This window comes from Dermochelys coriacea, chromosome 2 (genome assembly GCF_009764565.3).
Source record: "Dermochelys coriacea isolate rDerCor1 chromosome 2, rDerCor1.pri.v4, whole genome shotgun sequence".
NCBI classification, from domain to species: Eukaryota; Metazoa; Chordata; order Testudines; family Dermochelyidae; genus Dermochelys; species Dermochelys coriacea.
In genome coordinates this window covers 47,171,762-47,293,657 of record NC_050069.1, presented here as the reverse complement: position 1 = coordinate 47,293,657, position 121,896 = coordinate 47,171,762, and the positions used below count along the sequence as shown (strand labels likewise).

Sequence of the window (121,896 nt, the reverse complement as noted above, 5' to 3'; positions counted from 1 at the left end):
GGTTTTGCCTGGAGGGATTCTCTATGTTTTGAATCTAAATGCCCTGTAAGGTATTTACCATCCTGATTTTACAGAGGTGATTCTTTTACTTTTTCTTCAATTAAAATTCTTCTTTTAAGAACCTGATTGCTTTTTCATTGTTCTTAAGATCCAAGGGTTTGGATCTGTGTTCACCTATGCAAATTGGTGAGGATTTTTATCAAGCTTTCCCCAGGAAAGGGGGTGTAGGTTTTGGGGGGAAAGACATTTCCAAGCGGGCTCTTTCCCAGTATATATCTGTTAGACATTTGGTGGTGTCAGCAATAAAGTCTAGGAAAAAGGAAACTAGTTTGTACCTTGGGGAAGTTTTAACCTAAGCTGCTAAAAATAAGCTTAGGAGGTTTTCATGCAGGTCCCCACATCTGTACCTTACAGTTCAGAGTGGAGAAGGAATCTTGACAGGTCCAATAAAAGATATTACCTCCCTCATCTTCTTCTCTCTCTCTCTCTCATATCCTGGAACCAACAAGGCTGCTACAACATTGCACACCAGTCCTGCAGGACAAGCAATTGGCTTGTCAGCAAATTCTGCCCCTTACAATGGGTGGGCGCATGAGACAGTACTAAGTCTGTCTGGATGAAATCAACAGAGACCTGCAAATCGGCGGATATCCACTTTATATCCATGCACAGTACCACGTTTGCGGATCACGGATCAGATACGGATATAGATTTTTGTATCCGCACTGGGGACTAGAAATCAGCTATTCAGAGGAAAAGGAGCCACTTTGGCTGCCCCACCAAAATATCCACTGCTGCAGGGGTGGTCGGAGAACAGGTCACCGCAGGCTGAGGCTCAGCCTGTGCCTAGATCAGAGAATTGTGTCTGTGTGCGTGACAGGGTTGGGAGCGGCCGGCTCAGCTCCTGCCAGCTACTTGGGCACCGCTGGCGCTTAAATAGGTAACGACATTTAACCAATGAATAAGAATTATGGGTGACGGGTAAACACGGGCGCGCGAGGCCAGCCCCTGCGATCCCTAAGCCGCTTGGGGGCCGGGGCTTCAGCCGAGTGAGGCGCGCGCAGCCCCAGCGAGGGGAAGCTCCGCCCTGATGCGAGCAAGCGGCGGCTCTCCCTCCTTTCCCCCGCCCCCGCAGGAGACCAGAGGGGGCGTGGCCAGGGCGGAGCTCAAGCCCCGCCCTTTCCACATGCGCCCTCGGTCCGAGCGAGGCGGGGGGGCCTAATTCTGGTAGTTTGGCGGAGGCCGGGGGAGCGGCGGTGCGCTGGCCATGGCGGTCCGGGCGGGCTGGTGCGGCCGGTGGGGGGGTGCGGCCGCGCGTTTCCTGCCCACGACGCGGGTAAGGCTCCCCCCCTTCCCAGCCCCTGCGGAGCTACCGGTCAGCCGGGGAGTCGCTGTCCCGCCCCTCCTTGCCTGTCGACGTAGCCGGCCCGTATCACCCCGAGTCTCTGTCGCAGCACAGCGTGTCCCCCCTTGTCCCCCTCCCCCCCCGGGCTGCCCCCCCCATGGCCCGGGCCCAGCGTGCCCCCCCCATGGCCCGGGCCCAGCGTGCCCCCCCCATGGCCCGGGCCCAGCGTGCCCCCCCTCCCCCCCCGGGCTGCCCCCCCCCATGGCCCGGGCCCAGCGTGTCCCCCCTCCCCCCCGGGCTGCCCCCCCCCATGGCCCGGGCCCAGCGTGTCCCCCCTCCCCCCCGGGCTGCCCCCCCCCCATGGCCCGGGCCCAGCGTGTCCCCCCTCCCCCCCGGGCTGCCCCCCCGCATGGCCCGGGCCCAGCGTGTCCCCCCTCCCCCCCGGGCTGCCCCCCCGCATGGCCCGGGCCCAGCGTGTCCCCCCTCCCCCCCGGGCTGCCCCCCCGCATGGCCCGGGCCCAGCGTGTCCCCCCTCCCCCCCGGGCTGCCCCCCCCCCATGGCCCGGGCACAGTGTGTAACGCCCCCTCTGCTGGCATACACATGGTACCCCCATGGCTAGGGAACAGTGTACCCTTACTGTCTTCTGGCACACACATGCTGCCATTATGGCTGAAGCATGAGGTAACCCAACCCCATCTTCCAGTCTTCTTCCCCACAGGGCACACAATGTAACTATCCCAGGAACCAGCATAACCCATCTCATCTCTCCTCTCTCTGGATGCAGTGCTAAACCTTGCTCCATTTTCTCTGTAAAACACAGTGACATCCAGCATTGCCTGCCCCACCAAGGGTTTAAAATAATCATGATATTGACTTATAATAATGACATTTTAAATCAGTTGTGGCTTATTTTTATTTATCTTTTGATTTCTTAGTCTTTAGGATGCACTTGCTTAATTGTTTCAAGTTTTCCTCTTGTCACCTTGAGGGCCAGAAATTTACTTTTTAATTAAAGTTGGGATTCTCATGTAATGTCTTAATTTCAGTAGCTAGGGCTTTAGAAAAAATGCCAACAGATATCATAAGACTTGTGATAAAATTTTGAGAGTTGACAACACTGGAAGCCCACTCCATTTCTCCCCTCTCTTCTCCAGGAACACTGTGATAACCATGCTTCCAATGGAGTGAGTTGTAGCTCACGAAAGATTATGCTCAAATAAATCTGTTAGTCTCTAAGGTGCCACAAGTCCTCCTTTTCTTTTTGCGGATACAGACTAACACGGCTGCTACTCTGTAATCTACCCACCCAGTATAACTTCCTTAGGCAGAGTCACCCTCACCTCACCATACATAATGGTGTCATTTCCATCCTCCTCCCCCCAAGCATTCAGTGGAACCTTCCCTTCTCTAGCTGGATAAATATTGCAGGTGCACAGCAAGCCTTTTACCAACCTTTGGTCTTGGGAGCAGTACTGTTCAATACAGTTTAACTAAAATAGCTTACATTTTACAGTCAGAGCAACAAAATAAATTGGTCTGTTTACTTATGGTACCTTTGCAGACCATGTTTTGGAAGAGTTTAGTCCAGACACAGCACTTACGGTTCAGAAAAGACTTGCTGTGTTGTTCCTACAAGTGGGAGTAATGTTATGATTTCTCTCCCCTTCTCCTTCCCTTACCTAGTTTATTTTTAGCTTGTTCATGGGCGTGTTTTCAGTTTAGTTTGATCCCTAACCCATGTTTACATGTGGGTTGTTTTGTACTGATGTTGTTGCACATTGGTGGAAACTACTTAATGTAGACAACATTGTATGCACCCATGTAAAAAGTGACTTGTATCAGTGCAGTTTTCCTCAGTTTGAAAATGGGCTATCTGCATGCAAATTATGGTTTATACAATTGCAGCGCGTCAACGCTAGTGGCTGGCACCTGTGTCCCGACATAGAACTGAGTATTAGATTTTTTTCGGCCTAAAACTATTGTGGTTTGTGACAATTCCCATTACTGTGACTCCTCTGAACAACTTTGCTGCTCTTGTCCTATAATGAGCCCATTCTGTTCTCCTGCCCCTAGAAATCAGCTGTATGTTTGTCTGACTTTTACTTATACATATTTTTTGCTGTTGTGTTCAGTCCTTTACTCTTTTGACTCTAATTTGTTTCTATGCCACAGTTAGAATTCCAGTGTTGTACCTGGGATGCTGTGTCATCCTTTGACTCTCCAGATCAGCTGTCCATTCACAGAGGATCTGTCCTATAACTGCTCAGCCCCTTCTATAATGAGCTAAGTATCTTGCTAGATCAGAATAGGTAAGGCCAGCTCTTGACTAAGGCCTGGTCTACACTGGGGCGGGGGGGGGTCAATCTAAGATTCGCAACTTCAGTTATGAGACTAATGTAGCTGAAGTCGACGCATCTTAGATTGACTTAGAATCACTTACTTCACATTCTTGCGGCGCTGGATCGACGGCCGCCCCTCCCCTGTTGACTCCACTTCCGCCTCTCGCCATGGTGGAGTTCTGGAGTCGACGGCAGAGCGATCGGCGATCGATTTATTGTGTCTACACTAGACACAATAAATCGATCCCTGATGGATTGTTCGCTACCCGCCAAGGAAAATATACAGCTGCTCATGCATCCTGCCCTCTTTTAATTTAGCTGGTTTTTCTTTGTCAGCCTTGCTTGCAAGTCTCACTTGAAGAACCAATCAGATCTCTATAGAACAGTTATATAAGTGCCTATAAGTCTATGTATCCCCTAAAAATTCTGCACATAGTTTTAAAACAGTTAATGTATTACTGCATTTAAGTAAAGAAAGAAAAATACATTTATTTTATTTTAAGGCAACTGTGTACACATGATTTGTCAATTTATCAAGCAAATAGTAATTACTCTTTCAATGCACTTTACCAAGATGGATTATTTCTATTTTAAAGGCTGTACAGCTGAGATACAGAAATTAAGTTACTTGCTAATGGTCATATGAGTAGTAGCAGGCGTGGAATAAAAATCCTGGGCTCCTGATTTCACTTGGTGCTAGCATTCATAAGTAACTACATAGATGTATAACTGACCATTTGGACATAAGCAGTTACTGCAATTGTATGTGTGCTTGTATGGAGCAGTTCTAAAAATTGGGCCCAGTGAGACTCGAAAGTCCCATATACATGTGGTTGGGAGCTGAGATTCTAAAACCATCAAACCAATTACTCTTTCAATTTGGTTGGCAAGCCTGGATGTGGCCAAAGTATATTAAACCCATGTTCTAAATGTGCCCACTATCCCAGTTTTGTTTTCTCCCAGTCTACTTGCCTTTCATTTTCACATTTTCTCTGAAATTCCTTTTTAAAATTCAGCTAGTCTAGTTTTATTTCTTTCCTTCAGCCTGGAAAAAGATTCATGGTCAAAATGTCACTTCTTATGTTATATTTCTAGTGTGTATATATATTAGGTTAGGTTTTGAGCATCTTAATTAGCTTTTTGTAACCAAGATTATATAAAAGGAAATGAGGAAAGTGGTAATTGAAGGTAGTTTGAGATAGACAATTTGAGCGTTTTAAAGCTGTGGAGTTCATAAAGAAAGAAAAAAAGAGCCTTTGCTAGCATTATTTTTGAAATAATTTCTTCCAGAAAAAGTTTAAGAATTGACAGTGCCTCAGATGAAAATCTGGTATTCATTAGAAAAAATATAAAAAATAAGTCCGTGTACAGGGTTATTCTGTTACAGCTCTGATTACCAGGATTTTGGTGCTTCAGAAAACACACGGTCTGGGAAAATTTTATTGATTCTCAATTGATTCTAAACAAAATCTTGATCTGAGTTTCTTGAATTTCTCAAAATCATCTCTGAAGAGTTCTGTGTTTCATGTATATTACAGAGATGTCTGAGCTTTAGCAGCAATATATTTTTTCTTAGTGTCCTATAATACATAAAAGTTTCTTTCTGGTTTCCATTTCACTCCATCGTGCTGATGTGCACACATGCAATACACAGCTCCACATGCATGTTTTCTCAGACCAATCATGATCATGAAAACTCTTTGACAGGATGACTAGAACCCATATTCAGATGTTAATTCCACCAAGTAAAAAAATTTTTCTGCAAATTGGAAAACAGGACTTTGAGATCTGGAAACACTTAGAACAGTAATTAACCAGAAAAATAATCTTTATTTTAGAATGGCACTACTATTTTATCTTCTCTCTCTGATTTATAGTGGGAGCACAAAGTATCTAAAGCTAATATATTTTAGTTGACAACTTCTATATAGTGAAAATGGCCCAAACTGACTTCTTAAAATCATATTGGCAGCTTATATTTAAAAGGATCTATTACAAATAAAAAATTAGTAACATTAGCAAGAAAGTATTATTTTAGATTGTTATTAATGTCTTTATAAAAATAAAATACTTTTAATCATTCATGATTTTTTCTTTTTGTTCTATATTCAGAATATAGAAATAAACTAGTTATTTTCACTTTTTAAATGATTTTACATTAGCCCAATGCTGCACTCTTTGGATTGTAAAAATATGTAGGTGGAAAATGTGGAATATTCGGATTCAAGCATACCCATTTTGGTAATATTTTAAGCACAATTTCTCAAACATTCCTATAGTACTAGGTTTCATAAAATCTGTTTTATATGAAACCTATAAATCATGAAACAAACCCATCTTTCTCTCTCCCTTTAAACAGCTGTGTAAAAGTGAACAAAACCCTTACATGTTATACTCCTGGAGGAATTTTGCGTCACAGTTCGTTCGCAGAATTAATGTCCTCCGCAGATTTCTTTCCTTCCCCGCAGAAAATTATGGCTTCTGACAGGGAAGCAAAGGGAAGACACAGGACTGGTCTTGCACATCCCTCCCCGGAGGCGCAGGCAGGTTAGTTTGGGCGACCGGAGCAGCCCGTAGAGATGTAAATCACCGCTGGGGTGGTGGTGATGGACTGGGCAGTTTTAATTTTTTGGCGCAGAATTCCCCAGGAGTAATATTAGAGATAATGGATAAATATTAAGTACCTTTGTCTATGGAATAAGAGGGCATATGCTCACCATTTGTTGTTGAGTGGAATGAACCAGAGAATAATCAGGTCTGTAATTGGTCTTCCTGAGGTTGAGAAACCACAAAAGTCAGATGAGATAACGCGAACGTAATGCATAGAATATTGCTGTGAGTGCCGCTACAATGAACCCTTCGCTACATTATAATCTATACTGAAAATGAAGATTTTCCAGGAACTTTATATTATATATGGATTTGTGTGCCACACTCCTCATCACAGTAGTATCTGATCACTTTCCAGTGCTGCATTTAATGATGTAACTACTATCTGCCATGTATTGTGTGTTCTCATCTGCTCCCCAGAGGGAGAAATGCAAACAGTGGAGAGTGTTATTTTACTAGGATGTTTTTAATATACATGTTGCTATATATTTATGTTAGCTTAGGCAAGATCAAAGAAATGTGGTGAAGTTTGTGATGGTCCTTAGTTCCTGGGGGGGAGTTCATTCCACAGTCTGTCTGGCCCCCAAGAAAGTTGTGTCTCACACAAACGAGTTTTATCTTCTTTGTAGAGAATTCCATTGTGTCAGAGGAGTGAAGTTGTTGACCACGGTCTTCATCTTGGAGATATCCTGGGCCCAAATCATGGAGGGCCTTGAAGATAAGGTCTGAAACCTTGAACTTGATTTGAGATTTTAAGGGTAGTATAGGTTTTTAATATATTTGTAGTAGCCTATATTACTGAGCAGATGTATTACAACTTTCTATAGCAGCTGGAGTTTTCTGAGCACTGAAGTTTTCATGCCCAGGTATTATGCATTGCCGTAATCCAGCCAAGAGTTCATGAAAACATGAATAACTGAAGCCAGGTCATTGTCCACCAGAATGGGACACAACCAACTGGAGATGGCAAGAAAGTGTTATTTGTGGATGCTGCTATGTGAAAATTTAGTATCAGCAAGCAATCTAAAAGTACTCCTAAACATCAGACTGAATTGAGCAATGGTGGGTATGTACCTTCAACCAAAGGAGACTTCACCATGGCTGAAAACTCTTGAAAATTATTTTCTTTTGCCCACTGGCATCACCTCTGCCATGCTCGGTGGAGGTGCAGTTTCCTATCCATACTCATTGGATGTGTCCCTCCAAGAAGGATTTAAACTGTTTTAGTGCATTACCCTGGACTTCTGCCACCCATCCAAGATGAGACAGGAGTATTTTATTGTTGACAATGTTGAATTCTGTAGAGAGGTCCTATAGGATGAGAATAGATGTTCTGTCCTGTCCATTGACAGGAGATCAGTGCCACTAAAGCAATTTCAGTTCCATGGCCTGGCCTCAATCCAGACTGTGCTGTGTCTAGAATATTAGCTTCAATTAGATGATGTTGTAGTTGGACTTTAGCTAGCTTCTCTGTGAGTTTGCTTGGGGGGATGGGAGATTTAACACTGGGCAGTAGTTGGCTAGAACTGATGTGTCCAGGGTAGGTTTCTTCAGTGTTGGTTGGACTGTTGCGTGTTTGAAGTAGGAAGGAAGGATTCCTTTTCTGAATGAGACATTAGCTTATTTCAGTCAGGGATGGTACCAGTTGCTGTTGACTCTTTCACAAGCCAGGAAGATCATGGGTTGGATTCACAAGTTTCAGGTTGACACTCATGTAATGTCCAGAACTTCTTGATGAGCGAATATACTGAACTTTAGGAATGCAGGTGGGCTGGTGGTGATAGGTGGAGTGGATCCAGGCTGTTTGAGAAGGCTTTCTGAATGTGCGTGATCTTTCCAATGAGATAAGATAACTTTTTGGTGTTCGGCTCTGATGCAGGTTGCAGACTCCTCGGATTGAGAACTGAGTGGTGAAAATGTCATCCTATGCAAAAAAGAATTTGACTTTTATTATCTTCATGTAAAAGTTTTGGAGGTGGATGGCAATCGGATAGTAAAACTGTCTTTGATATGGTAAAAGATTATTGTAGTTTGGTCAATTCATTGTGTATGGGGGGGGAGAAGAGAAAAATACTGTGCCAAAATAAACAACTAGTAAATAGAAAAGGAGTACTTATGGCACCTTAGAGACTAACAAATTTATTTGAGCATAAGCTTTTGTGAGCTACAGTTTACTTCATCGGATGTGGATTTTTCCACTGAATGCATCCGATGAAGTGAGCTGTAGCTCACAAAAGCTTATGCTCAAATAAATGTTAGTCTCTAAGGCGCCACAAGTCCTCCTTTTCTTTTTGCGAATACAGACTAATACGCTACTACTCTGAGACTAGTAAATAGCTAACTGAAAAAGCAAAACATTAACTTATATGATTACAAAAATATTTCTACAAGCTCTGCTGTGGAGGAGTTCTAAATTTTGATGTTATTTACCAGGCAGACTACAAACTGTCCCAGAGTATTTACTTTAGTATGTAATCTAGATTTTCATGATAAGTGTACAGACATTTTCTGCCACAGACTCTCTTTATAGTATTGAATTCTTTTCTATGCCTCACTATGTTCTTTTTTACTTGTTACTTCGATCACCAGGTTCACTTCAGGAATGTAAGATTTCCTTTTTTCTTTAAAACAACCTTATAACCAAGTAAAGACACTCTTTTTCTTCTTCTTCTGGTCAGAACCAGGGTGGATTTGATTTAAATCATGATTTAAAGTGCCTCGATTTAAAAGACTCAATTTAATCATGGATTTCTACATAAAAGTGCATTCTTGTTGGTTGTTATAACTTTCATACATATTCTTCAGAACTCAGAGATAGATGTAGGTTTCACTTTTAGAAGGTACACACTATACATTTTTAAAGTGATTTATTTTGAAAACTTTTCAGATTAGTTTTACAGCTATATCGGAAAATGAATGATTGTTTGGTTATTTCATTTACCAAATGTAATTGAAGCGGATATTTATGAAGTCATTGAGAGTGAACTATCTCCAATTCAACAGGTTGATCATATTAATATTTGGAGGATTTTCTTGCCATGCTGTATAAGGAGGAGAACATCACCAGAGGGACATTTAAATTGTTTTATTTAACTATTTCTCACTTCTATATATTATTTATTTAAAAACATTTTTGCTGTTAACAAGCATGTTATCTCTGGAGATACAAATCCACAGTTTGAGAACTGCAAAACTAAGCATCTCTGATGGTGTCTTCTAGATTGAGCACTGAGTCCCATTGGGTAGATAGAAAAATTAACCTAAATAATCTACACAGTAGCCCCTGGAACATCATAATATTGGGTCCCTAATCCATGAACTAGTAGAACTCATTTACAAAACTTTTCTTAAACATTACATGAATATAGAATAGAATTAAAATTTATAATCCCTATTCTATGATGAGATATCTTTGAGCTATAATGTATCTTAATTAAAATTATCTTTAGATAAGTTTTTTTCTCAAAAAGCATTTTATCCAAAAATCCGATTTAAATAAAAAAAAATCATTGATTTTTATCCGCCCTGGTCAGAACCAGTCTTACAGAAAGTCTTGAAAGCATTGCTGCTAACGCAGGTTACAGCTGTCATCTAACCTCTGTCATGAACTATTTGGGAGGGCAATTCTAGTTTCCATTTGTAGTTCCAGGAGCAACCAATGTGGTTCTGTCCCCACTGGCCAGCATCACCCAATTGAGGCTAGCCTGAGCCCCTGTTAACATTCTTCATGCTCCCTGTGATAGGGAGATAGCAGGCAACTGAAACCATTTCAACCTCCCATTGATAGTCTTCCTGTCATCTGGGTTACATAAGACTGGCATAACCCTGGGCATGTTTCTCTTAACTACTCCAATGCAGAGGCTTTAAATTCAGGACATTATTGGGCATAGTATAGGGTCTAGCATAATGGGTCCCCAATCCTGATTTGGGACTTCTGAGTGTCACTGTAAAGTGGATTCATATTACTGAAGCGCAGTTATAACCAAGTCCATTTTAATTGGTGTTTGTTGGTTACTGAAGCGTTAAGCGTTGCCATGGGTAACATGAGGTTCAGCACAAGAATTAATTTTCTAATTTAAACTGTTTTGATTTTTATATTTTAAAAACTGAGTATTTGAGGGTTTTTAAAAATATGCATTTATTAAAATTAACCAGTTCTAATGTAATTTAATAATGAAAATGATATTTATACAAGAACAAGAATTTAATTTCTTTAATTTTCAGCTCAAAAACTGGAAATCTACATAAATGACTGACCGTCTTCTATGCGTTGCCTTAGTGATTAATTTTTAAAAATCTACAAGTATTTACAATACATCCTTTATACAAATTACTTGAAAAAAATATGTTAAAGGGACATCATTAAGGTTGCAAAGTCAAACGCTCAAAAGTTTGAAATGCCAGAATTAGGGATTCCTATGCAATCTTGTGCGTATGCATTATGATTAAGGCTATGAGTCAGTCATGTTCATCACAGATTCCCTGATTTTACATGACCTCTGCAACTTTGGTCGCCGGGGCTCAGGCTTCCATGACTTATTGTTTATTGCCTGCAGCCTGTCCATGACTTTTACTAAAAATTCACATGACAAAATCTTAGCTTTAATTATGATATGGCCTCCGGTTGCCCCTCCTCCTCACCACTCCCCCTGATTCCCTGTCTCCACCTGTCTCCTTTCCCTGCCAGTCTCCCCCTACTGGCTCATCTGATCTCAGTTTCTGCACCCTTCCCCCCCCCCCCCCCCACATGTTCTCTGTATTCTCCTAACCCCATTTCTCTCCCTGGCTCCTTGTCTCCTTCCCCAACCAGTTCTAGTCTACGCCTGCGGGCAGCCTCCAGTCCTAGTCTCCTGACTCAGGCTCCTTCTCTCAATCTATTCCCACAGCTCTCCTCCATAATCTTTAGATGTGTTCTTGTCCCCTCTGCATTTGAATCAGATGGCTGCTTCCTCCATGCGACTTGGGTGCCAGCAGGCTGCCTGCTCTCAGTTTCGGTGCCCTGCAGTCCCACCCTAGCTGCTGGAAGCAGTCGTTACAGGGGAAGTCCAGCTGTGCTCCTGCAGCCTAGGCTGAAGCATGCTTAATTGCTCCAGGGGATTGGTTCATGCACAGTCCAGTCACATGCAGGACCTGTGAGGGGATGGAGCATATTCAGTTGTTGTGTGGGGCTGGTGCATTTACAGCCCAGTCAAATGTGGGAGCTGTGAGAGGAGGGAGCATGCTTAGCGAGGATGGAATCTTCAGATACGTTAGGGTATGTCTACACTACCCGTCGGATCGGGTCGCTACCCAGTGATCGATCCAGCATGGGTCGATTTATTGCATTTAGTCTAGACGTGATAAATCACCCATCTACTCCTGTACTCCACTGCCGCGAGAGACTCAGGCGGAGTCGACAGGGGAGCAGCAGCAGTCGACTCAGTGCTGTGAAGACACCACATTAAGTCAATCTAAGTATGTCGACTTCAGCTACGTTATTCATGTAGCTGAAGTTGCATAACTTGGATTGATTTCCGCTCCCCCTCACCCCCGTGAGTGTAGACCAGGCCTAAATTAAGCTCTTTCAAGTCTCTACTGAGCATGTGTGAACTGTGATTTTTTTCATAGGCTTATAACTTGACCAAATTTGCCCAGGGGTGGCAAAAAGCACATCCCTGACCCAAAGGCCGCTCCCCTGCAAAATTTCAAGTCCCTGCTCTAATGTAAAAAAATCATATTTTCCTCCTAGTCTCATTCTTAGAAATGGTTGAACTGTTTTGGCTGAAACTTCCCAAAAACCTTCTGCTTGAAGCAGACACCCAGCATTGAAATATTCAGCTCAAATTGTTAAAACTGGCAAAATTTTAAGCAACTCAAAACAGGGAGTTATAATAGGCAGTGATACCTACTTCACCTATAATAAATGTTCTAGTCATAAAATCCTTACTTGTAGAAGTAGTTCCATTAACCAGTGGGATTAGTTGTATGGGGCTTGATCCTGTTCCAGCCAATAATGAAAATTCCATTTATTTCAATGGTGCAGGATCAAGGCCTTGGGTAGCTACTACTGCAGGCCCCAATTTTGCAAAGACTTACACATGTGCTTATCTTTACATACTACGAGTAGTCCTGCTGACTTAGTGAAGCTACTCACAATGCATATAGTTAAGCACATGCAGAAGTCTTTGCAGCAGGATCAGGGTCTAAAGCATCACTCCTGCTTTGGGATCTACAAACATCTGATGGGTCCACACTAAATTAATCCCATTGTAGGACTGGGGCATACTGAGTAATTATTGCAGGACTGGGCACAATGTTCAAAAGAACAAAAGTCATTTAACTGTTGAAAAACATTTCATTTGAAGATGTAGAGGAAATTACCGCAGTCTATTAACTTACCCTAACTATTAAAATTACTTTAATATTCATATTTGTTTAAGTATTCACGTATAGTGTGATACAATAAATAGTTATTGCTTACAGTGAATGTCAATTATAATAATTCCAGACTGAAAACTTAATTTTCTTATAATTGTGGGAATCCATGTATGTAAGCAGTAATAATTTTTTTTGTTTCAGTTTTTCAGTCATGGATCAAATATATTAAGTCAAAGTAACAATGTACCACAAGCTAGCTTCTTTCCACCTCTTCAAAAAATGATGTTACCACCAAATGCCTTTCAAGGAAAAGTGGCTTTTATTACTGGTGGAGGTACTGGGCTTGGCAAAGGAATGACAACAGCTCTCTCCAGTTTAGGTGCCGAATGTGTTATATCAAGCAGGTAAATACTAATAATCAAACCTGAAAACTTTTTAAATTTAGTATTGAAAGCTGCATTGATCTGCTTTCATGTTCCTTCATAAACAGTGCATAAAGATACATGTCTGTAGCTATGAATAAAAAAAATGTAATTTAAGTCTGGCTCTTAACCTACAGTACCATTTTAATTATCTGATGTGCTAAATTTTAAAAAGCTGCTCTGAAATATACACAAATACATTGCAGAGTATAAATATTACATTTAAAATTGTTAGTATTTATGTAAGACCTGTAACGTCTTGTGCTTGACTGCTGCATAGCTTTCAATGAGAAGAAATACAAGTTAAAGACATGATAGTCCACAACAAGGAAGTATAGAACAACAAAAAAAAGCCAGGTATACTTCACCTCTATTGCAAAACTCAATGGGTTGGGAGAAAAGAGGCAAAAAATAGAAATGTAGACAGGAAGGGACCTCAAGAGGTCATCTAGTCCAGCCTCCTGCACTAAGGCAGGATCAAGTATACCTAGTTCATCCCTGACAGGTGTTTGTCCAGCCTGTTCTTAAAATTTTCCAATGACAGGGATTCCACATCTTCCCTTGGAAACCTACTCCAGTGCTTAAGTATCCTTATGGTTAGAAAGTTTTTCCTAATACCTAATAAATCTCCCTTGCTGCAGATTATGCCTATTCCTTCAGTTGACACAGAGAATAATTAATCACCATCCTCTTTAAAACAGCCCTTAGCATACTTGAAGACTGTTATCAGGTCCTTATTCAGTCTTAACTCAGGACTAAATATGCCCAGTTTTTTTAACCTTTCTTCGTAGGTCAGGTTTTTTAAGCCTTTTATCCGTTTTGTTGCTCTCCTTTGGATGATATTGGCCTCATTTGCAACTGCATCACATTAACTATCATTAAATTTGTGATCTACTATAAATGCTAGATCTTTTACATCTGTACTACTGCCTATCCAGTTATTCCCTATTTTATAGTTATGCACTCGATTTGTCTTTCCTAAGTGTAGTACTTGTCTTTGGTCTCAAATCAACAAGACGAAATTCTCCAATTCGTCAGTCATTTTGAATTCTAATCCTGTCCTCTAAACTGCTAGCAGTTCTCCCAACCTGGTATCATCTACATATTTTATAAACACACTCTTTACTCCATTATCCAAAGCATTAATGAAAATTAATGGGGCGGGGGAGGGATAGCTCAGTGGTTTGAGCATTGGCCTGCCAAACCTAGGGTTGTGAGTTCAATCCTTGAGGGGGCTATTTAGGTATCTGGGGCAAAAACTGGGAATAGCTCCTGCTTTGAGCAGGGGGTTGGACTAGATGACTTCCTGAGGTCCCTTCCAACCCTGATATTCTATGATATTGAATAGTACCAAACCCAGGACAGATGTTTTCAGGACCTCCACTCAATATGTTCCCCCCAGTTTGACAGCAAACTATTGATAACTATTTGAATCAGGGTGGATTTGATTTAAATCACTAGTCGGGAAGACTATTTAATCCTGGATTTCTACATAAAAGTGCATTCTTGTTGTTTGGTATAACCTTAATACATATTCTTCAGAACTCAGAGATAGAAGTAGGTTTCATTTTTAGAAGGTACACACTATACATTTTTGAAGTGATTTATTTTGAAAACTTTTCCGATTAGTTTTACAGCTATATTGGAAAATGAATGATTGTTTGGTTATTTCATTTACCAAAGGTAATTGAAGCAGATATTTATGAACTGTATTGGCGAACTATCATTAATATTTGGAGGATTTTCTTGCCATGCTATATTAGGAAAACCTCACCAGACAGACGTTTAAATTGTTTTATTTAACTAAATCAATGTTATGCGTTTTGGATTTTTTTCCCTTCAACAGAAAACAAATTATTATAACAAGACAAGCATATGCATTTTTGAATTTAGTTAAACAGTCAAGTTTTTTAAAATCGTTTGTTAACATTGTTTAACAAAAATAGTTGAATGAAATATTTTAAAGAAAAGAAAAACAAAAAATTAGACTGTCAGCCAGGCCAACATGAGAAACTTAAAATACTGGCATCTGCAGCTAGTTCAGTCGTCTTCACCTTCATTGTCCTGTTTGTTCATAATCTGGAAAAGAAAAACAAGCTTTGCAACTTTCAGGTCCCAAACGATTTCTCAATTTGGAATGAATTAGTCCAAAATGAAGAAAATACTCTTTCTACACCGACAGAAGAAGCTGCTGCTGTAAAAGTGAGATTAATCACTTCAACAGTCTCTGCATGCAAGTGCTTAAGTGACTTCCACCAATTCACTTGTGTGACTTTCTTTAAAACATCAGCAGCATACATGTATTTCTTGAATGGTTCACCCTTAGCTTTGAACTTTATTATAGTTGGCATTGTGGAGGGATAATTGCTGGATGTCCATGTCATAGGCAACTCCTCCTCTTCAGCAGTTAAGGTTTGACCGTTGTACCAAGTATTGAGAATATTTGCAAGAAAATGAGCTGGAGATAGTGCTTGTCCCATTCATTTTTTTAATGCTTGTAATTTAGCTCTGTCATTGCATATTTCTCTTTTTAAGATCTCACTTGGTTCCTTCCCAATTTCAACAGCGTCAGCAATAAAACAGCTATTTCCCTGCATTTTGTTCAAGGCTACAGAAATAGGCTTCAGGGTACTCAGCATGTGTTCAGGATTTCTCTTAAGGCCAATGTTGAGCATTTTGGCTGTGACAGTGCCATCTATTTTTTCAGGATTTTGTTCACAAACTCATCAGATTAGGCCAGTTCTTGATATAGTGCTCAAACCAGTCCACTACTGAGTTCCATCACACATCTTGTGGGCGGGTTAGCTTGGTTTCTCCCACTTTTTTCAGAACAGCTGCTGCAAAGTGGTTGTTAGGGAAGTATTTTGCAATTTCAAACACATTAGCCTTTATTTCTGGAACACTGAAGTCTTTGGCTTGGAGACTCATCAAATGAGCACTGCAACCATATGTTATTAGCTTGGGACTCTTCTGAATAATTTCTTATCTTGGATACATTTGTAGCATTGTCTGTGACCAAGCTGCATACTAGACATTTGAATTTTTTTCCCCACAGTTTGTTATAGCTTTTACTGCTACTTCTACTGTGTGTGAATTTTCTGATGTATCAATTGTTTCGGTAAGGAAGACGTTCCCTTCTTTTGTTGTCACACAAGCATATACAACAGGATCATTTTGGACATTGTTCCACCCATCAGACTCAGGTTAACAATTTCACCCTCTAGACCTTTTGCATTTGCATTGAATTTCTCAATTTCTCTTTCATACACTTTATCCAGCAATTTGCCAGCAACATCTGCTCTGTTGGGTGGACTGTATTTGGTCTTAATGACTGAACCATGTTCCTGAAGTGTGGGTTCTCAATCATACGGAAAGGAGAGTTTGTTGCATAAACAGACTGGGCAATTTTTTCATCAATTACCTCTTTTTGTAATCTGCTGGTTCTTATCAAAAATTTATCTATGGCAGTTTCTGGATGGAGATTTTTTTTTTTTTTTTTTGCTAGAGGCTATGGCTCTATACTGTGGCTATGTGACATACATGATGTGACTGAAATGCTATCATTGGCAGATAATTCTGAAACGATAGAAAATGATGATCTTGAAGGTGGATAGTCTTCAGAATCCTGTATGTTGAGAATGGATTTTCCTAAACAGAATAAGTCAATGCAGTTGTTTAATTATTATTTCCATACTGCTCATTTAGTATTACTCATTGCATTCACTGATACTCAGTACTACTTTGAAGGTGAAATTGTAAAAAAACAAATAGCTGAAATAGGCAGATCTTCCTTTATCACAACTGCATCTAAAGTGATAGTACTGTAGAGTAACAACTATATTTTTTTGCTCAAACATGAGAATTCAAGAATAGTCCAGAAGGAAGACAGGCAGTCCTTAAGAAAGTAGTATGAAATAAATAAGTTAACCAATCTGAAGATCCTGCATCCTCTTCAGTGCAGCTTCCTCCTGAGAAGGAACACTTCTCATGATGTTGTTTCATTCGGGCAACCAGGCCTTGCATTTCTTTGTTGCACTGTTTGCATTTTGCACACATGCCTGTCTTACCCACTGGTAGAGGAACTTCATTAAAATATTCCCAAACTGGGTCTCTTACAGCCTGCTGCCATTATAGGTTTTCCCTTCTAGTGAGAGAATGGTATGGTAGATTTCAAATCAATGAAGGCTATACTCTGAAAGACCTCAAGGGTTCTGGAATATGGTGCTCAAACAGTTTCCCTTTTGTTTCTACTGCCTGTCCCTCCCTTCTCGCATTTATCTCAAGTCTTCTCCTTCTCCAGATCTATTCTACCCCCTACAGTTCATTGAACTTTTTGAAACTTTGCACTTTTAGAGAGAGGTAAGGAATTGACACTGTGTTCACAAATTTGCTGAGGGACAATAGGTTTGAGATCTGTTGTTTCTCACCTCTATATAAGATTATTTTAAAATATTTTTGCTGTTAACAAGCATGTTATCTCTGGAGACACAAATCCACAGTTTGAGAACTGCAAAACTAAGCATCTCTGATTCTATCTTCTAGACTGAGCACTGAATCCCATTGGGTAGATAGAAAGATTAACCTAAATCTATACAGATGCCCTTGAACCCCATTGGGTCCCTAATCCATGAACTATTAGAACTCATTTACAAAACTTTTCTTAAACATTACATGAATATAGAATTAGAATTTATAATTCCTATTCCATGATGAGATATCTTTGAGTTTTAATTAAGATACATTATAGCTATCTTAGGTTTTTCCACAAAGCATTTTATCAAAAAAAATCTGATTTAAATTAAGTTTATTTTTTTAAATCATTGATTTGTATCCACCCTGCTTTGAATGCAGTCTTTAAACCAGTTGTGGATCTACCTTATATTTCATTTGACTGTATTTCCATAGTTTGAGAATGTCATGAAGGACTATCAAAACTCTTATTAAAATAAAGATATCACATTGCAGCTTCCCCCTTATCCGCTAGGCCAATAACCTGTCAAAAAAAAAAAAAGTAGCTGGTTTGGCATGATTTGTTTGACAAATTCATGTTGGCTATTATCCTCTAGATGCTTACAAAATAAGTCAACAAATCTCTAAATAGACAGCAATGACCATAATGATTTTATCGTTAGAATTATCTTTATCAAGTTTTTTTTTTATTTTTTCCTATAGCCATTATTTCTTTTAACCATCAGGATTTCTACTGATTTTCAGCATAAGAGCAATTAATCTCATCTGTCAAGTTAACATAAACAACTTGTGAAGCTCTTCCAAATAAATCAAATACTGTATTTATAACAGTTGGTAGGCCTTTCCTTAATATAAGTGAATATATTAGTAATAAGAAAAGGAGTACTTGTGGCACCTTAGAGACTAACAAATTTATTAGAGCATAAGCTTTCGTGAGCTACAGCTCACTTCATCGGATGCATTTGGTGGAAAAAACAGAGGAGAGATTTATATACACACACAGAGAACATGAAACAATGGGTTTATCATACACACTGTAAGGAGAGTGATCACTTAAGATAAGCCATCACCAACAGCGGGGGGGGGGGGGGGGGGGGGAAAGGAGGAAAACCTTTCATGGTGACAAGCAGGTAGGCTAATTCCAGCAGTTAACAAGAACACCATACAAAGCAAAGCTGCAGCGATTAGCAAAAGATCTTCTAAAGCAGTTCCAAGTAAAGAATATCAGAGGAACAGTGGGGGGTGGGGTGGGAGGGAGAAATACCATGGGGAAATAGTTTTACTTTGTGTAATGACTCATCCATTCCCAGTCTCTATTCAAGCCTAAGTTAATTGTATCCAGTTTGCAAATTAATTCCAATTCAGCAGTCTCCCGTTGGAGTCCTTTTTTGAAGCTTTTTTGTTGAAGGATAGCCACTCTTAGGTCTGATCTAGTGACCAGAGAGATTGAAGTGTTCTCCAACTGGTTTTTGAATGTTATAATTCTTGACGTCTGATTTGTGTCCATTCATTCTTTTACGTAGAGACTGTCCAGTTTGGCCAATGTACATGGCAGAGGGGCATTGCTGGCACATGATGGCATATATCACATTGGTAGATGTGCAGGTGAACGAGCCTCTGATAGCGTGGCTGATGTGATTAGGCCCTATGATGGTATCCCCTGAATAGATATGTGGACAGAGTTGGCAACGGGCTTTGTTGCAAGGATAGGTTCCTGGGTTAGTGGTTCTGTTGTGTGGTGTGTGGTTGCTGGTGAGTATTTGCTTCAGATTGGGGGGCTGTCTGTAAGCAAGGACTGGTCTGTCTCCCAAGATCTGAGAGAGCGATGGCTCGTCCTTCAGGATAGGTTGTAGATCCTTGATGATGCGTTGGAGAGGTTTTAGTTGGGGGCTGAAGGTGATGGCTAGTGGCGTTCTGTTGTTTTCTTTGTTGGGCCTGTCCTGTAGTAGGTGACTTCTGGGTACTCTTCTGGCTCTGTCAATCTGTTTCTTCACTTCAGCAGGTGGGTACTGTAGTTGTAGGAATGCATGATAGAGATCTTGTAGGTGTGTGTCTCTGTCTGAGGGGTTGGAGCAAATGCGGTTATATCGTAGCGCTTGGCTGTAGACAATGGATCGAGTGGTACGATCTGGATGAAAGCTAGAGGCATGTAGGTAGGAATAGCGGTCAGTAGGTTTCCGATATAGGGTGGTGTTTATGTGACCATCGCTTATTAGCACCGTAGTGTCCAGGAAGTGGATCTCTTGTGTGGACTGGTCCAGGCTGAGGTTGATGGTGGGATGGAAATTGTTGAAATCATGGTGGAATTCCTCAAGAGCTTCTTTTCCATGGGTCCAGATGATGAAGATGTCATCAATGTAGCGCAAGTAGAGTAGGGGCATTAGGGGACAAGAGCTGAGGAAGCGTTGTTCTAAGTCAGCCATAAAAATGTTGGCATACTGTGGGGCCATGCGGGTACCCATCGCAGTGCCGCTGATTTGAAGGTATACATTGTCACCACATGTGAAATAGTTATGGGTCAGGACAAAGTCACAAAGTTCTGCCACCAGGTTAGCCGTGACAGTATCGGGGATACTGTTCCTGACGGCTTGTAGTCCATCTTTGTGTGGAATGTTGGTGTAGAGGGCTTCTACATCCATAGTGGCTAGGATGGTGTTTTTAGGAAGATCACCAATGGACTGTAGTTTCCTCAGGAAGTCAGTGGTGTCTCGAAGATAGCTGGGAGTGCTGGTAACGAAGGGCCTGAGGAGGGAGTCTACATAGCCAGACAATCCTGCTGTCAGGGTGCCAATGCCTGAGATGATGGGGCGTCCAGGATTTCCAGGTTTATGGATCTTGGGTAGCAGATAGAATACCCCAGGTCGTGGCTCCAGGGGTGTGTCTGTGCGGATTTGTTCTTGTGCTTTTTCAGGGAGTTTCTTGAGCAAATGCTGTAGTTTCTTTTGGTAACTCTCAGTGGGATCAGAGGGTAATGGCTTGTAGAAAGTGGTGTTGGAGAGCTGCCTAGTAGCCTCTTGTTCATACTCCGACCTATTCATGATGACGACAGCACCTCCTTTGTCAGCCTTTTTGATTATGATGTCAGAGTTGTTTCTGAGGCTGTGGATGGCACTGTGTTCTCCATGGCTGAGGTTATGGGGTAAGCGATGCTGCTTTTCCACAATTTCAGCTCGTGCACGTCGGCGGAAGCAGTCTATGTAGAAATCCAGGCTGCTGTTTCGACCTTCAGGAGGAGTCCACCCAGAATCCTTCTTTTTGTAGTGTTGGCAGGAAGGTCTCTCTGGGTTAATATGTTGGTCAGAGGTGTGTTGGAAATATTCCTTGAGTCTGAGACGTCAAAAATAGGATTCTAGGTCACCACAGAACTGTATCATGTTCGTGGGGGTGGAGGGGCAAAAGGAGAGGCCCCGAGATAGCCCAGCGGAAGAATCTGTCCTATCTCGGGGCCTCTCCTTTTGCCCCTCCACCCCCACGAACATGATACAGTTCTGTGGTGACCTAGAATCCTATTTTTGACGTCTCAGACTCAAGGAATATTTCCAACACACCTCTGACCAACATATTAACCCAGAGAGACCTTCCTGCCAACACTACAAAAAGAAGGATTCTGGGTGGACTCCTCCTGAAGGTCGAAACAGCAGCCTGGATTTCTACATAGACTGCTTCCGCCGACGTGCACGAGCTGAAATTGTGGAAAAGCAGCATCGCTTACCCCATAACCTCAGCCATGGAGAACACAGTACCATCCACAGCCTCAGAAACAACTCTGACATCATAATCAAAAAGGCTGACAAAGGAGGTGCTGTCGTCATCATGAATAGGTCGGAGTATGAACAAGAGGCTACTAGGCAGCTCTCCAACACCACTTTCTACAAGCCATTACCCTCTGATCCCACTGAGAGTTACCAAAAGAAACTACAGCATTTGCTCAAGAAACTCCCTGAAAAAGCACAAGAACAAATCCGCACAGACACACCCCTGGAGCCACGACCTGGGGTATTCTATCTGCTACCCAAGATCCATAAACCTGGAAATACTGGACGCCCCATCATCTCAGGCATTGGCACCCTGACAGCAGGATTGTCTGGCTATGTAGACTCCCTCCTCAGGCCCTACGCTACCAGCACTCCCAGCTATCTTCGAGACACCACCGATTTCCTGAGGAAACTACAGTCCATTGGTGATCTTCCTAAAAACACCATCCTAGCCACTATGGATGTAGAAGCCCTCTACACCAACATTCCACACAAAGATGGACTACAAGCCATCAGGAACAGTATCCCCGATACTGTCACGGCTAACCTGGTGGCAGAACTTTGTGACTTTGTCCTGACCCATAACTATTTCACATTTGGTGACAATGTATACCTTCAAATCAGCGGCACTGCGATGGGTACCCGTATGGCCCCACAGTATGCCAACATTTTTATGGCTGACTTAGAACAACGCTTCCTCAGCTCTTGTCCCCTAATGCCCCTACTCTACTTGCGCTACATTGATGACATCTTCATCATCTGGACCCATGGAAAAGAAGCTCTTGAGGAATTCCACCATGATTTCAACAATTTCCATCCCACCATCAACCTCAGCCTGGACCAGTCCACACAAGAGATCCACTTCCTGGACACTACGGTGCTAATAAGCGATGGTCACATAAACACCACCCTATATCGGAAACCTACTGACCGCTATTCCTACCTACATGCCTCTAGCTTTCATCCAGATCGTACCACTCGATCCATTGTCTACAGCCAAGCGCTACGATATAACCGCATTTGCTCCAACCCCTCAGACAGAGACAAACACCTACAAGATCTCTATCATGCATTCCTACAACTACAGTACCCACCTGCTGAAGTGAAGAAACAGATTGACAGAGCCAGAAGAGTACCCAGAAGTCACCTACTACAGGACAGGCCCAACAAAGAAAACAGAACGCCACTAGCCATCACCTTCAGCCCCCAACTAAAACCCCTCCAACGCATCATCAAGGATCTACAACCTATCCTGAAGGACGAGCCATCGCTCTCTCAGATCTTGGGAGACAGACCAGTCCTTGCTTACAGACAGCCCCCCAATCTGAAGCAAATACTCACCAGCAACCACACACCACACAACAGAACCACTAACCCAGGAACCTATCCTTGCAATAAAGCCCGTTGCCAACTCTGTCCACATATCTATTCAGGGGATACCATCATAGGGCCTAATCACATCAGCCACGCTATCAGAGGCTCGTTCACCTGCGCATCTACCAATGTGATATATGCCATCATGTGCCAGCAATGCCCCTCTGCCATGTACATTGGCCAAACTGGACAGTCTCTACGTAAAAGAATGAATGGACACAAATCAGACGTCAAGAATTATAACATTCAAAAACCAGTTGGAGAACACTTCAATCTCTCTGGTCACTCGATCACAGACCTAAGAGTGGCTATCCTTCAACAAAAAAGCTTCAAAAACAGACTCCAACGAGAGACTGCTGAATTGGAATTAATTTGCAAACTGGATACAATTAACTTAGGCTTGAATAGAGACTGGGAATGGATGAGTCATTACACAAAGTAAAACTATTTCCCCATGGTATTTCTCCCTCCCACCCCACCCCCCACTGTTCCTCTGATATTCTTTACTTGGAACTGCTTTAGAAGATCTTTTGCTAATCGCTGCAGCTTTGCTTTGTATGGTGTTCTTGTTAACTGCTGGAATTAGCCTACCTGCTTGTCACCATGAAAGGTTTTCCTCCTCCCCCCCCCCCCCCCCCCGCTGTTGGTGATGGCTTATCTTAAGTGATCACTCTCCTTACAGTGTGTATGATAAACCCATTGTTTCATGTTCTCTGTGTGTGTGTGTATATAAATCTCTCCTCTGTTTTTTCCACCAAATGCATCCGACGAAGTGAGCTGTAGCTCACGAAAGCTTATGCTCTAATAAATTTGTTAGTCTCTAAGGTGCCACAAGTACTCCTTTTCTTTTTGCGAATACAGACTAACACGGCTGCTACTCTGAAACCTGTGATTATATTAGTAATAAAAGTAATAAAATAAAAGTAAAATGAGGGCTCTCAAACAATTAAATTGTGACTATGCAAGATTAAAAAAATTGTGATTCATTGCAGTTTTAATCGCAGGGCTAAACAATAGAATACAGTTTAAATATTTTTTAGGTTTTCTGTATTTTCTGAAATGGCTTGGGGGCTCTGGGCTTCAGCCCCCCTCCGGGTGCAGGGCTTCAGGCTCGAGTCCCCCGTCGGGGCTCTGGGCTCCGGCCTCCAGCCCCAGTCAGGAACTGGGCTTTAGCCACTCTCGGGGCGCAGAGATCCCGCCCAACCGCCAAATCCCCTTCAGACCTCTGGGCTGGAGCCCACTCCCCTTCAGCCCACCCGATGCTCTGAGCTGGGGCTACTGCTAATGCCTCCCTCCCTGCCCAAAGGTATGTGATTAACTGAAAACAAAATTAACACTAATTTCTTTAACATGTTAATCTCCAGCTTTAACTGTGATTGACAGCCCCAAATAAAATACTTAGTATCATAGAACCATCTACTCTGACGCCCTGCCAATATGCTGTTTAGGTGTCAAATGTGTTATGCAGGATTTGTGTTGTCTAAACCATCCAAGACAGATGGCTATCCAGCCTCCTTTTGAAAAGTCTAGTGAAGGAGCTTCCACAACCTCCCTAGGCAGTCTGTTCCATTGTCCTACTGTTCTTACAGTTAGGAAGTTTTTCCTGAGATTTAATCTAAATCTGCTATGCTGTAGTTCAAACCTATTGCCTCTAGTCCTGCCCTCTGTGGCAAGAGAATAACTTCCCATTTTTTTTATGGCAGCCTTTCGAGTATTTGAAGACAACTGTCATGTCCCCCCCTTAATCTCCTCTTTTCCAAACTTTACATACCCAGTTCCTTCAGTCTTTGCTCATATGGTTTACGTTCCATTCCTTTGATCATCTTAGTCATTTGCCTCTGGATCCTTTCCAGTTTCTCTACATCCTTTCTATCCATTGATGACCAAAATTGGACACAGTACTCCAGTTGAGGCCTAACCAGTGCTGAGTAGAGTATTACTATCACCTCCCGTGATTTGCATGCTATGCCTCTGTTAATGCAACCTAAAACTGCATTTGCTTTTTTTTGCAGCAGCATTGCATTGTTGTGATCCACCACCACTCCCAGATCTTTCTCAGTAGTGCTGCTGCCAAGCCAGTTATCCCGTTCTGTATTTTGCATTTGTTTTTTCTTCCCTAAGGGTAGCACCTTACATTTGTCTTTGCTAATTTTCATTGTGCCCAGGATGAAGGCATTTTTTGTTAAATATCACCTGCTGTATTTTACTATCAAAAGTATCTTTTTTAAGTCCCATCGGAGTTGCTTTTAGCTGAAAATGAGAGAAGATTATTTTGTTGGACATAACTTGGAATTTCTTTAAAGCTCCATTTTACTTGAAAGAGCTTTTTTCAGAAACTGAATTGAAATACTAAGGCCCTAAATTATGTTTATTTCAAAGGTAAATTTTGCACTAAAATCACCAACACACAAATGGCATTCATAGAAAGATTTTAATGTTTCAAAGTGTAATGATTTGTAACAGATGCATTTAGTGAAAACTCAAGTCATCCTAAAATTTATAATTTCTAGGAAGATCGATGTTTTGAAACAAACTGCAGAAGAGATTTCTTCTAAAACAGGAAACAAGGTAAGTTTATGGTTTAGTTTGTATTTTTATATTTTAATGTATTTTAAAGAATTTTTTTATTCTTTATCTCATGAGTGATACTTTTATAGAGTCTTACAATTGCCTTTTTCTCTATTAATATATAGGTTCATACAATCCAGTGTGATGTGAGAGACCCAGCTTCAGTTAAGAATGCTGTTGCTGAATTAATCAAGATGGCAGGACATCCTGATGTAAGTACGATAGTTATGAGGCAAGGACTTCAATCTTCAGTGAAAATACCCTGAATAGCATGTGGAAACAAAAGTGATACATGGTAGAAAAGCAGCTCTGCCTACAAAGACCAACAGGAAAAAGACAGCTACTAATACAGCAATAGTGCAGCACAAAACTAGTGTGTTATCTGTTTTAGTTTTCTACAGTGCCTATCCCCATAGTATCTGGTTGGTTTTGTATAGCTGTTGAATGGTTCAATAGCCAAATGGACCAAATCCTGTCCCCTTACCCATTCATTCAAAAAGTTTCCTTGCTATTAGAGTGGAATTACTTGTGTGAGTAAAGCGAGCAGAATGAAGCCCAGAATGATTTTATTTATCCCTGGACTTACGACAACTGTCACATTACTATCTGAGTGTCTTCCAAATTAAAAGCAGAAACAACAGTATCACTCTCTCTCGCTTTCATCCTTCCTTGCCTTTTATTTTGGTGTATACAAAATGTACCAAAAAGGTACCTATTTTGAAAACTAACGTAAAGAAATTACCAACTACATCTAGCAGGTAAACACTCTCCAATAACCTGCACACAGCCCTCAGCAACTCACCGTCAGCTAAACAAATCGGAACTCTGCTCACAAAATATCAACTTCCATATAGCCAGAGTAAAATGAAAAGCCTTTCCCTGTGCCCAGAAGGTGAACAAATAAGGCTATTTTGGACCAAAGCTAAGGGAGCTGGTTCCAAAGTGAAGGGCTTCTTACATAGGACTTTACCCCCAGTCCCTCTTTTAAGTCCAGAGGTATCCAGCTGTCGCATTATGGAAGAGGGAGATGGGCAGTGTCTCAAGTAGACAGGTCCCAAGTTGGTTAGAGTTGTAGAACTAGCTTCAGTTTTGGGAGACAGGACACATCTGTTAAACTTAGTCAGGAGGGCACTTAGAAGGGCTTTGCCAGTACAGCTATAGTGGTATTCCATATCAAAGCACTCCAAGTGTGGACACAGCTTAAACTGGCAAAACTGTGCTTTTGATGGTATAGCTTAATGCATTGTATAGGGCCATCAGAGGGCAGAACTTTGGGGAGAGAGATAACAAAAGCCCAAGGAAGGAAGGAAGGAAATAACTTGGGAAGAACAGAGTAGGGGATGTAAAGGAGGGGTCAGAGGACAAAAATGGGGTAAAGCAGAGGAGGGAGACAGCATGGGTTAGAAGTCAGGAAAAAATCCCACCAGAAGCCATGTGAAGAGAATATACATTTTTCCCCCCCACTTTTTTTGGAGTTCTGTATCCTGCTTCAGTACTGTATGTTACAAAACCACTTGACAGTGAGTCTGTTTAAAACATTTATTATTTTATACCCACTTGTCAATGGGATATAACAGTCAGGATCAATGAACACTGATATTAGCAACTTAGGAAATATAAGATATGTGGGTGGTTGTTTACTAATAGTTCAAAGATCCTTGAGTTTGACCACCTAAAATTCTACCAAGTTACCTGTCCAGAATAGCTTTCTTTCCGGTATTCACTATGGGAGAATGTCATGGGGGCTGAAACACTGCATCATACTTTAGGGACGGGGGAAGGCTGTTATAGCCCTGTGGCTGAGTCCAAATGAACACCCTAGCCTCAGCAGTATGGCCTAATGGCTGGAGTCAAAATGGCTGCCCCCTTCTGCATGGCCTAGTGGCCAGAGTCAATATGGCTGTCCCCGTTAGTCAGGGCTGCATAGCCTAATGGCCAGAGTCTATATGGTGGCCCTCCTCTGCAGTTTGATGGATTATTTCCTATCTGTCTAAACTGTACTTCATTTGATAGGAAGATTTTTACTTCTATGTCTAGCAATGCCAAAAGGTTTTATACCTCGTAAGTGCTACAGTGAACTACCATATATACTTGTTCATTAGCCCATTCGTTTATAAAATGACCCCCCAAGATGGATAGGTAAAAATAGTAAAACTGTACGACCCTCTCATAAGCATACCCTATATTTCAAGGGTTGGCAAACTTTGGCTCCCGGCCCATCAGGGTAAGCCACTGGAGGGTCGGGACTTTGTTTACCTGGAGCGTTCAGAGGCAAGGAGCCCTCAGCTCCCAATGATGCCACTTCCTGCAGCTCCAATTGGCTGGGAACAGCAAACCGTGGCCACTGGATGCTGAGGGGCTCTATGCCTGCAGATGCCCCAAGTAAACAAAAATGTCCCAACCTGCCAGTGGCTTACCCTGATGGGCCAGGAACCAAAGTTCGCCAACCCCTGCTATATTTTTAAAGCTGGCCTCATAATACATAAAAGTTTTGCTAGAATTATTTTAATGTAATCTAATGAAAAACCTGTTATAATATGTAATAACTGAACAAATATGTACAAGTAACTTAGAACAATGACTTTAAAAAGTCTTAAAATCCTTCAAAGTCTGAATCAGTCTCTGATTCACCAAAGAGTTCATTAAACTCTGCTTCAGTCACAGCTGCACCTGCATTGTCATCGTAGATGTCAGCAGTGTTGTCTTCAGACTCAGATTCCTTATCAGCCTCTGTTGTGTCAAATATGGCATCATCTTCTGTCTCATTGAATGCATTGCTGACACAGCATTTCGTAAATTATTTTTCTATTTCTGAGGGAATGGACACCCACGTGTCCTTGATCCACTGGGCGACCAGATAGATTTCGGGCTTCATAAGAGTCCCGCCTTTTGTCAACTTTGCCATGCCTGAGCACATCCATTCAGACCATATTTTGCATGGCCTCTCTTTAAAGGATTTGTTCAGGCAGACATCAAGCGGTGGTAGAACTGAAGTTAAGCCTCCAGGTATTACAGCCAAAGTCGTTTTTGTATTTTTGTCCACATTTTTCACCTCAGTCTTGTGTGTCCTGAACATGGACCAAATGAGTATACCAGGTTTCTTGAAAAGTGCTCCTGGTCTCTTATTCCACACTTTTTTTCCAGCCATTCAATAGTCCCACTTTCATCCATCCATCCCTTTTCATGTGCACGTACGATGACACCAGCAGGAAATTTCATGTTTTTAGGCAAGGTTTTTTTTAAAAAAAAAAAAAAAAAAAAAAACCCACACAGGAGGGAGCTTTGATCAATTTGCCAAACACAATAAAACCACTGTAAAATGGTTTTTTTTTTCATGGCCAGTGGTCTTAACTGTGTTTTCACCAACCCCGGTTACCGTTCTGTTGCTCGGGAGATCGAATGTCAGTGTTTGGTCCATATTTTCTATTTGTGACAGTTCAAATGCATATTCCTTTTGATATTTTGTAATAAACCTTTGGAAAGATTAGATTTTTTCCTTCCAGATCTCTCAGCAGCTTTTGTGCTATCTTTGTTTGCTGACAGACAGACACTGATGGTTCATGAAGTGAGAACACCAACCTACTGATGCGACAAACATTGATGGCTTTGACTTGCATTTGTAAAAAGAAAAGGAGTACTTGTGGCACCTTAGACTAACAGATTTGTTAGTCTGCAAGATGCCACAAGTACTCCTTTTTCTTTTTTGCAAATACAACTAACATGGCTGCTACTTTGAAACTTGACTTGTATTTGTCATCTTTCAACATTTGCAGAGCACGCAGACGAATTCCAGTTCTAGTGACAATGTACCCATTTTGTCAACATTCAACAATCCAATTACTGAGATCTTTCTCTTGCTCAGGAAATGAAGTGCATCTTGGACATTTTTTCTTGCTTCTTGGCATGTCTTAGTGTGTTTTTCGCCATTCTCTTACTTGCTTCTCATTGATACAGAATTTACGAGCAGCGGTGCTTGTTTGCTTCTGCATATTCAACAATAAGTTTGAACGCTGCGTGATAAGCAGACCTTTTTCTTTTGATTTCACAGTTCATTTTAAATAAGAGTATGAAAATAGATTATTATTGTAGATGTGGATTTTGTAGGACTTTATACAGGAATGTCACCTGCTTTATCACTGTCAAATTTCAAAGCAGCCCTGTAGATTGGCATGTCGGGGGGGGGCTAACAGGCTATTTCAATTTTATTAGAAATTCCAGCGATTCTGCACGTTATATTTTCATATTGGCTTGAGACTTGAGGTCCATTGGTAGAAATGTATGAAGAGATCAAATTACTGCTCTTTTAGTATTCCTTTCAAGCCAATCTAGTCCATTAAACAAAGCCTTTGCAACTTTAAAAGGCTGCAGTATTGACATCAATAAATGGGTCAGCAAACTTGGCTCCCGGCCTGTCAGGGTAAGTCGCTGGTGAGTTGGGACGTTTTGTTTACCTGGAGTGCCTGCAGGCATGGAGCCCCTCAGTTCCCTGTGGCCGCGGTTCGTCGTTCCCAGCCAATGGGAGCTGCGGGAAGTGGCTGGGAACGGCGAACTGCGGCCACGAGGAACCCTCAGTTCCTCCATGCCTGCAGGCACTCCAGGTAAACAAAATGACAATGTATTAGATATTCAATTCAGTGGTTTCATAGTTTTTAAAATCAGCAAATTTTGGTGTAGATCAGTTTATAAGCCGACCCCAGCTCTTTGATGAGAGACTTTTTTTACCGAAAAAATTCAGCTTATGAACGAGCATATATGGTAATTTCTATATAACATTTTATATAAACATAACTTGTCTTCTCTTGTTTTAGGTTGTGATAAACAATGCAGCTGGAAACTTTGTTTCTCCTACTGAACGTCTTTCTGCTAATGCGTGGAAAACGATAGTTGATATTGTTCTTAACGGTACTGCCTTTGTAACTCTAGAAATTGGAAAGGAACTAATTAAAGTACAAAAAGGTAAGTTACACTTAAAGCTAAACAGTGCCTAAGGATTGTGACATCTCATTACCATTTACTGTCTTTGCTTTAAAACTTGTGTACAATAACAAGTTTTGATGCTTTAAATAAACATTTTGATAAGAGTTGTAATGCTGTACAGGTTTGCAAGAAGAAACTTTTGTATAGTGCAAACATTTATACAACATAGCACTACCTTGCAGAATCCATCATTTTATTTTAGGACCTGATCCTGCAATCAGATCCAAAGTGAATGAGGCTGCCTACATAAATCTGATTTCAGGATTTGGACCTTATCTGTAAATTATTAAAAATAAGACTTTTTTCTTTAAATTACAAGTAGTGCTATAACTCATCTCCTGTGTCCTTTCTCCATTTTCCTTTAATTAAGCAATGAACTATGGCATTCATTTAAATGGATTCAGTTAGGTTAAAAATCATGCTAGGTTATTTTTTGGGGGGAAAAATACCATTAATGTTACTATCAGCACCTTAGATTTATTTAAAGTAAAAACTGCAAACATCTAACTTGCTTTTCACTACATTTGAAGACTTTTTGCATTTCCCTCTACTTCACCAATAAAAGTAGAGGTATTAGTTTCAGTCTTCTTTCTAGAAAGTTTCCAGTTATTTTTCAAGTTCCAGGTTGTGATGTTTTGATGGCAAATACTAGAGGTTAATGTTTAACTTCAAGCAATATTTTTAAATTATGAAAATATTGAATATTGGGTTCTCATTTTTCCTAAATTCAAATTTTGATCCTAAAGTACTTGACAGAGGTGTCTGACAGTAATTCTGAAAATTGGACTAATTGGTAATTCTGTTGCAGTGGACATGCAAATATATAGCGCCTGAGTAGGCTACAATATAACCAATTTTTTTCATTTGTTTTAGGGAAAATCGTTATATGCCAGTATATAATAACTGACAGATGTATGTAGAAAGCTCTATTTTTATTCTGGCACACTGCTTTGCGAATTTAAGATTAAAAAAATATAAATCCTCCTTTCCTGCTCTTTGTCTATCAGCAGTGCAAGTTCTTGGGTATGGTTTTCCATATAGTCCTTTTTATTACTACTTTTCCAGATTTATTAAGGCACACGGTCACACATTGAGTCAATAGCTCACACTAGATAAGAGCCTAGAATTGTCCTGACTTGTATTTAGAAAGATTAGCTTTAATAGGTAAATGTTGGTAAACATGATTTCACTGTATGCACACAAACCAACAAAAAATAGTTCCATCAATGGTGACAGAAATTTATGTATAGGTGGAGAAAAAATTTGATTTAATTATATTTAGTTAGTATATTTTGACATGTGACGTTGACAGTGTTAGACTTATATGAAGTGTTAACTTTTTGAATCTCAGTATGTCACTAAAAGCATTGTCTGATCACACTGCATAATTTCCCACAACTGAAAAATTAATAAAAAAAAATTGAAAAAAAAAGTGTTAAAGCCATGATTTCACACAATGGTGAACATTTCAATTGATAATTTTTAAGCATTTTTTATTTTTATCTGTCAAATATAAATAATAAAAATTGAATTCTGCAAAGCCTATTTGTATTGCATTTCTCTAGCTGCCTGATCAGATGGACTTGTTCATTCTAAGGCTTCAGATTTGTTGCTTTAACACAGTCTGCAATTATGTAAAAGCAGTAAAAAGTGTTTCCTTTCTAATAATAATAATCTTTCCCAAATATGTTCTTAATTATTGTACAATCATTGTGTCAGGCTTTCTTTCATACCCTGAAACCATATTTACTGCTCATTAGATTGTAGTTTTAAAATCTCTTCATATATTTTGTTGTATATCATTATGAGCTTCATTATGATCTTTTTAATGAATCTGCATATAACTGTCTTTGTGCTTCAGGGAATCCTTGGGAATAAGGTATTTTAATTCCTATGGGATTTTTCCTTGAACATTTAAAACAGTAGAGTATAGATTTAATTCAAGAATGAGTTACATCATCTTCCTTTGTTTTGTGATATTATAATTCATAGTCTCTTCACTGTACATGAATATTGAGTAGTTCACTTTATATATGTGAGCCATCTCATCTTGCAACTGTAATGTAATCTCTTCCTCTGTTACCCAAAACATACATTTATTCCAGAACGATGTAGGACAAATATAGAAGTGCAAGAAGTCCTATTTAGAGCATGAAAATTAATAGCATGCATATAGGCCTGTTCCTATATTTTACCTGAACAAAAATCTGTTACTATCATAATTACAGGTTTCAGAGTAGCATAATTACAAAAAATGCTAATCTGGTCAGATTTATTGAGATTGCAGTCTTTATGATAACGTAGTACAACTTTACTCCAAAAAGTGTCCACAATGCTTTGAATTTGCTATGCCATTGCTGTATGTTGATGACTAGAGTTTAAAGTTTCAAAGCTGTGTATAGACTCTTTAGAGTATGTTATGGTCTCTGGTCAAATGGTATGTTCATGTGCCACATGCAATGCATTCTAGAAATGTGCAGTCAGTCCAATAACACTTAGGACCTAATATCTTCTTCCTATTCAGCATCTAAGATCCATCCCAACAGAAATCTCTGTTGGGACCTCTTAATGTCCTGCCTATTTTACTGCAGTAGCTTCTTTTCTGGTCTTCCAAACATATACCTTGCTTCCCTTTAGTCAATACACATTGCAGCCATTAAAGTCAGCTTCCTTGTCTCAATAGGAACTTGTCAATGTCCTTTTCAGTTATCTTCCCTAGCTCCCCATCTCATATCCCATTAAATTTAAGTTTGCCTCTTTCTTCAAAGCTCCATGCAATTCTTTCCATCTCTACATATCCTTAAGTTTCATGGCATCCGTCTACCTTCCCTCTCCACTCTAATAGCGTCCATACCCTTGGCCACCAGTTTGTCAGTCTTTCACAGTCGTGCTTTCTTCTTCATGGCACCCTCATGCAAGGCCTCTTCACATTTAAGGCCCTCTTAAGAGACCCACTTCTGCCATGCTGCCCTCAGTGAATCTCATTTATATTTATTTTTTAAAATTCCCTATTTGTTGTTTCCCTTCCCCTAACCCATGTCTACTTGCCTCTCCTTACTCTGAGCTCCTTGGAGCAGGGACTATTTCTTGAATGTTTGGAATGCACATAGTACATTGTGAGTGCTACTATAAACAAATATTTAATAGTATGCTAGCATACATCTCAGCTGTTACAGAGACACTGACATGTCTTTTAAGTCCAAAATGTGATCTACATTAAAACTATTTTTGTAAATAGTACACGGTTTGTTTAGCTTTTAAGCTCTTTGTTGCAGGAAATGTCTTACTGTGCATTTGTATTCTTCCTAGCAGAGTGGGGGGCCCCCAATCTCTGTTGGGGCATACAAGTGTTACTGTAATACAAATTATTAATCTGCCAGTCTATTGCCTCTTTCTTTAAACATTTTAAATTTTAACACGAGATAGTGAAAACAATTAGATAATGCCTTTTAATGAACTGATACATTTACACATACACCTTCTAAGAGTGAACTGAAATACATATAAATAAAACATTGATGAGCCTTAACAATACCTGGTAAATATCAGTGTTGCTGCTTCTAAACTGGGGTCACCTGGTTTTACTTAACATGCATTTAATAAACCTATCCCTTGTAAGTCTACTAATTACAAGTAATTTATATCCACGTCAAAATAGATTTTAAAGTTAGTTTGGGGGTTTTTTGGTCCTTTTTTCTGTTCAAAGTCTCTGTATGGAGAATTTTATTTCTCTAAGGCTAATTGTTATTTATTTTAATTCTCCTGTGAATTTCTCTCAACATAAATGTTTAACTGAGTTACTTTACTTTGACTTTGTATATGGGCTATCCCCAAGACATAAAATGTTCATGATGTCCATTGGGCAACAGTTCTAACTAAAATCGTTATTCTACATATAGTATTTTTTTTAATAGTTTTACATTCACTAGCATAAGGAACTACTGGTTTCTTTACCAGGGACTTAAAGCTAATGTTTTATCTGCCCCCTCCTTCCCCCCAACTACAGTAGGTACGCACTAATGATTGGGCAAGCTATTTTGAGTTACTGAGTATTACAAAAGAAAGTGAGTAAACAAACAAAAATATTACATCACAAAAAGTACTTCATTTATGTTGATAATTGCTATTTAACTGAATGTATTTTATAAAAACCAGTCTTTTGTTAGGAGACCTCATTATGGCACTAATAGCAAGATTTAGTACAATTGTCAAGATTAACTTTGGCATATTTTCTGCTGTAGTACGAGTTACTGTAACCTGCTAAGAAAAGAAATCTCAGGGCACTAGAATAAACTTCAGTTTCAGCCTCAAGTCCCCTACTGCAATTCGTAATAATTTAAAACTATGCTGAAATTAATAATTGTTCACACTGATGTTTTATGTCCTTCCCTTTCAGCCAGGAAGTGTGGGGAACTGATGGAAGCTGGAGCAAAAATAGCTGCCTGAGAACTGGGGGTATGCCTGTACTGCAGATGGAGGTGTAATTCCCATCTTGAGAAGACACCCACGCTAGCTTTCATCAAGCTAAAAATAGTAGTACAGCCACAGTAGCACGAGTAGTGGCTTGGGCTAGCCGCCAGAGTACATCTCTAGGATCTTGGATTGGCTTGTACTCTGGTGGCTAGCCCAAGCAGTTGCCTATGCCATCGCAGCTATATCACTGGTTGTAGAACACTACCACAAGCAAAGCTAGCATGTGTACATCTACCCAAGCTGGAAATTACAGCTCTAATTGCACTATAGAAATATCCTAAAGGCCTGGGCAGCAAGTAGTATTACGAGTATAGTAACCTGGCTCATGCCTTGTGTACACTAGAAGGGGTTTATTAGTATAATTTCAGTGTCAATGAGACTATGGGTGCAAGGATCTACTTGCACTATTCCAAATGCAGTATTGGGGTTTATAGTACCACCAAGAAAAAGAATTTTTATATATGGAATAACTTTCATTTCAGGGACAGGGAGAATCGAAAGTGAAAAGAACATCTGGAGCCAAACTTGGAGTTCATTTTTACAGCTGAAAGTTAAATCCCTGAAAACAGAGATAATGCAAACACCAGTACTGTTCTGATACTTATGTTGATTTTAAGATTATAGCTCGTCCTGCATGTTTAAAAATGTTATCTTGCATCTTACAGGGGCAGCATTCTTGGCTATTACAACAATCTATGCAGAGAGTGGGTCTGGATTTGTATCACCAAGTGCCTCTGCCAAAGCTGGGGTAGATGCAATGTGCAAGTGAGTAGTTGAGCGTACCAATGCTTTATCTTCCCTGACTGGGTTGATCGGTTCTTTAGCCACATCTTGTCAGTCTGGCAAAATTAAGCTATTTGACTGGATCATGAATGAACTCCTTAGCTTCCATTTTATGTAACAAGAAAGCAGTTGCTACATCACAGCTTCTCATGGAAAGAAGAATTTAAGTTTTATTACTTTTGCCATCTTACTAGAGCAAAAAGAGATCAATAAATAGAAGTCTACTCAATTCCATGGAATTCTGCTGCTTAGATTTTTATCAGGACTATCTGCAATAATTCCTTTAATAGCATTACACAGATATCCACATTCATTCCTCAAACAAAGACATCCGATTAGCAGCTATATGGGAATAGATCAGCACGAGGGCCACATGACTAGTACATTGGCCTGAGGGTCGCATCAATGACACCTTTTCATATAAAGGTACAAACCCCCTGCCCTGGCCCCAGCCCCACTCCACTCCTGCCCCGCCTCTTCCTACCCCTTCCCCACCCCACCTCTTCTCTGCCTCTTCCCCTCAGTGCATGGCTCCCTGCTCTTCCACCCTCCCTCCTGGAAAGTGCTAAGCGCTGCCAAACAGCTGTTTGGTGGCGGGAAGCGCCTGGAGGTAGGCAGAGGAGCAGGGACGTGGTGCGCGGGGGGGGGTGGGAGGAGCTTGGCAGCGGCAGAATATAACTGTGGGGGGACGCAGGGAGCTTGGCAGGCTGCAGGAAATAACCCTGTGGGCCGCATGCGGCCCACAGGCCATGTGTTTGAGACCCCCTGGAATAGATACTAACAGACAGTACACTTCAGTAAAGACAATGAAATGGAAATGTTTGAAAATATAAGTAGGTCAGGTATGATTTCTTTTTTGCTTTCTTTGTACACTTTTTTCATAGAAGCTGAATATGACTTAAAAGGGTGTATTTCAAAGACTAGCCCCCTTATTCATTTACCACAACAGATGTTTTAGCACCTTTAAAGAAACAGCATGTGCAAAGACAATATTGTTCATAAAAGGAAAACTGCATTGCTTACTCTGCTTTGTAAAACATTAGAAGTTGGGGTATGGTTATCTTATTTTTCCTAAAACACTTGGTTTGAGAATTATATTGAAGACTGCCACAAGTGTATACTGGTGGGATTTTCTAAAGTGCCTAAGTGAGATTGGGATTTGGGTACCTATGATTGTCATTAATGTATGCTTTATATGGAATATATACTTCAAATTGGTGTTACTGGATTAGTCAATTGGCTAATTCAATGTAACATGAGATCCATGTATGGGAAGATTCAAATCCAATAACAAAAAAAGTAAAAATATTTCAAAAAAATCTGAACCTAGGTTGGGATTCAAATGTTAAGTGTTTATAAATTTGACACACATACTTCCCAGAATTGATTCTAAGTTACGTCCTGAATAACATTAGACAACATGCTGTTTGAAATATTTATGCATTCTATTAATGAATTTTTAGGTCTCTTGCAGCTGAATGGGGTAGATATGGCATGAGATTCAATGTGATCCAACCAGGTCCAATAAGAACAAAGGTACATTTCTGTCATTAAAAAGTGAGATATGACTTTACATGTGCTTAGGCCTGGCAGAAATTGATTTTTATTTGTTATAATTTTGATGGAAAATATTAATGTTAAAGCATTTTATATATTTGTATTCATTTATATTTTCAGTTGCACAGAATATGGTTTCAGCTTATTTTTTTCCTCAAATTTTCACAATTGTGGGAACTTATGGTAGTCATACAATAATTAATGACATTAGATGTTGAGACTTAAAAAGTTAAACAAATTGTCATCATATCAAAATATACAAAATAAATAGTCTTAAATCAAACTCCAGTGAATTATCAAGCAGCATTTCTTTTACTTTGCCTATGTAAATTGATATTTGATGGAAATATATTTTAATCAGTTTGTGTGTACAGTGAAATTGATATTGTCATGAGGTGCTCCACTCACCTCCAGTCTAGCATCTCCTCCTGGTCACTCGGAAGTGTTCTCATTTACTGCCCCGGTGCCACTCCCTCAGTAACTTGTAGGGGAACCAGGCCTGCCTGCCCTCTACTCCGGGTTCCAGTCCAGGACCTTCAGCTCAGCAGTTCTGGGCTTCCTCTTTGTCCTTACTGTTCCATCCCTGAACTGCTTCTTATATTTTGGTTCCCCTTTTCTCTCTCTGGGTGTACCAGCTCTAAAAAAAAAAAAAAAAAAAAAAAAAAAAAAAAAAACCTTTTCCCAGGGAGTGACACCCTTTCTCAGCAGCTGTCCCTCTCTCTTGATAAAGCTTGCTGGCTTTATAGGCCTCACGTGTGTGTACACAGGTGAGCCTGTTCCTAATTAGCTGCCTGCAGCCAAAAGCTCCCCTGTTTGAAGCCTAATTAGCTGATTGGGCCACCCCATCACAGACATATATCAACATTTACCAATAAAAATCTAATCATTCCAAGTCTACATATGTTATGTCATGCAAACGTGCTTTAATATAGTATAACCCTTACTATACCCCTTTTGGTATAGATAAGACCAAACTTGTTTTCTCCAGTGATCCAACAGTGTTGTGCAACATCGAGCAAGTCATTTATACTCTCAGTAGTTTATTTTTCCCATCTGTGAAATGAGAGTAATTGTAAAAGCTTTAGGATAGTATTTTCCCAAATGTTTAAAAGCTGAGCCTCCCTTCTCCCAATAAAGGAAAATGGAACTTCATGCCTTTCCAACTCCTCTGAGGGTTGTCTAAGGTTTACTCTCATTTTAGAATTTTAGTTAAATGAAATTAAATGCTATTTTTAAACAGGTCTTTCATTTTTTATTTTAAGAAATGACATATTTGTCTGAGGAAAGCAAGACTGTGGCATTTGTTTGTCTAATTCTTTTGAATACCACATCCAATCAATTCCAAAATTTCAAGGAATGTTGTAGGCATCAATGGGTAGGTGATTGATTTTGGTGAAAATAGGAAAAGTGGATGGAGGAAATTGGAGGACACACGGGCTCCTGGCGTCTGGTTAGCAGACCGAGCAGCTTTAACTTCCTTTGCAATTGTGTATATATCAAAGAACTGGTTTATGACAGTTCTTTATGACAACCCTTAATGCCTTACAGCATAATAATACCCACCATCTCAGCTCTGCTGATCCTCCCAGTTTAAAAATGTTGACATCCTGAATGACTTATGTCCCAGACAGAAAGAAAAGAAATAAGAGTGGTGGGGGATATGGGGAGGTTCACAGAAGTCCTGGTGATTGGGTGGCAGGGAGGAGAACAGGGGGAACCCTGGTATGGAAAGGAGGGGTAAAGGGAAAGCATGGAAGAGGGAGAGAATAGGGGAGGCATAGATCCCCTGGCATGGGAGACAGTGATATGGGTGAAGGGAGACATGGGGGGCACACAGAGCCCCTGGCATGAATGATGGAGTGGGGGATTTGCAGGGAGTCCCTGAACTAGAGGGGTATGGCAGGTTGACAAACAGGGAGCTTGTAGGGGTAATGAAGCAATGCAAGGAGCCCCAGGTGAATACAGTGTGCTTGGCCTACAGATACAACGCATGCAACTCCCTAGTCAATACAGGATGTTAAATCATTGAATACAAGTTTTTATTATTTAAAACTGAAATAAAATATTGTGAAGGTTACAGTATCACTTCACAGCAATTTTTAGTTCTAGTTGCATGTGCTAAGTATTGACTTTTTTTTTTTCTCTAAAATACAGTTTCACTCTCATTGACTATGTTAAGCACAGTTCTTGGCCTTGGCTTCCTCTCAAGTGGGCTTAGAAGCCCTCATGGCAATTTTGGCTTTGCTTCTCAGGCAGAAGTAAGGGAAATAAACCCACCCCTGTCATCACTTAGAGTAGATTGTGTAGACCTTCATAGATTGTGTAAACCTTGAATAATTAAATACTTTACATTAACTATCATCATTGTATTTGAGTTAGTGGGGCAGCTCATGCTTCAGAGTTATTGTTCAGGGTCTCTACGAACTATGGCAGACATTACTGCATCAGGTGCTTGTGAGTCAAGTTTTCAAGGTTCTCTGCAGCCGTAATAGCTGGAGACTTACTTTTTTAATGAAAGCTGATATGCTGGAGAAAAATTGAGGCCTATCTTTATTCTCCCCGCACTTGTCCTAGGGGAAGGCCCCACACTTTGGAAAACACGGTTTTAAGTAACCAAAGGAGGAAAAGAAAAATCCTTTATCAGTGCCAAGTTATTAGATATACAAACTGGTATTTTAAAAAATAAGATCATTAAGCAGTTATGTTACTATATATTACTGTTTTACTGATGAGTTTTACTAAATAGCACTATGCTTGCATTGACTTCAATTATGTTTTCTTAGGTTTCTGATTTTGCTGAGTAAAGTTTATTCTTGTTAGTAAAAGAGTCCATTTGAGTGAGGTTTTTCCCCCCAGGCTCAGCCATGTCTTGCACTGTCCCCAGATATTCAATGCACTTTAAAGCCCAAAGCTATCTAGATTTATTCTGTTCATTGTTCCTATTCAACCAGATTAAAGGATACTTGCTTTTCAGTTTTGTTATTCTGTGCTATGTATGATTTTGGTTTCGTTTTAAGTTTCCTCTACATTTCTGTAGTAGCTCGGAGGCATTTTCATTTTTCTCAAACCTTTATCTTGCATGTTTTCAGAAAAAGTTCACAAGACGCTTACTAGAGCCTCTTTTTACTGCTCTCTAATCGTGTAGAAGGGTCTCTGCTCAACACCATGAACTGCCTTGTTAAATTCTGGTGTAACTGGTTGACTGAATTTACCCCAGAATTTGACCTTTGTCTCCTGTTCTCTCTTAACCCAGCCCCCTAATAAGCATGTGATTGTCACAGCACTCCTACAAACTGTTAGCTTGTGTATTAAGTCTGATACTAAAAATCAAATTGTGGTTTGAATTTGTTTTCTAGTTACTCAGAACATTTTTGCTGAATAACATTGTTTTTTTAATTCTGTAGGGTGCTTTTAGTCGTCTTGACCCAACAGGTAAATTTGAGAAAGAAATGATTGGGAGGATTCCCTGTGGCCGTCTGGGAACTGTAGAAGAAATTGCAAATCTTGCCACATACCTCTGTAGTGAATATGCAAGTTGGGTGACTGGAGCAGTAAGTTTTCATTATTCTAGTTCATGCTGTCACCAGTATTAAGCTTATAGATGATGTTCTGAGTGGTATTGAGAATTTTTAAAGAAGCTTTAGATGCTGCAGAGTATTTGAGAACTTAGCAAAAGAAATTGCTAATTTGAAAACCTTAGGTTCATTTTTAACCTAGTCAGTTGATTATATTTAAGGCTATGATTCAGTAGCGGAGTCACAGAATCAGTGACTTCTAGTGACCTCCGTGACTTCAGCTTGTGGCCCTCGGGAGCTGCCCATGGGGGCCGAAAGCAGCAGTGTACACCTGCTGCCTCTGGCAGCCTCCAGAGCTCCAAGATGTCCCAGGTGGCGGGAGGTACCCTGCAACTCCCAGCCACCCCTGGTGGCGGGGGAACCCCCGAGCTCCTGGCTGCAGTGTGGGCCCCTAGAGCTGTGGGTAGCGGGGAACCCCTGAGCTCCAAGCCGCAGCAGGCGGCGGGAGAACTCCTGAGCTCCACGCCATGGTGGGCTGTGGAAGCCTCTGGAACTGCTGGCAGTGGGAGCACCCTGCAGTTCCCAGTCCCCGAGAGTAGCAGGGGAACCCCCAAGCTTCTAGCCACGGTGGGCCCTCGGGGCTGTGGGGGTACCCCAGAGCTCCCTGCCCCCGCAGATGGCGGGGGACCCCCGAAGCTGCAGGCGGCTCGGTCCTCCCAGCTCCCAGCCGTGGGGTGCGGGGGATCCTGGAGCTCCAACACCCAATCTGCAGTGAGGGCCCCCGGAGCTCCTAGCCGCTGCGCAGCTGCCCCGTTACAAGTGGTGTGGGGACCCACAGATCACCATTTTGTCAGGGATATTTTTAGTAAAAGTCACAGACAGGTCACAGCTTCCGTGAATTTTTCTTTATTGCTGGTGACCTCTCCGTGACTTTTTTACTAAAAATATCCGTAGGGTGACCAGCCAGCAAGTGTGAAAAATCGGGACGGGGGTGGAGGGTAATAGGTACCTATATAAGACAAAGTCCCCAAAAAAATCAGGACTGTCCCTATAAAATTGGAACATCTGGTTACCCTAAATATCCATGACAAACTCTTAGCCTTAATTATACTTCACTCTAGCTAATGGTTTTAAAGCACAGAGCCTCTTATAAGAAGTGTTGCATTCATTTATTCTGAGTGTATTTTTTAGTCTGAATTTGTACAAGTTGAGGTTGATGTTTCCAAACCCTGATATATGAGAATGCTAATGATACAGGAGCTTAATAAAAAAGCAGCAATCGTAAGTGCATTGCTTCCTTTTCCCCTAGATTATTAGAATGGATGGTGGAGAATATGTTTCTATGGCTGGAGAGTTCAATGACCTGAAAAAGGTAATAAGTTACATGCATGCTATTTACATACAAACATACTTAAAAATTTATATAAAATTGTATGCAGACCCAAGTGAAATGCTGTTTCTTCTTATTATATAGGTTACCAGTGAGCAGTGGGATATGATGGAAGCATTAATCAGGAAAACAAAAGGCTCTTAAAATACTCGTCTTATCATCGTCCTTACAGAAAGTATCACTGGAAAAGTACTATTAGCTGTAAATCACACACATATTAAGAAATCGTCTTGTTGAACATTTTATCTGACAATTCTAATAAAACATTTTTAAATTGAAATATGCTTTGAATGAGTCATTTATACTTACCCCTTAATTTGACTGTTTTGTTCCCATAGACAAATGAAGTCTTTTGATTAGGTACATAAAATATTCTATAGCTTTGAGTAAAAATATCTATGCCATGCTGTAGAATTAGTTCCCCTTCTCTGCTTTGTTTTAATGTAGGCTGGTCTACATGGTGTGATAGCATGCACCAGCTGGGGTGTAAATTCTAGTATGCACCAGCATGTCCAGAGTGCACCAGCACTGACTGGTCCATGTGGGACCTGGCTGGCGCATACTAAAAGTTCCCCAGTCTCCATTAACATAGTCCCATTTCAAACAGTACTATGTTTACAGGGAGTAGGGAGCCTTTAGCGCAGTGGTCCCCCAATGCGGTGCCTGCGGGCTCCATGGCGCCCGCCGGAGCATTTATGTGCACCCACCTACTGATAAGGGAGCATTTCCGCCGTACAACCCGCTGCCGAGGAGCGCGGCCACCGGACAACCAGCTGCCAAAATGCCGCCCAGAAGTGGCAACGCCAAGAAGCATCGCCACCGAAATGTCGCTGCTTCTCGGCAGCATTTCGGCGCCTGGTCGACCAGCACCCGCCACACTCTTCTGGGAACATGAATATGCTATTGCAACAGAAAGGTTGGGGACCGCTGCTTTAGTGCGTGCTAGCAGGATCCATATAGGTCAGTTAGTGCAAGACATACTGATGTGTGCTAGAATTTACATCCCAGCTGGCACACATTAAAACATCATGTAGACAAACCTGAATTTCAATATTTTTTTCTCAGTTCAGATATTTGCATATTTTTCAATTATCATTTCAATTCCAGTAATGTTTCAGGATTATTTTATTGAAACAAATTGATTGATAAACAAACTGATGAAAACTACAAAATTAAGATGTAAGCTTTGCACTCCAGTATTAGTTCCTGATCCTGCAAACACTTACATGTGCTGTGCTTTGCTTTACTACCGTGAGGAGTCAATGGAACATACATAAGTCTTTGCAGAATTGGGGCCTAATACTGTTGTTGGGAGGAAGAGTGTAAATGAGTAGGGAGTACTAAGGTACATCTCACACAGAAGTTAAAAACTGAATACTAGTCACAATCTTGATTTTGCTGACATTTTTCAGTCTGTGTTGCATCTGTTGTAATTGATGTTAAAAATTTCATTGAAGACTGGGTTTGCCTTCCTGAGTACATACATATTTTCTTTATATATATTTTTGCTCCCTCAAAAGTTTTAAGTAAATGCTCTTGAAAAGAGAGAGACTAGTACCACCTTCGGTGCAATTGTGATTTTGAATTTTTACTCATTGTCTGATATCACTTAGGACAGGAACAAGGCTCCATCATTCCTGTCTATCATGCTATTTGATGGAATGGCTACCTTGTATTTCTATAACTTTTTTTTATGAGAATAGGTTGTTGGCCTTTCACTCAACCTGAAGGATCAATGGATTGCTTTTTGTCTGATCTCTGCCCTTTGACCTGTCGGGCTTGGGTGGCTCTATGAGGAGTCCAAACTTATGCTGCTAGAGTTCTCATTGGCACATACAAGCCTTCTCACTGCATCAAGGTGCAGTCTCCAGGGAAGGGCTGTTGTGAGTACTAGTGACACATTTTCTGCATGACTAGGAATGTCTGCTTAGGAGAAACTTTATTAAAACTAGAAATGGAGACTTGTAAGTGAGGACCAAGGACTGCATTGGCACAGCTTTGTGGAAAGCTTGCACAGCACCTGCCTTTACAAACCGGCACTGTTCTGATCTATGTTGAGTAGTCTGTAATGGAGGGTTCTGGGGTAGAAAAGATCAGTGGTATGTGGGAGGGAAGCAGGTAAGCAGGGCTAATACAGGCAGTGCTGCCAAATCTACAGCCTCAGGGGGCGTGAAGGGATGAGGGTATAGTGAGAGGGCACAACTGCTTGTGTGATATCTACTGCCAATGTTCCAGTGCTGCATGGTGTGGAACACAAATCGCTTATTGCCAAGTGTTCTGTGGGATTGTCACTAGTGCTTATGCCCATAAAAGCAGGATGCTTTCTCCTGTTTTAGAGCTTGGATCAGTTCTGGATACTGTGCCTATTCCCTGCTTCCTCTGGGACTGATGAACCCCTCCCTCCATGTCTAGTATGGCATAGGAATTTTGATCAGGTCATATGCTGGACCTTGGGCCTTTTAGCTGGGGACCTAATTGAATGACTTTGTTAGGGGCTGCAGATTTGCTTGAACCAGCCCTGCAAACAAGCAAGAAAGGAAGGCAATGAGCATTGGGAATACTGGAGAAGAGGAAAGGAGCTAGTGGGAGCTGCAGAGACTGACAAGCTCCCTTGGATGTGAAGTTACAGCTACTTTTTGAAGTAAAATCACATTTCTAGGGGACAGTAGCTATCACATCAGTGAAATGTATGATCATTGGTGGTGGTGTACCAGTCTGAGAATCTGCCTTGCATTTGTATGATATTTCTATTTTTGAGGTCTGTCTGTTCATTTTAGATTCTAAACTCTTTGGACAGAGATTGTGTCTTCCTCTTTCTTCTTTACCTCCTGATACGCACTGACAGCACTTTAATAAATACAAAAGTTGAAGTGGAAGGTAATTTGTAAACTGACTTTTTAACCCCAGGTTGCATCTCATGCTGGTATTAACTAGCATTTTTGCATACAGATGGTTTCTAATTCTAAATTGAGTTTTCTCTTTCCTGTAGAATTGGGTCATGTAGCTGTTTTGCTGAACAATGTGCTCTAATCTGTATCCCTGCTTTTACACTGTTAAACGGTCTTAAATAAAATATTACCGTGCTGCAATAATCCAGTAAAATAAAACAATTCTTGATGTTTTAATACATTGGCCTGATTTTCAAGGTGTAGAGCAATTCTTGTTGATTTCAGTGGGATTTGAAGGAGCTCAGCACTTTTGAAAATCAGGCCACTTGTATTTAGATGCTTAACTATGGATTTCTGAGCTGACTTTTAGGCACCTAAGAAGAATGTTATTTCAGTGTGTATCGCTAAAAATGCTTAGGATGGAAGATGTACTGATTTCTAGTAACAATGCAGTGCATAAGTTCTCATCACACAAAGTTAGTTTTGCCTAATGAAATCAACCCTTTAACTGACAAACTTAAATACAGTTTTTATCAGTTAAATTGGATCTTGAAAAAACTTGTCTTATATTAAGCACATCTTACTAAGAGAGCAGCATTGGCAAACAGTGTTCTGATCTATATTTGACCTTTGCACAGTGTGAGAGTGCTGCTATAAACATTTTTTAAATTTTCAGTGGCCTTCAGGTGAAGAGTGAGGGCTGGGCCTTGGGGTGCAATATGATATGGGCTGGGTCAGGAGAGGCTTACGATACCTGCCACCCATCACCAGCACCCTTAGTTTCACCACCTGTGCCTGAAAGCATAAATTCATAACTTTGCTAGACACTAAAAATCATCCAGTGAATGGAGATGCTGGCTTTATTACTTATTACAACAATCTGTAACCCACTAACAACCCCTCCCTGCCCAGATGCTGTTTTTTTCCCTCTCTGACTGGACAGGTGTTAATGGATCTCTTCACCTTGAATGGGCCCTTGAAATATGTGTTAACTACTACTGCTAAACAATCTGTTCCACCTGAGGAAGAGCTCTGTGTAAGCTTGAAAGTTTGTCTTTCTCACCAACAGAAGTTGATCCAATAAAAGATATTACCTCAGCCACCTTGTCCCTCAAAACAGAACATGTCAGGCCTATGTGCAACAGTGAATTAATGCATAAATCTCTCACTTTAAGATCTATGTTCAAATCCTTATTAGGTTGTCAGTGAAAAGCTTTGTTTTTCTTTACTTTTGGTAGTGATCCTTTGTCACAGATGTCAATTATGCATTGTTAACAATTTCTGATTAGGAGATTCATGAGGGACCTCATGTTGTGAATAACATGTGTTGTAGGCCAAGATTGGGGAGTATTTTGGCACAGCCTCGCTTTAATTAGTTAGATCAATTCAGTAAGTAAGGAATTTATTTATAATGCATATAATTGAAGTGTCAGCCTTAAAGGTAATGAAGACAACTTTTTTTTCTAAAGTACAATAGAACTTTGCTGTTTTACACTTTAAAATGCACATAGACAATGGTCTTCTCAGTCGATTTAGTAGCAGATATAGTGGTGAGGTCTTCATTGTAACAGCATATTTTGTAAAATGTATATATTTAAACTCCAAAATATTGTAGCTGCTCATCTTACATAGCACATTTGCTTGCATATTGTTACATTTTAGTAGATTATTTTGTTTGTTAATAATAAATAATTTAAACATTTTATTAACCTAAAATATATTTCCTGTCTAACTACCTCTATATAGGTTTCAGAGTAGCAGCTGTGTTAGTCTGTATTCGCAAAAAGAAAGGGAGTACTTGTGGCACCTTAGAGACTAACAAATTTATTAGAGCATAAGCTTTCGTGAGCTACAGCTCACTTCATCGGATGCAGGTTTCTTTATAGAGTCTGAATACAGTATACATGAGCCCTGGGTATAATTAATATTTTAGCTGTCTATTATTCTTCCAGTATGATCATTCTGCTGCCACCAGATATGTGCCAGAATAAGCAACCTTAGGGTTTGACCATCACCAACTCCTGTTGTCTTCAGCACCTCTTGAAATCAGGTGCCAGACTTTGAGGAACAATTCCAGGGAGGTGTCGATGTTTTAAAAAGCAGGTGTTTTTACAGTGATCCTGACTTACTATATTTGCTAGACTTGACATTGTATTAATAAGACATCGTTGTTAGCCTGTCTTTTTTTAATTGCTATACTTCAGTGGAAATATGGGCTTGTTATGCATGATTTAAGAAACAGTGCACATGTAGATGACTCAAATCTTCTTCATATATTCTGTACAGTACCACAAGGCAGCTAGTTTAAATAAGAATGGTAGAAGTGAGACTTTGGAACAGATCTTTGATAGGCAACTTTTCTTGTGTTCTGAAAGCCAGATTCAAGTTTAGATAATATCTTTCTGTCAAAACAATTTAACTACCTCATCTTTCAGTCTAATTATTGTACCAAACAGTCACTTTAAATCACAGATATTATTACAGTACAAGATTTTCACCTTAAGTGTTAAAATAAGCATAATAAAATCTATTGCTTCATGTGCACAATATGAACAAAATCTATCCACAATTCACTTTAATCATATATATTAAGCCTATATGCAGATAATTTATTCACTGTTCCTTCACTTAAAATACACAATTATACTTTACATTGCATAGAGAAAAGAGGAGAACCAGAAGCTGAGTAATTAGATCACTGTGCCTGGAGTGAGGTTGTCATTGACCTGTCTTGATCTGACTCTAAACAACTTAGTGCGTTATTTTTTTCCACTAAGAATCTCTCGGTTGCCTCCACCTTCTATCTTCTAATTACATCCTACCTCAAGATTGGAGAGTACCCAATACACTTGCTTCTTGAGACCACTTGTATCTAATTAAACAGATTTGCCCTGTTAAGTTACTGTGGATGCATTTTAGGCATTGTGTCCAGCTAATAAAATAATCTGTTAAGCTGGGATTGCTTCTGAAACAACGCACTTTAAGTAGAGGCAGTTTAGGTTGATTGACATTAAGACATCGATCTAATTCTCTTCTCACACCACTATAAATTGGGAGTAACTCCACTGAAGTCTGTGGAGTTATGCTGGCATAAAACTGGTGTAAGTAAAAGGAGACCCACGCCTACAGAGCACAATCAGAAAAAAGACAGGAGCAATTATAGTGTGCTTTCTGCTTTAAAAAAAAAATTCCCCTGCAGAGTAATCTAGTTTAGAGTCTGATATATAAACTACTAGACTTGGTGTTGAATTAGTACTTTGAGAAATGGATTGTTTTTTAGTTTAATTAAATTCCAATAATTTTCTCCATTAGAAATTTAGTGTAAAATGCAGGAAGCACACTTAAAACAAATTATTTCCTTGTTTTCTACTTGCTCAGAAAATCCAGGAAGTAGACAAACTAGACACTAGTAGTCTTAGTATATTAAATTTAATTATAGGTTACACAGTGATTTTAAAACAGCAGTTTACTAGAATAATTTTAACCTGCAATATGCAAATAGTTTAGAAAACGGATTGTCATAGTCTGACAGCAGTTTTCATGAGTTACACTTGTGTGTGTGTGTATTAATTATCCTATCTGTAGTGTGGCCAGGTTTCCAAAATAGATTAAAGGTTTGTCAAGAAATTATGTCTCTTATTTCTTAGATGCTTATCAACTTGTTTAAATTTAGTGAAATTAAACAACTAAATGGAAAACATGTTGTGAACAGCAGCACTGGTAGCTGTTCCAGATATCCGCTGTTTATAGATGTTACGTCTGTATGCCATACATTCATAAGCTCTCCTCATTAACTGCAAAACTGCACGGAGCATAGATTTGCAAGCAGGTAATCTGACTACTGAAAATATTTCTCACCAGTTTGGTAAATCTCTTTCAGTTCAAACAGCCTTGGTCATCCTTCCTACTTGAAAACAGGATTTTTACATTCTGCATTTAAAAACCCCGTATTTAGTCATACACTGAAAGAGCTCTCTGGGCTTTTACTTAATATGTGTCATTGAACAGAAGTGTTGCAAGTGTCAAAGAATACGATGAACAAAACAGTCTCAGCAGAATTTAAAATTTTTCTCCAGCTGTGTTTATGAAAGCAAAAAAAATCTTTTAGTTTCTTCTTGAATATACAGACTGGCTCAAACAGACACTCTTTATCAATTATAATTACAAAAACTGTACATTACAAACAGTATAGAAACAGACTGAAAAGAATATGCCACACATCATGGCTAATTATCTATATGCAGTTCAAATTTACAGATATAAAAGAAAGTACAGGCTACCCTTATAGTGCACAGTTATTGTGTTGAAACAGTATATCACTAGTTAAATTGAAGTGACAGGATGTCTCTAATCCTGCTCGGCACAGAGAATAAGAGCAAGTTCGGTTCGGTAAAGCTTTCCTCCATCAGACAAGGCCATGATGTTTTTCTTATATGTTGCCAGGTTGTTAATGTCTAAGTCCTATTTAAAGAACAGATAATGCTTTATAATCTAGTTTTGTTACCAACTGCAGTTGCCAATGATAGAGATTTGGGGTGGGGGGAATCTGTCTGCTGCCTGCCTGCCCAACAGTACCATTTATTCAAGTGCTTGCATACAATTCACATCCATGCACACTAGATTGGTGATATTCCCTGTTTCTGAAGCCAATTTATAATGTTGTTGCTCACTTGGTTAAGGATTTACATTACTTCTTCTGCCAAGATTTGTAATTGTCCTGCACTTCAGGAATTATGATTTAGCAGCTCTATTGCAATTGGGTGAATTTAAAATCTCTTTAAAATCCCAATTTAAACTAATCATTAAGAAACTCTAGAATTACCTTTTTGTTTTTTTCACACAGATCTTTCAGTAATGCATCTAATTCATTTTCATCTATGTATCCATTGCCATCCTGAAAAATATTAATAAGGTTTATTTTGGAGCATTTATTTTTCATTTTGGCTACTGTAGCATTACATTTAATTTATTTTCTCTAATTCAGAAAAGTGAGAGTATTCAATCAGTGCATAAAAGGTGAGTTTTATAGTATTTTTCAGATCACTTACTTGATCATACAGCTCAAAAGCTTTATTGAACTCTTTCCCACACATTTTGACACTCTAAAATAAAAAAAAAAAAGCCAAGAGTTAAAAGAATAATATATAGTGTTTCATGTTGAAACTTCAGAATGTAAAGCTACTTACCTTAAATTGAAGAAGAAAGTTTTCCTGCACTGGGAGTAAACTTTGAAGATAAAAATGAGAGTTCAAACAATTTTTTTTTCCCATAATGGCAACTGACATGCACGACTTAGACGATATAGGTATAAAAACATACCTGGCCATTTCGGTAAGTTCCAGCTTTCCATCATTGTTTGAATCAAACATCTTCAGCTGAAATAAATGTAGATATTTATTATTAGAGTATTGGTCAGCACAGCAAAGAAATAAAGTATTTATTTGGGAAATCTAAAAGCAATGGGAAGGTACTAATTTAAATAAATATAGGAACCTAATTCAATAAACTCACATTTGTTATGTGATACTTTTACTGTAAGTAAGTTTACAAATTATTGAACACAAATTGATAACTAGTTATTCTACTATAAAATCCTGGTAAGGAACTGTTTGCGCAACTGATAGTTTTGTTGAAATGTTCACTAAATCCAGCTTCATTCAACAGTGAACTTCCCAACAATGAACTTCCCAAATCGGAAATTCCTTCCACTTCAGTTACTACAACCAAATACCTCACTTGGTCGATATAAAGGAGGGACTCAAACAGCTGCACCAGTAGCAATATGCATAGTCATAGACTCATAGAATATCAGAGTTGGAAGGGACCTGAGGAGATCTAGTCCAACCCCCTGCTCAAAGCAGGGCCAAGCCCCAATTATTTTTTTGCCCCAGATCCCTAAATGGCCCCCTCAACGATTGAACTTGCAACCCTGGGTTTAGCAGGCCAATGCTCAAACCACTGAGCTATCCCTCCTCTAATCTCTATGCCTAATAACCAATATATACAGTAATCACTACAACCGAATTCAACTATTGTTACATTTTGTACTGCTGAACTCTGATTGTTTTATGTATGGACTACAATGTCAAAGGATTTTAAAGACCCACCAAGGGTCTTGTTTGTAACTCAACTGATTTGAATAGGGATATTCCAGATTTACACCTGTATAACTGAGGTCAGAATTTGGCCCCTCACAAATGGCGCATAAGCTCTAGCCATGATATCCAACATCCTTTACTGAACCCATTTAAACATTATTTTAAACTCAGATCAAGATCCAGTGCCATATGGTTGTTGTCTATTGAATAAAGATTTAGACCAAAAATTATAGCTTTTTTTAAAGTTACTGAATAGTATATTTGGTCTTGAGTCATGATTTAATACTTACTTAGTATACATAAATCTAATAAAACAACAAATATAATTCAGTTTAAAATCAATAAACAGTAGCTAAAATTAAATCTTAACTAGGTTGAGGTGTTCAATTCCATCTAGGTGTACTATCTTCATGTAAAAGACGACAACATTTATAATCCTTATTCAGTTGGTTGTCAAGTCTACACACACACACGTGCACGTAAATGATATCAGAATCTGCCTCATGCCATGCACTTCAAGAAAATTTTGAGCTTGTGATGTATTACAAGTGAATTAAGTAGCTAAGAATATAATCTCATTTACAGAATGAAAACAGGACTGACTTAATGTCATGTTTATCTTATTCCCAGCTTTAAAACCCTATAAACACTTAAGTATTAATAACAAAAGGTCTCCACTATTGACATGTAGTTAATTTTATACAAGAACTATATCTAAGTAACTTCCATCGAATTGAGTTGTCATGTAATAGAAATATATAGGTTAATGTGATTTAACAAAGTCTTGTACACTATTTTAAACTATTTTAGTATTTTCCAGGATCCTGTTGTGTATTAGAAATTGGTTTCCTGTCTAAAATGTATCAAAGATACAGTGAAAAGTCAGCAAATTGCATTGCCTCTAATCTCTTAAGAGACATGGCTAACTTGAAATTAAGACCTTTTAAAATTTAGTTAGCAGGACTTTGAGGTATTAGGCTGCCTGTGACTTCCTCTCCCTGTCACTGTACAATTGCATGTTCCTATTTTCAGATGTTATCTCCCTCTTGCTATGTGAAAGATTGAAAAAAAGCATCAGGGAAAACTTACTGTATAAAGAATTGTGGGAGTGTAACTGAAAACAGAGGGTTTCTCCCTTCTCTCCCCCACCCCTTTAGTTTCAATTACCTTAACTTTAGATGTACAGTGGTTGGGGGTAGAATCAGACATGTGTATCAGTTTGTTTGGACCCCTTAAAATACAAAATTCATGCTGCAGGAAAAAGCACAGTTTTGCCTAATAAAACAAATTAGTGATACAGAGATAGTATAGAGAAGTGACTGTTTGTGAAGCCATACATTCCAGTGTGACCACCTGGCTCCTTCTAATCATCCCCACCCTTTATAGGAGCTTCTTCCCAGCATACCTTTAAGGGGGAGGGTGCTTTAAATTTGGCAGAGGCAAGCAGTTGCAGCCCTAATGTGGCTATTTTATGTCTGGTTGTTATATGCCTCTCCCTTTTTCTAACTGGTAAGTGTTCTTAACTCCTTTTATGTTTTCTGTTCATTAGTTTTTCCCATCTAATTTTTGAGGAGATGGCATATCATCACCTTTATCACTTATTTATTGTGTTAATTCTTTATAACTTTCAGCCTGCTGAGGTCCAAATGTAGGGCACAATCTGGGCTAAAGAGTCGTAAAAAATTTCAGTGCATGAAGGTTAAGGATGTGAGATTTATTTCTCCAGCGTGTAACACTTTCTGCAACTAATCCATCATGAGATTTCTAGACATCTAGCTTACCATAAGAAAACTGAATCACTAGATATTTGTCTTAATTAACCTTTCTCATAGTTGGGGTCAGTTTGAGGCATTTCAGCCTGAAATGTTAAATCCCTAAAATATTTTAGGGTGAAACAAAGTTGCTGGCAAAGCAAAAGAGGAAAAAAAAATATCACAACTTTGGCCATTCTTTAAAACAGGGAATTTTCTTCTTCCCTGTCTCTGGAACACACACCTCACTGACAGTTGCATGGAGGCCACTAAAGAGTCCTATGTTCAGGAGTTAGAGGGGAGGGAGAATCTGGCTATGTTTAAGGATGGGCCTGGCTAGGACCGAAACAGAGCCTGTTCTATCCCACCTGCCTAGAAGGCTTGCCTGGCTATCATGTTCCCCTTCTCACACTAGCATAGGGCACAAGGAAGGCAGTAAAAAAGTGTAGAACTGGCAAAAAACCAAAACCAAACCCATTTAGCATTCTGTACTTGAAGACTAGCAGGTATGTTCCTTGCCTATTCATAGAAAAGGAGGATTGAGGCTAATTTGGTATCTATTGGGAGAGGTCACAAATGTAGGGTAAGATTCCTTTAGAAGCTATGAGGAAAGGGCAGGAAGAGGAACAGAGGAAGGCATAGCATGGGGAAGAATATATTCTACTTCCATTCCCTACCTGTGAAGTTTAAGAACAGGCATATGTGTCCTTAGGGTTCTAAAGGTCAAAGAAGTATGGTAAATGGTTACCAGAGATTCTGGGTCCTTCCTCCGAGAGGATAGAATAAACCCCACTGCTACTTGTGTGCACTACTGTTCTATCAGCGATATGCAAGGGACACTTAGAGAAAAGTAATAAATATATGCCAAACAAATGTGCCTATATCATAGACTCTATAGATCATTTTAGATGGTCATCAGGTTCTATAGCATGGAATTAAAAAATACTAGAGTGATCTTTGTTTTTAATTATTTAATGAATACATACCAGAATTTATATTTTAGGCAGTCTTACTCAGCTTTTCTTTCCTTGTGCCCTACACTAAATCATGCAGTAACTTAAAGCTGAGGTGTAGAGCCTTTCATCCAGAACTATCCCACTGCCCTTGGCCTTTGCAGCTTACACAAAGAATTGCTTCACTCATCAAGATGCAGCCAAATCTAGGATGAAATGTAGCACCTGTTTAACAGTGCGAGCAATACAGCACAACAGTGCAGGATAAGAAATGAAATAAATGAAACAGTAATGGGTAGGTCGAATATAATTAGTCAAATTGGAATTTGGCTCAGGTACAGGTTAATCTGCTTATTCTTATGACAAGTGCCATGGGATCTTTAAGTGTTCAGAGCTTCAGTTTTTAACCTTACCTGACAGGAAAGAACCTTTGGTGGAAAAGTTCTCGTTAGCACCATGCTGTGGTGTTGGTTTGTCAAAAACAGTTAAATTTCCTTGAAGGTTTCCCATACTTACATTAGGCCCAACATGGCTAAATTTACAGATCACAGCCGAAGGTGACATAGCTACAGAATTACCTGATATGCCTTCTTAACTTGGACGATGATTTCTAAGGTATGATGTCCTATTTTGCACAATAGGGATACAAACTGATTCTAGTTCAAGTCAATAGGATTCTTTAAATGAGAAGTTAGTGGCCATAGATGTGCACAGTATTGTGCTTTAATGGATGAAATGTCTGAATAATCTTACCATTATTTCTGTGTATTCTGTTAGCTTGGAATCGTCAATCTTCTTATTTGCTTTCTGTAGTAAATCTTTCAAAAAACTCTGTGAAAGTAAAGTAAGCACAGGTGAATATTTGCCCCAAAGCCAAAATGATTACAGAATAGCTACTTTCCTTATTGTACTCCAATTTCAGTCTAGAGGCAGTCTGGGAAATTCTACTTTTACATATTTACTACTGAAATATAAAATAAACATGGAAACTACTACTTATTTTCACATCAAGTATATCTGACAACAAAAATTCTTTTAACTAGACCAAGTATACTGCAACACTTTATTTTTAAAAAGATCCCCACAGAGCTTTGTGCATAATATGCCTTTTGTTGTACTATACAGAAGTCTGGAAAAGTAGATTGACATCCAGCTATACTATGTCCTAATTAATTTTAACAGTAAACTACATTAATTAACCTTGAGACCCGTAGGAAAACTTGGATTCCTAGTCACTGCTTGAAATATAGGAATAGTTTTAAAGAAAAGATTAATGATTAATCCAGTCTACTTTCCTTCCTTCAGCAGTGACCTGATGCTTCAGGTGAAGGTGAAACCTTCCTTCACACAGATATACTGCAAATGCATTTTGCCCATTTTGCTAGTTTGGGAGGAACTAGCAAGATTTATTCCTGACCTTCAACAGCTACTTTTACTCTAAAGAATGAAGTTTTGTTTTCCCCACTGATTAGTTTGAACAACTGTCCTAGATAAGTGACATTAAAAAAAAAATCTTAATTTATTAAGCAAGGAGTCTGCAAGTCTTGAGAACTGTGCATGCCTATCAATTTTCAGTGAAGAACACACCAAGCTGGTTTATAACCTCTTTATCTGATGTGTTGGAGGTGCTTTTTTCACAGTTTGGACCACATTTTACAATAGGAATTTCCTCTTGAGCCATCTCCCCTCCCAATCATGTACGCATAATGCCCCTGAACTTGAAAGACCAGTATGATAGCTATTGAGCCTTATTGTCACCACCATACTGTAGATTTTCTCATCAGGCCTCTCTGTACCTATGCTATATACTAAAGTGATAGCAGAAATGTTGTGAACAGATTTCATGGAAACATTTTAGATCATATGTGCTTTAAAATAGTTATGCAGGGAATAAAACCAGTTACAGCAAATGCATACTAATATTTTCATACCTGCCAAGAGAAGTATTTTATTGATCACCACCTTAAAAAAACAAGCTACAGTATATAGTTCTGGAAGGATGAAAATGATCCAGATTTTCTGATGTATATGAGATTTGCACAGCACAGCAGAGATGGGGAGCCATCAGTGAACATTTAAGATTTTCAGGTTGTTCGTTAGCCCAGCCTTTATTGGCTGGTCTAAACTATACTCTCTGGAAACAGTCCTTAAGGGACTGTCCAACAACTGGGGATTGCTAGAGTACAATTTGTACCAGTTGTGCCTCTTTCCTGATCTCACCTCCCTTTTGAGACACCTGTATGTGGGAGCGTGGGTGGTAGGGCGTAGCCGCTTGTATACCGGGGCATAGGAGCTGGTTATGCCAACTGATGTGTCTTCCGTGAGGTGGGAATTCTCAGCAGAGGAGATACAGACAGACATGTTTAATCTCTTTTGTACTACCACAGCAGGTCAAAGAGGATGGGGAAAAAAAAGACAAATTTGGCTACATGGATTTATGAGGTGTGTTTTGCTTTTATAAAGCACTACTAAGGATTTCAGACTATTTGACTTTTTAATACTTTGGTTAAAGTATGTGGAGTTCTTGTCTAGAATTCTGCATCTGAACAAGACAATTGGTCTCAATCAATGTGTACACAGGGCCGGGTCCTCAGCTGAGATCCTGTGGAGCTATGACAGTTTGCACCAGCTGATCTGCACCTCTTGAAGTGCAGTTCTACATAGAAAAATGCTTATGTACAAAAGACACATTCCCACTCAGATTTGCTCCCCATATATATTCAGAGTCAAACAGTATCTGTTAGCTTTAGTGACAAGAATAAGAATGGGCTGCTTTTTACTCCAGCAAACTGCAGAGCTGACACAGCTAATAGAACAAACTGGATGCTGTTGTTTCTTATGCATCAAATGTGCTAAGTTCCCATCAGTCACACCTAAGGAAACAGAGTGTGGACAATGGGATTGCAGTTATGTTGCACAGGGGTTAGTATGGCAACAACAGGGTTGCACAGGTACTACTGAGGGCTTAAATTGGACCACAGAGTGTTTAGTAATAGCAGTGATGCAACTAGGAGAAAGAATCCATTTTAGCTCTCACGTCCTAGCTACATTTGTAGGATGGTTAGTTTAAAAACATCTTTTTACTTCTAAACTGAGCACTTGTTATTTGGCAATCACTGGGGGACAAACATGGATCTGCTCTAAGTGCCATTTTTAGAGTAATTTATCAGAATAGAAATTACACTTCAATTTGTCTGTGATAGAAACACAGCCATATATATATGTATTATCGTGTAACACACACACACACACACACACACATCTATATAATGATTGTGAAATACACATAATCATCAATTTACCTTAAGTTCTTCAGTCTCAATGAAGCCACTATGGTCAGTGTCATATTTTCGCCAGGTCTGCAATTAGTAAATGAAAGAGGTTTATTTATGTACCTATGTATTTGAAATCTAGACCTGGATGACTTTACCATTTGACTTTCAGGAATAGAGCAATTGGTGTAGACTATCAAGCATAGCAAAGTGCATCCTGAGAGATTTTATCAAGAAAAAATGGGGTACAGTACCTGCATGAATTCTTCACTTGACTTTAGCTGCTGGCACCTAAAGAACAATAGGAAGTTCTCTTCTGTAGGTAATATCTGAGCAAGCTGTAACAAATTTAAAGCAAGTTTAAAGTTTGTTGTAAAACTCCAGCTGCTTCTTTGAGAACAGATAATCTCCTTAGTGGGGCTCTAATAACAAGTATAAAATTGTTTTCAATTCCCGTTAGTTGGCTGTTTAGTTGTATTATAATGTGTCTCGCAGCACACACCAAGAACCTCAGTTGTGTGTTGGGGAGCTTTGCAAATACAGTCATTACATTGTCTTACTCTCCAGGTAAGCTTTGAATTGTGTGCTCTTACTCCCAGCTGTCGAATAGGTTGTTACATTTAATTTGGAGCCTACTCTAATGCCATTGAAGCCATTAGGAAACTCCCACTGTCTTCAGTGGTCTTTGGATCAGGTTCTCAAACCCCAATTTTTCATCTGCTCACTGTGCAGATTCCCACAGAATCAGGTCCTTAAAGGTTGTTCCATATTGTTCCAACGTGTAGAGTAATGTTGCTTTCTCAGTGGCTCTCTAACCCACTCACAAACAGGCCGACCTGTCCCCTTCATCAATAGAAATCAGAGATGCCTTCCCTATCTTGCTCTTGAGGTGAGTGCTGTACAACTCTGATCAGCTCTCCTTTCTTCTCTTGGTAATCGGTACTCTCCATGATGACCCAAGGAGCAACGTGCCATTTGCTGGAGTATCTCCTGTACCTTAGAATGGGGAGCATGCCTCTCAGTGACCTTTGGCTCCCTGCTTTTGATATGTTCCTCAAGAGCAGACACAAATGAAAATCAGAGGGAAAGGAGTGAACCAGCAGGCCTAGAGAAAGGGTGAGAGGCACCTCACATTCACAAATGCAGGGTTACAAAGTGTGGTAAAAGATTAAGTGCGTAAGAGAGTGAATGGGAGAGCAAAGGGGGGACAATGTTGAGAGTGAAGGGAGCAAGATGCAGAGAACCATGGTGGATACAGAGAGCAAGGGTGAAGGGGAACTGTATGGAGATGCAAGTACTGAGTAAGGGAAAAGGCTGAGAAGGATAGTGAAAGGGAAAAGGCAAAGGTGCAGCAAGGCAAGCAGAAAAACCAATGAGGGAAAGAGGAGAGAAGCGAGAACAAGGAAAGAAAATATGTAAGATGGAAATCCATCCTGGAACCACAGCCATTTGTCAGCCCCAAGCATGAGACCTTGCTGAGGAAAAGCCAATTCAAGAACCAGAACAGCAAGGTGAGGGGGACTCAGCCCTTCAACCCATTCCATTGACTTCAAGGAACATGCCCTTAAAACTCAAAACCTGATGAAAATCTGTTTTCACAAATAATAGTGAAGTGGTTTTCATTTTGAAGTAGTTGAAAAGGACCATTTTCATTTTTCAAAAATGTTTAGTTTTATTAAAATAATTATTGAAAATTTTCATTTACTGGAAACCCAGGTTTTGGAAAATGAAAACTTGATGGTTTGGATAGAGTTTTCTATCATTTAAAATACAAAAATGACTTTTTCCAAAGGAAAAAAAATTGTTAATTTTGGGGGCGGGGGTATTATAAAAAAAAATCTGGTTTTGAAAAAAAACATTTGTTTGAAAAAAATGTTGACCAGCTCTAATTAAAATAGGGAAACAGGAGAGAAGAAATAGAAAAGAGAAGAAATTTGAAAACATAGGTACAAAAGAAGGGGAAGGCAGACACCTTCCTTTTAGTGTCAAAAATTCTTCTTAAATACATCTATTTGTAAAAACAGCAGTAACAGGTGCCACCTCCTTGTAGCCTCGTCCAAGACTGGATTCAAAATTCTGTTCTTTTTTGTGCATTTCAGATCTTATCTCCATCCCTATTTCAATCCCAATTCACTGCAATGAATTGGGATTGCAAAACTGGGGCTTTGTTGCTGGATTCCAGTGGGACCATAGCTGCCTGCGACTCCTGTCCCGGACTCCATAGGTGTCGTTTTAACATGTTTCAATGAGATGGAAATAGAACGTCTGTATTTCAAAAATTACCACTGCAAAAAATCAGTTATATTTGTTAAATGTTGATACAATTTAAAATGCACATCACTCATTTGACTTTCAAGAATAGAGCAATTGGTGTAGACTATGAAGCATAGCAAAGTGCATCCTGAGAGATTTTGCTAAATTGCTGAATACTAAATCTAATCAGTGTTAAATGAGGTTTCTGATTCAAAAAGTAAATGAGTACTTGTGGCACCTTAGAGACTAACAAATATGTTAGTCTCTAAGGTGCCACAAGTACTCCTTTTCTTTTTGCGGATACAGACTAACACGGCTGCTACTCTGTTGCTGACTCAAATGTTCAAAATTCCATTCCTTGATAGGTAAAAACTGAGTGTGCATACATACATATGTGTGTGTGTCTGTGAGTGTAATAGATATGGGTGTGTGATCTGTTTCTTTAGTATTAGCACATGGGAAAAGTTCAGAGACATGGAATTTCCTTCCCCTCCCCGAAGGTCTCCTCCTTTACCTCTCCCAATGGAGGGATTGTGACGTAGAAGTAAAACACCACTTCCATTCACTTTGTTGATGTCAATGCGCCATGGGATTATTGCACTTTGACAGTGGGCAGTGGTGCACATTGATACAGACATGTGGTTATTATACAGGTATTTGTAAGAGTATAACCGGCATAGTAATTTCAGATCTTTAGATATAAGATCATAAAATATTCAGCCTCTACAAGGACTTCCAGTTATTGTCAAGAAAAGTTAGTTTAACACAGTCCTTGCAGTACTACTGGATGTTAAGTCATTGTCTAATTGTAAAGATGGGAGTTATAGAAATGGTGGCCTGAAGTTAGGCTCCTAAATCCACAATCAGGCATTCAAGTAAATGGCCTCAGAAGCACTGCACATCCAGCAGCTCCCACTGAAGTATTGCATCTTGCATATGTCAATGGAAGCTGGTGGGTGGTTGGCAATTTTGAAAAATCAGGCCACCTAGGTGCCTAAATTAGGCTCCTATATCTGTGTTTAGATATTAGTTTTTCGCAAATCTTCATAAATATGTAACAAATTCCAGATTTTCAATATTGCTATTTATACTCAGTATAGGTAAACCTATCAGCTATCTGAAGCTACCATATTTGCTAGCGATAAAGTCGTCCTTATTTATTCAGCAGCTATGGTACAGATGTCTACATATGTCTGAGAGTGTAGATACTTTTTCATGAATTAGAGATTTTTCACATACTGTAGGTTATGACTGGTGGAACAAAATACCAGTTAGGTTGTGCACGCTTGTCCCTACCAAGTGATAAGAGTGCTACCCTGTTCAGTGTCAGAGATACTATTTATATAATAGTTAATGAATTAGGTTGGTGGCTGGCTGTAGTGTAGCTAACGTCTCCTAATACTGTGTTCCTTGTTTTGTTTCTCTCACAACTGTAGTATTTTTAAAATATATTTTTCTTTGTTAGTTTGTCTGTTCATGCCAATTTGCCCTCAGTGTATATTTAAGGATGAAGCTATTTGAGGGCCAGATCATGACAGGCCAAGCATGGTTGATGAGAGAGCCCAAGGAGCCCAAAAGGATAGTATAGCCTGTTCCCTGGCTTGTTCAGAGAGGGATTTGGGCTTCCCTAAGGCACATCTCCCCAAGCTCCCCTTGGGATGATCAGTTTCCACACCACACCTTACTTGAGCCAGTAGCTAATTGCTGCAAGTTGTCCCTTAGTGTCGGGACTTAACTGGCACAAGCAATATTCATTTCCACAAGGAAGAATGTCCTCCATTCGTGTAGTTATGGTAAAAAATGATTATGTAAATGGGGCACAGGTCTGGTCCCTTTTGTAGTGTTCAGTGACTGTAACATTACTTGTTTCAATCTGCAGAACAACAGGAAGGTGTCCATGGATCACAGTTTGAGAACTTATTTCTAGGTTTATATCTTAAGCTCATTTAGAGCAAAAGGAATTCCTTCCTCTGATTTCAATGGGAATGGGATCTAACCTTCAGTCACAGACAAGTTCCCAGTTTCACAATCAGAAGATATTTAATGTGTACAGTTTAAAGGAGAAACATGCTGCCACTGCAACATTCCCATTGTGACTTACTGGTAGCTACAGTTAACTGATAGAATCATCCTTTCAGAATTCACTAACTTTCCAAAGAACCACCAACTACCGGTACTAAGCTACATTTAAGATACAAAATATATTACCATTGCCAATAAAATATTACTTTAAGTTTTACTCTCCTTTATGCAGGTGTATAACTTCCACATAGGTCTGAGAGAAATATATATGATACCACTTTCTCTGTATTAGTGTTTTATAGAAGAAAAGGAGTACTTGTGGCACCTTAGAGACTAACAAATTTATTAGAGCATAAGCTTTCGTGAGCTACAGCTCACTTCATCGGATGCATTTACGATGAAGTGAGCTGTAGCTCACGAAAGCTTATGCTCTAATAAATTTGTTAGTCTCTAAGGTGCCACAAGTACTCCTTTTCTTTTTGTGAATACAGACTAACACGGCTGCTACTCTGAAACCAGTGTTTTATAGATAAGTGAACTGTCTCATTTGATAACTCAGTATTAAATCATAGTTGCCTAGATTTTTGAGAAAGTAAATTTTCCCTATTTGATTTATTTTGCTCCTTTTAGCATTGTAGGACCAATACTGTGGGAGAGAGGGAGCTAGATTCTTTTGATTCTTGTATCAACAGCATTAATGAAGTTCCAGCTGCAGAATTATTACTCGTTGAGTTGGCAGGGTTAGTAGTTAGGCATACCATCTTTTTACTTTTAAATGGAGCAGATTTGACAGACTCATAAAAAGAGTAAACCTGGAAGCCTGGTGTCAATGTCTAGGATATAATAGTAGCAGTAGCTCATGAGGATGTTTAAATAGGAGTATGAAATTTCACAAGCCTTCACTTACAATGGCTGATTCAAAGGACACAAAACCAGTTTGACTGTAGCGTGAGCTCCTGCTATTTTTATGGTGAATATGGCAGCTCTCTATTTTAGGAGTAATAGAGCATGGTTGGAGAGATGCTTCTGCTGAGACTAGCTTGACCCCTCTACCTCTCATTATGAACTTGTTAAAGAAAGAAGAGCCACAATATTTAAAACAGACCAGCATGAACAGTTTTCTAGAAATCACTCTCTGAATGGATCTCACTTTCTGATATTTAACCCTTTCCTTAAAACACCTGATTTACATGCTTCAATATATTTGTCTTAAAATTCTAATCTGGAAGGGGGAGAAAAGCATTTTCAGTCTGGTAAGTAGCTATTTTGCCTCACAGGAATAAGCATTTAAATCATTTGGATATGGAATAACTGCAGACGTGAGATGTAAAAAGCTTGGACTTTAAGATCTACATGTCAGTGAAAGCACTGACTAGACCAGATATTGGGATGGAAAATGGGAGGGAGTATCTTATAAAAGAGAGTAAGAGATGTGTCAGATTCTACATTTAGCCGGGGGAAACTGTTTAAAAGCTGGAGAACTCACTGCAGCAATGTACTGCCGAAGATAGTATCTGCACTTTAAGGCTTCACTTAATCTGGTCAGCAGAGCTGAAAATGCATTACTTTAAGCTATTCAGGATTCCTCTTTAATAGATCTTCCCTAAGGAATAGTTATTAATCATATTTTTAAAAATCTTCAGGTGCCATGTGTTATGGTGATTGAGTGACTGAGTCCCACATTTATTTATACTAAAAAAAGCATGGTTCATAGACTCTACATGAACTTTGGAGTGGGGAGATTTCGTAATACAGCATGTAAATGAGTTGAATTCATTGTAGAAACATTGGGCATTTTAAATTAGAAAATTTAAAGGGTCAGGAAAACAAAGTCTAACTGATCATCTGTAAGATTATTATAACACTTTCCACATACAGCACCTTTCATCTGAGTTCTCACAGCACTTTATAAACAATTCAGCTTCACACTGATACAATGATGTGGTTTAGTAGTATTCAGGTTAAGAGCCCAACCTTCCAGGGTACTGAGGCCCTACAGCTAATTGCTAAATGCACTGAGCACCCATTGACATCAGTCAGTGTTGATGGTGCTCAGCACTCTAGCTGTAGGTGTTCAGCACCTTACAAGATCAGGCCCTATGAGACTTGGCCAATGTCACATAATGAGTCAGTCACAAACCCAAAAATAGTACTCAGGAGATACAACCCCCAGTTGCCTTGTCTAACCAGTAGAACACTTAAGGAAGTGCCTGTACATGCTTCATGTGACAGTCTGCTGTCATGTGTACTCTAAATAAAAAAGGCATGCTTCTATTAAAAAACAAGTATTTAAACTGGCCTGTTTAATGTCATATACTAATAATCTATTTATCAGAAAAAGAAAGATATGCCTACACTAACTTTTCCTACTTGCAGAATTTTCAATCTGATTATGAATCAAAAGTTTGGTCAAAATTTAGTCAGTTTAACCTGAAATATAGTAAGAAATTAACAAATTCAGTCACAGTTCGCTTATCCATGTACGTTTAGACTAAGTGACACAAATATTTTGGCAAGTATGTGGAAGTTATCTATGGGAATTACACCTAAAGAAGCGCATGTATTCCAAGATAATAATTTATATGTACTGGTAATAGGATATTTTATATTGTAAGTCTCATTGGTGTTTGTATATTCCGTTCAGTATATCAATTCTAAATAGCTGTAGCTAAGTCAGTCACAAATAAAAATGTTGCAATAATAGCATGTTTCCAAGGAACTCTTTATAAATTGTTCAGACATTTTTCTGATAATCAAACTGGGAACTTGATTGTATTTTCAAAGGGTTAAATCCTGATCTCTTTAAATTCAAAGACAAAACTCCCATTGACTTCAATGGATCATGAATCTGGTCCTAAAACAGTGGTTCACAAACTGTACACCAGCCCATGGATACCTTCCTTTTGATCTGTAGAATTAAACACTGAGAACCAAGTAGTGGGGATTGGAAAGGGAAGTAGTTCCATGAGTGCTCCTCTTTCTTAGAGAGTTGTCTACACAATGGAAAAGCATGAGTACCATATAACCCAGGGCAACGCAGGTGGCAGGCGCTTCTAACTTTTTCAAACAAAAGTTTTCTGCTCACAGTTTCTGTGTCTGTGTTCAATAAAGAAATTCATAAGTAATCAAAGTCCCTCACTAACTGGATTGTCAAAAAACAGTGCTGAAAATGTCAACAAGATTTTAGCCTTCCCCTCTGTCCTTACCATATGCATTAATTAGAAATAATAAATCACTATGTACAATGATTACAAAGGAGGAGAAGGAGGGAAATCAGATTTAGCCAATTTACACTGAATTGTACTTTACAGCCACTACAGGACTTGTGGGATTGAGGGCCAGTGCAAAATCAAATTCCAGAATAACTCAGGATAAAACTGTTCACAATATTCCAGCACATCAGTGTTTTTAATAACTTGAATTTCCTGAAAAGATGCAGACTTTAGTTGCATTCCAGGAAAACTATAATGATGGTCTCCTTTATTTCTATTGATGTAAGCCTGTAACGTTCAGTGGAGTCAAACGAAATGTCTGAGGAGAAGAAAGAAATATTTTGTTTTCCACTAATGCCTCAGTGAAAAAAAATACTAAAGATCCTGAGATGGGGAAAGAAGTCTGTGTTATAGCAAATACAAGACTATATAGATTATGTTCAAGTTATCTTTGTATTACTATACTAAGAGCATTCTGTGCATACAAACATGACTGAGCCTGAAATAAAGAAACTAGCTTACCTCTACTATTCCTATTTTTCCTTCAGTACTTTTCCCGTACTGGTCCACAAAAGCTTTCATTTCAGGTGTTAATTCCTAGAAATTCACAATAATGGAATTATTATTTGTAAGACATGTAGAAATATGTGCTAAGTATTTCAACACCAATGAGTAACTACCAGGTAATATATAAAAACCTAGTTAGAGCCTAGATTCTGCCAGTCTTATGCTGAGTAATGCTTTACTTTGAATTATACTGTTGCAATGACCGTGACTGCTTGAGCAGTAAGATATTACTTGATAGGAATGAGAGGCAGAATCTGACCTTTAGATATTCAGATCTTCTATTTTACCTTTCAAAATGAGAACATTCACATGTAAAGACAAATCTGCTGGAAGGTGGGTCTTACTGTTCCTTTATTTAATCAGATGGCAATGAAATTTCACTGTTGATTACTATTCAGTTTTTCCAGAGCTTTCATTTTTAAATGAATAAATCTGAGACAAGATTAAATCTTTCACAGTGGGGGAAAATTTTACAGAACACATTGGAACACCAAAATATTTACCTTTCACATATTTTAATGTTACTTTCATTTGAATGAGGATTTTATCCTCTTTTGACCAGTCTCCAAACAGATCTCACAATGAGTCATACAAGTGAAATTTGTACATCAGCCATTTGTATTGTTCACTGTTTATGATGTCATAAAAGCAGGACTATAACTTCATTGCCAGAACAAATGTAAGGCGCGGTTCGGTTGTGAGAGAGTAATCCCTTATTGAAACATGTAAAGCAATCCTGAATAACAAGGTAAATCCACAAGGCCAATGTCAAAGTGCTTTTGGTATATATGTTTGCTCCCACCACGCATTTGTCTCAAAATGACAGCTTCTCTTTAAGATATGGCGGTGGAGTCGCACCAAGGATCGGTCTGACTCAAATCCACTAGTATAGACTCCTTCACCTTTGAGGAGCCCATTTGATTTCTTTTGGGCTCTTCATGAGTCCAAGGATCTATGCAAATAGATCCTCATGCAGGATCAGGGTTTTGATCTGTAGTATAAATAATATCTCATAGTTATCAAAATGAAAGAGGCTATAATGTTATGAAGAGTCTAGTCTTGTAGTCCTTTCTTAGGTGAAACTCCCACTGGAATTGTTGGGAATTTTGCCTGAGTCAAATCCACTAGATTGTGCCCAAAGTTTGTATTACTAGAAATTGCTAAAACGCATTACATGTAAGTGTTTATGACAAAGCAAATCACAGGCCAATGTCCTCTTTGTTTCAAAGTCATCTGTTGTGGTTAGTAATTTGCAATTGTTGTAATTAAGATATGATTATTAATACTTTGCCCTTCAATCAGTGGTTTGAGCATTGGCCTGCTAAACCTAGGGTTGTGAGTTCAATCTCAGAGGGGGCCATTTAGGAATCTGAGGCAAAAATAGGGGATTGGTCCTGCTTTGAGTAGGGGATTGGACTAGATGACCTCCTGAGGTCCCTTCCAACCCTGATAGTCTATGATTCTAATGTCACCTTTCATATAAGGATCTCAAAGTGAAGAAGTATTTGCCTAGTGATTGAGGTCCAGGCCTGAAAGTCTAGATATCTGGATTCTAATTAGCCCTGATTAAATATTTTGATATTTTTTGTTTCCAATAGCACCCACAATATGTAAAGTACTGTACAATCATAGAAAGAGGCACAGTCACTGCCTACAATCTAAAAAAATAGAATGTCATTCATCTAAAAAAATATTCACTGAATACATGTTTGAATTTTATCAGTTAGATAACTGATTGAATAATATCCTTTGAATAACTTATTTGTTGGATATATTATGTGACAAATAATTTTATCCAGTATTCAACCAGTTCTAATCTTGGTTCCACCACAGACTTTCTGCTCTGTTACCATAGACAAGTAACTTGACTTCTCTGTATCTCAATTTCCCCTTTTTAAAATGGAGATAATTTACCTGACTCAAAGGTGTTATTGTCATTAGTTTTTGTAAAGTGATTTGAAATCATGGGATGAATGGTGCAATAGTAACACCAGTACCATTGCACTTGTGAACATCAAGTCACTATCTCTGTCAAGTAGGTAAATATTGTTCTCATTTTACATAAGGATAAATCAATGAACAGATGTTGAAAAACTTCCCCAAAGTCACCCAATGAGACAGTAGGAGAGCTGGGAACCCCTTTTGTAACCACTTCCCCACATATTTTCTCTCTTGGCAATTGGCAAAAGTGAAACAAGAGAGAAAACATATCAAGTATAATGTAGGCCAAAAGAGTTTAAGCGTATATTTTTGGGATTAAAAATTGTGATTTTATTTTTTGCCAAAGAATTATTTATTTTAGCCTTTGTGAAAGATCAACTTTGTATTTCACATACTGTAATGTGGCGGAGTGGTGTTGGAAAAATATGAAATGTCACCAAAAATAGTTCAAACACAACATTGCAAATGTAACCTCCTTCTGAAAGTATTACACAAGACAGAAATAACATGCATCAAATTGCATGTTACTGCTCTTTTGGAAGTAATAGAAAGCAAAAGGATTGACTTCACAATAGTCATTTGATTAATTAAAAAAATCATATGGTTGTTAGGTAATGACAAAACAATTAAGACAGTTCAGAAGCTGGGAAGAGCACTGAGAAATGCTAAGCCATCTTGTTCAAAGACTGAAATCAGTGAGATTCTATAAGGCATGTAGCATGACTGATGTATAATCCAGCTATGAAGAATGCATAATTGAATATTCCAAAAATACAGAGCAAGAGAAACTATCTGAAATGCAGATGCAAATGATGAGAGAAGCTTATGGGGGAGGAGGGGAAAGGGCAGCACAACCATAGAAATCACATTTAACATCCATTATCTTCTCATTGTGTCCCTTCTGGCAAAAGGGCAAAAAATTCAAAGCCACTGAATTAGTTATCCAGTGAGGCAAGATAGGTGAACTAGTGAGATGATTGTTTGGCAAATGACTCTCCAAATCCAAGAATCACCTTAGATTTGAAACCCCTGATGGCACATATCCACCATAATCCAGAAAAGACTTTAGGGATCAAGATGTCAAGAATCTCTAGACAATCCAATGAGAGTACTGAAGTTCAGTGTTGTTACTGTAGATTGGTCTTTTCAGCAGAATATTCCAGAAATAAGCTTGTACCAGAGCAATGAGAAAGGAAAAATTAAACAAACACCTAAGCACTTTCAAAATATAACAGTGTGTGCAGGCAGAGTCTATTAAAAAGGCATAAATGGTAAAGTGGGTGGGAGACAACAATAATCCTACAAGCACCTTTTACATTACTTTGTGAACACTAATTTTTTAGGTAGAAGATGACTTATTATGACACTAATTGCCTCTGGAGAAATGTGAAGATGAGTTTAAAATGACATTTTCCTGTTGTAAAACCTCTGAATCTTTCATCCATTGAGCATTACATTAGGACTATTTTTAAAAGTACAATTCATCAGTAAACCCAGTTAAAAGATGATGTTCAAGACTGTATTTAGAACATATTTATTATTATGGTTACTGCCATCTCAGTATGTTAAAAATATTTAGTTCCAATGAAAGAATTAAAATAAGCTTTTATTCCCCGTCTCTCCCCACCCTCTTTTAAATGTAATTTACTTGCCTCACTCTCCTTGTGGAAAGAAAATAAGATTATACATATCCTTTTCCTCTAGAAATTGCAATCTCACAATTTTCAGTAGTCAAATTTACCTATGTTTTTGGACATTAATTCTACAGTGACAGCAATAAAAAAAGTTTAGGAATCTAGAGTGTGTATGTAATTTTATATGTAATATTATAGATGACAGATTTCCAGTTGTGTATTAACTCATGAAGCTAATAGGAAGATGTTACTTTCCACAAAACAAATAAAAATACTGGTGCACATTCATTCTCCAGCCTTTAACAGGAAGACCCAAACAAAGACAATAATTCATTATCCAAAAGCTAACATTTATTTCTTAATTTTGATGTAGCCCTATATGAATTTATAACCTCTTCTCCCCCCTCCACACACAGATCAGCTAGTTAGTGCACTTTTATCTTGTGTGCTTTTAGAACTATCTTTTAGAGTGGATTTAAGTAGGCTTCATTATACTGTGCTATATATTTCAGTGTGCTGCTAAGTGGCCTATTTTATTTTCTGATTCTTTTAGGAGTTGTTTGTTCAGTCAGGAAGTGTCACTATGTATTTAAACTAATATCTTTATCTAGAGACATTTGGTTTTATTTTTTCAGAATGTTAAAAAATTAATAATATTGTACTTTAAAACTTCTCTCTTGCTTAAGAAAGTGCTGAATTTATAATTGTTACAAATTAAACTCCAATATGCATTTTGATTTGTCCACATTTTAATATTCTCTAGATAATTTCTCTGTTCTCTTGTACAGTTTTGATTCTCAAGATTTAGTATTGATTTTCCTCTCTCATAAAACCAATGAAGTGCAAATAAATAGCTAAGAATGATCAGCAGATCTGTTTATTGACCACCAAGGGGCAGAAATGCAGATAAACTGACACACTTCCCATTAAAGAAGGAGTTAAAAATGAGTCCAACACATGAAAAATTAGGTCTTTAAAAATATTGGTAGATAATTGAGTGAGGCAAAGATAGAAGTCTTGCTTTAAATCTATATTATATAATAATGCCAGTTCCATATTTTTCTGGACTTTTACTTTTTAGCACTGCCAGAAGAATCATGTGCATTAGTGCCAAGGTAGAATCTAAATATTACCTTGTATCTGCTCAGGTACCCCTTGTCCCCACATTTCCTGAAGTGACTGAGCATCCTACTTGACTTGTGTCAATTTCTAAACGTTGCCTTTGCCTGACCAGCTAAGTGACTGAACATTTGATGGCCCTAAGGATAGAAGAGACCCAGTCGCTGAAATCGGCTCAAGAAAATTCTTCATTAAGATGAAATAAAGCAGGAGGAAACATTAACCTACCAATCCTGCCTTCTTTCGTGCCTGCTGAAGCTCCTGGATGAAGTTCAGCAGCTCTTTCCCATCCAGGTACCCATTGCCTACAACAAAAAGAGTTAGGGTTAGTATCCCAGAACCCTTTGATTTGCTCCCTTCCAGCTGCTGGAAAGGACATTCACAAACCTTGCGTTCAAAAATCGGCGGCTTTTTGGTTGTTTGATCTGCTAACTTAGGCTCAGCCTCCTGCCACCCCTCCCGCCTCCAGCGGCATCTACATGCAAAGTTAGTGAAGAGAAAACAGCGGCATCCTAGCTGCGGCTGGAGGCATTGACACTTGAATCCACTTAGGGGAACCTGAAAGGTGCCCTGCTAAAGGCGCGCGAGCCCTAGGCAAAGAAGGTTGGGCGCTAGTGCATGGCCCCAGCCCCAGCCCCAGCCCGGCCGCCGGCTCCGCGCGGGGCTGGAGCTCCGGGCTCGCTGGGGAAAGTTATGGCTTGTGCTGGGGGAAAGTTTGCAGCGGAGCCTGCCGGGAGGGGTGTGTGGGACGGGGGGGCGGAGGGGGTGCCCGAGGCCCCCGCCGGCTCAGGGCTTGCGGGGCAGGAGGAGGGGCGGGGGGGGGGGCGGTTGCAATGAAATATAGTCACCATCAGAGTCGTAGTGATTCCAGATCTCGAAAAACTGGGCGGCTGAGATCTCGACTCCTTGCAGGTGAGTCTCCGCGGCCATGGCGCGTGCGGCGGGCGGGCGGGCGGGCGAGCGGCGGCGGCGGGGGCTGGGGCAGGGCGCTGCTGTCCGCGGTGCTGAGCCGGCTGCCGGCACCGCGCTCTCTATTTATCGCGTCTGGCTCGGCGGGGCCACGCCCCCCGCTGGCCGCCCCCCCCCCCTCCCCTCCCCTCCCCCGCTTGCCCGCCTCCCTCCGCCCCTCTCCCCGCCTCCCTCCTCCGCCTCTCGCGGGGCGAGGCTGCCCCGCCACGGCTTGCTCGCTGCCCGGTGGGCGGGTGCCCCGGCTGGGTCCCTTCTCCCGGCCTCGCCCGGCTCCTGGGGCCACCCCAAGCAACCCGGGCCAGCGGGAAAGCTGCAGCCCCCCCGAGCAAAGGGAGCCCTCGGGGCCCAGAGACAGCCCCGGTCTCTCCCGCCGTCTCTGATGGCCCCTGGCGAGCCGAGCTATGTCAGCCGCAGAGAGTTGAAGCTACCGCGCACGTATGGCTGGGGGGGAGGGGGTTTTGGTGATAGTTTTGCCAATGAGGCTCATTAAACGTATGCTGCTGCTGGAGCTGGGGCAGTTGTGGGTAATTGCGGGGCCTGTTTCTGTAAGAACAGGCTCCCCCCTGCCCCCCCCCCCCAGCTTGAGGGGTGGCGTACACGGGAAGGAAAGCCTCTGTCAAGACAAACAGTCAACAATGCCCTTTGGGAAAGTTTCAAGGGAGGCAGGTAATGGTAACACAGGCAGAGAGCTACACACCAGGGTCTGGCTTCACCCTCAGGCAAAACTCTTTGGAACCATGGATGTGCTCAGATGCCCTGGGGTGTGCTTGGGATAGACACCACATGAAAATGCTCCAGCGTCAGCGGCTGCTCCTCTGCCAGCAGGGTTGGAGGAGATCTCCCAGCTCAGGCCCTTCCCCCTTAAAATCCAGACACCAGTGCGGGAAAGGACCCCAGCAGCTATTGTGAGCTGAGGAGCAAAAATTTCTCCTGGAGCTGCAGCCTCAGAGGGTTGGCAAGCAGGGAGTAGAGCAGCCCCGCTGAGGTCCTCTCTTTCCCTCACCTGGCAACCCGTTACTGTAACCATAGGTTTCAGAGTAACCATAGGGTGGTTCTCAAAAAGAAAAGGAGGACTTGTGGCACCTTAGAGACGAACAAATTTATTTGAGCATAAGCTTTCCTGAGCTACAGCTCACTTCATCGGATGCATCCGATGAAGTGAGCTGTAGCTCACGAAAGCTTATGCTCTAATAACTTCGTTAGTCTCTAAGGTGCCACAAGTCCTCCTTTTCTTTTTGCGAATACAGACTAACACGCCTGCTACTCTGAAACCTGTCATAGGGTGGTTCTGTCCCCATTGGGACAAGTTATTTCACTCTGTGGTCCTGCACACCTGGGATGCCCACTGCAAGTAACAACAGGCCCTGGCAGCCCTCTCCCATCACCCCTGACCTCCTCCTGACTGTCTCCTGGAGCTGACTCTGCCATAGATATGTTGCCAACTGTCTGATCGGCAGACAGGATATTACCAATTCTCTGGTCGGTGGGCAGCTTGATATGGGTGGGGGATCCAAACTGCCTGCAGACCTGGGAGCTTCAGATATCAGGATTAATGTATGTGTGGGTGATGCTTTCAGGATTACATATTTGGGGCTATCATGTGGTGTGAGGATGAAGGTGGTTTGGTGGTGGAGAATAAGAGCAGGGGCCATGGTCAAGGGACCTGGATAGTCTCAGAGGATGAGAGTTAAAGAGACAATTTTCCCTGGGCAGGATTTTAATGGATTGGGTGGCTGGGATTTTGTATATATTATGAAACAAGATGTGTGCATAACACATAAATTATCATGTGACTGTCTATTTTTGCCCCAAATGTTTCCATTCTCCTCTTTCCCCACTTACTGTTTTCAGTTTTCTTTTGTTAGATCTCCCTTGTTAGAATGTAAGCTCTTCAGAGCAGGGAACATGTCTGTATTCTTTAAAGTGCCCAGCATGTTGTGGGCAGTGTACATTTAAATAATACTTATTGGTAAGGTGAAGGATCTGGGAATATGGTAATTAATTTATTTATTTCAACATCTTATTAGTTATAAGTACAAAATGTCTGAAATAAATTTAAGATCATAGTGATCATTATAGATTTGCAATATACTAACCAAACAAAATCACTGACAATATTTCATTGCAGTCATGCCCTTATATTTTGACAGATGAAAAAAATCATGGTTATATCAAGCTCCCACCAATGAAAATTTTTAGCTGTGCATGGCTCAGATTAATTAAGAAATGACCTGTGATATGGCATCATTCTGAACCTTTTGTAGTTTGCTCTTTTCTTGACTTCAAATACAGATCTAAACTTTCTAGGGTTTACACAAAGAAACAGCGACAGCAATAGAATGTAGAATTGATGAGAGTGTCAGTATCAGGACCAAGCACACTGAGCAGTAATGGTAGTGCCAGGGATCAGAGCAGTGGGTCAAGTTTGTTTGTCAGGGTTTCTGTGACCAAACAAGGTACCCAAAAAACCAATGAGGTGCTAAAGTGAGGACAGGGCACTAGAAGGCTACAAAAAATGTAACTGGCATTTTCATAATTTTTTACATAAACAGGTCTCCACCAATGAAGTAACCTTTTATACTTGCCAAATATATTGAATTTCCCCGTACAGTGCAGAATTTCGTCTTTCACCTGCATGAACTAGTGGAAATTGAGTACTGACCCCGTGTATTCAGTCTTCTTACTTGCATCTTACATTGGTCTGCTATTTGCCATGCTCTGTTTTGAATTGGCACATCAACTTCTTAATCTTTGATCTGAAAGTCTGACTCTGGAAGAGGCAGGCCAGCTCAGAATACTCTTGGGCTATATCACCTTTAAGACTAAGGTTTTGGCACAGGTATTTTTGAAAAGTCACAGACAGGACGAGGACAATAAACAATAAATCATGGAAGATCAAGTCCAGTTGCTTAGGGCTGACAGTCAGAGCCCTACCACCTGGGGCTGAAGTCACAGAGGTCACATAAAATCTCAGAATCCGTGACCTCCATGACTGACTCATAGTCTTAATCATCCTTAATCATGAGGGTGGGAAGGATTTTAAATGTGATGGTGCTTTAATATTATTTACATTTTGAAAGTGCCAAAACCAAAATGTTACACATAGATCATTGGTGGCCAGAGGCTTAAAAAAAATCTCACTGGAACTTTTAAAATATGTACTTCCTCCTAGTAATGTACACAAATATGTGTAAGTACCATACTCTGGATCTTAAAAATCATGTTGTCTTCTCATAATGTTAACACTTCCAAAATCAATACTGTGTACAAAGCATTTATGTGCCCCTGTAAAATAATATGAAGAGGTGAACAGGTTTATGGTCCCTCGTTGCTGCACTTAAAGCACCTCTGCACATTAAAGTAAAAGTAGAAGACATTTACATGCAAAAATAATCACTTGTTTAATTAACTGTACTCCACATTTTCATGCTTAATGAATTTCCAAGCCACCATTCAAATTAGTGCAACTGGACTCTACTTATGTAAAGCCCAAATCAGAAGGTAGTCTTCTCAGTTCTAAGAAGATATTAACTTTCATTCACAAAGAGAAAGAACTTAAAAAAATCTTAAAAATAAAGATTTTGTCACAGATATTTTTAGTAAAAGTCACGGACAGGTCATGGGCACTTTTACTAAAAATACCCATGACAAAATGGGGATCTGCAGGTCCCTACACTGCCTGAAGTGGGGCAGCTGTGCAGGGTCGTGGGCTGCGGAGTACCCTGCTGCCCATGGGGGCCAGAAGCTGTGGAGTGCCCCAACCTCCCGTGGCAGCCCAGGAGCTGCGGGGTACCCTCGCCATGCACAGCTCCAGGGGGCCACATCGGATGGGAGCTGTGGGGTTCCTCCGCTGCCCGTGGTGGCTGGGAGCTATGGGGTGTCCCTGCCGCCTGTCTGGAGCTGCAAGATACCCCATTGCCTGCTGTTCTGGGGGCCCGCAGCGGCTGGGAGCTTGGGGGTTCCCCCACTGCCTGAGGTGGCCAGGAGCTCAGGGGTTCCCCTACCACCGGCAGCTCTGGGGGCCCCTACTGCCCCTGGTGGCCAGGAGCTTGGGGGTTCCCCCGCCACCTCTGGCAGCTCCTCGGGTTCCAAGCTGCCACAGGTGGTGGGGTATGCCACGGCTCTCTGCCCCCAAGGGGCAGTGTGGGAACCCTGCAGCTCCTGACCACTGCAGGCTAAAGTCACGGAGGTCACTGGAAGTCATGGATTCTGTGACTTCCATGACCTCCGTGACTAAATTGTAGCCTGGCTTATAATACAAGTATATACAGGGTCTGATCTAGTTAACAGGCATTTAATAGGAAACTTTCCACTGAATTCAGTGGACTCTAGATCAGAGCCCTAACATTTATACGTTCTAAGCGCTGTATGAATATCAATTGATTAATAAACTCGAAACCGTAGCCTTTATAGTTCATTTTAGCTAGAGCTAGTTGGGCTTCTCATTATAGATAATGAGCCAGATCCACAGCTTGTGTAAGTCAGAATAGCTACAATGAAGTCAGCTGAGAATCTGGCTCAAAATTTATTATTTTAGCCACGGTCCATGATTAGTGAATTGCTTGGGAAGTGATCCTGATTTTCTCTGACTATATTTGTTAGTCATAAATGTTCACAGAAGAGTTTGGATGAATAATTTTCAGAGTATGGGTTTTCTGATAACTGTTCCCTTTGACTTTTGTCTTACATGTCTTTGCAGCATCTATAACTAATTTCTCAAGGTTCATTAGAGGGGTTATTAAGACATGAGGAAATCAAAATGGCTCAAAAATGTTTTGACCTTGACATAATACTGATCCAACGTATAATATCCCACAGACAAAAACAAGAAATAAACAACAAAATAATATTCGGCCTGACTGACCAAAAAAAAAAAAAGGCATTGCAGCATGATCAGAAACTTGCCAAACTTGGGTTTTGATGGACCATGAATAGAAAACAGTTCCAAAGTGGAGACAAATGGGAATATCCTAGCAGGAACTCCAGAAAGGCACACCCCACATTGTGACAGAAGAAACAAGTCACCATAAATCAATTATTCTTTTTGATTACTAGGAGGAGGGTCAGCCAATGCCTTTGTGCTATATCCAATTCTGAAGGGAGAAGAAATCTGTAGTCTGTGTGAGTGACTGGAATTTCTTCATCACCATCTTTTCTACTACCTTCCCTAAAAAAAAGAAGATTTGAAACTTAATGATGATCAGTTACTTGAGCTAGAGTCTGTCATCTTGTCTTTCTGAAGACAACCATTAAATAAATAATACATAATTGAAAAAGTTAATCCCTGGCATTTTCTACTTACCTTTCAGCATGGAAAAAGGCATTAGAACTCCTCCATAAAATATCTCTCTTAAGATCTTACAACACTTACAAACAACAACACTTTAAAGTTATCTTGGAAACATGAACTATCATAAAGGGTCATAAAGGAGAAATTGCTGGACTATTTTTAGAAGACAATTAACTTTATGCCAATCCTCGAAATAAGTATTAATGACTGGATCATGGGTAAGCCTTTTTACTTATTTAATGAAAGGGTGGATAACACATTAACCAAATTATAAGGCTTCAATATCTCTTGAGCCAGTAGGAAAAAAAAATAGATGCAGACTCACCTTGCATCCAGGGAATAATAAATTGGAGCCAGGTAGGCCCACCACATAACCTTAAATACCATAAACCCAAGACTGCACTTTCTCCTTTCATATAAGAAAAAGGGCATTGATCCTGCAATCGGCTCTGTATGGACATAAACTTATGCCCACAGAGTCCCACTAAAGTTAGCGAAGCTGTTAAAGTTAAAGGTCCACCTATGCAGATCAGATTGTATGTTTGGGATCTTAATTTGTAAAGTAATTACCCATCTCCAAATACTAAATTGGGATCTTTGTTCCCACTATAGTCCCTTATGCTGAGTAAATACTCTCTTAAATTTTTGGAGGAGGGACAGCAGGTGGTGGGGGGGAAAGGTTGAGGAGGAAGACAACAGAAAGCTCCTGGAGAATGCTACAGGCAATGTAAATAAATCTCTTCATTCTTAAACACTTGTATAATTTGGGAGAGAAATTATTATGTAGAGGAGCGACTCTCCTCTTGACATGCACACTTATCAGCCACTAATCTTAAATGAGAGCCATACATATGGAGAATAGACATTAGAATTGAATTGCAATTATTGGGATTTTATACTGAAAAAGTAAATAGATTTAGGAGCCCAATCCTGCATACTTCAATCAAAACCACTACTGAATTCCATTAAAATCAATTAGAGATTTTGCCATATAAAGGCTGGTAGATTGGGCACTCCAGATGATCACACAGATTTCTATCAATACAGGGAATCCAGTTGCTGAGTAATGGTGCATGGTAATTGAGACTTTTATTATAGCTGGATTTATGTCATTGTGCTGTGCTAGTTTTAAATTCAGCAGTGTTGGAAGATGAACCTGTGAACCTTTTAATGTTGTTTGCTTTTAGTTATTGTTTTTTCCATATTACACTTTATTGAGTCTTCTGTCATGTAATTTCATTGCTTTGAAGTCACATGAGTTTGACCTATAACTATAATAAGGGAATTTGAAATTAGATAACCCAAGTTTTTCCATTATTCACTAGGGGTTGAGACTACCTATTAAAAGACTTTCGTACTCTATAACTTTGCTATAATGAATACTTTCTTGAGCAATAATTATGTTCCCCATGATCCTTGTAGCACAAATATTGTGCAGGATGGCATTGTGCTGTGAGAGTGCAAACAAGAATATCTAAAGTTTATAATTTTTATATCAATGTTCACAGAAAACGATGATACAAATTAACATTATGTTTTTATTGTGCAAAGTCATTCTAGGAGTGACAGTTTCATATGACTCTTGATGTGTGTTCCTAAATATGATTAATTGTGCTTTAAAATTAATTATAACCATCCATTATTAAAGACCAGTTCCTGCTCTCATTGAAGTCAATGGAAATTTGGCCCTATGTCCTTAATATTTGATTATAAAATTATTACTAACACTAATGTTCAGTTTTTACTACTTGTTTGATTGTTGCATTTGCTTGGCATTATAGGTAGGAATACATTTTCCAGATAGGGAAAGATACCAGAATGTCTCACACACCAATATCACAAGTCTTTCTTAAAATCATTCAAGGCCTGATCCAAAACCACTGAACTCAAGTAAGAGACTACTATTTACTTCAGTAGACTTTGGATCAGGCCCTCAGAACTTGGATGCTCCAGAAAGGCCATTGTTCCTGAAGAAGTAACCAGTGAAATCAAAGTTCTAGCTACATTGAGCCAGATTCCTGGCCCTGGTAATTCTCAACCATGCAAATGAGGCTTAAACCTGCATTAAGGCAGCAGCTAAAGGGAAATCTCCCAGAACCAAATCTGGAGCTGTTAGAGCACTTCTATACAACTCTAGCCCTTTTACCCAGCATAACGGACAGTAGTGGGGACAAGATTTCACCTTAGTATTTGGAGATGGGTAATTACTTTACAAACTAAGACCTCAGACATGCAATCTGATCTGCATAGGTGGACCTTTAACTTTAACAGCCTCACTAACTTTAGTGGGGTTCTCTGTGGGCAAAAATTTCTGTCCATGTGGAGCCGATTGCAGGATCAATGTCCCTTTTTCTTATATGAAAGGAGCAAGTGCAATATTGGTTTTATTATATTTAATGTTATGTGGTGCAGCTACCTGGCTCCAATTTATTATTCCCTGGATGCAGGATGAGATGGCATCTATTTTTAAGGTCTAGTCTCCATATGTGTGGCCCTCATTTAAGATTAGTGGCTGGTAAGTGTGCATGTGAAGAGGAGAGTAGCTTCTCTATATAATATTTATCCCCCAAATTATGTGAGCTGTTTAAGAGTTCAGAGATTTATTTATACTGCCTATAGCATTCTCCTGTAGCTTTTTGTGCATTTTCTCCACCACATTCTTCCCCACTGTCCCCCTTCCACCCCTGAAAAATTAAGAGGGTATTTTTTCATCAATCAAATAAAAAGCCAAACTTGGAGGCTAGACTGGATGAACAAGTAGGCATTTCCACCATCGCTAATGTCTATGATCCATTGAAAGTGTTTTCTATAAAATGTAAATGATTGACTCCATATCACTTAAGTTCCAGTTCAGAACAGAGAAACCTGGCTCTATTCATGAGGGATCCTTTTGGCTAATCACCCAAGTTTGAATAGCTTTTGTAGAGAACTGACAGCTACTCCTAAGCAGCTACTGGGGATGACTTCATCATCAGCTAGCAGCAGTGGCGGCCTGGGAGTTGCAAATTTTACATTTATAAGCATTTCTAAAACAACCTATTTGAAAATCTGATCCATTTTACCTGCCTAATCTGGAGTTCATGATCATATATCTTCCTGGAAACAGCTGATAATATAAACACTTTGTAAAACTGTACAAGGTTTCCAATAAAAATATGGAGAGCTACAGTACAGAACTGATGGCAGAACTAGAATCTTTGTGAGCAAAGATCAGGACACAGCCTTGTGTGCTTATGGAAAGAATTGACATTTACAATGCTTAGAGAATGGAAAAATGCAGGTAGTAAGTTAAAACAAATAGAAGCTAAGCATTAGGCTTTCACAATGCTACAGTGCAAGCTTGCCAACTTGTTATCAGCTTACAGCTTTAGCCTCGAAAACCTGATTTTCAAACTCATAAAGATCTTTATCTTTATTACCTATTTATTAAGTGGGCAGTGGGCAGAACTCCACAGGTCTATATGGAAAGAGTGAGATGCTCCTGCCCTCCACTAGTCTTGAAGTCACACCCTAGAAAGTGTGAGAAACTCCTAAACCTCATCCTCCTTGCCAGTGTCACCATGAAATCTTCATTGGCAGATGATGTGAAATTTAGTTATAACAAATATGATGATAACAGCAAGGATGGAGATGAAGCATTTCTTGTGATGGCATAAGGGCACCCTGTATTATATACATAGTCACTGGCCAATCATTATACCCAGGGGGAGATAAGGCTCTTTAGCTCAAGCTGGCATCTCATCTAGGAGGACAGCTCCAAATACAAATCCCACACCTTGATTGTGGCATCTACTGCACCTGCGCATCAACAGTTGGTTGGGCAAGAGAATGAGAAAGGCTCTGCAAAAACCTCTCTCACTTAAATCCACTCAGAGTGCAGGTTGTTTAACCAACTTATTCAACTCATTTAGCTCATTTTACCCAATAAATTTATCACAGTCCTGGGGCAATGGGGAAGAGGTGACAGGGACAGGTAGAGGATGCTTCCAGCACTCCTTAGTCACAACGTTTCACACAGACAGACCTTAGGGTGATGGTCATTCTCCATAGACCTGGAGGTGATCGATAAAATATGGAGGTCTTATCCTCCTGAGGTGATAGAGCAGGCCCTTTTAGGCATAGCGCTGTTCTCTCCAGTCCAAGGAAAGGCGATTGTAAAGGAACCCTAAACACAGCCTGCCCTTTCTGTAACTGTCAGGCTACCACTTCTGGCTGGTTATCGAACTCAGCAGTTGAAATAAAACACAGATTCACAGACTGAAATTTGGGTCATGGAATGTCAGAACTCTTTTTAGAGTAGCAGCTGTGTTAGTCTGTATCCGCAAAAAGAACAGGAGTACTTGTGGCACCTTAGAAACTAACAAATTTATCTGAGCATAAGCTTTCGTGACTACACTTCACTTCATCGGATGCATGCAGTGGAAAATACTACTTTTTGACAATGACCAAAGACCAGAATTTAGAACAGCCCTTAATGCCAAAACACTGAAGAGGTATAATATGACATTGCTGCCCTCAGTGAAACCAGACTCACTGATGAGTCCCACCTTGAAGATGTGGAAGCAAGCTACACATACTACTGGATTGGCAAGGTCAAAGATGAGCCAAACAGTCGGGGGTAGGGTTTGCCGTATGGTGGGAGATTGCCTGCAAGCTTGAGTCACTCACCAAGGGAGTCAATGACTGACTTGTGGTGCTCTGCATAAACTTGTCCAGAGACCAATACACCACCATTATCAGTGGCTACGCACCAACACCGACTTGTACAGGCAAGATCTAGAAGGTGTTTTATGAGAATCTCAGCGGGGTCATCAGAGGTCTGCCACACCAGGACAAAGTCATTGTCCTTGAAGACACTTATGTTGCTTATGTGGCACTTGACTCTCACATGTAGGGCAGGGTGCTAGGCCTTCATGGCATTGGATGGTCAAACTCCAATGGCCAACTACTTCTCTCTAAGTATGCTCAGTTGAATCTCACTATCACCAACATAGTCTTCCAACAGCCAACAAAATAAGACAACATGGATGCATCCTAGGTCAAAACAGTGGCATATGCTGGATTACATCCCCAGGCAGTGGCCAGAGCTGCCAATCATGAAGGCAAGCACTCACAGCTGCAGCCACTAGAGGAAACAAGACTTGATATAAAGAGGAGAGTACAGAGACGGAAAGGGAGGCATAAAGGCCTGGGGCAGCAAAGGGATGACACCCCTGCACCAGTTTGCCTTCATGAACATAGCTAGGAGACTGAAGTAGACTACTAGACTTAATTAGAGGTGAGGGTCCAAGAATTGCCTTGACAAAAGGCAAGCTAGGGAGATCCAGTCAGGAGCAGCTCAAAATACAACACCAGGAGTCAGCGACAGGCAGAAACACCGACTGGTTTGATGAGAATGTCCCTGAGATAGACCAACTCCTGGAGACCACGCTCTACACACACAAATCCTATATCTTGGACAAGAAATGAGCAGCAAAGAATGCACAGGTACCTTCAGGCCAAACATACACTACAAACCTGATTAAGAGTAATGAAGAACGACTGGTGGGAGCAGAAGGCTGCAGAACTGCAGGAAGTAGCTGACAAGCATGACATGAAACCCTTCTATGAAGGTCTCTGTATTATATCTGGCCCAAAATCCAGTGGTACAGCCTCTTTCCTCACAACAGATGATAGCCAGCTACTTACAAACAAAAATTATATTCTCAAAGGCAGAGCACTTTGATAGTCTTTTGATATGTCCGACTAAGCTGTCAACTCACTCCCAGCATCCTGTCCTGGAGGTGCTGTCCATGGATCCTTCTTTAGACAAGGTTACTAAGGCCATCATAAAGCTACCTATAGGAAGCCTCCAGGCCCCAATTGCATTCCACCTGAAGTGTACACATGTGGATGTGCCCACATGGTTAGGAAAATCTCCAGACTTTTCAAGACTATATTGGAACAGGGTACCGTGCCCCAGCAATATAAGGATGCTTTCATAGTCCATCAATACAAAAGAAAGGGAAACATATCTAGCTATGACAACCATCACAAAATCTCACTGTTGTCTTTAGTGGGGAAGATTCTTTCATGGGTTGTCCTCAACAGGCTTGTCTCTCATCTAGTCGACTTGGTGTAGCTAGAGTCACAGTGTGGATTTGTGTGGACTATTGCATCATGGACATGATCTTCGCAGCTGGACAAATACAAGAGAAGGCTCATGAACAGAACAAGGACCTATACATGGGGTTTGTTGGCCTGACCAAGGCCTTTCACATGTGAGGGCCTATGAAAACTCTTTCATAAATTTGGGCTGCCCAGAGAAGATGATTACTGTCATCCACTCATTTTACAATGACATGACGTCCTGGGTGATGAAGTGTGGTGACTTATGAGAAGCCTCCCCTGTCACTAATGGCACCAAACAAGGATGTGTAATGGCTTTTTGCCATTGTCCTTTCAGCCATGCTCTTGTTCACATTACAACACTTTGACAGAGTTGTACAGATCCAGTTTAGATTGGATGGAGGTCTATTTAGTCTACAGCAACTCAGGCCCACATTAAATTAGTCAAATGGCTATTAAGAGAGCTCCTGTTTGCTGATGACTGTGCCCTCATTGCACACCCTTTCAAGGAGATTCAGCTTATTCTGGACTGCTTTGCCTATGTCTCAAAATGCTTTGGTTTCATAATCAGTCTAAAAAAGACAGAGGTCAGCACCAGATCACCAGTATCACTAGCACCATAATCCCAGCCCTCAGCAGGGTCAGGAAATTCTGCTATCTGGGTAGCATACTTTCCAGCAATGCCATGTTGGATGATGAGATCATTCATTACCTGGAAAAGGGAGGCTTTGGAGAGAGCATGGAGTCTCAGAACTAAGATAAAAGTTTACCATGCTGTTGTACTCACCTCACTCCTTTAAGGTTGCGAGAGATGAACACTCTACTGATACCACATCAAACAGCTGAAAAGCTTCCATCTTCCCTGCCTAAGATGCATCTGTAACATCAAATGGCAGGATAAGATCCCAATACTGAAGTTGTTGAAAGGTGCAAATCCCTGGCATTGAGTTTATGCTCATCAGTACTCAACTTCACTGGGTCGGAAATGTGGTCCTCGTGACGGTTTCCCATATACTGAAAGTGTTGCTCTATATCTAGCTGAGCATGGGAACCCACTCTAAGGGTCAACCTATCCTTAGATAGGAAGACATCTTGAAGGCCAACCTCAAAGCATTCAAGATTGAAATTTGAACATGGAAACTGTTGCATTGGACAGACCCAGATGGAAAGGTTTGGGCCATAAGGCCACATCCACTTTTGAGGAGTGACATGTGAGGTCTGTACAGGAGAAGAGGGCATGTCATAAGGCCAATGCCTCAAACCCTTTCCCCAACAATCACTACACTTGCAAGACATGCAACCACATTTGCAAATCCATGATTGGAGTCATTTTCCATGTGAGAAGCCATAAAAACAAATAAACCCAGAACTGAAGTCAAAACTAGTGAACACTCATCCATCAAAGCATCAGGAGAATCCAAGATTTATTAAGCTATACCTGGATGGAAAGATCATTCTTATAGTACTGCTTATGATATCAATACAATACATGCCAGCAAAAAATCACCAGCCTGTATAGTATTGGTGCACTAGTTCAGTTCACTAATTGGAAATATTTAATGTTTCAAATAAAACTGACTTTATTCCCTTCTCCTCTTTCACTTTTTCCTCAGTTAAGCATTACATGATGGGAAGAATGAGCCCCAGAAAATGGAAGTACCAAATTTTAACCAACTAGAAGCAGTGTAAGAAAGTAACCAAGTGCTTATTATTTTATTAAAAAGGTCTATCTAAGTTTAAATTTAGGAGGACAAAGCAGAACAGTAAAAAAATGCTGCTGATGCACCATTTGGCCAGGTTTTATATTCTTATACATCTAATTTGGAAAATAAGGTTAACTAATGAATACTAAAAATGGCCACTGTCACATGATGTTGTTATGTATGAGCCTACTTGCTCTTTCCTTTTATCCCACCTGATCCCAGCACAAAGACCCTGATCCCAGCCCTAATATACAGCTGGGACCTATGCCCACTCATAGAACTTCAAGGTCAACCTACCTTAAAAATGATAAACAAAGCAGATAAAAAACAGTAAAGGAGAGGAGCCTTCAAAGGGACGCACATGGTGGGAGGGCTGACAGGATTTTTGATATGACAAACTTAGCATATGCTCTCTTAATGGTAGTAATTTTTTTAGAGGGAAAATCCCAAGCACTGAAGATTCTCCTTCAGGATAGCTATAAGGGAATATGGGAAATAGAAATAAACAGTAATATCATCCTCATTTCTGTGAACCTAAAATGGACCCGGGATTTGCATCTTGAGGATGCCCTATAGGATAGGACACTATGAGACCCAGGTGTACCAGATGACCTGAGTGCAATTGGAGCGATTCCATTCACACTTAAAACAGAGTGTAGACAAGGACTTTTTCATAGTGGATAAGAGTTAAGGCTGCAACTGTCCTGAATGTTTTGTGATTGTCTTTAGTCAATGTCCTTTTTCCTTAACAGATCTTGTTGGGATATTCAAATGTCCCTAATTCATGGAAAATTGTTTTTCTTTCTTTCTTTCTTTCTTTCTTTCTTTCTTTCTTTCTTTCTTTCTTTCTTTAATCATTTATGCGATGTCTTTGCAGATACTGAAAAATACGCTTTTTAGAATGGTAGTGATGTGGCAATCTTGGTTGAGTGGAGCATACTTGCCCCGGTGTGTTTGCCTCTTTTACATAGAACAGGTAGCACTCTACAACTCAAATCAGTGCATCCAGGGAGCCTATGAGTGTAGCTGTCTGCTCCCTGGGTTGAGGGCAGTAGGCTGGCCCCCAGCTCCTTACCCTCCAGCTTCTGACTGGAAGAGCAGCGATAGTGCCAGAGGCCATTCTGATCTTAGTTCCACTCATACCACTAAGCAAGGTTTATGTGGAGAAATTATTTTCCATCAGAAAGAAATTGCGGCCTGAGGACAGGAACAGGAGGGTTGTGAGGCCTATGATATTAGGGCTGTTTGTTCACTTTGAACTACAAAATGTCCTGGTTTCATGTTTGATTGAAATAAATGAATTAAAAAAAAACTGCTCAACGGTTTTTTGAGAGAGATGGGTCCAAAAATCAAGAAAACATCTTCAGCCTTCTCCTTGATGAGCTAATTCTTTTACCTAATCAAATTAGCTATAGCCTGAATTCCAAGAAAGCTAAAATACTAATTTCTTTCAATCTTTGAAATGTCTCTTATCAGTTATTTATCATTGATGCAGTGATACTAAAGTCTTTGAGGATTTATTATGTTGATTAAGTTATTCAAGAACTTAAACTAAATGAATGCCCGGTACCAAGTGCTTTGAACCAGAGTTGTAATTAAAAAACTTTAAAAGCAAATTAAATGCAATATTTGTACTTGAATTCTTCAAATTTTTCTTTAATTCTGCTCAACTTGTTGGCAACCCTAATAGGATTTAATGTTAGAGGGTATAATATACCCATTTATTGGGTTTGCACATTGCCTGAAATTTTCAACCCTAGGTGCTTAAAGTCAGACTCCTAAATCTATACTTAGGAACCTACATAAAAGCAGCCTGACTTTTTCAGAAGCACTGAGTTACCCACAAATCTCATTAAAGTCAATGGAAGTTACAGATATTCAGAATCAATTCATGAAGGGCTGGTTTTGTCCTGCAGGCAGAACAGGCAGTCATCTAGCTAGGAATGCAAAATGTTTAGTGGCCATTTATAGCATGAGCTATAATTGCAGGCTGGCAGAGTGCAGACATTTCCCTGTACGTTGAAAGCAGCACAAGCCGGTCTCTCAATCCATGCCATACCTAAACAGTGATCTTAACTACAACCAGCTGGTGTACCTATCTCTTCTGGGCTCCAAAGCATATGTGTAACTACAGAAAAGAAAGTACCAAAAGTGGGTGCCTAAGTGAACTGGGGCTGTGGTCCGTTTAATTTAATTGAGCCCCATTCCTCAGTCTTGCCAGTGTATAAAATGACCCATCTGTGATGATGTGAGTCATACATTGCTCTTCCTATTGTCTAGATACAATTCTTAATGAGGGACTTTATCAAAATGGAGTCATTTGTAGCAGCATCTCATTCTTCCCAACATGAGTAATAGTGGAGGGGAAGGAGAATGGACAATACAGGATAAAGCTAGTCATGGTTAATCTGAGATAGTGTTCAAGATCTATTTTAAACGCTAGGTTAACAAACTTGTAGTGCTGCAGGCAGCACCCTATCAGACTGGTTAACACCAGTTGCTTTCCCAGATATACTCTCCAGATTAACCAAGCATGAAGTAACAGAGCCTAAATATAGATTTCTATTTTAGTTAGTACCTAAAATTTTCCAAGTATACCATACCCTATAGATGCAGTGTACTTGTCTTTTAGAGACCTGTGTGCAAAGTTCATTGTTTTCTTCTTAAACTGTAAGACAAAATGGCTAAGAAGTGATCACTTGTATTCTCACTTGCAAGTATTATATATTGTAGAGTAAAAATACTTAGAGATGTGACATGGAGACAGGCACAATTACTTAAGTGCATTTCATTGAAAATGCTGAAGTGTTTTTGTAAGATCTGAAAATGTAGCTCTTAGAATGTATATTGTGTATTAAACCCTGCCCTGGTTTGCACTTCCTGCAATGCCCACTGTTTTCAATCAGATTTCAAGGAGCATAGATTTATCCATGCTGTAGGTTTCATTACTAACTTCCGCATCCTCACCTTTCACCTACCCAGGAGCTTGTTGACTAAAAATGATCTTTTTCTAGATGAACATTTTTATTTCTTTCATAATCTTCTATTTTCAGGGATGAAAAACAGAACTAGAACATTTTCAGTCAGGGAGCACCCCAGAACACTATCACGTGGTATACCCCAAGGCTCCCCGCCATGTCTCTCCCAGCCTCCTCTCCTATATGGGCATTTCTTTCAGCTCCCTGTATTTGTAGCAGGTCTCAAGGCTATCATTGAGTGAGTCCTGCAGGCAGAGCAGAGGGACACAGACTGCTGGAAGTAGGCGAGGCCGGAGGAGCCCTGATGCAGGAGAGGGTCTCACAGCAGCAGCGAGAAGGAACAGCTTGAGCCACCCCACGCCCCACTCAGGTTTGGCCCTCGGCCCCCAGTTATGATAGGGGGGCGGCAAATCTCTGCACTGTTGCGGCTCCTATGCACCAGGTCATGACATCATATGCTCAATTTTGGCCCTGCTGCCCCGGTGCCACTGCCTTTGGGTGGGCCCAACGCTGAGTAATTGGTGTACGGCTATGGATGCCCCTGTTTTCTGCGTTTGAAAACAAAAAAACCCACACACAACTGAGAAGCTGTTGGTTTGATGGTTTTTCAAAACAACCAAACCAACAAATAAAGCCCAACATTTTTTCATACAAAGTTTCCAAAAGTTTTTTTTTTTGTTTCTTACAATAATTTTAATGGAAAATACTGTTTTTCAACCAGCTCTGTGCAACTCCTGTTCCTCAGGTGCTCTGGAATTAGATCCATCATCTGATGGAAACCAGATCACACTACTCTGTCACTGACCGTTCACCAAACTCAAGGGTTATCACTCCCTTAGAAACAAACTCCAAATATTTTTATCCTGATGCTCATCTGTGCTGTGCCCACTGCCCCATTGGCACAAATCAGCCCCAGTAAGGAGATCCTGTGGGGCTGTAAAGCCAGTGTGATGACTCCCATGCCACCCTTCTTCCTGCAGCTGGCACTGGGGTGTGGCTAGGGGGAAGTAGGTTGTGTTGAGGCCATTGTCAGATGGCATACATTAGAGCAGTCTTCAGAGCTCTCACTTGCATTAGATGGGTGCGTGGGCGGAGCTTAGTGCATAGCAGTCCCAGAACTGTGGTAGGACACTAAGGCTACCTTCGTGCCTCTCCTCCTGAGTTACACCATATGCACCTCAGCCACAGCCAATGATCAGAGCCAGGGTTTCAAACTGAATTGATTGGTAATTTAAATTATTATTGTGTTATTTAAGCCTATGCATGTTGGCTAATGATTTGACAACTTAAACAGCTCAATTATTTATTTATTGCATTTTAGTTCACCTTTAAATATGAATTTGTGAATGTACAATTTATATTTGGGGTGGCTACATACCTTTTTCCTTTCCTATTAATCAAGTAGCAAAAAATAAATACATAAAATAAAAGCCCTACTTCTACAGAAAGGTCTGATTTTAACTTAACAAAAGCACTGAAATTTGTAATTAGGGCTCCATTTTTCACTCATGTTGTGAAAAATAAAAAGAGCAAGAATCAGGGATGTATTATTAACTATAACTTTCAGTCTCTTGGTATTTGCTGATTTAAGATCCATAGAATCAAAGTTTGAGACACTGGTATCCAAAAGAAATGTTCCTTCAAAATTTGTGTAAGTACTCAATTTCCCACAAATTCCACATTTTCTCATTCACATGCAAACAAATATAAGTGCTTACCCATTTTAAATGCATCAATATGTATGTCGCATGTGCAGTGAGAGTCTGAATTAAAGCCAATTTAGGTAATTGGAAAGAATCCCTTTGACTTCAATGAAGTTTGGATCCAGCTTCAAGCTCATACACAAATTTGGTGGGTACAAATTGGTCTTAGTGTTTCCAAATGTGGCTCTTAAAGCTATCCAGATCCATATTTTTACTTAATATTCTTGGGAAGTTTAAAATAGAGGAAAGAATGACTCATCTTTTATGATAGGTTATATAAAGTTCATTATTGACATAAGATACAGAATTAACTCTTCTGGATGTATTTAAAACCAGGCTGCACAAAGCAGTAGGAAATATAGTAGAGAATAATCCTGCAGTGTCAGTGTGGATGGAACTGAATGACCTAACAGGTCTAATTTACATAAATCAAATTTGCTCCAGTAAAGTTGCACCAGCTTACTCCAGTGTTGACTAACTCTCTGACTCTATCGGCCATATTTCTGGCTGCACCCAGTATCCACTGAAGAACACATATGAGGCAATAGAGCTCCAGCAATGCCTTTCTCCCTGTTCACGCTCCCATTGCCAGGGCTGCAGGAACCTGGGCAGGAGCTGGGTATGCCATTTCTATGAAATCTGGGAAATTTCCAACTCTGAGAGAATCCTCAGCTGGAGAGAGCCATAATTTTTTCACTCCCTTTGCATCACAGAGAAATCAAAGGGGCTGAATCAAGAAAAATAATTTGGTCCTATGATTCCAGTATGAAAATAAAGTTAAGACCGTGGATAAAATTTTCAAAAGTGTCGAAGGGCTTGTTTACATGGCACGACAAAAGGTATCAGAGGGGTGTGATTTGTAAAGCACACTAACTGTTCTCTGGCATGCTCTAAAAGGTACATTGTTCGTGTTAACATGGTCATGTTTCAAACAAGTTTCAAACAGAACTACATTAACATGAACTAGTTATTTTTTGGAGCGGGCCAGCAGGATCTACATGGGGCAGTTAGAGTGCAGCACATCAAAGTGCTTTACAAATCATACCTTTTCAGAGCTCTTTAATGGCACCATGTAGACACCATTTTCAAAAGTGACTTTGTCCGAGATCCTGAACTGTATTTAGGTGCCTAAGTCAGTTTTGAAAATGGGCCTTTAACATTTTCAAAAATGACATCTCATTTCTTGTACTCAGACTGAGTAGTTACTTAGACAGAACATCTGTTTACCTCATGGCAGGATTTTATAAGGTCTGTTGTGAGGGCTATATTAAGTAAAGTACTAGTCCATATTGAGACAACTGGATACTTAATAGTCTGGAAAGTCTTTGAAAGCTTTCATCTAAAAGTATTTTGCTGCCTAAATAGTAGAATGATAAGATACATTGTTTACTTTTATGGTCAATAAAGTGAAGCCTGTTCTCAGATGTAATGCTCTTATGTGATTGCCAATAGCTAACATGAGACTTTAGAGCGATTTTATCCTTGTGACGTTCAATGGAACAAATATCCCATAGTTTGCAGATAAGGATCATTGAGGGATCAGTTTCAGAGTGACACAGTTGTTTCAAAATTCACCTTGGGTATAACTTTTCCCTCAGTCTATATCTAAAAAAAGTAATCTGCCTGGCTAATGAGTTAAAGGGGTTAAAAGAATATACATGGTCCTTGTTCTTATATATGCATATGAATATTTATTATTGAAATACTACATAATTCTTGTATTTACACATACAGATATATAATGTGCAACATTTCATAAAACATATATTATATTATTCTTTTAATATTTAGGTAATATAAATTCAATCAATACATTTATTATATGTATATATGTATACAATTATTATATGTGTACAATTCATAACTTGGATGTCATCCCCAGAGATATGGTGAGTTTATATACTAGAAAAAAATTAATCAAACTCTTAAATACATACAAAAGGAATGTAATGGGGAAATTTCAATACCAATATACTGTAAGGAAAACCAGAGCTTTATTTATTTTACCGTCAATCTCTTGATTTGTTCCCACTGCATTGCTAAGAAAGTGAAAGTGCTTCATACTTAGTAGACAAGGTTGCAATAAGGCTTATTTGAAGGTGAGGTGCATTGCTTTAAAAATTGTTTGAAATCCTTAATTTTTAAGAGTTTGATCCTGCTCCCATTTTAGCCACTGGAAAAGCTCCCATTGGCTTGAATAGTGCAAGATCAAATCTGAAAGACTTTATCCTGTATACCTTATATAGATAGATAGATAGATTAGATAGATAAGTAATTTCATAAAGGCAGTGAAGTTAGTCATGTGACTAAGTGTTCCAGAATCAAGTGCTAACAGAATATGAGCCTGATCCTGCAACTGTCACTTATGTGACTAATGCTTGTGAACATGAACTCCGATCCTATTGAAGTCAATGGCAGAGCGCCCTTTGATTGCATGCACGCAGGATCAGGCCCACAAGCAGTCCCATCAACTTTAGTGGGGCTACTCATCTGAATAAGAATTAATCATGTGAGTAATGGTTTGCAGCAGCAGGTCCTATAAATGAAGACGTAATGAGACAAAACAACTTCTGTTTGCTGTGGGTACCAAACATGAAACCATTTTTGGCAACTTATTTTGACTCCTGAACAGCCCCTAAACAACTCGATTGGCTATTTATAACCTGAACCAATTATCCCAAACTGGCAAGGGTTGCATTGAATGTTTTCTTTCTTAGCATGTAACACCACTGTCCTTGAATAGAAACTTAAGAAGGAAAGGAGATGAAAGGACAATGTGAATACATTGTCTTTTTTTTCTTACAGTTGCTGTGGACTTTCTCTTTAGTAAAGCCCTTCTGAATCCTCACTCATTGTAAGTAAGTGCAGATTGATCAATAGTGTGATCTATACATACATACATACATACATGATCTGATAGTATTTAATAGAGATGAATCAGTACAATTTCACACATGCAGTATATAGCACATAGATAGAGATGGCACAAGTGGCAAAGATTGGATCTGGATCTAGTTCCAAAATTTGGGGTATTCAGATCCAGGCATTTGATTCAAGCCTATCTCTATATGCCAATATTTGATTTTGAATTTGATAGTAAGCCAACAACTGCAGTGATTTTTGTGGGCAAAGGGGAAATCTCTCAGCGTTTTCTAAAGGCTTGCATCTTGAGTCACCACTCTCAGAAATCCTTTCTCTTTAACTGAGTGATTATATAAAGGGCATGTTTCAGAGTAGCAGCCGTGTTAGTCTGTATTCGCAAAAAGAAAAGGAGTAGAGTTAGTCTCTAAGGTGCCACAAGTACTCCTTTTCTTTTTATAAAGGGCATGGCTCTTTAGTTCTTGTCTCTGTAACAACTCTTGGTTTTACAGCAGTTGTGTTAGGGCAGTGGAGAAAGAAAAGGGACTATTGGCCTCTTGGGACAAATTTCCATAGGGTAATGCTATGGGAGCACTTGGTTTGTGCATGGCATTATACCTATATGCAGAGGTGCTGGAACTAAGGGTGCTGGGGGTGCCACACATCCTGGCTTGAGGTGGTTTCTATCATATGCAGGATTTACAGTTTGGTTCAATGGCTCTCAGCACCCCCACTATACAAATTGTTCCAGTGCCCCAGCCTATCTGTAAAAATTAGTTGCTCACACAGCTACCTGTTTGTTCATATTATTATTTGATTCACATTTGCAAATACACAAATGCTGATTTTTATGTTTTTAAGAGCTCTGTGTAAATTTCTGCACATGTTCATGTTGTTAGCTCTGAAAATTTGGCCTTCTGTGCTGTGTTTCAGGTGGGGTGGGGTTTTTTTGCTTTGCCTTTTTTTTTTTTTTTTTTTGCTGGACAGTACCCCACTCTCATAATAAACAGAAATTGAAGAAGCAACAGCAGACCCTCTAGCTCCTCCTTGTTTGATGTTTAATAACTGCAGAATAAGGGTCCCATTTAGGGTGGGAGATCCATTTTCTTTTATCAGCTATTAACTGATAAATCATTGTGATCAATTTTTGCTCAGTGGCTGGGTGTGACCTGTGAGCTATTTCTCTGTTGTCTTTGGAAGTTCATATTGAAATGAACTTCTGAAGGGGGGGTCAGAGCAGAGCAGTTCTAGCTGGGTACATTTTAGCATGAAAGGATGTGACAGGTGCTTGTGCTATGCTAGTGGAAAATGAAATGAATGGCAAACTAGAAGGAAAGTGATAATTCTTTGATCTTATATTTATATAAGGATTCTTATCTCAAGGATCTTAAAGAACTTTAGAAACTAAAAAGTACAAACTATACACAGGGATGTTTTCATTTTTCACTAAGGCCTAGTCTACACTACACAGTTCTGTTGACAAGTCAGGTTTCATCAACAAAACAGCAGAGATGTACACACTACAATGCTCCTCCCACCTATTTAATATGGTGGGACTTAATAAAACCACCTCAACAAGCAGCATAGAGCTTTTTGTGACAATGTTAGAGCCACGCAATGTCAGTGCAGACACTACACTTGCTTATATCACCCTAAGTAGCCTCCAGGAGGTGTCCCACAATGCCCATCATGACTGCTCTGGTAAGCAGTTTCTACTCTGTTGCCTGCAGCCAGATACACAGACATGCACCCCTTCCCCTTTAAAGGCTCAGGAATTTTTGAAATTCCACTTCCTGTTTGCTTGGCTCAGAGAGCTCACATCACATCTTCCCAGCTGACCATGCCGGCTTCCCTCAGCATATAGGCTCCAATGTGGAGTACACTGGAGTTGCTGGATCTGTTGGGTCTGTGGGGAGAGAAGGCTGTGCAGTCACAGCTCTTATTCAGCTGTAGGAACTTTGATGCCCACAAGCAGGTTGCTCGTGGCATGGAGGAAAAGGGGCACAAAAGGGACACACAGCTGTGCCATGCTAAGATCAAGGAACTAAGGCAGGTGTACCAGAAGGCAAGGGAGGCCAACTGTCGCTCTGGTGTGGCCCTGAAAACATGCTCCTTCTACAAGGAGCTGCTTGCCATCCTTGGTGGTGACCCCACCCTACTGCCAAGTTCCCCCACAGATACTTCGGGGGAATGGAGGCAGCAGCCAGCGGAGTCAACCCTGAGGATAAAGTAGTGGATGTGGAAGTCAATTTGGAGGAGAAGGTGGGACAGGTACCAGGCTCATCTGGTAAGCCAGGACCTCTTTTTGACTCAGGAGGGATGTAGCCAATCCCAGCAGTCCGGCTCTGGCATACTTGAAGCAGGAGAGGGGAGCTCCAGTAAGAACTCATTTTTCTGCAGCCCATGCAGAACTGCCTTCCTTGCCATCCCCAAATTCCCCACATACATTGCTCTCACGTTTCCGGCCCATCGCAGTACCCCTTGCACTCCACTCATAGGGACATTCTCCATAGTGACAGTGGACTTGCACACAGATATGAGATCCTCACTTCAGAGAAATGTTAATCTGTGTATTGCTGTTTAATACAAATTTAGGTTTACAAAGACAGTGTTTTTCCCCTTACGCTAAACCCCACAAATTGGCCTAGGTTAGCATAAAAATTGGGCCCAGTTTACTATTCAACTCAGTTAGAAACACAGCCAAAGTTCAATAAAATATATATGTAACTGAGAAAAAGTGGTCGGGTTTTGGGTTTGTAATGAAACGGAAAACTAGGAGAGTTTAATCTGTACTGGACATCTCTACAGCACTTTCCCAACAGCTCTGCTGGATGGAACAATTCCCATATGTTCTCCATTTCTAATTCTTAGGTCACACAGTGTACATCCCTGTCCAGTTTGTAAATGTGCCAGAGCTTTTTATGGCCAGCCAATGATTATTTCCCTGGAATGGAGCCCTATGGACATCCAGATTGCCAGTCCTCCCACAACTGCACATATGTCTGGCAATGATCAAGTTTAGGTCTAGACCTGATGTAAACGAATGTTTGTTCGATGATAATTAAATGTTGTCAGAATACTGGATTCTAAAAAATGCAGCTGTGTATAATTGTGCTGGTTTTCATCTATACATAATTTACTACACAGTTGCCAAGGTGTTCAATTAATGAAGAGCAGATTAATCAAAACACTCTCATGCCAGTACATTTGTTTTAAAGTTAAGCATTACTTACAGCAAAGAGTTTACTAATGAATTTCCTGCTATATTAGTACTTATTTAAGAGAGCACAAAAATAAGAGAGATGCACAAAGAAAACAGTACTTATGTGTGCTCCTTCTAATTAATCAGAGCTGTTAATTAAAGTACAGTTCTGTTCTGAAAAGCTATTGTGTAGAAATGGCATTTTCATACTTCACAGATCTTCTACCTATCTATATTCAGAGTCATAGCTGCTGACTTTAATGCCAATACATATTTGCTGGTTTTTACTCCTGCTAGCCCTAGATAGCCAACCTCGCAAAAGAGGGAATGAGCTGTATTCTATTCCTTTTAGTATATCAGCAACAGAATTGCTTTCTAAATTCCCCATCAGTAACAACTGTGCAACCCTGCTGTTGTCAATGGGGTTGCAAAGGTGTCACTGAAGTCATAATTAGAAGACAGTGGGGTCCACACGTGTAACTGAGGTCCTAATTTGGCCTGGAGTACCTTGATTACTGTTGATTATGTGCAAGGAAGGAAGAGCCCAGTTTGACTCAGAGACCATGTTGAGTTTTCAAGACTGGCCAGTGGAGGAAAAAACAAAACACCTCTTTACTTGTAAATTGATCGCAGTTACTATGGAAGTCATTGCGAGATAATAAATATGGATCTGACCATGCTAATTTTATGGCACAGAATTGCCCTTTAGGTGAGGAAGAGGCCCAAGATAAAAGACTGTAGGAAGAAATTACTGTGCAATTAATGGTCAAAGGGACTGAATGCAGGATTCAGAATAATAAGAGTCTAAAACTTTATTTTTATTTTGGTAATTATTTCCTGGATTAATCCCTGATTTATGGGCTGAACCCTCACCCTACTGAGGCATTGAAAAAAACCCACCTCCCAGTGCTTCAGTGGGACAAGGCCTCGACCCTAAGGGCTAGTCTACACTAGAAGCACTACAAAGGCACAGCTGCACTGATGCAGCTGCGCTGCTGTATTGTGTCTAATGAAGATATTCTAAGCCAATAGGAGAAAGCTCTCCCGTCGGCATAATAAAACCACCTCTGCGAGCGGCGGTAGCTATGTTGACAGGAGAAGCACTCCTGCCAACATAGTGCTGTCCACATAGGCACTTAGGTTGGTATAACTTACGTCACTCAGGGAGGTGGCTTATTCACATCCCTGAGCAACATAAATTATACTGACGTAACCTGTAGTTTAGATAAACCCAAAGAAAATAAAGAGTTGTTTAGACATACATAAACAGTGTTAATATTTGTAGGTACACTCTTCAATGCACTTGTAACTTTATGGGAGTGTGAATATATTTTCATCAATATGGAAAGTGGTATTTTTTTTCCAGAGTAATCCCATGACTATATAGGACTCATCTTCTTGTTGCTCAGGAAGATTCTCAGGATATGTCTACACTGGAGCTGTAAGGTATAATTTTTAGCTCAGGCAGACATATACACGCTAGCATGCTAATAATAGGTGCATGGGTGGTGGGATGGGCTAGCTGTCCTGAGTACAATCCCATCTGAAATCCTAGGTATGTACTCAGGTGGCTAACCCATCATGCCACATGTACAACCATGGCTATGTTTCTATTTTTAGAGCACTAACTTGATCAAAGCCAGGCAGGTTATATCTACCCAAGCTGGACATTACACCTCCTGCTCCAGTGTAAACAATCCTATTACTTGCTTCAGGCTTTCAAGAACAGTTTGCCTCCAGCTATCAACATGGAATATGTAGCCTCACCCAAGTCTATTAATTACTCATCCAATACAGTGGACACCTTTCCCTCAAAGACCAAGAACATCCCCTCTGCAATGTGTCTACTCTAAACTGGATTCTAGCACATTCAGAGTTGCAGGTTCACTGGCACATGTGCATCTCCTGCAATACTACCCTGTCTCCAGGCCTCCACATTACACCCAGAAGTGGCTATTTTCAAGCTAATTTTATGTTCAGACCAACTGGGCTATTAATGAATATCTATCCATCTATGGCATTTCTGAGGTGCCTATCACCTGATATCTAAATGTCATTATAACTTTAATGAACAGCTGCTGCCCATTAAAAATAACTGTCACTCCTATTGCTTAAATTAAATTAGTTTAAAGTAAAAGGAACATTTAGGTTAAGCAGGGGTTAGCTGCTATTTATATCCAAAAGTCAAACTTATCCTAGACTAAGGGTTAGTTTTAAATTATGCTTTTTCTGCTGCTTTTTTAGGTGGCCTGAAAGTGCTCCATGATAGTGGGATCCAGACAGAAGAGATTGTGAAAACAGGTCCATGCATCACCATTTTTGTCATCTATATAATATGGATATTTGTGCAAGGGGACTGAACTGTGCTCTTTATTGAAGCACTTCCAATGTTTGCATTTTATATTTAAGATATCAACATAGGTGCTGCTGGCCAGAGGTTAATTGGGCCATTTTGGCATGTCCAGGCACTGTGTCTTTCCTTAGAATATTAAATAAAATTGTCATGTCTTTAGTTCTTATTATCTCTGCAACAAGTCTTAGTTTTACAGCAGTTGGTTTAATAAGGGAGGAGAAGGGTTAGAGTAGCTTGACAACAGAATTGCATCAATTAGTGGCTTTGATGATTTTTGAATGCTCAATTATCAAAACTCATGGGGTGCCAGATACAAACTTACTTGAGTTAGATATTCTAGGAGTATTCTAATTCTTTTGCCACATGATTGAGGGCAGCAAAAAAGAGCCGGGTTCAATATACCTAGGCTACTTTTTGACAAATAATTAAACTAGCTTGAGCGACTGCCCAGAAATCTAGACAATCTAATGCATCCTCCCTGAGTTCTTTTAAGAGGCAGAACATCCCCACTCTCTCTCTGTACAAATAAATCTTTATTTGGGGGAAGGGAACACAGTCATAACTTGGGAAAATACAGCCACAGAATATATATGCAAAGAAAGAATAAAATACCCTCCTTCCAGTAACTTTGGCAGTAGTCTACCTAACTCCCTTCCCACCTAACAGTGAGTGGTGGTAGTCCTTTGGCTGCACAACTTCACACCTCCACCAAACCCTACTCCTGCAGCTAGCAGCAGTCTATGTGCCTCTTTACAGGTCTCTTTCTAGTCCCAAATGAGCTGCTTGCCTAATCCCACCAGGAGGTGCCACCACCTCAACCCAGTTCAGTGATTCAGCTTTATCAAGATGTTTAGTAGACAGGGTCTCACAGGGTCTCGCTGTCCTCTATGTCATCTCCTGCCATTGCATTCTATGTGGTAGCTCTTGCAACAAAGTCCTCAATCTGAGTTGTCTCTTGCTATGGAGTCTTCTGCGCTGTCTCTTGCAGCAAAGTCTTCACGGGAAGGGAACCAAGAACACTTACGACTTTTGAGTACAGTCCTGGCCATTTGGAAATGAGCTCTTTGCCACAAGGTAACAGCTCTTTCACTTCTACGCATCTCTGGGAGCCCACTATTCTCTAAACTCCAGATTCATGTATATGATGACTTCCCATGTACCTCTAGAGGAATTGTGGATAGGTAGCCTAAGCAAATGAAGCTGTGCATGCTAACACATATCCCTTTTCCCCAACTGAGGGAGTAGAGAGCTCTTTCTCCCCTGGCCAGAGGGTTTACACTATGCATCTTCTTCCTCTGCTTTTGAGTGTTTTGCAAAGTCAAGAGAAGCTCAAATGAAAATCCTGTTCTAAAGATTCTCAAATTTTGAAGTATTAAAAAAGAGGATTTGGATCCAACGTTGTGGCTTATGTCCATTTCTGGTGTGAGCCACCAAAAGGTAGCAACTCAACCCTACTTCCAACTATGTTCCATGGAGGGTCTACCTTTGGGTACCTGATCACTCCCTCCCTCAGAAAATAAGAAAAACAAAGTAGAGTAGGGTTTCAGAGTGGTAGCCGTGTTAGTCTGTATCAGCAAAAATAATGAGGAGCCCTTGTGGCACCTTAGAGACTAACAATTTTATTTGGGCATAAACTTTCTTGGGTTAGAAGGTTAGAGTAAGTAAGATAAGTGTACTTTCATTGAAATCCTCTGAGTCATTCACAGCTGTTAACTCACTGGAATAGCTCTTAGAGATGAAAGATGCAGCTGTTCTGGAGACCCAGGGCCTGATTCTGTTCTCACACCAGAGTGAGTTAAACCAAAACCAAAGAGTTATATCAGTGTAAAGCTCAGGTAAGTCAGAGCAGAGTCAAGCCTGCAGACTGCCTGGTGTACACTTGTACTGGGGGTTCCAAAGCAGCAGCAGCTGCCGGATTTCATTGAAGAACCATGCCAGCAACTACACTTTAGGTAGGAGCATTCACAAACCTAAAGCCAATTAGAGGGCCCCATCTAAAATTTGGACCTGGAGTAGCAACTGACCATATCCTTGAACCAGCCAAGGTTAACTGAAAATATGTTTATGGCTGCAAGATCTCCATAGAACATATTTGAGATTTCCCTCCCCCACTCTATCTGGATATCTGTGAACATTTCTAGGCTGTTTGTAGTGTGCAGCTATGTTCTAATTATTTGAAACATCTGGATAACTGGAGTTATAGATAAATGAAATCCACTTCTATATGAATTTTGGATTAGAGGAGGGGGGATGAATCTACATTTGGGAATCTTCTGAAATTCAGACAATTAGAGTTTACATTCATTTTGAATATGAGCCTGGTTTGTTGGGATAAAGGTGGGGGTACTTGACTCAAATCAGATGGTAGAAATTACATGGTACTGCTGCTCGGTCTGGATCGGTTGAGCCTATCTCATGTGATCCGCAAAAGTCCATTTCTGTTGGTTTCTCAAAAAGATAAAGAAGTCGAATTTCAGTTGAATTGTCTGGAAAAATCTAACTTTTCCCTCTCAGCCCCCAAACACTCCCCAACAATAACAACCCCACCATACATACATACACACACACTTTCTCCTAGTCTAGCCCCTGTGGCTGGCTGGCTGGCTGACAGGCAGGCACTGGCCTCGTTAGCACAGTTATTACCCTCTATAATTCCTTTAGGATCTGACTTTATATTTGGCATAGCAGTTACTCTAGTTATTACAAAGGGATATGTATACATTCTCTTGTGATATCAGCCTGAGGCCAATAGCATATTATTGCTGGATGAAAGCCTACACACAGTACACTCTTGTAATTTCCTCAGTTATTGGGAAGTATTTTTAGTATTGTTACAATTTAACATTTAATCTGATAAAATTATGTTCTATTTTTATAGGGGAAATGTGTTGATAGAGTAGATAGGAGTTAAACATCAGACAGAAGGTGTAGTACATTATTCCTTGATGGAATTTGAGGCATGGGATGGGAATCAGGGTGGGGAAAGAGCCCCTCCAAGCCATACCAGTTACATTGCATGTCATCATATCAATCACAGGTTTCAGAGTAGCAGCCGTGTTAGTCTGTAATCAGTCCATCATTCTATCGATCAGATATTTAATTATTAGATACCAGAAGCTGAAATATGACTTGGATTTGGCTGGGCCTTTATATTTGATATTCATATGTAGTGGTGGGTAGGACAGTAGCTATTGGAGTCAATGGACACTAACTGCTGTCATATGCTCGTGGTATGAACATTTTATAATCCTAGCCAATGTCAGGTGATTGGGGCTAGAAAATACAGTTCAGACTCACTTGTCAGCACCCATGCACAACTCACCTTTATTCCACAGTATAAGAAGAAAACTAAATCTTTGGCAAAAAATGGAGGAGAGGAAGCCATTTGAATCTCCCTCGCTGAAGGGAACCTAGTAGATAGGTGGAAAAGGAGGGTTGCAGTGTTTCCAATTTTTCCCAGAAGCAAATGTCATTATCAGACAAGGAGAGGCCTACGTCTGGCAGGTCCAGAGGCACTGGAGCGCTAAAGGTCAGCTTAACAATTGCGGATTGTTTTCTTTTCTAAAACTTTTGATTTGCTCATCTTCAGTCCTGTGATTGTCTGAGTTTAGTGCACAGGTCAGATTCAGCAGTGATTTGGCAACATTAGCAACACTGCCTCTTGCAGGCTCAGAGGCTGACTACATGTGTGCAGCAAACTACAGTCTTGGGTAAATATGAACATGGGATTGTGTGTTGGCACATTGTTTATGTATATGTGGCTGCAATGCATGAACAAAACCAAGACTCAAGGGATCACTCGAAGGAATGTTGTGTGATTTGGAATTTGGAGGCAGAAGTGTCTTGGATGGTTGGTAGGGGAGATGATTGTTTAAAGCCATTTAAAAATGTTTATGGAGGTTTTAGATTTCTTCCAAAAGTCCCTTTTTGAATGTTCAGGAATCTTTAGCTGATGGTCTAGTTTGTGTGCATGCTATTACTGCTGCCCATTGCCTGGTGGGTGTCACTTCTGTTCATGTGCATCCCTTCTGTTTACCAAGAGAGTTAGCAAAGCTGCTCCTTTAATTCACCAGATACAGGACTGAATTTTGAAGATGAAATTCATTATTTCTATTCCTGATGCCATGTGTATGCAGTTGGGTTGACTTCTATAGTAATTACACGTTTGAAGCCATGGATCATTAAACACACTTCAAATGAGCAGTAGAAATATGCATACAGATGTGTATTCTCTATATCTTGGAACTGCACCTAAATTCAACCTCAGAATGACCGTGGCAGCCTGGAGATAACTTTGGATTGGAAAATTTCAGTGCTACCTGCAAAACCAGATATTTTTGAAATGTCTGAAAACCATCCCTGGTAAAATCTGCCGTTATTACAAGTAGTCATTGGTCCGGAGAGAGTGAGTGAGTGTGTGAGAATGATTCTGTAGTGCAGCGGCTAGTGTACCCCCTGCTCCAATGAATATTCAATTATTTATACAAAGGGGAACAGCTTCAACAGAATAGACTCAGAGAGCCCTGCTCCACAGGCCAGGTTAGGGCATTCTCCTGGCACATGATATGGGAGACCTATACTCAAATCCCTGCCTTGTATCAGAGGGGAATAGAATCTGTGTCTTCCCACATCCTGGGTGAATGCTCCAATGATTAGACTAAAGGTTATAAGGGGACCAGGGAGGGACGGATACTGGCTATTCTTCTGGCCATTTTGTGTGAGTTTAGACAAGCTCTGAATGCATCTGTTGGATTGGCTCCTGAAGGCAACCTAGGTGGGGAATGTCTCATTTGTGAATACCACTAAGGTGTGGGTATAAGTAAGGTAGAGAGTTGCTGGGGGGTGTCAGGACTTAAGCAGCTGTATGTGTGTTCATCCACTGAAATTTAGGCACCGAGGGGAACTTTAATGATGGAAACCTAGGCGCCTACAGGGTTAGACTGAGCAGCGGTTTTGTGAATGTTAGTGGTGCCTCAATGCTGGACATAGGCACTTAAAATGTCTGTTAGGCATCTAAGTTCCCCTTTTGAATCCCACTCTTAATGGAAGCCCTGGAGGTGATGGGGAGAGCAAAAGATTTTCCCCTCCCTCATATGAATAGGGCAGTTCATTATGGGGAAAATATCTGTGAACAAAATGCTAGTCAAGTACTTCTAGGATTATGTATTAAACCCATTCAGTGGTAACCTGGAAATATTGTAAACTTATTTTGTGCAATTTAAGTCATTAAATACATTTTGCCTCTTTGGCGGTACATAATTTATTTTGTTTTGCTTTAGAAAAGTTTGCAAATACCCTGCGAATTTTACACATTACAACAGTTGCACTGGCCTGAATCATTAGTTAATCAATTCTGCAACATTTTTTAATTAATGGCCATCCATCTATAGAAGCACCATGCAAAGGCAATGATTTTCCCCTACACACTGTAAGTAAAGCACCGGTGACAATGTTAGAATAGATTCCTAGATTTTAAGACCAGAAGGGACCATTATGATCATCTAGGCTGATCTCCTGAAGAACATGGAATAACACTCAGAGATGCCTTGATCACGACCACTAACCTGAGGTTGAAGTAAAGCAATTTCTTTTATAAAGAGACATCCAAATTTGATTTAATGACTCCAAATAATGGGGAGTTTAATAGGCATGAGACCCCAAAGGGCAGGAGATGTAGCAGGAAAGTAGTAACTAATTAACTACTAGAATCGAAACGACTATAGTCACAACACTTGGCTTAAAAGAGAAAATTCTACAGCGAATTATTAGTATGTGTCAAAGTGCTTTTTGCTGAATGCATGAGACCCTGGAAAAAAGCCTTGTTAAAGAATACTATTTCCTTATCTCAATCACCTGAGCATCTCTGTAGTTAGGTCGTTTGCTCTTTAACTTGGAAGTATAAAATGTCTGGACAGTGCTATTAAAGCTAATTATTTTCTAGAGTCCCTGCTGCACAGTCAGCAGGAATACTCTTACAGTTCTCTTTTATGAGCTTTTGGAGACATAAACACCTCCATAGGTTTCAGTGCTGTGTTGTATGACAATTAGTAGCAGTGCGGAAGAAAGTGTCTAAGCAGTAAATACACTAGCAATCTGATGACGAGAAAGATCTGAAACAAAAGTTACTCCAATGGAAAGTTCAACAGTTTTCTTTGCACTAATTGGTGCAAAACTGGAACTAGAACTAGAACTAGAAATAGTTTGTGTATATCAACATCCTGGTATGAGAAAATTTAAAAAATGAAAAAGAATAGAGATTAATGGTAGGAGGAGCCAACCGCATATATGTGTCTCCCTGCTAAAAGTTATACCTTCTTATATACAGAACCTTTCATCTCTAGGTAACTGATTCAGACCCAACCCTTGGCAGTAATGATAAAAAAAATGGTATAAAATGATGTGGGAAGATGAGGCCCTGAAACATAAATGATTGTATCAGAGGCCCGGTATGAGGCCTAAGGCCTGAACTAAAGTAATGGTCAAGACTTTGCTAACATAAAGCAAAGTTAAGCTGTGAACCAGAGGCAGACCCCGCTCACGGAAGCTGGCAAGAAAAGGGTTGATGTTGCAAAAATATACATACCTAAAAGGTACTGGACACTAGAGATACCAGAACACTCCAAGACTTACACATTCCACACACATAACAAGGAACAGGTTGACCCATCCTAAAGACAGCGGCAAAATGGTAATATGATGGATAGAGTTGTTTTGTTCAAACTAACATGTACAAGGTGAGAGGAAGCACCTTGCTACCTAGAGGGGTTGCACCACAATATGTCAGGAATGATGTGTAACTTGTTTGTACCTGTGTATAAGAATGCACCCCTGGGGTGGTGTCTCTGTCCAGCCTAAGGGGCAGTGGAGCGTCCCGCCACTGACTGAGCTGTGTCCTTTGTCAGGGAGCATATATGTACTAGCAGAACTGTAGACATCTGATCCGGGGAGCTAGAGACTGTTTCGTTTGGCAATAAACCTGGCCGGGTGCCTTCATACCTTATCAGAGTCTGTGGTCATTGGGGGTTCTCTCGGTATCTATTGTGTTGGCAATCTGCAGAGGGAACCACAAGCACGCAGCAAACTGTTATCAACATTGAACAGAGCAGAGCACCATACCAGTGACATCTGACAACAAATGATGGCTATTTTTTGACCTATTGGAAATAAATTTCTGGTCTCTGTTCAGTTCCTTATGAGCAGAAAACTGTACAGCACAAAATCCACTTCCCCACCTGGCAGTCATTGGCCTGGTTGTTGACTGTCTCAATAGAGACACGAAGGCTTAACTATCCCTGTCTGCTATGAGATGGTCCATTTAAATCAGGGTTGAGGGAAATTGGCAGGCCTGTTTAAGGGAAGCCTGCCCTGAGGCTAACCTTCTTATGTTAATAAATGGAAGATATCTGTCTCCTGCTCTGCCAATCTGGCACTTAAAATGTGAAGAGTGTCTTGTAACATCAAGATATACTGTATTTCCAGGTCTGGAGAATTTACAGTAGACATTGGGGCTGGGAGGCAAAGTATTATTTAAAAAGTGGCATATGTTAATAGAAATATATTTTATAGATTAATCATAACCATGAGAGCCTTAGAAGTGAGGTAAATCTGATTTCTATATCAAAGGTCTGTCAATGCAGTAATGTTCTTAATAAGTACCTAACATTTACTGGTGACTATGTAATAACGTTATCAGGATCATGTTAGCAGTGAAATACATAACTATTCCATGAAAAAGTACCTGGTTTCCTTGCCACAATCTCTTTCTGCTTCCATATGTCCATAAATACTTTCCCATGGAAAAGAAGAGCATAGCTCCATAGTGAACATGAAGGCAAAAGCTGTTTAAACTAAAGGATAAGGGGCTAATCCTGAAGTCCTTCCTTGCTTAAGCCCAGATTGCTCCTTCACACAAAGACACTCACAGGAGAGGAATTCAAAGTCCTACAGATGTCATATAGGAGTGAGATCTCCCCACCAGTGGATCTGTAGGGAAAGGACCTCAAGTATGGCAAGGTAGGACCCAGCTGCCAATGATATTTCTGATCTTTATGCTAGTCCCATGACCCTCTCTGCTACCTCCCATCCTTCTGTCAACACAACATAGCTGGATTGCCCTAAGGCTGCTCAACAGCAGTCAGATAAGGGACCTCGGGATAGTTAATACTGCTTCAGCGAGCATTAACTCTCATTCCATTGTCATGTTGCTTACAAATCACTCCTGCCTGATGTGATGGAACTGGAATGGCTCTGTAATAACTGATGAATATAGTATGTTGACCTGTCTATTGAGTTGTTTACCATATTACTATATTGGTTTAGTTTAATAGGGGGCTGTAAGGAAAACCAACCAGGAAGAGAAAGAATGACTCAGGATAAGCCATTTCTTCACAAACACTGCAGGGTTATTAAGGGACAGTGCCAGGATAGGAAAAGGCCCGGGAACACAGGAGAGCAAAAGGAATATAGCAGTTTGAAAAAGAACACTCTCTCAAGAGAGGGGAGTTGTTCGAGGGGAGCAAACTGACACCAGCACTTGCTGGGTTGTCTGAAGAAGTTAGGCCTGCCTAGGCTGCCAACAGGGGTTGATAAGAATTTAGGTAAGAGACATGCATGTAGTAGACTGGCTGATGGTTAAAGTTCTTTTTCTCTAGTGCTTTGTTCCTACAATGAACATAAACAGTACTTTGGTTTGAAGAAGGTTGTTCTGTCACTGGATACCACTGGTCATAGACTCCTGAATGAAGAACCACAGATGCCTGAACTCAGTCAGACTTGCTGGGTAAGGGTGGTTGATATACAGGATACTGTAGCCGAGGGCTGGTCTAAGAGGGGGAAATTGTGGTTCCACCACTGGAGAGGTAAAGGCCTGATACCTGAAGGGTGCCCTCAGGGGGGACAAAGGTGCAGATAGCCCTGTAACTGCAACACCTGGCCTTGATTAGGCACCTGAAGAGTTGTGACTTCTGCTATTCTGCTAAACTTTGTTTATTTTAGTGTAACATTAACCTTGCAACTCACTTCCACCCATTTTCAGATTTATCAACCTGTTGAAGCCTGTCTGACATGGGCATTGTGAGCTGTCTGTGGCAGGGGCTGTCTTCTTGTTAACTATACAGTATTTAGCAAAATGGGGCCTGATCCTTGACTAGGATTCCTGGGTAATATAATATAAAAAGAATTTCTATTATTATTAGCATTGGGCTACCCCTGGATGGTGCTACGGAGCATGACCAGACCCTCACTCTTCCCTTTTCACCTCTCACCTCATCACCAAACTCTCCAGTTCTTTTCTGAGCAAAGTCCCAGCGGAACAGCTGTGCTTGGAAGGGCACACTGGGCCTGGAGTGAAATCCTAATAATGTACAGATCCCTGGAATAGAATCTGAACCTTAATTTCTACTTAGTCCTTATTCAGATAAAATGCCCACAGACTCAGTAGGAGTATTGCCTGAGTAAACACCTCAGGGTTTGTCCCATAAAGCTGTTACATGTTAAAATATATCTTAAAGAAATGTTGCCTTATCTAGAAATTTACACTGAAAATCTGGAGAATCATGTAAAATCTGTATAAGGGTTTGAAACCCGATTGCTGTATTGCAAAATAGCCTTTCTCCCCCATTCATGTTCAGATCTCAGACACTGAACGTTCTAAGTCAAGAGGCACATGAAACTTTTGGAAACTGAGCAGCCTGGTGTTTGACCTGGTAAAATGTTCAGGATGTTTAAAAAGGATGATGAGATGGTTGTATGCTGTTCTGCTCGCTGAAGGAAAAGATAAAAAGGGTGGAGATGGATGGAAACTGGAAACACTGGCTTGTTTGAATTTGTATTGAGAGTTTTGTTTATCTTCTTCTTCTGCTTATGAACAGCAGAGTATGACTCAATAAAAGAAATTGCTTGATTCTTTTTTAAGACGTTGCTATTGTATTTAGTGTTGGCACTTGGGTTAAACTCCGCAATTAGGAATCATAGAATCAGAGTTGAATCAATACACTAGCATAAATGAAACTTTTTCCTAGAGGCAGATAACATGAAATTATCTCTCTGATTGAGCTAACTGAATCTATATTTAATATTCCATGTCCCTTCACCATGGTGTTAGCCTGACAATAGCATCTGGTTTTATAGTAATGTGCATGGGAAATGGAAACTCAGGGACCTTAAACTCTCATTTGTTCCCAGCTTTTTTAAGAGTTTGTTCCACAGCAGAAGTGTGTGTGACTGGGGCAAGGTGCAAAATGAGCCAAGACAGAGGGGAATGCAGTAACTTATTAAGGGATTTGTCAGTGAAATACTGTAACCTTCCACCTATCCTGCACACTCACTCTGTGTAAAGTAATTGTTAGATTCTGGAAATAAACCAGCACAAAGCGATAGGGAAGCTGGATGCTGTTATTTATGTCCCCTTCTAGCCGTAAGATTTTGGAATGCCAACAGCTGTTACAGAAGATAAGTCCCCGATTCCTTTTAATCTCCACAGCTATGGCTGACTTCCATCTCACCTTCTGAACAGAAAGTTGCACACTATGCTATTGAGGAAGTTTTCAAGGTTTATGTTTAGGAAACTGATGTGGTGGCATTTTGTTTCCCCCCCTGCTCTCTTTTTTCAGTAACAATACCCCAGCTGCAGTATCCACAGTTAAATGAAAGGCACTGCAGGTATAGTGTGACACAGAAAGGTTAGGTTAAAGACATCTCAGGTATAGTGGAAGGCAGTAAGGGCAGGCTAAAGACACTGCTGTGGACGATCGTGTAATGCAGGAGGCTGTGCTGGCCAGTGACCACAGCTATCTAGTTTTCTTTTCCAGTAAATTAATGGCTCTTTCCTTTATTGTCACCTATTTTTTTTCATTATCATAAGAAAATCTCTGATTCTGACCAAATAGCTTCACCTATGCATAAATTAAGGGGATTGTCCTAGTGTTGTAATGTTTTTTGTCCTAAGTAGGAATGCAGAGGAAATACCTATTTACCTAATATGGGCTGCTGCTATTTGTTAATCTATTAGCCCCTTCAAGCACCTGTTCAGAGTCTGACTACATGGGCCCCACTTTCTAAGGTGTGCTGGTGACTGATTTCACAATAGAGGAGTTAGTGGATGCCATGAAGCTTGGTATTATTTTGTTTGAGAGTTAAAATACAGAGGGAGAGCAGAGATTTCCTCCCCTCCTTCAAACTTAGGTCATTACAGGAGACTCAAGCTGACATTCTGACATCACAAGTGAAACAAATTATCCAGGTCTCTGGGGGTAATTGTCCATGGCACAAAACAGCCACACAACTCAGCCCAGATGATTTAGAACTGGTAAAGCAAGGGTTCTGCAAGTAGAGGGGGATCTGCATCCATGGAGATACATGGCAAAGCCTGCTTGCTTTAGGGTTCTAGCCATGCAATTCTAGCCAGTGTGGCTTACAAATAAAATTGGCTGATGGCCTTATTGATTCAGATACTATGGTGAAGAATGCAGTATAAGAACTTATTTAAAATGGAATAGAATAGAATTTATCCAGTGTGTTAAATCCAAATATTCCTAAGGGGTCAAGGTAGGAGGACATAAAAGTGTTTCTTTCTTTTCCTTTTGCTCTCTTAACTTTGCATTTTATCACAGTCCCCATCCCCCAACCCTACTCTGATTCACTCCCTAGTGTGAAAAAAAGACTAAATAGGAATATCAGTTCATCTTCCTTTCAGTTTTAACAGACAAACAGAAATGTAAGGGCTATACAAAATAGAGCAATTTAAAACTATTTTGATTAATTATTTTTACCACATTTTACCCTGACCTTCAAACCTTTCTTCCACTGCAGTAATTCACAAGGGCAGCTTTTGTAAAGCCAAATGCAATTTTCCTGGTATAAAATGAACCTGCTTTTCATGCAGATACAGAGACTAGGTAATGGGACATGGATCTTTTCACTTTCAGGTCAGTGAATCAAATCTGACCCAAGGCCAAAAATCTTTACATTCTAATAGCTGCCCAGTCACCAGTATGACGTGAGTTGATGATCTCAGCTCATTTCTTAATGGAAAAGTGTCCTAACCATAAAAATAGCCAATGTCACAACTGGTTTCTTTGTTGGCAATTTGAGCAGAGAGACCAAAGACTGAATGAGGCCCAGAGAATGAATTACCTTAGCAGTGATCCTGTTCAGACTGGACTAACCCACACTGATGGGAATCCAATTACTAGTTCACTGTCAGTCCGGGGCTTTTCAATTCACTAGCAGACAAAACTGCCTCTCACTAGAAACTCAGGTCTGGTCTACACTCCAGACTTACATCGGTATAAGTTCATTGCTCAGGGGTGTAAAAATCCACATCTCTGAGTGACATAGTTATACTGACCAGCCCCCAGTGGAGGCAGCGCTATGTTGGAGGGAGAGCTTCTCCCGTCGACATAGCTAACACCTCTCAGGTTGGTGGATTAAGTACAGACGGGAGAGCTCTTTCCCGTCAGCATACAGTGTCTTCATTAAAGCAATACAGTGGTGCAGCTGCGCCATTGCAGTGTTTTAAGTGCAGACCTGTCCTCACAGTTAGCACTTGTTATTTATACAGCTCTCAGAAGTGTGCTCTGCACTTCCCAGGACAAAAAAAAAGCCCAAATCCTTGCCTCAGTGTTTTTTACGCTCTAATAACAACATAATCAAAACTCAGCAATGAAGATGTTTTTTTCCGAAACCAGCCGACAGTTCATTCCTTTACTTCACATGCAACACTTTTTTGAATCACTTTAGTGTATAATTGCATAATATGAAAGAGCTGCATTCCTGGGGAGGTGGGGGAGTCATCCATTGCTATCTGTCATTCATTCTGGGGCTTGAATTTCTCTATTTTTGTGCTTCCTGACTTATTAAGCTAAAGCTGACACCAGCTGTGTAAAATGGCACAAAATTGCTATTCTTCCACAAAAAGTGAGTCATTGACATGACTAAAAGAAATAAAATTATCTTTCCAAACAGACACAAAATAAAAAGAGTGGGAATACAGAATGGAAAAATCAGCACTTCTTTACAAAAAATCCCCTCAAACTTTTGTTTACTTTCAACCTTGCACAATATGAACCTGACCGAAGAAGTGCTGGGCACTTAGAGATGCTAGAGAAATCAATAGGGTTTTCAAATAGTCAGCATGTCTCTGGCTTATGCCCAGTTAAAAGTTAAAAGTAAAATATGGCAAAGCACTTGGGATAAGATTAGTACCAGCTGAAGCCTTCACCCAAAATTTGATTTGAGTCTTTAATAGAGTTTGAAAAATGTATTTTATATTCTTACCCATTTCATATCTTCTTCATTTTTTGGTGCCTCTGCATATGTTCCAGACAGAACTGGCAGCAGCAGTACCTAAATATCATGAGAAAGCCTGGTCTCATGAGGTCTAGACCATGCTATAAAGTTCAGGACCCCAGTGATCCCCTGGAGCCCCGGGCATGATTTTACATGTCCCCCAAGAATGAAAATATGGTTCTTAGATGCTCCACAATTGATTTCCAGTATAGCAGCAGTATGAATGGGATCAGGCCAAATCAAGATCTGCTGTGATCTGAGAGTTATAAGTAAAACTATTCTAGCAGGAGAGTCCTTACTGTATCGATTGATGAATTAATCAACAGAATTTGTAAGAGCCTTAGTGTATGCAAAGCTTGCTCTATGCTTGGGGTTTTACCAGATGCTCTTGGCAGGAGATTCTGGATATTTAACTGCCTTTAACCTTCACCATGGACCTTACACTCCAACCTGCAGAGAAAGAGAGAAGTTACTCCAAATAGATAGGTGGCTTTTGAAGAGGTACTCCTTGTCCTTGCCTTGTACTATGGGATAGCTGAGGGTGTAGAAGGAATTGGGCTACCAAACTACATGTAGGCCAAGGATCTATAGGTAAAACTGATAGAAGACTCATACAGCTGAGGCACTATGCAGCTATTGTACATGTCACATTCATCTTTGTTACCCATCTGTATCAGCAGCACAGGGGGCTCTTTTACTATACTGTTATTGATTCCTCCTCAAAACCAAAGGGGCCAACTGGCACGGGTTTTGCAGGACCCAAAGACTGGTTTTGACCACCATCAAACCTAGGTGATGTTCAAAATCCAAACTTGCTCCTGGATCAGAATTTACCAATGACCCCTAACTCTATAATGTGCTGAAATGCAGGCTGGACTACTGGAGGAAGGATTTGTCTTGTGGTTAAAGCACCTCACTGGCATGCTCCCCAATTGCTCCCTAAGGATGTGTGCACTCAGCAGCAGCACTTTCTACTGTCTTCAAAAGTGACTCAGGTTCCCTGGGCCTTGATGGTAAATGCTAGCAAGGATATATTCCCTTGCACGTCTTCAGCCTGATTGGCCATGCCCCTTAACATGAAAAGTCCTAGTTGAAGCATTCGTTCTATCTGCTTTCCCCAGGATTTTATTCCCCCTGTGTTCTTTTGGCAGGTGCTCAAGGAGGGAAAGAAGCTGTCTGCCAGCACTCACCCTCAGGTCTAGCCAGAAATACTGGTTGTATGCTGGCTGTTTCTGTTGTTTCCTGAATGTTTGAATCTAACGTGAAAGCACTTGATCTATCAGCTGCAGCTCCCTGGGTCAACATATTAAGTATTTGATTGACTTCTCATTTTGTCACCAAATAAATTGTATAGAGATGAATGTACTTCCCTTAGTTCCTCTCCCCTCCCCCTCACAAAAATGAACCAAGATGAGTCTGGTTCCATCTCTCAACACCATAAAGCCAATTGTATCACAGCTATTGATTTTTGCTCTTACTGGCCTATTTCTGTTGCAATATATTATTTTGTATATTCTATGGATCATCCCCGAGGCTTTGATTTCTGACAGCAGACTCTGCCTCACTTCATCAGTGAAGATTGTAAAGGTTACAGGCAGGATTCCTACCGAGTTAACGATTGGTAGATCATTACAGCTTTCATCAGGCTTAGTGGAGAAAGAAACGTTGAAATGTGCCCACTGCTGTATCTCCTCAAGTGTGACCTCATCCGATTTTACATGTAGTGCAGAGTCTAGAATGGTAGGACTAAGCTAGAAGGTCTCCAAGGAAAATCCATGGAGGCACAGAGTGTGGTCTTGATGATTCAACAGGTGATACTTTTGACTTGAGCCAGTATCAAGCCACTGCCTTTGCCAGTTATGTGGTGTGGTGCTATGGGGGATGCTGTCTTTCATGTAAGGTATAACACTTGAGTCCCAATTTTCCTTAAAATGTATAGGCATTTTTTGCAAGAGAAAACATAGAGCCAGATTCAGCCAGAGATTTGGGAGAGGTCTGTAAAGTACTGGAATAAGACAAGATCGGAGGGAGTTTCTGGAGTAATTGTTGGCAAAGGTATCTAATGTAAAATAACAAAACTCCGATAATTAATATATAATGCAAGTAAAAATATATTTTATACTAGTATCAGCAAAAACATGGGAAGGCATAAAAGACTGTTTTAACTCTAAGGTTTAACTCTATGGATGAGAAGACTCACTTTGCTAGAACCCACTCAAAAATAACAGAGTGAATTCTGGCCAAATTGAAGTTTAACGGCAAAACCCCCATTGACTTCAATAGGCCCAGGATTTCACCCACAGGTCCTAAATTTGGGAGAGAACTTGAACTATTCATGTACAGCAAAACGTGAGTTCTGAGTTGCTGGAATTCAGCCCCAGACAGCCTGACTTTTTTGGCACCAGTTGGCAAGAGCAAACAAGACAAATGCCCAGTTTTGCCAAAAAGAGGCTGGGGGAGGGGAAGGGCGGGTGAGCAGTGGGGCTCAGGCCAACCGTGCATAGGAAAGGAGCAGGGCTTGGGCGAGTGGCTCAGGCCAGCCCCACACAGGGGGGACAGAGAGGCTTGGGCCAGCTCTGTGTCACATGCGGGGGGAGGGGGCATTCAGGCAAGCTCTATCTGAAGGGCAGGAGTATGGTCACCCTACCACAGGTTCCGTCTTCTGGCCAGGCCAGGGGCAGAGCCTCAGGAGGAAGAGGAGGAGCAGGGAGGCAGAGGTCCCTGAGGGGGAGAGGAGGAACAGGGGGCAGGGCCAGAGTTCCGGCACTCCTGCAGGGTCCCCAAATTGGCTGGGGCTCCTGGGCATGGGCACCCTCAGCCTGTGTGGTAATCCGCCACTGGAAACAAGGGCACAGAGCTCTTGCAAGCTGAGAAATATGGGTCCTACAATTAAAGGGGGATCGATGTCTCTGGGAATTGAAAATAGGTGAGAAACCTGCTTATGCAAAGATTGTACCTTGCTAGACTAAGCTTTCAATTTTTACATGTGTGTTTTTGCTCTGGTTTTACTCGTACCCCTTTCTAACATTATGCCTCTTACACGGCATCATTTAACCAATATCCTATTGTTAATAAATTTGTATTATTTTTACTAAAAACCAACTGAGTGCTGTGTTTAAAGGGAAAGTTGTTAATAAATTAATTAAAGTTAATAAATTATTTATGCTTTTTTTTTCCTTTAGAGAAAAATGGACCTTATCATTTCTCTGAACTGTCCAGGAAAGGGCTGGACATTACAGTACACATGGTTTTTGTAAAATTTAGGACAGGGAGTGTGTTGGGGTCACCTTGCCACAAGAATGGGGCTGTGGGCAGACTGCTGGGGTCAGAGCTGCTGAAGCAGGGCTGTCTAACACACACAGGGTGTGACCTGCATGCTTGAAGGCTGCTTGTGAGCATCCAGTGTTTGGAGCTACAGCAGCAAAGCATTGTGAGGTACCCAGGGTTACAGGGCAAGTGGTGACACAATCCTTTACTGGTCTGTATTGCACCCCGAGCCCCATAACAAAGTCATCTGAGGTAAATAATTCCAGAAAATCTCAGTTTGGTAGTATTCAGTAATTACTGTCTCTTCATCCTCTTCAGTTATTCATTCTGGCATGAGGCATGAGGAGGGATTTCTTGATTTTTCATCAATTGGAAACCCAAGAACTCTTATGAAAATTTATTTTCCTCCTCTTTAAAAGGCAGCTATGTAGCAAGTTATTCTGCAAAGAATAATACTAGTGCATCCTCTTCAGTCAGCTTGGTCTTTGTGTCAACAAACTGAATAGTGCAGAACTGGATCCCCCAGTGGCAAAGTTCTTGTAGGCACAACTGGTAACTTCAATGAAGAAAGCACAAACACAAGCATTAAATCTGCTGAGTTGCCTGTATGTAATTTCGCCTTCTCAAAGTGTCTCTACCTTTGGTTTTGTGATCAATACAGTATGTGAGCCATCATCAAGGAGTGATTCTTTGTGTTTGGGGGATCAAGTGAGGTCAAATGGTCAATGGCAGAGTGGGGGCAATTGCAGTAACCACAGTAAAATTTCCCAGAAGGCTCTGCAGGATCCTGTGAATCTGTGATGTTAATAAGTAAATACAAGGATTCTCTTCTGCTCCACCACCATCAATCCACTTCAGTCTTGTGGAATTTGAGAGATTAGTCTGATGGGAGCAGGCATAACAACTGAATCAGTAGATAGTATATGCAATATTTAAAATAGGGCTGACTCATAATTGTACAAGAAGTGGTTTTGCACAACTATTTACATCCTGCGTAACCCCTATTAGTGGCCTCAAGACTTAGGTCACTAGTGATTGAGCATTTTCCAGTGCTCTCTCTGACAAAACATTCAGGAAACTTGGAGTAAAGCCTTGTGTTTGATATTCCCACAGATCTTCAACTTCAAGCCTTGTCAGTCATCATTTTAAGACCAAGTGAAACACTTGGGAACGTACTGCATGTGATATGGATGTCCTGTGACACCAAAGGAAGTTTTCTGCGGCAGCCTTCTTAGTGTGTTTCTGATGCTAATATTTGTGCATTGCCCATCTGTACACAGTTCAGTCAAGCTATGTAGAGCCAAATTCATCCCCGCTGTAGCTTCATGCTTGGCTTCTAGTTGGAACTAGTTTAGGGCTTGATTGTGCCTTTAAGGCAGAGCTCAGAACTAGGAGTGGTGGGGAGCCAGGCCTCTCTGATGGAAGCTCTGTAAAGCATTGTTCCTCAAGGTGGCCTGCTGCCTTTTGGAGCTGCCCGGTAAATGACATATGTTCCCCCCCATGGTTGGTAATTTTATCTACATTCTTTGTCAGGATATCAAGTAGCTGCTGAATTATTGGTTCCCTTGCCACAGTAACCTGAGAAATAGAGTAGCCCCTAAGAAGGTCTGCCACATGCTGACTGGGGGAACAGGACTTTAAGAAGTTACTTATGTCCTTTTCTCTCCCCACCCTTCCCAATTTCTAGAGTACAGCAAACTTGTCTTTTTCTATAAAGAGCTTTAACAGATTTTCTCAACTATGGCCAAGGGGCACTTGCCACAGTTAAGGAAGGGACGGTGTAAAGGTGCCCATTGCAGTTCTTGATCCTGGGCTGCTCCATGCTCAGCCAGTCCCCGGTACACCTTAGAACAGCCTGAGATCTCTAAGGTCAGAAGTCTGATCTGATAAGTATTCAGAAGACTGGGTGCATAGCCTTCTAATTTTCTAAGATGGGAAACCTCAGCAGCTCCCATTCCTCACCATGACCTGATACATCCCCTGGGTCTATCTTGTGATTGCACTCTTGATTTCCAACAGTCATCTAAGAGAGCTGGGCACAAAAACTTTTTCCCTCCAAAAAATGCAGATTTGGGTTGACTGAGGAATTTCATGAATTTGTTTTGGTTGGGGGGAAAAACAGACTTTTTGTTTGGAAAAATTAAAACTTAATATTATTATGCATTGCTTGTATTATCATAGTACCTAAAAGACCTAGCCGTGGACCAGGACCCCATTTGTTAGGTGCTGTACAAGCACAGAGCCAAAAGGCATTCCTTGCCTCAAAGAGCTGACAATCTAAGACAAGAGATGACAGATGCATACAGATAAGGGAGTGGAAGGAAACAATGAGACAATACTGGTCAGCATGATAGGCAGCAACACAGCAGCAGCCTAACCGCTGTCAAGTTTTTGTGGGCATCACTGCAAAGGAGAGTTAAGTTTGTGGATGTTTATAGGGAGTTTCTCCCAAACTTGAGGGGCAGCAGAAGCAAGAAGGTGCTTGAACATAAGAACATAAGAATGGCCACACTGGGTCAGTCCAAAGGTCCATCTAGCCCAGTGGCCAGTGCCAGGTGCTTCAGAGAGAATGAACAGAACAGGTAATCATCAAGTGATCCATCCCCATCATGCTTATTTTAACATTCAACAAGTGGGCAGAGAAGGATGGCATCGTGGGCCTATCAGAGGCCAGAGCTGACCACTCAACATGTTCTAAATGAAACATTTTGATTTTTTTATTTCGAAATGCCTTTTCATTTAAAGTTTTAAAGCAAGTTAAAAAATCCTGCAAAACAAAATGAAATGTTTTGTTCAAACCCAAAATGAAACTAAATTTATATTTTGAACTGAAAAATCAGTTATTCGCACAGCATTAGTCCTCAACTTCTTCCCTCCTTGAAAACCAACAACACAGCTAAACTAGACTTCCACGAAGCCTACCAGCTCCCCTACACCCACTCCTCCTCATGCCAATGTTCTCTTACTGAGTTGATCTGATTGGCAGGGTCATTCCCCCCATGCGTACTCCCTCAGTACAATAGGAATTTTCCAGGTTTGGGGGAAGCTCCAGCCTCTTCCCCTTTCTGGAACATAACCACAACTTTCTCTTATCCAAGGAAGATTATTGAGATGTTTGTGACAAGGTGCCATCTGAAGTCCTTAGATATCCTTGACCCCAGCCAGCTCTCCTGGCATAGCATAGCAAATAACTGCATTAGTCTCATTGCATAATAGCTTCTTCCTAGCAAAGGAAAATAGTGTGGTGTCCATGCTGATTCTTTTGTATCTGCCATCAACCTTATATAGCATCAACTATGAGATTTTATTAATTCATCTATAGACCCTGGGAGGGATCATATCATTCAGCAGCAGCTTTGTTCTTTCCTTGCTGCATGCAGAGGTTGCATGGGGGCAGTTTTGAGCAATTGCTCATCTCTGCTATATGATCTCTGAAGCATGGTTCCATGAAGCTCTGTTTTGCTACCTTCTCCTGCTCCATACATGTGTGGGGAAATTGTGAAGGGATTTGGACTGCAGTTCTATTAGTGTAAGGATGGCACTCAGCTCTAGATTTCAATTTCATCAAGCCCAAATAATGAGATGTCTTTGCTTTTTCAGTGTCTAGCGGAAACTGGGGGTTTGGATGAGAGCCAGCTGGTTAATGCTTAGTCTGGACAGCAAGGAGGTGATTGTAGTTGAGTGAGGAAGGATCTTGAGGTGATGGTTTCTGCACCCCCCAATATTCAAGCATTTGTCCACTTCCTACCAAAGCGGTTCTCAGTTTGGGGGGACTTTACTTCTTCTGGAATCATAGGTGACACTGATGGCCAAGAGTGCCTCTTTCTCTCTGTATTTAGCTATGCATTTATGACCTTTTCTTTCAGATCCTATGACCCATGCCTTTGTGACTGCTGGGAAATAACTGTTCATATAACATGCAAACGCTCACTTCCTGAGTCATGTTAGCTGGAGGGTACATGATACACCAGCCCTTTGGTAGCTGAACCAACTTGCTATTTGGTTCTGGATGCAATTTAGGTGTTTTAGTGTACAAATCCCTATATGGCTTAGAGAGAGAGACTGCCTCTCTTCCTATGATCTTCCCTACTCAGGGCTAGGGTTAAAGCTACTAACTAGCCCTTTATATTTTTAGCATTGTAGGATTGTGGTCTACCTCATGTCTTTCTTTATATTTAGGACTCAGTGTACTACCACATTGTTTATCAGCATCCAGCTAGGCATTCATAGCTTCATTCTTCCAATATGGATTTGCAGAATCATATTCTGTTGCAAAACAGAAATGCTGGCAACCTAGGAAAAGGAGGTAGGTGTTTGGTGAAGCAGTGTCAGTGATGCCTATCAGAACTTACCTTAGGACATGGGGGCACCTGACGCTGCTGTGGCCATATGAGTATGGTTGGAAATAGCATCCTGTAACTTTTTCTGTTGTTGTTGTTGTTGTTTTTAATAAACAATCATACAATCGCCCAGGGCACTGGCATGTGAATTTGTGGTCTTTGAAGCCCTGTAACATTACTTGCAGCTATAGTCTCTGCCTCTCAGCCTGAAAATGCTAACAACAATGTCAGAAAGCAAACTGTTTCTGATGACGGTGTTTATTTTGTATATACAATGGATGAGTGTCTCTTTCTTATCCACTATCAACATTTAGGCCATGTCCATATGTTTATGTATTAGCCTATTTGTATCCTATACATCTCCCCAACATCTTTTGCAAATTCCCATTCAGTGCAAGTATGTGCATTTATTTTGGGGACATAACAGGTTAATATATTCCTGTGCATGCTTTATTTTGTTCCTATTTAAAATTTAACATTATCCTGTGGTGTTAAGACTGTTATCAGATTTCTAGGCTTAATGAGCCAGAGAAACTAGAACACAACACATTTTCTTCCACAGATTTAGAACAATGTTGTAATTTTTTTAAAGAGACCACTTGCTGTTCCTTTGGTTTCAATTTTTTTCTTCAATAAAAATGTGGATTATGTTGATTCCAAGAACTAAACATGGAATAATACATTTTAGGTGCATGTTAATCGATGCATTGGTCGCTGTAGTGAATATCTCTACTGGGTAAATAACACTGACACGTATGACACGTAAAGGCTGGCCTTGTGTCCTGGTGGCAGAATAATGCACCATCACCATATGGGGGTACAGTTTTGGGTCCCAAGCTCAGTTTTGCTGAGCTTGCATTGCTTTTGAATGACATAATCCCCTCCACTGGCTGGTCGACAGAGCAACATTATTAGGCATCCAGGACCAGAGGGAGCATTGTACAGCTTTTCTTGGCTATTCCATAGAAAAGGTCATTGCTGTGCCTCTTAGACTGGGGGAATAAAGGAGGAAAACTTCTGTAAACATTGAAAAATGCTCTCCAAAAATATCAAATGTGAAATACTTAGTTTATTTATTTATATGTTCACATTTTTAAAATAAATCTATAGGCACCTATCCAGTAATAGGATGGCTATAGGAACTCTGCCCCTTTTCCTGTCTCTATTATTGTAATAACTGCTTACATTTTGTACCCTAACTATCTGAAGTTCTGTACAAACTCCTCGGAAGACACAGTCTCTGCCTTGATCTGAGGGTGAAATCCTCACTCTGTTGAAGTGAATAGCAACCCTGCCCCACTCATTGACTTCTACGTGGCCATCATTCCACCCTTACAGTCAAAAGAAAGCTAGGAGTGGAGAGGGAACAACATCAAAGCACTTTTCAAAAATCTATCATGTTATGCCTGCCCTCAATTCTGCAAATATGCAAATGAGTTAGGCATGCAACTCAATGTAAAAATGGGATTGGTGTAAGGTTAAAAACACAAAGTCAGAAATGTAAAGTATCAACAGCAGTGTTATGTCAGCCAGGTGACACAGGTGTATTATTTTCTATTTTCTGGTAAAAGGTGCAGTATAATACAATATATTACTGTTTCCAAAGTAAAATGCATATAATGAAATGTTGATTTCTTCATTTTATTGTTGCATGACATTTTCTCATTTAACTGTGCAGCCTTACCATTTCATTTAAATTGTGGTTAATTTATGTATGTGATCAAGCAAATGATTGCTTTATTGCCAAAGAGGTCCCTTAACTAATATTTACCTTTCTGCCACTCTTATTATTGACAGGTTTCAGAGTAGCAGCCGTGTTAGTCTGTATTTGCAAAAAGAAAAGCAGTAGTTGTGGCACCTTAGAGACTAACAAATTTATTAGAGCATAAGCTTTCATGAGCTACAGCTCACTTCATCGGATGCATTTGGTGGAAAATGATTTACTTAAGAAATACCTACAATGCTCTCTTTATTATCTAGATTTACTTTTACCTCAAAACAACTCACTATAGACAAGACGACAAGCAAACCCCTTTGAAACATGGGTACCTGAAGGATTTCCATTATTAAACAGATTCTGAAGAGGTGCTAACAATGATTCAATGTAACTGTGTTCCACAGCTTTCAGAAAGTGAAATGAGACAATAGGAATTTAGTTGAGTAATGAAGTCAGCCATTACTGCTAGGTTTGCTGACCTGAAATTATTCTGCTGATTTCTAGAAATAACAGTAATTTGCTTTGGCTCAGATTGTGTTTATTTTCCTTATAAAAAAGGTTCCATCGCTCCCTATTCAGAAGGGAATCTAAGTCCGGGGGGGGCCCAAGTAAGTGAAATGTACATCTTCTCCCGATACCCTCAATGACTGCTATCCTGTCTAGAGGCTCTATCTCACTCACATACACATTAGAACATTATTGTAAGTGGCCCTACAATGCCTATTATTTGTTTGCAGGATGCTTACAATCATTTGTCTTCTTTTTATAAAGAGATTGTGGATATTTTCGAATGCAAACAGGAACTGAAAAACTGAAACAGTGTTTGCTTCTGAAAACATTTTTCAGGTAAAAATAAAGCTTGGTTTTCAAAAACCAAACCCTTACATTTTTTACCAAGAACCCAAAAAAATGATATTTTAATGAAAAAATGACAATGTTTATGATAATTTGTTGCATTATGATTTCTGGTTGTCAACAGACAAACCTGGAAAATTGTGACCAAAATGAAAATTGGCCATTAAAATTTTAAAATTTGATTGAAAAAAATGTTTTGACAAAAAATGTTGACCAGCTCAAGGAAGTAGATCTAGAGGAGTCTATGTTAATGTAAAGAGTCTGATTTAAACCACTTTGCACATCACCTCTGAATTGGAACTAACCTATGTGATTTTTCTTTCACTCCATGAAGTAACTCCATGAAAAGAATGGAATTATACTGGTGGGGAAGAGTTAGGCACAATAGCTTCAGTGGATTACTCTGTTAAAAAAGGCAAGCAGAAATTGTCCCCTTTTTGAGGCATCCATACATCCTCATTTTGTTGAACAATAAATGGGAGGGTTTCCAAAAAGCCAGTTGGGTGTGGCTAGTGTGTGGCTTTAAAACCTTTCACTGGATTTTTCTTCAGCTCTCTGGAAAATGGTTTGCTCAACAGTTGTGATTAGTTTCTGTAAATGAATGAATTTTTAGTCATTGGAGTTCCATATTATTTACATTTATGCAGATATAGGGTACTTATTAAAGCCTCTCTGTTCACAGTAAATTATAGGTGGCAGAAATATGATGCAATATGTGAAAATACAATTTAAACAAAGCTATGTTTACCCCTACTGGGTCTGATTTTCTTGAATTCACTATTAGATCAAATCATCACAAAACATAGGGATGTGCATTCTAGTTCACAGGAGCAACATCATTCTGGTAAAGCTTGGTATTCATGTTTGCTTCTTACCAGGCATTTATAATGTTTTAGAGATCCATTTATGAGTGCAAAATACACAGGAACTAGTGTCCTCATTATATTTCCATTATATGTACACTGAAATACCATGAGAAGATCAGATCCTATGTTGTTTTAGCCCCCAAATTGGTTCCCTTGGGTGTTTAAAAAGCTTTTGGAAAAATTTTAACACAAATACAAATATTAGACCCCAATCAATTTGTCCTCTACAGACCAGAATAGAGGACTGTGTTTTGTATTCATTATTGATAAAAATAGAATTAGTTGTATTGACAAAATATATACAGAAGTATTAGGTGCATGGTGTGCAACTGATACATATGGAAATTGAAACATCTGTTTCTCTTTGTAAAGAGAATATGAGTAAATCTGTAAAACTGTCATAGTGCTCAACTCATCCTTAATACAAACCAGAAAAGTGTCTTCTCCTGTTAACTAAATGGAGATAATCTAGCATTTCAACAATTAATGGCAACATAGCCCATTACAGGCATAACATACTGTTATGAGAGTGACAGACAATCATTAAATCAAAGATAATTGATGGCTCTCAGATCTGCAAAAAAGATGTTTGAAACTATTTGGACCATACCATTAAACCATGTGTGTGTGTTTGTGTGTCTGTGAATAAACAGACCTGCACTAATTTCTTTATCATTATCACATAATTCAAGGTCTGATGCTGCAAATCCTTACTTACATGAGAAGGTATTTTCTCACACATTGGCTTCTCCT

At 40.2% G+C, this 121,896-nt stretch overlaps 2 protein-coding genes across 4 annotated transcripts; one reads left to right on the top strand and one right to left on the bottom strand.

The window, feature by feature from the left end:
* Positions 1-1,097: 1,097 nt before the first annotated feature.
* On the top strand, positions 1,098-42,216 carry DECR1 (2,4-dienoyl-CoA reductase 1). Of its 3 annotated transcripts, none has more exons than XM_038392262.2 (11): positions 1,098-1,336; positions 6,925-7,018; positions 12,854-13,056; positions 25,184-25,241; positions 25,367-25,453; positions 30,050-30,197; positions 35,357-35,456; positions 36,938-37,010; positions 40,436-40,582; positions 41,856-41,918; positions 42,021-42,216. In XM_038392262.2, the coding sequence occupies exons 2-11, from the start codon at positions 6,998-7,000 to the stop codon at positions 42,078-42,080; spliced, it is 960 nt and encodes a 319-aa protein (XP_038248190.1). In that variant the 5' UTR covers positions 1,098-1,336; positions 6,925-6,997; the 3' UTR covers positions 42,081-42,216. The 3 variants fall into 3 exon arrangements, with proteins under 3 accessions (XP_038248190.1, XP_038248187.1, XP_043363570.1); XM_043507635.1 differs by lacking the exon at positions 6,925-7,018 and adding an exon at positions 10,520-10,553 and having other exon boundaries at positions 1,225-1,336; XM_038392259.2 differs by lacking the exon at positions 6,925-7,018 and having other exon boundaries at positions 1,178-1,336.
* A 6,023-nt stretch (positions 42,217-48,239) lies between these two features.
* Positions 48,240-70,719, bottom strand: CALB1 (calbindin 1). Its single transcript, XM_038390476.2, has 11 exons — positions 70,495-70,719; positions 69,875-69,951; positions 64,908-64,982; positions 57,153-57,236; positions 56,929-56,985; positions 54,380-54,457; positions 50,144-50,199; positions 50,011-50,050; positions 49,873-49,926; positions 49,647-49,718; positions 48,240-49,285 (listed from the first exon to the last, which is right to left on the bottom strand). The coding sequence occupies exons 1-11, from the start codon at positions 70,574-70,576 to the stop codon at positions 49,172-49,174; spliced, it is 789 nt and encodes a 262-aa protein (XP_038246404.1). The 5' UTR covers positions 70,577-70,719; the 3' UTR covers positions 48,240-49,171.
* Positions 70,720-121,896: the final 51,177 nt, after the last annotated feature.

Excerpts from the sequence above, each read along its gene's own strand:
- DECR1 (XM_038392259.2), top strand. The coding sequence starts at position 1,268 with ATGGCGGTCCGGGCGGGCTGGTGCGGCCGGTGGGGGGGTGCGGCCGCG. Across the intron at positions 25,454-30,049 it reads AGATGGCAGGACATCCTGAT|GTTGTGATAAACAATGCAGC; the intron begins GTAAGTACGATA and ends CTCTTGTTTTAG. Across the intron at positions 40,583-41,855 it reads CAAGTTGGGTGACTGGAGCA|ATTATTAGAATGGATGGTGG; the intron begins GTAAGTTTTCAT and ends CTTTTCCCCTAG.
- CALB1 (XM_038390476.2), bottom strand. The coding sequence starts at position 70,576 with ATGGCCGCGGAGACTCACCTGCAAGGAGTCGAGATCTCAGCCGCCCAG. Across the intron at positions 57,237-64,907 it reads GAAAAATAGGAATAGTAGAG|CTTGCTCAGATATTACCTAC; the intron begins GTAAGCTAGTTT and ends AATTTGTTACAG. Across the intron at positions 50,051-50,143 it reads GAACTTACCGAAATGGCCAG|TTTACTCCCAGTGCAGGAAA; the intron begins GTATGTTTTTAT and ends TTATCTTCAAAG.